The sequence below is a fragment of the Anomalospiza imberbis genome, chromosome 11, assembly GCF_031753505.1.
Source record: "Anomalospiza imberbis isolate Cuckoo-Finch-1a 21T00152 chromosome 11, ASM3175350v1, whole genome shotgun sequence".
Lineage (NCBI taxonomy): Eukaryota > Metazoa > Chordata > Aves > Passeriformes > Viduidae > Anomalospiza > Anomalospiza imberbis.
The window spans coordinates 8192916-8322728 of NC_089691.1; the positions used below are offsets into that span (position 1 = coordinate 8192916).

Genomic DNA, 129813 nt, shown 5'->3' on the forward strand with positions numbered 1-129813 from the left:
CAGGAGCAAAATAAAAATGGTGAGACTCTCAAGTAGCTGTACTGCACCCATTGCTAGAGGAGAATGAGTTATATGACTGGGAAGCAGCAGCAGCTGCCCAAATTTTACATCATCCCAAATTCCTGATGACATTGGCTTATACACTGCTTCCTAGTTTCCCTCCTTTATCTGAATTTTAACTCCAGTCTCCTGGGCCAGGTGTGACAGGAGTGAATGCTCTTGTCTGCAGGTAGAAAATGAAGGTAGGAGACAGGAGAAGACAAATAGCTCAGCTGCCACAAAAGACAGGGAGGCATTAGTGCAGTCTCTGTGCATCCTGGAAAGATGAACACGAGTAATTTTAGGCAGTTAGAGACATCACAGTTGTCAGGTCACAGTTTCAGATAAACTCATATTCTGTTCAATCTTTCCCAAGTTATTTCTGCCATCAGAGGATCTGTGATCACTTGGGTAATGTAACAATGGCTGAAACTTTAAATGCAGTCAGATTGATAGGCCCCATTAAGATGCTCATCACAAGCTACTAAAAACCCACTGATTTATGGCTAGCAGCAGGAAAGTTTCCTCACAGGCAGTTATATTTTTCTTCTTCAGCTTTCAGAGCTGCTTTTGTAGAGGTTTCACTGTTTAAGCACTTAGAGCTTAATGAATACTCAGACAATTGTCTGATGTTAAGCTCCCTGGATGCCAGTGATGACTGAGGTTGAAGATAACTTAGAAAAGAGCCCAATAGCAAACAGTGAGCACCAAGGCTCCTACTGATAAACACAATTGCTTGGTGCCCTTCAGAGCTTAAATTCGTGATCAAGTTACCACAAAATGAATGCAAATGCACTTCAGATGACCTCAGCAACTTGCTGTGTATACTATCTTAACCTTTAGCAAAGAGAAGTGACACAGACATGCATGGACATAGCAGCAAATGTAGGGCAGAGCCAAGCAGAACACAGCCCCAAATACCCTTCAAAGCCAGAAATAGGAAAAAAAAAAGTTAATTTGCTTCTTCCATACTGACACAGTGTCCAGGGCTGGAACTGAGAAGGTAGTCCAAGATGTTTCTGTCTGACATAAAGGTAATATTTAACATCTTGGAGGTGTAAATCTGTGTTGGCTCCCCTGGAGGTTAACAACTAGAAGATTCTGAGCCCAAGCAGACAGCAAAACTGAGCTGTCTCAACACCTGAGAAATGTTGGGACTGATACACAGCTGTGTTTCATCAAGGAATGTGACATCCAACCGACTTTCTCATTATAAAAGCAGCAGGACTAAGTTTTTAGGAAGATGACAGTTTCAACATTCTTTGTACTTGAGGACTTTCCCAACTATCACACAACCATAGAGTAAACAGATGTACCAGGGTGAATTCAGGTAAAGAGTGACTCAGGATTTCTGAGGCATCACCAAGTGCAAACAAGACCTTTGAGATCAATTACTGGCTGCTTAAAGTAAAACAGAACTGACAGATGCACTCAGTGTCACAGGGAAGTCACCTTTTTCTCTTTAGAGGTGATTTTTCCTGGAGATCAGACCTATGAAAGTGGCATCTTCACAGAAGTGATCTCCAGCCATTTCCTCACAATACATAGGAAGGCAACTGCTCTATGTGGTCACTCCATGTGCCCCTTTACCTCTGGGAATTGTCCTATTTCCACCAGGAGAAAGCCACCAGCATACTGAGTTCCTATGAATTTTGAGAAAACAAGGAGGCAAACAGAGCAAGAAATCTCTGTTAAGGGAAGAACTAATAAACTGAGCTTTCCCTTGACACCAAAGAACACCCAGAAGGATGTGTTAGAAAGCAGATCTGATGCTGCTTGGGACACTGCGGCTTCTCCTTCCATTACTCTGTGTTGCTCCCTGATGTTCTTCAAGTAGCTGAGATCCTGTCTTGTGGGACACCTCCTGCTCCTGACCATTTGTGCCAGCCTTGCTGGGCTTGGCCTTTAAAGATTCTCTGCCTTTACCCAGAGCTTGGGGGCAGCTCTGGATTCATAGCTCAGAGTCTGTGGTTTTCTTTCTCAGAAGAAGCAGCAGTTCCTGAAAACCTCTACTGGCTTTCAAAGGGGACTTTTTCTCCTCATTGCTTGCAGTGCCTGAAAGCCTCTCAAGTCAATTTGTTCCTGTAAATGTTTAGGGACTCCTCCAGCTTCCTAGAGTGCTCTGGGCTCTCATCTGTAGGATCCCTTTGGAGCAGGCCTGGAGGACGCCCAGCTAACCAGCCACTTCCCTGCCACACTGTGGGGTTTGAGTCAAAGCCTGACTGGGCAGGAAGCTGAGTCCTGATTTCAGCAGGCCTGCAGAACAACTCATCTCTACACTATGTGTGAGAGAAATTCTTAAACCTTTGTTCACAGTGAGTGGCAGCTGACACTCCTCGTATCACAGAGAAGAAAGGAGGGGATGGAAAAATGTTTGCCTCACAGCTCTTACTGAGGCTTTAGAATGAGAACTTTCCTTGGGGGGCTGGTTCTTCTCCAACTTTCTACATTGTTCCTTTGAAGCATCCTGCCCTTAGATCCCTGTGAAAACAAGGTATAGGTAATTCTAGTGGGTAAGTTATCTTAGTTGCTTCCCCAGGCAACTAAGATAACTGCAGACAACCCAAGTGAGAATCCTTCCCATATCTTTTATGAAATGACCCTGAGAGACTGGAAACACTGAAGCAGCCTAACAGTAGGATAGTGTACCAGCACAGTATCAAAGCCTCTAAAACAGAAGTTCCCCAGATTTTCCAGTATTCCCTTGTTGTTCAAAGACTCCTACTCCATCAAAGCTCAAACTGTTGCAGGACCAACAGATCACGTGAGACGCATCAGAGGATTATTAATTTGAAAGAAATGGGTGGAAAGTGTGTCAAGCACGCCCAATCTTTGAACTGGGTACTTTAGAAGATCATTGCAAAACAAAACACAACTGCACATTCATTTCTCTTTAGGAAGAACATATTGCACAAAGCCACAAAAGCTACATGACCTTCATGTGAAGGAGAACAGAAAGACCAATCTTCACTCATTGCAAATTGACTTGGAAAGGCAACAAAGCAATGCCAGTTTCCACCAGCTGACGATACGACCAAATGTCTGCAGTGCTCAGAAGATGAAACTGTAAGGCCTATTCATTGCAAACCCTTCTGGGCTTATGTTAATCAGGAAGAAATTTCTTTCCAGAGATCATTATGGTGCAAATAGAAGTCCATGATTTTGGCCTGTTAAGAAGATTGTACCTTTCTCTGAGGCATGCAGTGGAGGGTGGCATCTATTAACTGCATCTGGCTGCAGAAAATCGTACAGTCTGTGCTTCTGTCTGGTAGCTTGTATTTATCTGCAACATCACCTTTTCTGTGTTGTCTCCAAATCCCTGTGCAGAAGACAGGCCAAGAGCAGAGCAAATGTTTTTTTCCATTGGCACTGTCTGGTCCAGCAGCACTGACAAGAAGGATCCACACCTTGTGCCCATTCTGGCATCTCATGCCAGAGATACAACTCAGTGCCTCTGAACTGAATGTTGCTGTTAATGCACCCTTAAAGGATAATGGCACTGGCCATCTGCCTAGAGCCCACAGCACAGGCAGGACTTTGTTTAGGATCATTTCCTTCCAAAAGTGAAAGAGGATGCGCTGTTTTCTACAGCGATACAGAGACCTGAAAGGGGAACTTCAGCTTTGTAGAAAAGTCCCACTGCTCCTGTTTGTAGCAGATGTCAAAGGAACTAACCATGAGCATCTCCACCATCCCAGGCTGTACCCCTGACACCTCTAAAACACCCCAAATCTTGGTGACATCACCACTGAAGTCATATCCAGCATTTTCCACTCTAAGACACTTACAGGACTTTATATTGGTGACACTAATGCTGGTCTAACATTCATGAACAGAGAAATGAAGATATATATATATATATATATATATAAATGAGACTGGTATTCAACTATCCAGCAGCCAACAAACACCAAAAACCAAACAAAAAATCCACCTCCAAAAAAACCCCAAACCATCCAAAAAACAAACAAGAAAAAAACATCAAAAAACCCAAAAAAAACCAAACAAAAATACCCCAAAAAAACAACCAAACAAAAAAATCCATCTAATTGAATGCCTCCTAGATCTCTTATCTGCACTGGAAAAACTCTTGGCAAGAAAACAGCACTGGCCTGATCCCATAAAATTGCACATGAGAGAATTCTGATAGCCTCCAGTTTGGATAAGGAAATCACAAGCAAAGAGATATTTTATAACCAGAATTCCCCCGCACACAAACATTCAGCACGGGATAGTCATAACAGCAGAAGGAAACCGATTTGTAAAGGGTTTTTTTCTATTAATAAAAGTAGCCAGTACATTTCCTCACACTTATAGCAGCTCTGGGCCCAGTGCAGAGAGGCCCTCCTGTCCCCAGTTTTCAGATGAGCTGAATGCTGGCTCAGGCAGGATAGTCCAAGATTGGACTATCTTTTGAGTGAAAAGCCAACTTTGCTGTCCTCTAGCTTTGCGTCTGCCCATGTCCATCAGCTCCATAAGAGTCATTCCCAATTTAGCCCTTTTTCTTTAGTTTTCAAGTTAATTAGCAGCAGACTGAAAGAAGAAAGAGCCATTACTTGTGGATATAGAGATGCCGAACTTCCTAAATTCCTGTGGAGAGAGGACAGCAAATTTGTGGTTGACCTTGACTCCAACACCCACACAAGAGCACTGACTATAGAACAACATTGACGCAACCTATGCTGCCCAAAGGATCCCAACAGCCATGTCCCAGCTGCTGTGCACACTTCTCAGGGGTCAGAGCATGCCAGGGAGGCTCTTTTGGTGTTTCCACAGCAGGAACAGCAGGGAAGCAGACATTAAACCCCCCCAGCTACACCTCCAGAGGTACAAGCTGTAGCACACAGTGCATCCATGGTCTAGAAGGCTCTTATAAGGCAGAAACAGTAAATTACAGGTGGCAATGTAAGACAGGTCTGAAGCTGGGAAGGCTCTGCAAAACACACTGGTGGAGGACAGACCCCTGAAGAGCTGTGAAGCAGATCTGGCTACAGGTAACACTAGCTAGCACATACCTAGATTACGCATCAAAAACCCTCATACGCTCAAGGAGGAATGTCAAAACCAGGCACAGAGTTCATAGCAGCTGAACCCTTCCACCTCTGAGTCCATAGGCTCTTCCCTGGGGGGCTGAACTTGGATACCTCTGAGGTGGAAGACAGAAGAAGGCTTGGCTGGGTGGATACTACATGGACAGCCTAACCCCTGGGCAGGGACAGCCAGAGCTGCAGCCAGAACTCTACAAAAGAAGCCTTTGACAGTGACTTCCCAGCTTCCCTGGCCTTCAGCAAGGCTGTGAGCCCAGGAGACACCAGCCTGAGTCACACTCACATCTGGCCTCTCTGCTCACTAGGACTGACCTTGGGCTTTAAGTCATCACACCTTGAAAACAACCTCTTCACCAAGGCAACCCATCTGACTTGCAAAAGATGACAGAAAGAGAAGATGGATCAGAAAATGGTGGCAGGCATGAAAGAAAAGGAAAAATATGAACAAAGAGAAGAAAGGGAAGTATGGAACAGAGCAATCTTCTACTCTTCATTCATGTCATGGTCTGGCACACTTCATAGCTTTCCTCTCTGCAGCCCCCACATTGATGCAGACAGCACAGAAATCAGGTGCTGGGCACAAGCACTGGAGTGAAGTCTGACACTGAGTGCCCTGCAGCCACTCCCCTCCTCTTCTACACAGCCTGACCAGGGGGCAGGGGCTCTGATGCCCACTATAATTAAGCCCTGCTCATATTTTCTCCCTAGGAACTGTCATAATTAAGTCAATGAATTATGGATGTGTTACTTAACTGAGACTATGAACCAGCTTGTAAAGAATTCACTGGAAGTCTCGATCTTGCATTACAAAAAGGAATGTGACATTCAAGAGCAGTATCATTAGCAGCACGGCAGGGTCATGCCTGCACTCCTGGGTTCTCCAAGCCTACAGATTTCTTTGAGCATCAGAAGAAATGACAGGATCAAATCTAGGGCATTAGTGTCTTCCTTCCTTGTTAGGTCATTGAAAGCTCTCTGTGCTCCCACAAGTCTCACTATTTACAACATTGCTCCCAGCAAATGCTTTGGATGGGTGGGAGCTCCACACACATGTTAAAAAACAAGGGCCTTCATGGCTGTGGGGAGGTTCCTCTGAAGACCATGCTCAGTGCTAGGACAGCAGTGACTGGCACAGAGACAGGCCATGTCCCAGCTGTATTTTCTCAGAGCATCTGCACAGAAGGATGATATGGGGAGATAACAAATCACATCTGCCAGGTAATACTTAAAAATGCTATTTCCCATACAGTCATTGCTGTAAAGTGCCAGGGAAATGGAGTCTTCAAATGAAACAGTTCCCAGACAGAATCTGTCCAAGGCAGTACAACACATTTACTTTTAGATGGTTTTTTTCAAATTAATAACACTCAGTAGCCAAATAGAGTCAAAGATTAATCATCACACAGATCCCGTTAAGATAAAATGATTATTAAAGGATAAAGCTACCTTCATTTGAACATGGCTCTTCTTCCCATCTACTTTCAGATTAATATTGAGCCACAATTTTTTCATATCAGAGAGCACTGTATCCTTCTCTCTCTCTAAATAGCACTGATCTATCTAGAATAGAGAATGGAGCACAACTGATTTTCATGTTTGAAGTCCCAGCTTACACACTCAGTTCCTTCCCTGTTCCTGAAATCAGCTCTGCCTGTAAAACTCTTGCTAGGTAGATTGTGTCCTTTGGAGCCCCAGAGCAGAACAACAGTCTCTCCAATGTGAGCAAAGGTGGTGTGGTGTATCCCATACTCTTCTTCCCATTTTTTCCAAAACCTCCAGAAGGCATTCTGTTGCTAACAAACAGATTGTGACTCACTGAGACATTCAAAATTACATTCCTGTAATTTCCACCTTTACTCATTCAAATCCAGCCTGTTGTGGCTTGCCCATCTTCTGTTTGGCAAATCCTCACTGGCTGTCCTCATATGGCAGTACAGTATGCAGCTCAAAATAAGTTCTAGACAGGACAGTGTTAGACCAGTTTCTTTAGGTGGTGGAAAGCAAAATGAAGCAAGAACCTGAAACATCAGTGTATCCTCAATATCAGTAACACAGTCTCAAATAAATGAAAAGCAAGAGCTCAAACCCAGGAAAGTGAGGACAAAGAAGAGGCCCAAGTCACCACAACATCAGTGCATTATCAAAAGCACCCTATAGAGATGCTGTGAAGTCCCCAAAGTGTGGGGCTCAGTCCCTGCTCTGCCCAGCTGGGAATGAGAAGGACCCACCTAACAAGCTGCCAGAGCTGGGCAGTGGATCTGGGACCAAACGTACTACAAGTGAAACTTAACATCATGGTTTTTCTTCCACATATTGTGATATTTAGACTCCAAGAACACCAGCAGATCACTCAGAAGGATGCCACAGGGCCTGGATCATCTTTTCTAAAAGGCAAACTGCTTCCAGCCAGCAGAAGGGGAGGACTGGCATTGCTAGGGGTGGTTGGGAGCTCAGACACTGCTAAGATATGGCAATACTTCAGCGTCTCCTCTGCTATTTATACAATTATTGGTCACAGTATTTGAATATGGTGCTTTTTAAGAAGACACCTGTTTGGTTTCAAGGACCACAGAATTTATAGAACATATTTAAGATGCTTTATTATTTTTTCCCTCCCAGCTGATTACAGGGCTCTGCCCAGAGCTCTGCTCACATTTTACTACCACACCTGACATGGAAGTTTTCCCAGTTTCACACAGTAGCTTTCGCTGGACAGTGCAGTCAGAGAAAAACAAGTTATTTTACTTTCCTTGTAGTAACACCAATCCTAATTAGCATTTTAGAGCTGATAGGACTGACTTGGGCCAGGCAGCCATTGCTGATTCCTGGCTCTGGCTCCAAGCAGTCCTGCAGAAACTTCATTACCTCACTACCCAGCTTTGCTCTCCACGTCAGTGCCCCAGGAGAGCCTTGCTTAGAGGATCATAGTCCTGAAACCCCTTGCAGATGCTCCTCTCAATTAACCTGCTCTGGAGGATTACTGAGTCGACAGGTAGAAGAGAGAGCAGAAACCAAAATGGTGCAAAAATACCTGGTCTCAAAGAAATAAGTACCCTAGAAGTTAGGGGAACAAAGATTTTTGTACATGCTGAAAGTACTAAAGAAACTATTTTGACCAAATAACTGCATTTTAAAGGAGTCTTTATGAAACTGAAACAGCCCAGATAACATGCTCATCTTGATTTGATTTTCCTAGGACTCTGATGAGTTATATTCTTAGGTAAAGGCAGTCTGTGGAACTGCTTGCTTTTCTTTGTCCTGTAGGTTCCCAGAAGAACATTGTTTAAATGTCTGAGGGTCTTGGTATTTAGAATTGTAGAATCATAGAATATTCTGTATTGTAAAGGACCCAAGAGGATCATTGAGTCAAACTCCTGGCTCTGCACAGGGCACCCCAACAATCCCACCCTGTGCCTGAAGCATTGTCCAAACATTCCTTGAATTGTGTCAGGCTTGCTGCTGTGACCACTGCCCTGGGGAGCCTGTTCCAGTGCCCAGCCAGCCTCTGGGGGAAGAACATTTTTCCTAATATCCAACTTAAACCTCCCCTGACACAGCTTCATACTGTGCCCTTGGGCAATTTCAGCATTTTCAACAGCATTGCTTATCTGCCTGCTTTCCTAATCTAAATGGCATTCATGAAGCAGGTTCTCTAACATCCATTTGCAATTTCTCAAGAGTAAACACACCAGAAGCTGCTAAATGTTCCCTCTCTCCCCATCACACACTCTCAGCTATACTTCACATTACAGAAAATGCTATGTTTACATAACATATACTTTGGGATACAGATTGCATTACTGTGCTCCTGGTACAGCCTGCCTAGGACCTTTCAGCATCCAGCTCTGTTCTCTTTTGCACATAACTTGGCTAAGGTTTTGCTCCTTGTGTTGCAATTTTCCATAACAGGCAACTACCTCAAACTGGATTTTTAAGCTATTTCTAATCTTATATCCAAGAAAATAAATGTTTTTTTACAGCCTAAACCCCTCTCCCATGACACCTAAGCCATACAAGCATTTCAGCAAGAAAGACTCCGGTCCATATGTTTCAGTTTGGGAATAAGATTTGTGATTTGGGAGCACTCCCCAAGGCACACAGCTGTAACAGGTTGCCATTTTGCTTGCATTCCTTATCCCTCTTTGTTGCATATTTTAAGTTTTTGCTTCTCTACATGAGATAGAAGAGAGGAAATACAATCCATTTCAATGAGTACTCATCAAAGATTGGGAATTTTGCAAAGGACTGAATGAATTCTGAAGAACCTTAAAATGCTCCATATATTGGCATCACCTCCTTCTCATGGAGCTGTACCTCTAATGGAGAGGAATCATTTCACTTATCTTTCAGGAGATGATGAAATAAAGTAAATCTAATCAATCAATTTATAAACTGGACTTTTCATATATCGTTATACACTGCTTTGCAGATACACCTCAAGTCTCTATCATGTTTTCAACAGTGCCAATTCTGCATTGCCTTACTCAGTGGAATTTTATTAAAAACGGAGAAAAGAAAGACACCCTCCTGTACAGTCTAGGAGTTGGTAATACTCATTTTAAGCTGTGACCTGAAATCTGAACTTTGATATCCAGAGGATATACACTTTTATGCTACAGTTTCTAGGTCCCTGCTTCCAACTCATTCTTAAATGCAAATACAATTTGACAGTATCTGGTGCATAAATCAATGATGTGGCTAAAGTCTCACTCAACTCTTCTCAGAATAAATGTTGCCATTTAAAATGTGGCAATCAAGCTTGTAAAGGGAAGGAAAGAAATGTCACTTGCAACCCAAGTGGTTCTGTTAACAAGCTGGGTTCCTGCTTCAGGTTTTTGTCTGATAAAGCCACTTATCTGATACTATGAAAGGTCATAAGTAGCTGTTGGAACAGTGGAAAGTCCACAGAAGGCTTTTTTGCCATTCTGCAACTTTTGTTTAAAGTTTTAGTTGAATCATTATTTCAGTTCCTGGAGCTGAGTAATTTGTCTGCCTGGCACAGGAACACGCACAGAGCAGTTCTGCACTGCAGAGCAGGCACAGGGTGAGCAAACAACCTCCATCCTCCAGTTCTCTACAGGAGAATTTCCCAGTGTGTGGGAATACAATGAGCTTCTCCACTCATCTCAAGATGTTTTTGTGAGGATGCAGAATTCTCTGGGTGGGAGAATTATATTTCTCATCAAAGCTCATCCAGCAGATCCCAGGGGAAAACCTCAAGCCTTCTCCTCGGTCCCACTGCGCAGACAGAGCCTCACAGAGCGACCTTGCACATTTTTAATGTGTTGCTACAAGGAGAAGGGTTTAGATATGACCAATAACTGTCAAAGGTATTGAGAGTCAGTATCAGCCTTCTGTACTAAAATCATCTGCCTCTGGCACATCTGTGAACATCCTTTTATAGAGGCCAAGTAATGAATTCATTAAGAGATGTATCAACTCTCTGAATTTGCTTCTACAACTGTCTCAGTATGGCATGCACATGCCATTTGTTGAAATATCATAAGACCTTGTAAACCACAAGCATTACTAAAATATTTTTCCCACTCACACTCTCTCCCCCTTTTTTATATCAAGTCTATGTAAAACCTTTTATTAAAGATCCCGATTCTCCCACTGAAGCCAAGTGCTACTTGTCTGGAAATAGACCTTCTCTGACTCAAAAAGCACCTGGAGCAGATGGCCAGAGCCAAGACACTCCAGGATCACAATCTCACAGTGTCTCTCCCCTTACACATCAGAGGAATGATCAGAGGTAAACATTAACTATTACAGTCTTCTTTACTGAAGAGACCAACATCTGTCTGCAGTGGAGAACAGAACAATTCATGTCAGTATTGGGGATGTCAAATGTAATCTGAGTTCACATCTCCTAAATGCTCAACTTCAGTGCCAGGCCAGGGCAAAAGAGAGTGATGGCAGTAAACACTGTTCAGAAGAGCTGTCCAGAAACAGTGATCCACACTAACAGGAAAACTTGCATGTCTTCCCTAAAGAACTGGGGGGGGAGAAGGTCCTTTCATAAGTCTGGGAGCTGCAGCCCTCATTTCAGTGTATACAAGACTGCTTGCATCAAGCTTTATTTTTACAGAGCATGAATCATTTCTCACTCAGTGAGAATCACTGGGATCATTCTGCTGTCGGTATCTCTGACACCAGCAGTGCTAAAAATACAAAAACTCCAAAGTCAACCATGTGCTGTCAGTTCTGAACCTGATTGCAGCATTGCTTGCATCTATTGACAAAGAGCAGGAGCAGGTGCTGACACCTTTCAGATCAGTCTGTTTGAGAATGCAGGACTGGGCCCACTCTCAAAAAACCTGCCTCCTTCTCCATTTATCCCCAACAGTAAATATTTGACTTCCCCTCCTGGTTTGATGAACAATGGCAGCCTATAATTATAGCTAATACCATACAGGCTGCTCCGCTGTCACTCACTTCTGCTCTCAGCCATGCTTGAGAATGACCATACAGGTCCCTACGTGGCACTAAACTACCTGCACAGCTCACACCCAGCTCAAGAAGTCACACTCTTGTGATTCCTTTCCCTGTGAAAAGGGTGACGTGAACCAGAAAGCAGCAGAAGAACCTTTTCTAAAACCCCTTTGCCATTTTATAATTTTAACTATAATGATAGCTCAAAAATGTACATTATCCAATTTTGTCTACTATACCACAGCTAGAGAGCAAGCCAGTAGTGAGTCCTTCATTTTAAGTGATTATTTACATAATCTTTAACATCCACCCCCTCCGGAAGAGAAATTATCTTGCAACATATGAAGATAGCTGTGCTAATTATGATTTCAGTTGCCATGACACAGTCTGCAAATGTAGTCCCTCCCATCACGTTATAAACAAGGTCTTGGGGTATGGTTTGCTTAACAAGTACAAATACCTGCAGCTTAACTAACTGTGTGTTTTCACATATGATGGGATTGGGCAATGACATGCCAAGAGCTCTTATAGAGGCCAGAACTGGATTTTGCACCAACTCAGACAAATTCACAGAGAAAGTCCATTGGACATAGCATCTGGTTGTTGAAACCATTAAAGGGCTGTCTGATGGAAAAAGTGCTTTCAGGGCAGAATTGCTCTGAACTAGCCTCTTCCTGGATCTGATTGCAAAGCTGAAATTTGGGAGGTAGGTTCTGGTCTCACCTCCTTTGGCCACTGTAACATGCCAGCTGGAAGTTGGGTTTCCTACCAGGTTTGATCTAGCAGCAGCCCATGGGATGGCCTGTTCTTACTCATCCTCACTTCCATGATAAGTGCTTAGTTTAGGGGAAATGGGAAAAAAGGAAAAGCTCTTTGTAGTGCTGTTGGATCTTCTTTGAAACAGCTGTAGTTAGGTTGAACATGGAGGTTCTGGGCCCTCCTTTTGTCTGGTTCACACAAGATAATATTTCATTCAGTGCCACGGGAATCTCATTTCCCCTGGCAGAGTTGCTCTTTTGTGTCTTATCGCTAACTGGGTGATAAGTTGATATCATAGAATCAAAAACAGCTTGAGTTGGAAGCAACCTTTTAAAGGTCATCTAGTCCAACCCCCCTGCTGTGTGCAGGACACCTGCTAGACCAGGTTGTGTCCAACCTGGCCTCAGACATTCCCAGGGATGGTACAGCCACAGCTTCCCTGGGCACCCTGTGCCAGTGCCTCACCATCCTTATTGTAAAAATCCTCTGAAAATTGAATGCCCTGTAAAATAGGGGCATTCTCTGCATATCACCAGGAGTTTTGACACCCAGCAAATTTCAGCTTGGTGTCATCCATTAGAAGAATTTGTCTGGTGTCAAGAAATGAAAGCAGAGCAGAACATGTGTCCCTCAGAAGACAAAGTACATGACCCTGACAGTATTTTCACTTGCCCAACAAAGCAATGGAAAGAGAGAAAAAAATGGCCTCAAATCCGTTATTGCTATATCACACTTCTTCCAAGTGGAAAAAGGGGGCTTCTCTTCACCACATACGAAGCCTGGCTTCCAGAAGAGAATGGAACAAGGAGTTGCTGGCTTAGTAATAGCTGTTTAATTAAACCATTTTGTTCAACTCCAATCTTAACTTTTTTTTTTTTTTTTTTTTTTTTTCACAGAACAGATTTGGGGATTTAACACTCAGGCCGACCAAAAACAGTGCCATGGTTCATTAGCAAATTAGAGTTTTAAACACAACAATTCCTACAGCAGTAACAGCAGGGCAGGATATGTTCTTATGAGAAGTTTAAAAGAAAATGCTGCCTGGACTACTGAGATTGCTGGCTAGACCTAGAGGGCTCTTGTATCCCTGTTGACATTTGTGCTGATGCACACAGGTTTTGTGGCAGAACTTTGTTCAGTGGAGATAAACCAGGTGTTCTCTATGCCCAGCATTCAGGCTCCTGAGTGCATTGCCCTTCTTTTTGTCCCTTGTCTTTGTAAAGCTTTATGTAATAAGTTTTGTTGGATCACTTCCCCACTGCAATAATTGTGAAATCCCTGTGTGGTTGGCAAGACACAACAGAGAGACCACTGCAAAAGGCCTGCCATATGTTTTGCCCACTGCCCCATATACCACAAACAGATTTCATTCCAGGGTAACTCTGCCAAGCCCAAGGGAGTTTAATTTTGGAGGAACTTTTCCAACAAGTCTCAGCTCAGTAAGGAAAAGAAAAAAAAAAGAAAATTATCCTTCCTTGACACCTAGAGAAAAAAAAAAAACCAAACAAACATGTGGCTTAAGGCCAATACAGGGCTCTCCCAACCTTCAAGCAAAAGACTAAAATACATCTAAAACAAACAACTATTTGGTTTCTGTATTTCTCTATCATCTTCCAGATAGATAATAAAACAAAAAATGGAAGGACTGCAGATACAAAGCTTCTCCTTATATCCATCCTCCACAGCCACTTGCTTCCTCCTCCCCAAACACCCTTTGAAAGATAAAATCCTACCTCCAAAGCTACCTCTTTAAACCAGCACCAACAGCCTTATTGATTTTGTTTTTTTCCTAGACAAATTCTCAGGTTTCAATGCACTGAGGTCTCTGATCCAAGCTGATTCTTTGCCCTTGTCCTTAAAAACCAGAAGTGCACTTGGGGTTTCCTTGAGGCTAACACTGGAAGGTGTGTAACCACACAGACTTACATTATGTTCCTTCTATTGGAATCCTCCCAGCCCTTTACAAACTGCACAAGCCTAACAATTTAATACAATAAAACATGCTAAATGAAATATTTACCATTATCATTTCAGTGTCTAGGTACTTCCTACTAATAGTCTGCAGTAGAAACCAGTGAAATCAGGCCAGTGCTACAAAAGCAAACACTACTTTTAACCTTGCAGACAAATGAGGAGGAAATGGGAGGAGAGTGAGCCAAGCCTCCCCTGGTGTAATCAGGTGCAAAGCCATTCAGGTAGTGGCTTTACACCTGTTTACAAAGTCCAGCTCTGACCCAGCTCCTCAGCCTACATCAAACCAGCCTCAGTTTGTGGAAAAGTGGAGCAATGGTCCAGTCCCTGAGGCTGTCACAGCACATGTCACAGCTGAGACAACCACCATACACAGACTATCACCATACAATAACAGAAAGCTTCACCCTATACAGAGTAACACCTCACCACTCCAGAAGGCTTCAAGCATCTGCTCTCCTTGTTCTGCAGCCCAGCCTTTTATCCCCTCATGTTCATGCCCTGCACTGTGTGCCCTCTGCTCCCTTTGGTGGTTGCTCAGAGCACCTGGGCACTCCATGGCTCATTGCTGTCAGTGCTGCTCACCTGCTTCTCACAGCTGGGCCCACTGGGGATGAGGCTGGGCCAGCCCCACTCCCAATTACCCCAAATTCTGTGCCTACACGAGGCCTGGCAAATTTCCACCCTCCCCACTTCTGTGGGAAACAGCCTCCCAGCTGGGACCACCAGCTACCAGCTTCCTACACAGTCTTGGGCACTGTCAGCTGCTGCAATGCCTTAGCTAAGCTGGATGGAGAGGGCTCAAAGATATTGATATCAGATGAACACACCAAATCTAGTCCTCTATTAAGGAATCATTTACTATAATATGAACAGGTCCTTGCTCCCAACAGGAAGCAGTTACAGGGCAGTCCTTCACCCAAGCAGGAACAACAAAAGAAAGGACATAGATAATCATTGTGGAAAATGCATAATCCAAAAAGTACTGGCTGCTGGAACATGAGGCCACTGATCCCATTGGCTCTCTCCTGGGCACCTTGATGAATCTCTCTCTTGCTCAGGCATAGAAAAAGCTGCTCTGAAAATAACATTCTAGAACATAGTAGATCAGTTGGCACTGAAGAATGTTTGTATTCAATTGTTCTTCAGTTCTGTTAGCCTTTTGGCCATCTTCCTAAATCTGACAGCGTCTGTCATGTAAAATCAATTCTGGATTTTTTAATGCCTTTATATGAGTATTCTGCCTTTTAAAAGGTAGAAGGCTGATGAGACCAGGGAAACAAGGGACTAATGGGTCCCAGTGGAGTTAGAGAGAAAGATGTTAGCAAATGCCTCTGCTGCTGTTGTTACAGCAGTGTTGTTGTAGACACAGTGGCCCAAGGATGGTTAACCATTTAACACCTTCCTGAACTTTATCAGCTTCTATTTCAGACCTGAAAGAGATCTCCAGGGCCACTTCTTGTCAGCTTTATCCCCAGTCATAGCAGCTGATTTATTCTCAGATATTCTACCCAGAAACCTTGTCTTGTTGGCACTATTAGACACAGGCCTCTGTTTCCCTATTTTCAACATCTTGCATTTTATGAAAATGTTTTACCAGACATAAGCCCCTGGTCAAACCCTCAGAAACTGGAACAGCAGACAGTGAGGGCCAGGAACTTCCAACTGGAGTGTAACTGCACAGGTCCCACACTTGAGACTGCCTCCACCAAGGCAAGGACAGCACAGGAACAAGGTATTTGCCAGTGCTGGCTCCTCTGCTCCTGCATCCAAACATCTGAAACTTCATTCTAAGACCTGGGAATGGGGATCACATCACTAAGTGCAGATCTCAGCTTCCATTCATGTGGCTAGAAAGGAAAAGGGGAAAAAAAACCCTTACAACCAGGTTTTTGACTGCCAGAGGCTTTCAGTTCTGCAGATCTCAATTAACAGCTGTCCAGCAGAGATACCAGTTTGCTCTGGTCTCTGACTGAGCTGTGCATACAAAGTTGTCAAAGCTCTGCCTCAAAGCTGATCGTGGGGAAGGGGAGGGCAGGCACAGCCAGCGGGACAAATGTAAAAGCCTGCCCTGCTCTAACCAGCTCAGAAGCCATTCAGAAAGACTTTAGGAGATTAGTCCTTTAGGCAGGGGTGAATTTTAGATATCGTTCTTTGATACCACAGAGACATACACCACCAGTTTCTATCACTGTCAGTAGAAGGCAATGTCAGGCCTCTGCAGGCAGCCCTGTGACCTTCTCTTTAAAGATTTACACCATAACACTGATAGCAGCCAGCTTTTAAAAACAGCCTCCAAGTGCACAAGCATGAGCGTGCTCACAGTTACCCTGATTAAGCCAAGAACAGAATTCATTCCTTATTACTAATAGGGGAAACAGAACAAAAATGAAGCTGCCATAAATAAACCAAAGTAAAGGCCAACTTCTGCCCTCAGCTGTAGGCGAGTTGGAAGGGGTCATTCAGGGAAGACAAGACAACTGAGTCTGGGGAACATTGCCAGGATGGGGATGCATACCTGCCTCTGCCTCCCCCAGAACCACCAGCAAGGCAAATTCTGCCTATTTCTTATGTAAGCAGAGGGACTTTGGACTAGACTGCAGTCGAACAGGGACAGCCTCAGCCGGTCTAGACACATCTGTGCCAGTGGCACAGGAGCTTGGCTGGGTGCCTATAAGCAGGGTGGCTGCAGTGGCTCAGGATAGTAATTTTGGATGAAGTTTGGAAAAAGTAATTTTGGATGAGTTTTTCAACAAGGGGGTATAATCTGTGCCAGATGCTCTGCTGACACAGGTAGGCACAACTCCCCATTTGTCAGTGTCTGTGATAATCAGTGACTGGCAGATAATGGTTTGGATCTGAATGGCTTTAACCACATCAGCATGTGCTGCATTTCAGGTTGAGGCAAGATGGCTTGAGGTTCCCCAATGCACCTTTCAGACGTGGTGAAGGGAAGCCAGAAGGCAAAGCCTGATGCAACTGCCTGAAGCAATTAATCAACCTAGTAAAAAAGCCCCCCTTGTGACATTATTTTTCTCTTCTTAAGGTTTCAGTTCATACCTGTGCTCCTTTTTGGTTTGTCAGCCTTCTTTTCCCCCCTGTATTAAAACTGAAATGTTCAAACCCTGCAGTTGGTTCAGATGGGAGGACTATTATAAACATTGGATGCACGCTCTGCACTAAAACACATACAGCCTTGCAACATTTTCTTTTAGGAAACAACATTGCCAAAACACAGCAGTAGAAGGATTAATTTAGGACATGTTGGGATAACCCATCCTTCCTCTTGCTCCTCCAGGCACGGGTGTACATCCGTGCCCTTCCCTCTTTGATGATTTACATCTCACACAAACCTGGCCTGGCTCTTGGGTACTCCAAAACCTGAGCCAACACAGGAGTGGGGTTGGCTTTAATCCACCTTGGTGCCATCACTAGCCCAGAATTGCGACAGGCTGTACCTGCACAACTGAGAACTGTGCTATGTTTCTCACAACTCTGGCAACAGAAAACAAAGTGAATCATACCAGCAGCAACAAAGGACTAGGAGCAGGAGCAAAATCTAGGCTTCCAAGGAGAGCTCTAAGTTTGTTCTGTGGGGACTCTGTCCTCTCTCTCAACATCTATTTATTCAGCCAGGATTTATTGTAAGGGAGAGTCACCCCTTACATCTCACTCATTTTCATGTGAGTTCAAGTTTGCTGCAGCTGAAGGGAGCTGTGCAAAACTGTAAAACTGTGCAAAGCTGTTAAACTGTAACCAGTGGTCGGATGTGCCAGTTAATAATCTACTTTGAAACTTGTCCCTTTTGATAATAATTTTCCATGGCTGCAGAATTAAAGCTTAACTGGTCATTGGCTTCGAAAATGACCTTGTCTGACAGGGAATGTGAAAGAGGAAACAACAGTAACATGACCTTCTTGTGTAAATTCTAGATGTGGACAGAAAGGAGAAAAATACTGCTGGCAGTTTCCAGTTGACTCAGTGATTTATCTCAAGCAGACTGCAACATCTCCCCCATGAAAGGAACACCAGTTCCTGCCTCCAGGGGCTGCAGGGCAGTGTCAGAGAGAGCCTTGCCAGCAGGGCTTACCAGCCTGGAGAGATGTCCTTGGAAAGCACAGGAACATCACAACCTGAGCACCTGACTGGTGAGCTGGGTGCTTCCTTCCTGCAGTACTGACCTGCCTTGAGGAAACATGATGGAAACGTTTAAGAATTTAAAAATCCAGGCTACAGGCAGGAGAGCTTCTGAGCAGATACCAAGTGTGACAACAGGTCCTCACCACATCCATGGTCAGTAGGCACAAGTAAAGTGTTAAAACCAGCCCAGTTCCACCGGACTCACAACTTAGAGCAGTAAAATTGTGTTAAACTCCAGTATCATGTCTAGAACTATTTCAGCCCTTTAAGTCCATGATAAGATAGAAATGAATCCTAAATTTTCCTAGGCAGACAACCAACACTAAAAAAGCAAAGGGCAAGGACAAGACAAACACCACCAGATGTGATGATATGTTATAAAATTCATGCCAGACTTCTCCCAGCAGCAAGCACTCACTCAGACAAGATGCTGGGGAGTCAGGGCTGGTGACACACATGGTTACTACAACACTTTTTGGTATGGGGCAAGACGGAACATAATTCATTACCAGATTTAAGGAAACTTAGTCACACAATAATGAGGGTAAGCGACCAGACAGATTGTCAAAGCAGAGAAAGCTCTTAGTATGAGTCCTCTCTTTTCAAAAGCACCTTGCTTAAGATTTACAAACCCATGTTGCTGACTGGGAGTGAAATTTAAGCTTAAAATCCTTGAAAACATTACTCAGTCAAATGAGATGATAAATCAATGAGGTGAAGAAACATTAATTCATTTATGTAATTACTTATTTACCCAAAATAAAATGGAATTTATGTTGTTCTAAAGCACTGGGAGAGTTAAATGTCTAAGGGAATTCTTCAGTAATAATAATTTATTTTTAAAAGGTTTTGGATCAAACCACACTGGAATCAGAAGTTTCCAGAACTCCTCACAAATCAAGACCTCCCCAGCCAAAAGGCCCCTCCTTTCCCTGTTTATGCCCACTGGTGGTTTTGGGTTTTACTGGACAGCTGCAATGTGCAGGCTTGGAAGAAACTCCCTGACAGGGCTGCTGAACTTGAAGTCTCCAAGCTTCCTTGGTGCTCTTCTTCAAGCCAGCTTCCCTGGCTAAATTGCCCAAGAACTGGAAACTTGGTCTCTGCAGACCCACTCAGCTATTTTGCCCAGACAAATAGGATCTCAGGCCACCCACTCACTCAGTAAGATCTTGCTGTTTTGGAGATTGCCTGTGAAGAAACTTGGAGCTACAATTTGGATACTGCAAATGTTCAGAGCCTGAAACACCTTCCTCTCAGAGGCCATAGTTTGTTGGGAAATGCAGCACCCAACTCCAATGACTTGCAGATACAGCTTGACATCACACAAGGAGAAAACCCCCAGCAAAGAGGAAGATGGGACTCTTCAAAGAGTTTTGCAGCTGTGAGGCATCAAGTGCTCATTGTTGTATAATGGGAAAATTCTGCAGTGCCACGAAGAGCACAAATATGCTGTTTATATCCACTGCCTGGTTTCAGCAAGCTATTTTATACTAAATTTCCCTGCTGATCCAGCTGCATTGTGCTAGCAGGTGTCTGCTAACATCTATCACATGTTATTGCGTTTTTCCCTTCCACCTTCAGGTGTAAAGGACACAATGCATCACTGCACAATAGGAAGGGAAGAAGACACTGCCTAATTTCCCATAGGATGCAATATTTGTCCTGTAAGTGCAGATTAACTGAATAACTTGCTAGATTTGTGTCAAGGCTTGTAAGGAGTGGTGACTAATCCTAGCTAGTGGGGATTAACAATGTTTGCTGTGGGAAATGTGCCAGACTTTTCAATTATATCATGTCTTACAAACAGACTGCAATAGTTCTACATGAATACAACTGTGTTCTTGCCACAGCACAGTGATAACAGGGTATGTCCTTTATAGTTTTTTAATGCCACAGACTAGAGCAAGCCTCAGCAAGAACGTCACTGGGATGGACAACAGTACAAGAGCCTACTTGTCTCTTAAAGTAGGGCAAAAGGAGCAGAAGGATGAGGAGTGCAGTTAGAAAACCCTAAAGTTACACCTTAAGAAGCTACAGTTGAGAGTGCACCACCCGTGTTACCCTCACAGGATAACACACACACACTCACACACTTCCCAGAAGGAGGGAGTGAGCCCTGGAAAGCTACAGATGGCAGCCTGGACAAGTGGTGCTGAAAACTCAGACTCCAAGCAGCCACTCTCACAGTGGTGGAAATTCCCGTGACTAGTGCCCTCATCATCAGCAAGGGAAAAAGCAGAAAGAAACCCAAGATGTCCAGCTGGCAACACGAGCATCCCACTGTGTTCTTACCCAGAAACACCTCCCAGTACAACTGTGTTGTGAAAGGTGCAGCTCATTCAGCTTTTCCTTTTGCTTCCTCAGCACAATGGGGAGACACAAGGCTCCACACAGTACAGAAGAAAGGTCTGAGGCGTGGCACTCAAAGCAGGTTGAAGGGATACAGCCCATCCTGACCACTCCAGCTTATTTCCATATACCCATAGCCAGATCAAGGGCTTGACTCAACACCAGTTTGCATCTTCTATTTAGTTTGAAAAAATTCTGAAAATATTTCTGAAAAATACCACAGAGTCAATCAGGTTGGGAAAGGCCTATGAGATCATTGTGTCCAACCTATGACCAAGCTCCTGGATGCCAGCCAGACCACGGCACCGAGTGCCACAGCCAGCCTTTCCTTAAACACCTGCAGGGACAGTGACCCCACATCTCCCGAGCAGCCTGTTCCAATGCCTGATCACCCTGGCTGGGAAGGAATCCTTCCTGATGCCCAGCACAGTGCAGTTTAAGACAACATCCCCCCACCCCATCTCTAGTTCCCAGGCAGGGGAGGCCAATTCCCACCTGGCTACAGCTTTCTGTCAGGAGTTGTGCAGAGTGGCAGAGTCATCCCTGAGCCTCCTTTCCTCCAGGCTAAACACCCCCAGCTGCTCCTCACAGGACTCGTGCTCCAGACCCCTCACCAGCTTCACTGCCCTTCCCTGGACCCACTCCAGCCCCTCAATGTCCTTCTGAGCTGAGGGGCCCAGAACAGGACACAGGACTCGAGGTGTAGCCCCACCAGTGCTGAATACAGAGGAAGGATCACTTCCTAGTTCTGCTGGCCACATCTGATACACATAACAAGCAAACCACAATAAACACAAAAATAAAACAAACTAGAGAGGCTCAGCTTGTCAGTATTGCTCTCCCATTCTCTGAACTGACAGAGTTCCATTCCCAGGACCAAGCTGCTTGTGTTCTGAGTGTAACCCTCCTGCCAGTGAGCCTTCATCCAGGCTCACTCACGGGAGCTTTATGCTTTGTACAAGACAAAACTCCCTTTCTGTGCTCCTCCTAGCTCTCCTAACGAGCTATGTATTAACACTTATTTCTCCCACAGGTATCAATAATTATTACTACTTAATAGTGTTCCAGCCTGCTTGGGAGTAACAATAGCATCGAGGTAATTAGAGGAAAAGGAACATCATCTTATGAGTAAGGCATGCACAGCTGAACAGAGTGTTTTGCAATGGCATGGCTGTCCAGTGACAGCTGTTCCAGCACACCTGAGATGGCCTAGTCATTTTTCAGATTGGTGACAGATTGTCCCTGCTGACTGCACCCACCTCCACAAGGACTTGGCTAGAAAGGCAGAGAAACCCATCATGAAACAGCCCACAGTCACCTGGCAAGGCCCTTCTGTGTCATCAGAGACATTTAAATCCAGATTCTGTTTCTGAACACAGAGAAGGGATTTGAAACTGGGTCTTGAGCCTCACCCAGCAATGCTTTCAACCAGCTACTGTAGGGAAAAGCACCACCACATCCTCATTTTTAAAATATTTCCATATGAAATATTTAATTTCTGGGTTATTAGTTTAGCTGTTGTTATTTGTGAAGCAAATAAAAGCTGCAAGGAAGGGTGAGTTTAGGCCTCACACAGGTTTTTTTGGCTACTGTACATCACTGGTCCAACGTGGAGAGACATCATCACCCCATTTTGTAGTCAAGGAGGGAAGGGGGTCTCACAGGCTGTTCAGCCAAACTCAGCTCATTTATGGACATCTTACTATCAGCAGAGACACGTTTCTCCTGTTTGTAAGCAGTTATTTAAGCAACAAAGTTAAACATTTCCATTTATTTCTTGTTCCCACATCCTTACAATCTTATGAGTGCTCCTTGTGATTTTTCAGCCAGCTCTGTAATTTGCTGGGAGCTACAGGAAGCCTCTCTTTTCAGTTGTCAGGTCACCTAAGCCAAAACCAAAACTGAAGCATGATGTGGAGCAGGGCTTGAGCTGTTGCATTCCCCAGGCCTACCAGCTTGGGATCTCTGTTTGCCTGATTGCAGCTGGCAGCAGGGCTGGGCTAGAAAGCTTAAACCTGAGGTGGGAATAAGGCAGGAGCAGTTGTAGGGGAGTGGATAGGAAGGGCAGGGAGACCAGAGGTGGGTAGGGCTTAGGGTAGGGGGGAACGTGATGGCAGTGAGACCCTATTCTAAAAATATTGGGCTTTGCTGCTCCAGATCCTTCAGGAAAACCTACTATCAGCCTCAATGAAAGCTTTGGTCATCTCCAGGCTGTTTTAAACAGCTTCTCCCAAAGCATTTGGATGTCCTGTCTCCACCTGCCAATTCCTGCCTTCCCTGTGCCGAGCATTTTGTAAACAAATCATGCACCAACCTCCTTCCTTGATTGATTTGCCAAAAAAATACTTGTGTGAGGTGGCACACAATGTGAGGTAGAATGAGGTATTCATCAGCTTGTGTGCCTCTGAACCTGACCACATCCTGCAGCAGCAGGTCTTCACAGGTGTTCAGACACCATGGTAATAGGTGTTTGGACAAAAATACACCATCAAAAACAAGAGTTTGGAGAAAAAAGAGGAGATTCCTCAGAGAAAAGGAAAAAGTTTAGGGGCTGAGGAGCTCAATTTCCCACTGGTTTTTGATCAAGCTTCAGAGATTTCAGTCAAATGCAAGACTGTAATGAAAATGACAGAGAGGAAAATATTTTACAGATAGCAATTGTATGCATTATGTACTCAGTATGCATACTACATAAAAATATTTTCAATCCTTTTCTACTAAACCCCACACTCTCCTGGAAGCAACAACAGGAAAAAAAAAGTGCTCATATTCTTCATTTAACTCACTTCCTTATGTAAGGTTCATGTGTTTTTCTAACACAGTGGTAGGAGAGTTGTGAAATACAAATAGCTTCTCTTTTTACTCTTCATCATTATGTACAATATTGACTGCTCTCACTCATTCAGATTAGCTATATTTTGTAAACAGCAAACACACTTTAAAAGTGCAGATTTTTTCCAAGGCTTTCTCAATTCTGCTGACGTAAAGCTTTGCATTGATCTGTTAAAATTGCTTTTACATCCAAGTACCTTCTAACAGGCTGTACCCCTTTCCATGGTCTCTAACCTGTACTTTTCACCACTGTTACAAAACTACAAAACCCACACCTACTACACCACATTTCTGACCACGATTTGTTTGAGAATATCTGACTTGTGGTGACCCAAACACTCTAGGAAACATTCCCTAAATCTCAGCTCTTTCCTCATTTTCCATGCTTGATGCTCTAACCACGCTGGCACTTCTTGGCCAAAAAGATAAGAGATGTAAAATTGGTGAACATTCCTAAGGGGTTGGTTGCACACTTGCCTTTCTAGTATTTAAATGAATATTTTAGCAGTATCAGATATTGTTCAGAACTCTAGTCCTGTACACTGCAAACATTATCTAACAGCATTTTTGTAAAAACTCTACATGAAACGTTTGTGCCTTTCAGGTCCTCCTTAAACACCTAATTTCCCAAAGTATTGATTTTGAGGGTGTCTTAGTACAAGGACCTCTTTGCTACTTCTTACTCAGTCACAATCATCATCATCATCATTAGTGGAGTGTTCATCTTCTCAGGCAAGAATTGAATGGGTTTTTTGGCACTAGAAGGGTTAACAGCTGATAGGATATTTTTAAGTCCGCTATGTCAATTATTCTGTCAATATTTCAACTTTTCCACTGTCTTGGGAGTTCAGTGCTGCTCTTACTGCTTTTCCACCCTAATGTTCCAAACCCTCTTGAGCAACATCCCCCCCTTCCCCAACCTCCCATTTGTTCAGCTTTTTAAGAAACCCTTTCCACTAGTATTTTGAGTGTAATCTATGCCAGAAATATTGTCTGTAGGTTTTATAGCTGTATAAAATCTGGTATAAATACCACAACTCAGTCTTAACTACCAAAATTTTGCGACATACCTTTAGTGTCAATGATTACACTATTTAAAATTTGAACAGGCTGGTGATGGCACATTTTCTCATTTGAAGAGAAATTTAATAGAGTTCCTTGGACTACAGCTGCTTTGGAGAAATTAGTATTTGAAACTTGGACTGTCCAACTGGACTGTTTCTTAATTACAACAAAGAACAGGCAGTTTCTGTCAGCTGAGCCTACCAAGAACAGAGTTGCTTCCTTCATCATTGCTTTGATAAGCAGATGGCCTCAGCCACTTCTTCACTGTAGAGCTGGAAATGGAGCTGGTTCAAGGCAAGAAATGGCCAGGCAACAGGTTGGCTGTGACCCTGGTCCTGTGCTAGGAAGTGGCACCTCCAGAGCAGGATAGGTCAGGAAAAAAGATGGTGCTTCTTCACTGCATTATGTGGTATAAAGGTGTAAGATGATGCTGATCCTGTCACATCTTTGCCTAACAAGATTCCTTCCTTCTTTCATTCTGATTTAGTACTGGGCTCCTTACTACAAGAAAGACATTGTGCCTAAAGAGCAAAAAAGCTGGTAAGGCTCTAAAGAAAAAGTCCTGCAAGGAGTGGCTGAAAGAGCTCATGGAGAGGCTTGACCTGGAAAAAAGGAGATTGGGGGGGATCTTATCACCCTCTACAACTCCCTGAACCTCTACTCCCAGGTAACAAGAGACAGGACAAGAGGAAATGGCATTACATACTATGTACTTGCAGCTGTTCTCTGTTACCATCACTGCACAGATTAAGTACCCAAAACATCTTGAATGGTGTTTCTTTATGGAGACTCTCTCAGTGAAAAGATGGCAAAGAGTACAAAGAGTATAAGGACATTTCTTCAGGTATCAGAAGCACCCAGCTGAAAAAAATCCTGAGTGGGGCACTGGAATAATGGATAATGTTTACATGATGGATCTACTAAGGATGTTCTTCCTAAAGGCAACTTTCAAGCAAACGAAGTATGCCATCAAAAATATTGAAGACTTTAGCTCTAAGGAATAAGATTTCAACACCTGCCCTGGTTATTTCAGGATATATTTTCTTAGTTTGTATCAAACCTTGTGTCACTGTTCTTTTCAAGATGACACCCTCTAGAGAAGGCAAGTGGATTACTCAGAGGCAGGTCCTGACCAGGACTGCTGTGTACAGGCAGGCAAAGGGGATGGAGGGAAAGTCATCTGGCTGATTTTTGGATGGGGAAGCATCATCCTGGTAGCCATAGGAACAAAGACCATAAGCACAGCTTGCAGCCACCTGGCCCCAGGCTACGCCTTGCCCTTCTTGGAGCACAGCAGGACTGGGTGTGGGCAGTGCTGAGCAGAGATCCTGCAGGAGAACATGAGCTCCTCAGGAGGTGGTGTCTGACTCAACAAGGCAGAATGCAGGCAGCACTGATTTGAACACACTAATGTGTGTGAACACTAATATGTTCAACTAATTGAACACACCGAGCCCAAATCAGAGCTATCACCAAAGACTTTGTGTCTGCTCTTGGAAACAGGGCTATTCCCAGTGATTTGGTGATAGGCAAATAGCTGTTTGTGCTTCCAGAGTTTAGTCGCTTTGGAAATTTAAGCAAGTAGTAAGCATTTTCACTTCCTGTCCCCATAAACCATTCAAAACAACATCACCTGGTTTATATGCACTGCCCCAGAGAACACCATTCCAATAGAGAGATAAAGCTTGTATGCATATCATTTCTTCAGTAACCCCTTTGAATCTGAAGTACTATTGAAGTGCAAGATCTTATCTGTGCATGGTCACAAGCATATTGACTTCATTGCAGGCTTTGCCCAACATCATGCCAACTCTCCCAGCCTTGCTTCCTCTCTTGTAGCCTGTTCCAGAGGGACAGAGCAGATCCTACTTTGCTGACCATCTATTAGCCATGTAAATAACAGAGCACTTTGCTTTCAATTTATGTGAACATATATCTGATAACAGCATATAAAGCAAGCTAAAAAAAGAGAGAAAAAAGAAAAGTTTTTACCTTATTTAGTGGGACTGAGTCCCCACAAAGTGGTTGTGGGATAGGAAAGGATAGAAAAGGGTATCTCCTGCACACAAACTCATTTGTCCCTTCTCTGACCTGTGAGTCCCCACTGTCACCAACCGAGTACCCTGATGCCTCCAAACCCAAGGTAGTTTCAATGTTGTATGGACCAGCTTCTCTTCATGAAATATTCAAACAGGCCCATAACTCCTAGTCTCAGTAGTCTCAGGATAAGTCTGTATCTGATTTTAAAAGAACCACCTCCAAGCTGGGCTGAAAAGTTGCTGCTCTCTTTTATAGTTGGAGCTGGGGGAAAGGGAGGAAGTCTTCCCATAAGTGGAGCTTTCAGCCTTATCTTCAACCTCTAAAAAAGCCTCTTCAAGGCAGAAATACTACAGCCATTGTGTCCAAAGAACTTTGCTTCTATACTGATCAGTCAAGTCCAACCAAAATATCCTTCAGCTTCAGGCTGGATTGGGCCCTTCAACTGAGCAGATCAAGGCAATGGGCACCAACAGAACAAAGTTGTCATTATTGTTGCTGAGTTCTAAGCACATGTCATGATTTGGAAGAGCACTAGTATTAACAGCTTAGTGATGCTATAAAAACCACCAAAAAACCATTTACTTAAACTTCCTGCACACTGATACTGATCAGAACAGCCTTTAGATTATGGCCCCATTTCCTGTAAGCATATATAAATTTATATAGAAGACCCCTGCCATGATTCACTGACTGTTGATATCAAAGTGATTAGGCAAGTACTGACTTTTCAGAAGAATCCAATGAAAAACAAGGCCAAATGCCAAATATTTAGGAAATAGGGGCATTTAGAAATGAGATTACAACATCAATGTCAGAAATATCTAGGGCTGGAAAAGAATCAGGTAAATTGCAACATCAATTCTATCAAGTAACCCTTCCTCTCCAAACTCACTTTGATGTTCTAGTCAAATATTTCAGACTGCAGAGCAAACCCAGGTCTGTTTTTGGCGGAAGTGTTTTTACAATGAATTTCAGGAGTCAAGAACTTGAGGTTTTGCATCTGTAGGCCAGTAATCAGGCTGTCCAAAGAATAACCATCACTGCTACAGAGCAGGGGCTCCCTTTCCTAGCAGTGCCAGAAAGACTGAATGAATTCTTAAAGTACACCTATATATATTCCCCAAATGCAGATTCCTGGTGCCTGTGTGTGCTTTCAGGCACCCACATCAGTCAGCATAGCAAGTTCCTACACCTATGGCTCAGAAAAAAATTATTTGCACTAGAAAGAAAGTTAGACTGTGTCAGCTTTACAGCTTCTTCCAGCTGAAGAAGGATTTGCTTTGCCAGGATAGTTTTTCTGCAGGTAGAGTTTTCTTCATTGGTTACTACAAAACTTAAAGTACTAAAAATGTGGAACTTGAACATAAACCTTCAAAGAATAACACTGTCCTATGGGGCAGTCACTACCCCAACACCCACACACAGCCAGGAACAATGTGTAGCTTTACCCTGATCTCCTCAAGGTGCACAGCTCAGGAGATGACCTTGATTCAGCAAGAGACTCAGACTGTCTGAGCTTTGGTGCTTGCAATTGATGCAGGGCAGTGGAGAGCAAAACTTGCAGCAATTTTGCCATTAAATGGCAATACTCCATGACTAGATACCTTAAGGGCTGAGGGGACCTCAAGAAACTAGAACTTTACTTCTCAGAGGGCTGGAAACCCACCAGGAATGTTTAATTTCCATGAGATTTCTGTCACAGTAGAAGAGCCTAAACTGGACAAAAATTAATAAATAAATTGATTATTCAAGGTATAGGGATAGAATGGTAGAAATGAGGCCTGGAAAAAGCAGGTTTGGTCTGCTTGGAAGACAGAATATAGCCTTGGGGGTTACCACAGTGCACTCAGGTCTAGTATTCCCAGAGAATATCAGCACTATCCTGCAGGGATTTCCTCATCTTGAGATCCTACACTGCAGCATGTGACAGCCCACTCATGGACTCTCTGCAGCACATGCCAGGCTCTGCTCTGGAAAACCAAGGACTTACATAGGAGAAGAGAAATAATGTGAAATAATGACACTTTTTCAGTTCTCCTACACTGTTGCAGACAGACCATTTGCAGAGCTTTTCTCACAGGGGAGTTAACTCCCTCATGCAGCACATCCCCTGTCACTCACCCTGAAAAACAGGCAGCAGAAACAGAAGATAATGACTGTGTGAAAGGGTACAAAACACCAGGGTCAAGAAGGGGAGTGGGAGGGCTGAGGAACAAGGATTCATAGCCAAGGGCTCTGATCATGCCATGGATTCACCCTGGGGCCTTTAACAATGCACTTGGTTCCTGTCCCTGGCCAAGGTCAGGTATAACCCTTCATATAACCTGTGCCAGAAGCAAAACACTTAAAGGAAAGTAAGGGAGAGGTGCTTTAAGACAAGCCAACACCATTTTCAAGCTACAGAGAACCTCAGATGAATGGAGTTCTATCTCTGAATACTCTTATCTCGGTTTTAAGACAAAGAGCATGAAGAATAAATAATTTTGTGGCAACAGATCAAACAGGACAAGACAGTCAAACTGCTTCCCTCTAACCACCAGTCCCTTCTTCTGAGGGGGATTTTGGGGGAATGAAAGAATGTAGGTGGAACAGGAGTTCTTCTGAGAGAAGGCAGGAGTCACAAGCCTCATGGGATGTTTCTTGGAGATAGCTCATTAATCATGGACCACTTTAAATTCTTTATGTCTCATCAACACATTTTTTTGGGTAAAATACATTTATGGAACAAGCTGTTACAGCAATGCAGCAGGAAGCAGAGCAGATGCTGCAAACCACTTATGTCACATACAATCCATTGGAAGCAAGGCACAAGGAAAGCTGGCCTAGCCCAGGCCAGGTGAGACTGGAAGAGGTCACATCCTGGCTGTGGAATGGGAAAGCAGACAAGGAATTCATGCAGGCTGAGTAGGGAGATCAGAGGTCAGGAAAAGCTGCATCCATGAGCAGGGTGAGGGTGGTGTTCCCAGGACAGGCACTTTTACAGCTTCCAGGTATGGATCCAGTGCAGTTCTCTGCACAACTTAACCTCACCTCCATTTCAGGCTCTTCTTCCTCTCTTCCTCTCTGCCCCCAGCTCAAGGGCCAGCACTGTGAACAGCAAGAAAAATAGTCCAAGCATCTCCCCAGGGTGTTTGGTCTGAGCAAGGAACAGTCTTCTTTCAGGACCAAACAGGGGCTCCAGCTGTCCCCGAAGAATTAGGGGACAAGTTGTGGCCATGTCAGTTTGTCAACGGCCTCACCTTTCTCCACATGCAGGACCTCTCACTTCCTATGCTCTCTCCAGGCAGCAGTGAGGCAGACCTTGAGGAGGTGGATTCAGCCCCCAAAAGCCAAAGCTGAGGGGAGCACTGTGGGCAGAGGGAGAACATGTGTCCAGCACAGCCAATGCTGAAGACCAGGTCATGGGAACCTGCCAGGAAGAGGCTTCTGCTCCTTTCCCCCTCAGAGTGAAACTGGGCAGAGCAGTGATGGCCTCATTTGACTGCAGGAAGAGCCTGCTTAAAATAGCTGTTCTACAGCTGCCACAAAGTATTTTCTTCATGAAATATCAGGTAGATGGTAGCAAAATTTAGGGGAGAAAGAAGAAGCCTCACAAAACACTTAAAGGCTCTGATAAGTCTCCATGGAGAAGGAGCACTCTATCTTACTAAATCAAGTTCAATCTGCCAAAACTTTTGGTGTTCCAGTTCTTTAAATGGATAAATTGTGAAAATGTGTAACCATAGAGTAATGATTTAGGAGATGGGGTTACAGAGACTTCCCTGATCCAATCAGGCATCTGTGTGGTCTAGAGCAGAGAACTTTTCTGGGAAAAGGCAGAGGTTTCTGGCCAGGCTATGGGGCTCAGCAACACCCTCCCCAAGCTGAGGGGAGCAGAGCACAGCTGTGGCTGTCAGGATGGCTTTGTTTCCTACCCATGCTCAGAGTATGCCTTGAGATGAGAGATGTTTATTAATATCATCATATGAAACAAATTGTATGAACTTAGTAAGACAAACTGGAGTCTACTCCTGACATGGTCTTTAATTCTGAAACCAATATTTATCTCTTTGTGACAGAAGAGAAAAGATTGGTGGACTGCAATAAAAGGGAAACAAAGGTTCAGGACAAATTCCATTTCCCTGCTGCAGACCAGTTACAATCAAGATACCAAGAACTTGGCGAGTATGCAAGGAAAAGTGGAGAAAAGTGACAGACATAACATAGGAAGTTCAGAGCATCCCATCCTGTTCTCAGCTACTCCAAAGGAGATGGAACAAACTGTTTTCCACATCCTTCTGTGTTAGGCTGTTGACAGAGCCCCTCTTATTTGCTTCAACAACGAGCCACAGTATCACCAATCCCTCCTAATCTGTCCACGCCCTCTCAGGATGGGCCACCTGGGAAGACTATGAGAAGTAAAAGCAGAAATGGACAAGATACATCTGCAATCCTTTCCCTTGTGAGCCCTGGTGCCCCAGGGAAGAGCAAGAGCTTTGCCTTTTGGCTTCAGAAGCATGTGGGTTTAATACAGTTAGCAGCTAAGTATAAGCAGGGATGCATTCCCAAATTATTGGGGGTTTTTCAGGTTTTGCAACGAGCTCCTGGAGAGCTCCTGCACAGTGGCAGCAGCAGTTCTGGTAGTGGCAATGTCATTTAAGCTACACATTATTGCAGGCTGACAGTGAGAGAACAGTGCCAGTGGGAAGTCAGGCTGGAAAGGTGAGGAGCCTTTAGACTTGTGGCAGTCTCAGGCCAGGAACACCATCTCTCTCAGGATGCATCTGAAACCACTGGGTCCAGGGGTGAAGGAAGCAGACAAGAGACATAAGAATAAGGTGAGAGTCTACTCAAACTCTGCCATAACTCTCCAAATGTCTGTATTTTTGGCCTGTTAATGTGTCTGCAATCAGGACAGAAGCAAGGAGAAGTCCTCTCCCATCATTTAAGTTCATCTGTCCACTGAGCCTGGGTGCCAGGCCAGATCTGTCCAGGTTTGCCGGCCCCACATAAGTGGGACAGTCACCATGGAGCAAAGGGAGGCTCATGTCTACAAGTGACACTCAGAGCCCATAACCCACTGACTCATCTGCTCCTGTTCCATAACACAACCTGTCTGCTCCAAACCATGTGGAAAATCTGGGAGAAGGCTTCACACACCAAGTGACTCACACACACATTGCCTGTGCTACTCTGAATTTTCTCAAGCCCTCATATCCTGGGAAACTGGTGAAAAGGCTTATTCCAAATGTTAAAGAGACACGGTTGAAACATGCTAGTGCAAATCTGGCCTACACAATGGATCCATTACCTTCAACAGGAGCAGGCTTCAGCAGGCTGATTATCAGGCCAAAGATTAAGAAAAGGGAGAGAAGATCACCATCTTCTGGAATTCATTGAGTTTAGAGCTGTTTTGATTTAGCCACGCTCCCTGATGCTGAAGAGGGCAGGACAGTAGCCATAAATCGTATTTATATTTTCAGGAAAGCACAGCATGTCACACAATGACAACTGTCAGGTGTTAGAAAGGTCACTTAAGCAGTGTGGTAGGGGGTTAAATCATGTAGCAAAACAAAACCCTTCTGCAGTTTTCTCAGCACAGTCTTGGAGGCTTCCTCCAGCACCTGAGACAGGTGGGAAAGCACATCCAGGTAACTCAGCTGTTCACAGGACTCATCCCAAGGGCTGTGTGTCCTTCCAGCTCTTGTTTGTCCCCTGCATGACCTAAGGCAGCCACAGACTCTTAAGTCCCCAATGGCACAAGGACTGCAGTCACAAGGTGCCTGTACTCCCCTCCCTGCCCTGGCCAACATGCCATCAGTGGCACGGGACAGACCTCGGTGACAGCTCAATGCTCTGCAGTGCAGCACTGAAAGGGAGCTGGAAGTAGCCAGACACACAAAGGCTTGACTTTTTCCTCTTAAGTGATTGCCATTTTTTCCAGGAACTTGTTAAAATTTCAAATAGAAGTTTCATTCAAATGGATTTTTGTGCCAAAATGGGAGATGGGGAAAAAAATATAAAGTCTCTCTTCATAAAAAAAAGGAAACATATGTCCAAGACTTGAAACTTGTTTTCACAACCACTTACAGAACAGGAAATTCATTAAATCTGATCCTTTCACACAAAGATCTCAATTTCAACAAAATTTTCTAATGAAAACACTTTCATGGAAATATTTGTGGCCAACTTACATTTTATTCTATTCCAAGGACATGCACCTTACAGGTCTGGAAACAAGATGGTAATTTTAGAGGGAACAGGCAAATTTTTCACTTTAGTGAACAATAGTTTTTCTTAAGGACCCAACAATTGGAAATGCGCATATTTGATTTCTGCTGGCAAAGATATCCAAAACTTCACGGGGAACAAAAGCTTGACAATACCTCTGCCTCCCCAGCTTCAGAACAGAGTTTAGGGATGATTTCACCATTTCACCACTCATGCAAACCCCAGTCCTGCCAGCATCCAGTCACTGGAGTTATTAACAGGTTCCTCTTGCTATGGGCCTTCTCTGCAAGTGAGACTGGTTAACCAACAGCTGCAGGTCTCTGTCATCATTCTTTTCCTTTTCAACACCCTCCCAACATCTTTGTCCTCACCAGCATCTAAAGGAGCCAGCACATAAACAGAAATCATGATCAAATTCATGTCAGGCAAGAAGGACAAAGTCACAGATATGAGAAGATGGGATTATCTGCTTGGCTGCTGCTTGCTCTGTAGAAGTTGCAAAGTCCAGGACAGTAAAATTTCCACTGAACTTGCATTTTCTGTGATGCAACTCTCTTAAATGATTTAGGGAAAAAAAAATTCCAAAACTGCAGACCTGATGCTGACAAAATGCCATGTAAACTGTGCCACTTGTGACTAGGCTTGTCACAGTCCACTACCACACAGAGGACTGGAGGCTTTTGTTCAACAAATAGCTAAAGCACGTGCCTGTTTCAACAGGGACAACACCCCTTGGCGAAGCTCTGAGACCCAACTCTTCCTTTGCATGCTCACCTGCCCAGGAGCTTCACCTTCTCTGCGTTCCAGGTGTTTCAGAAACAGAGCAAAGCAAATGCTTCTCTCTCTCAAGCCACCAGCAATAAACAGGGCAAGGCAAGCATGCAGCTAAGGAGCCAAGATGCATCCCAAGAGGCTCAGGGGAAACACAGGCTCTGCTGCTCCACCTCTTCCCTCCTGGCTGTATCTGCCACACCTGGTACTGGGCTGTGTCCAAGCAAGAGCTGTAGACAAGTCACACTCCTGCTGTTAACAGCTCAGTAGGATGGAAAGAGTTCAAAATAATCAGTCTGGACTCAAGTGCAAGTTATTCTTGGGTACCAGATTCCCATTGCTTCAATTCCCCATTTCCAAACCACACCCCAGGCTCAGAACTCGGGGAAGCTCAGTTCCACTCAGGATGCAGAGCCTGGATGCAGGGAGTGTGGTCATTGCTGAGTTTTCCAGGTCAGGGATGGAGAGCAAACTTTCTGACCCACCTCGCACTGGAAACACTGGTACCTCCAGGATTTCTTCTGGTATTTCCTCCCTTTGCTCTCTGATTCAGGACAGCAAGACCCTGAAACCTTGCCCTAAACATCCTTGTTCTTCCTTTTCTTGTGCCCTGTTAGATCTAACTGGAAAAAAGGGGTTTGGGACCTCCTTTTCTAAGGATGAGGCAAAGCCCTCAACTGAAATGGCAAGGTTTAGGCTTAAACAGGCCTCTTGAGGAGATCAAAGGGACAAGTACTCCCATTCAACTAAGCTGGACTGACAACCAAGGAGAGCTCCAGTTTCCCTTTAATGGGACACAGCCTTGTGAACTCAGTGATGGTACAACACAGCTCACAATGGCTCGTTCAAATACTGCAAAAATTGTTCTTGACTTCACTGGATAGTCCAGAAGTCCAGAAATCCTGATATGAAATAAAAATTAAAATATGGTGAAAAAATACATTTATATTCTTCCCCTTCAGTTCTTTTTCTGAATCTTAGAGAGGATAAAACATTAGGAGAAAAACTGAAATGCAACCACACAGCTACTAGACCATGGATTTCTCAGGTGCTCAGTCTACCACTTGCACAGCCACACTTTCTAGGAAGCATATCTGAACTTGAAGCAGCAAGATCTTAACACAATTCAAAGTGCAAACTGCATACAAGACTAATTCGTAAAATTAATCTATCCTAGAAATTTTTGCCAGGGATGTAATTATCATGAAGTTATGTAGACACATGTTTGTTGTAAATGAATCAGCAGGAAAACAGCACAGGAACACATTCTGCAGTGGGGAATGAATGGGATCATTTGCCCGGGCAGTACTTGTTTTGTTTTCTGATAAATATTCTCAAGGCAAAATTATTTTTTTTTCCATGCTGGAAAGGTAGAAGGAGCTGCTCAAGTATAGTGTAACTGAGCTGACCAAGAAACCAGATCTGCTCCAAGTGAGCCCAACAGAACAGGCTCTCAGAAAACCAGGAAGATCCCACATTTGAATTTTTGGAAACCCTCCTGTCTTTAGCAGTAGGGATGCACCAGCAAACACACAGGCCATGATGTCATCGCTCAAGAGCTGGTCTCTGAAGTATTTATCCCAACAGACAGCCCCCATCCCTGGCACCTGAAGTCCTTTCCATAGCTCACAAAACAGAGATCCCTCCAAGCACCTTGGTCCTGCCCCAGGTGTAGGCTGAGCGTGGCAGGGTGGTGACTGTGCTCTGGGTGTGCTTTGGGAAGAGCGTGGTAACATCAGGCTGGCACTGGCCCAGCTGCCAAGTCACCAGGACAGCTCCCTGCTGATGCCAGCCCTGAGGACTCATTTCCCCACCAACTATTTCTGCAATGCTTGGGCTCCTCACTGTTTACTTTCAGCCCCAGCCATTTCTGCTAATTCAGACAAGGCGTGGAAGACTCCTTCAAATTCCATGTTCATCAGCACTGCCTTGGCAACAGCTTCTCTTCAACTCCCTGCCTGGCACAAGCCTCCTCTTATCTGTGCTGCCCTGGCAAACAGGGCACTGCTGGCTCTTCCAGGCTGGCCTTTGCCTCTACCACCTACCTCTGTTTATGTTACTTTCCCAACACACTTGCAAATATGATAAAGGTTAATCTGGTACAAAAGGTAAACAGGGTTACACAAAGCTGGATTTAGCAATTTAGTTTATTGGCCACTAAGGCAGGCAATTCTTCGATGCAGGTAATGAGGAGATAGTCAAGCCAGATAAAGGATCTGTGCAATATAAACATCCTCCCAAAAGCCTGCTCCCTGCTTGCATAAGCACTGTAATCATGAAAGCAGTTCTTAATGGAGCCACTTGGCAGAGGCCCTGGCACAGCAAGCCGTGAGCCTCTCCCCAGCTCATGGCCCGGCTCCAGGAGCCTGTTACTACAGCCTGCAGCGGGCAGGAGAGGGGGAGACAAAGCTGGCTCCAGTCTGCAACCAGTGGCACTGGGGTAGGGCCAGGTCTTCTCTAACTTGTCACCTGTGTGGTTTGGAGCAGGCCAGTTATCCCCCAGTACTCTGCTCTGCAAATGGAAATGGACAATTTCCCCTTTGTGCCCCATCTTTCATAGGTAAACTCTTACCATGAAGGCTGTTCCTTACGTACAGATAAGGGCTTCTGGCTGGACCTGTTGCTGTCACTCAGAAACCTGCAGTATAATTTCTGCAAATGGGTGACTAATTTTTCCTGACCCTTCGATATCTGTCCCTTACCTTCAAGAAGGAAAACCAAAACAAACCAAGATCCATGTTTCCTGGCATCCTGCCCTCTTTCACCTTTCTGTACCAAAACCTAGGACAACCCACCAAGCTGAACAGGAAACCTTTGCACCTCACAGCTTGTGTTTTTTGGCTTTGTTTTCTCCTTGGCTATCATATTTAGGATGTCCCCCAAGGAGCACAGAAGTGCCAGACCTGCTTTTTCTCTCAGTAGAGATCACCAGTGTCTCACATTTTGCCCCTGCATGGCTTCCTAAGAGGTGATGGCTTGGGCACTGCTCAGTGGGCCACCACCCTAGTTGGGCACTGCCAATGTTTCCGGGCAGTGCCACAGCAAACACACTCCAGGCAGGGGGGAAATTCAGGAGTCTCTGTCCCTATATTTTCCATGGAAAATAAAAAACAAAGTGAAGCTTACTTCACCCCAAAAGTCCCTAACTGCAGGACAGGGCTAACGGTCACTTGCTCCCCATGACGTGGTTTTCTTGCCCAGGCAAAAAGGGCCTCATTCCCACAACAATCAGGGCACATTTCCCAGCTGCAGGACTGAATTGGAAACCAGGCATCCACTCAGATATCCATAATGCTCATTTCCAGTGCCATACACTAAGAATTTCTCCTTGCCTGAGCTCATTTATCTTTCAGCACAGAACCTCATCAAATTGACATAGGAATTCTCCCTATCCTACACACTCTCAATAATAGTTGTCCAGTTACCATATTAGGAGTAACTATTGGAAAGTATTAGTCTAGAATCAGCGAGTTTTAGTGTAACCAGTCTAGATAGGCTCAAAGGTTTAGCAAAATAGAGTAGAGCTCATTTTCTAGTCTACAGCTTGCCACTGGCACACTTTTTGTATGCCTTTTCTGCCCTCTGTGAAACACAGATGTACCTCTGCAAAGTGCTCCAGGACCCATGAATAGAAAGTGTTGCATAACAATATGGGGTTATTAGGCAGAGCAGGACCCACAGTGGTCCACATAACTGACCATTCACCAGGTGTATCAGAGAGGCCAGTAGTGATATATTTGCCAACTAGGAATTATCTCCAGCTGGCAGGCAGAATACATTTAAACTGACTATGCCTCTATAGTTTGAGGTTTTTTCAATAGTCAGGTTAACACCAACCTTCTGCAGAAGTATAAAACATATCTGTAAGGATTATGGGCCTTTTCTCAAGCTTTCTGAAGGCAACACACCTGTTTGCATCAACATTAATAAATTATCTAGCAAGAATAGCTGAATCCAGCAGCCCCACTGGCACAATAAAGACAACAGTCTGCCAATATAGGACTGGGACCATTGGAAGGCTGCAATTTTATTTTCCATTTCTGCTAGAAAACCTCGCTATCCCCATTAGCATCCATATCCAAGCTAGGATACCAGGAAGGCAATTGTTTCGATTTACATTCTATGTGGATTTATTAGATAAGGTGACTCAAATGTCCTTGTTTTTAGCATTCCCTGTTTTGCAGCCCACCTTCAAATGAACCCATGTCACAGGTTGGGAACAAGCAGTTCTTTCTTCACTGAAGATAAGAGAAAGGCTGCCAGGCTGCCAGCACCTTGGGCTTTGGTTTGGGTCTTGTTTGTTGTTTTATTTTGGAAGCACCCATTTGGCTTCAGTATCTTGAGACACACTAAAGAGGAGTTACTAAAGACAGGCAATTTCAGATTTGGGTTTTGAGACAAATACGTGATTCTTCTATACTTAATCAGCATCTTAAAATACAGGTAACCTGCTTTCTTTCCTATTCCTTATACCTGGAAATTTTCTGACAAGCTATGAGCTTCCCTTACTCAACCTCCAACTTCAAGTCTTATTACTCACCATCTTTGACTACAGAAAATGTAACCCTGTCTGAAGTTCACTGAATTTACAGCTAGAGTTGGTTTAAATGGACAAATCTCCACTGGCATTTAGGAAGCAATGCTAATTTTTGGGTTTGATTTTTTTAAATCAAATTATCTGTTTCTCTAGGTGGTATAAAATAATACATGACATAAGAATAACCTTATCATGTGTACTTAACTGAGTGAGCAAAGGAGAAGCACAGGCATTCTTCTGAGAGATCAAATAACAAGTGTTCTTCTGCTGATAATAAAGGCTAACTTAAGCCAGCACAACTAATTCAGAGTGCAGGCTTGACACTTGTTTATCTGAACAAACAATTATGAAATGTTCTTTTGTGCCGTGAGTACTGCGTAGGCAAGTGCCATGACTTTCTGGGTTACTTTAAAGGGCCACTGCTTAGGTATTTAGTCACTGCTCAGGAATCAAGAGATGCCTTGGGCAGACTGACCAAGCTCAAGGACCACTTTTTCCTCCTGGCTCCCTTCACAGGACCAACTCCAATCTGACCCAAATGGAGGTTTGGGGTGTGATTTCCCAGAAGTGGGAGGGTGTAGCAAGTAAATATTTTTTCCCAAGGCATTTAGATCCCTAATGGCAAATTGGGATCAGGCACACAGAAACCCTGAGTGGATTTTAAAAACTAACTTGGGAGTCTAAGCAATTTAAACACTTCAGTAATTTTTATGTGTATTTCTGAACTGGGACTTTACAGCAATCTGTAGATTTTGCCATTTAGAAATTATTGGTAACAGCAGACCACCATGTTACACTTTAGACCAGCTGCACACAGATGCAATGGTCCCCTCAGCATCTTTCCTGGTACAGATGATTATATCCCCTTCTCTTGGAAGGGGAAACAACCTGCTTGTAGGACCCCCATCCCAGGCATCAAAGTGACCTGTGTGACTGCAGTCATGGAGCCGAGGGCAAAGGCTCCCAGGCAGCAAAACCCCAACACATTTCCCTGCTGCTTCAGGCTGAAGGTGCCCTATTGCCTGACTGCATGGCCCAGGGTGGCTCAGCTCTGGTCACAATCTTTGCTGAGCTTCTCAGAAGTAAGTTCCTAGAGTAATGCCTTAACAGGGGCCAGAAAAGAAAAACCCAAAGGTAGCAGAAATGGCATCTTATCAGTTTTTCTGGAAGGCAAGAGCAGAGAAACCACAGTGTTACATCCTTCATGATGTGGTTGTAGGAATGCCATTACTTACAGGATACATCTCCTTCAGTGCCCTCCCATAGAGATCTATCTTTCAGTCACTAATGAGTTAAGGAGGCATTTGAAATTTATTTTGTAAATGAGAATTTGTATATTTAATTTAGCAGAGCTGGTCAAATACACTGGTGACTTACAAACCCCCTGCAATACTTGTGCATGGAAAAACCTTATCTGCCTGCTCCCGTGCTGCTAACTCATATCCTTGCTCCCAAACAAAACACTCCTGGCTGACATTGTCCACTTCACCTTTTTCTAACACAAAAGCAGGAGAGAGACCTGCTAATGAGGAGATCCAAGAGCACAAGCTTTGCTAGAAAACAAGGCTGATTAAAGCCCTCAGAGTAGGACCCAGCACCAGGACAACAAAGTATCACAGACAGCTTCAACCACAACCTCTAAAACTGCTAATTGCCAGCAGATGACAAGGATATCAAGGGCTTACCAAGGATTCCAAAAGGAATTTGACAGATTCACAGGAAAGCATATTGGAAGCTATTAAGCACAGGATACATCCCCACTGCAGAGCACATCCCACAAGGAAGGATCACCAATACTCTTGGTTTATGCCCTTGGCCAGTCAGAAGACAGTACTCAGCCAATGTATCTGTGCCAGGTTAGTGTGCCCACAAATAAATTTCTTGCTACTATCAACCAGGCATTAAATGCATTTTTTAAGGTTTATAACAGTTCATAGCAACTGAGACATCAACTTTATACCTTCTTACCCTTTTATTTTGTTGTGTGTCGGTTTTGCATGGTGGGAAAAATTAACCACGCAAGGTCACGTTAAACCAAGTTTAAGGGCACCCTCCATATCAAACCAAAAAATCTATGGAGATACTTCTCTCAAGGCAGGCAATCTATTGTAGCTGTGCTTATCATTAGCAAAGTGGAAGGTGATGAAGAAATGCCCTTCACTTTAGATACACATCTCACCATAAATAAACTGCCTAATTAAACCACTTGTTTTTAAAGAGGAACTAGAGAGGTTTGGCTTGTTCACAACAACAAACCAGCCACAATTAAAGTTCTGAGACTCAGTATTTTCAGGACAACCTGCCAGCTTTTCCCACCAAGCTCAGCCCCTTGTACAGCAGGTGGCCACAGCAGTGGCTGCTTTAGCACTGCTGGTGGTTACAACCACCACTGAGACCTCACCCAGGGCCAGTGGACTTAGCCAGGCAACCTCCCTCTCTTTATTGCTGAACAGTGCAGCTGCATAATCATGGTGATCCATTAAAATAATAAACTCCACATAATAAAAATGTTAAGCACTCACTATAAGCTGGTGGGAGTACAATAGCTTCTCTCCCTGTTAAATGACATCCTGATAAAGATTTATGTCACGTACAACATTTTCAGGAGCACAACACTATTCAAGGTGACTGTCCTGCAGGTTTTTGATCACCATAATCTTATTTTTGAGCAGTGCTGGTACAGATTGAGAAATGAGCAATAAGGCCTTATCACGTAAATTAGCTCTCTTCAAGGCATCACTGCTGTTGATAAGATGTCTCATGATAGTGTGTCATGCAGAGGGACAAGAAAAGCAAGTGACTACGTGGAACCCTGAGTGTAAGAAGGAACAGGGCCCAGCTCCAAGAGCTGCCCTGGACCTGTGAACTGCTGGAAAAGGCTCTACCTGAGGAAACCAGATAACTCACATGAGCCACTGGGACATGAAAGCACCATGCAGACCAGCAATTTCATGTTTTCAGGTGAAGACTTCTTCCAGCAGGGTGATGAAGTAGGCACCATAAGGAAGAACAGAAGGCAAAAAGCGACACAATTGGAGATAAAGCTTCTAATCACAACAGGAACACCCACACAACAACCCAAAACCATACAGCTGTGCTGCTCTACCAAGCTTGTGCTTTCTTTCACATCTGCAGCTCAGTCCATTTCTGCTGAGCCCATGAAGTCAAAGTTCAGCTTCACATTTCCCTTCCCTGGCTGCTTTCTGATGGCTGAGGCTCATTAGGCAAATGAGCATGTGGCAGCTGCACAGCTGGCTGGGCCCTAAAATTGCAAGGTAGAGGCACTGAGAAACCATCAGGACCTCACAGGCTATTAGCCAAAATTTCTTGTACTTGAGCACACTGACATCTTCTCTTGTAAGAGAGAGATGAAGATTCACAGAAATTTGCTGAGGGTGGACAGAAATAGCCTTGTCATCATACCCACCCTCATGAATCTCCTTTCATACCAAGGAGCCAGAGACCATGTTGTGGGGTTTTTTGGTAGCCCAGGCCACCGATGGAAACCCAAGAGCCCAGGCCATGATGGGCACCCATGCTCAGCCCCACTGCTCACATGGCTGGTGGACTGTGGTACAGCAGCAGGGAGGGTGCTTGTGCTTCCCTGAGCTGGAGCCTGTGGTCAGTCACCCTTCTCTCCTCCTTGTAAGCTTTATCTCATCTCTCTCTGCCCCAGGTTCCTGGCAGTGCCATGCTATGAACAGGATGAGCCATATCTTTTGCAACAGGACTGGCTCACCCTCCTCTCAGGGTCATTGGTCCCTTCACTCATCGCACTATCAACATGACACACTTTTTTTTTTTCCTTCCTGCTGTTTATTGCTGGGAATTGGTTTGATCAGAACCAGTGAATCATGAACCCAGCAATAAAAAATAAGTCACAAAGCCAAGAGGCTCAAATCTCATGGCACTTGTAGTTTTCCTGTGTGAAGGGAGACGTGAGTTTTAACCTTCCCTCGAAACAAAATTGCTGCTAGCAGCCCATGCTGGAGGGCAGAGGGATCAGCAAAATACACCTGGAAGTCCAAGGTACAGAGGTCTACAGCACTGCAACCTATCCTAGCTAACAGTGTTGTAAGCAAGCTGTTAGAGGTGGAAACAGGAGGAATGGCCATTTTTTACCTACATTTCAAAACTGAATCAATATTTGATCTTTCACCTCTGCTCAAAAGACTAAGGGCAATATTCAGAGAGGATACACACTTCACAACACCTTTGGAGGGGAGAGAAACCAAACTACAAACAAAATAAGAAACGAGCAAGAGCACCAAGCAAAGCAGCAGTAAATCTGGTAACAAACCCAGCTCCCTCCTGCACCCCAGCCCAATAAAATATTTTGGTGCAACATCACCCTCCCATATTCTTTTTAATTTCTGAGTGTTTTTACAGTTTCTGTTTACCTAGGACTGAAGCTGGCTGCTGTACCACACTGAAAGTCATCCTTGCAACATGCCTGAGAAGCATTCGGCATGATATAGCTGACATTAGATTTACTGCAGCTGCAGCAGCACTGAGTATTAATCTGCTTCTTGGTGGCTGCAGACTCTGCCCAGATCCCCTCAGACAGCAGGAAGTCTTACACTGGCCTGACAGTTCATTTCAGCAGCCATTTCTCCAGGGCATGATATTAATATATCTTCGTTGTTAGCCAAATACCACACGGGCCAGGAATGATCCTCTCCCATAAAATCACTACCCCAAGTCAAAGACCAAAAAGGGTTTTGCGCCCAGAGAAACTGCATATTTAGGATGTATAACTCACCCCAAAAGATTTTTAAAGTATCAAAAGCCTAAGAGCAGAAAGCTCAGAAGAAGAGATTGCATTCTATAACCTGTGTTCTTGGCCACCTCCAAGCACAATGCTTTTAAGAAAGAAGAGCAAACAGCAGAGCAATGGATTTCATGTCTGTTATTAACACTGAATGGAATTTTGCTTCCCTAATAGTTTGACAGGCAAATCAATGGCAAAGTTTGGCCACTAGCCAGCCCCAGTGGGGAGCAGTGGGGAGGACTGGGAAGCAGAGCTTTCCCAACCTCTGCTGATATAATCTCACAGCCTGGGGCATCCAATTTGATTACCCTTATCTGAACCTGCATGCTATTTGTATCCAGAGATGCTTGGATGCAGAAATCACTTTCATGACTTCCCATAATGCTGGGTTCCACTAAGCCAAGGATCTGAAAAGGCATTTCAGATACTTGTTCCAATCTCCTTAGCAATGTGAGGAAACATTTTGCCTAAATGTCAACACATTGACTTGACAGGATCCCTTTTCTGTGCAAACTTTTTTTGTATGAGACGATTTCTGATTCTCAGTCTTCCACCAGGACTATTAACTTTTTCTTGGAGGTGTAGCTGATGGAGCCATGTTGTTATGTAAAAGTAACAGCTATCACTGCTGCACAGATGGTCACTTAAAAAATGGACCCTGACATCTCAAACACCAGAATGGAAATGAAAATTTCTATTCATTTATTCAAGCTATTGTTTTCACAAAGGATGTTCTAAGGGTAGAAAAGTGCTGACCTATGATTTGCCAGACTCCTGAATCAGGCAGCATGTGAAAAATCTAGAGAACAGGGAAAAGGCCGAAACCTAGTGCTCCGGTAGACAACAGGATGAGGTGTGACACCACAAAGATGACTAGAAAGCTGACCTCAAGTCCAAATTCAAATGGAAATTACTGGGAATTCAGGTTTCCTTAATGCAGGGGTGGACACCTAGGAAAAGGTACAGCAGTTAACATCTCAACTACCACAGCAAATGAGTTATCAACATCTCATAATATAGAGAAAACCAAAGATCTGAAAAGCAAAAGATAGAGGTTAACAAGAGCAGAGTCAGATTTCTCAGGCACTGCTTTTACCAGAAAACCACAGCACAAAACACAGAGATTGTAAATCCATTTCCTGTGGGTTGTTTCAGGTTAGACAGCACACCAGCATGTCTGTGGATTAAAACAAAAACAAAGCCCCTAAGTCTATGCATATCACCTCCCACATTTCTCCATTTCCGGGACTCTTATAGGCTAGAAAGAAGAAAACTTTTGCTAGACACACCACTTTTAGCACAGTGTTTTTGTAACCCTCTTCTTGAAAACAGTTGATTAAATATTGCTGTCATAAATTCAGCCTAGTAACAGCTGGGACAGATTTACAAGGGATGTGTTTTTTTTATGACTATCTATTATTCATGGTGTGTTAGCCCTTACAATGTGTTTAGCCAAGGAAAAAAAAAAAAGATAAGATATCCTCTGGTTGATTATTGACAAGTTCTTGGCAGCTTGTGTCCCCGGGACTGCCTGGTCACAAATAAAATGAATCCAGCCTCTAAAAGTACTGATTTGATAACTTGCCTATGTCAGATTGCAAAATGAGATGGACTGAAGAGGACAGGGGCAATCACTTGTAACAAACACTGTGTTTTTGTCTCTTGAATCTGAGGCACAAGTTTGTCAGAGGAGCTAAGCTGTCGGCCCCAGGAGTGTGCAGTAAATGGTGCCCCAGAAACAGCCTGACCTGATTCCTTCCTCCTCAGGAAAGCAGTGTCTGCTCTGAAGGTATCAGTGGCATGTGCAAGAGGATTTCAGGTGACAAGTGGGTATCCCAGGAACTGTGTCAGGTGTCACTCAATCACAAATGTCATTGTAGGACATGGACAAGGAGCCAATCTCCCCTCAGCCTGGAGAACACCACTGCTAACACACACTGCTCTGGCTGTCCTGTCAGCATCATGGGCATATTCACCTGAGCCATAGACATTAGAGATCAGTGCCTGGCTGGTGTGCTTTACACCATGCCAGGAGACATGGATATCAACTGCAAAGCCACTAGAGAGAACAAAAGTCAAGACTTTGCCACAGGCCATTCAATATTTTGGTGTCCACAGAAATATCAGAATATCCCAAGACATGATACTGAATTGTCATTGTTGTTCAGCAGCTGAAACCTGATTTCTTCCCAAGTTTTGTCTTGTGAGCTTCCCCATTTATGAACAGGAACAGCTTCCAAGGGACAGGGGAAACTGCCAGTAGCATTCCTGACACAAGCTTATCTGGTCAGTACCATTCCATAAAAAGAGGTGACAGGGATGAGTTACATCCCCCACTGTATTCACGCACACACAGTTGCTGTTAAAGCACCATCCATAGGTTTTTACCTTGCCTCTCTCCTACAGAGTTCAGAATTTGCTCAGGAATGACACTCCTGCTGCACTTTACAAGACCTGATCCTAAAACCACTGTATGCAGGGACTGTAACTTTCAGAGGCTGAATTTCCCAAAAGAGGAAAGCTTGGGGATAAATCTGCAGAAATGTGGCGTGTTGAGCAGAGGCACTAACAGGCACAGAAGACTGCCCTCAACCCCCTTGAATGTGCTGCCAATTCTCTCCCAGGACAGGTTCACCCCCCACCCTCACAATGAACAAAGCCACTGCTGAGTACATCCCAGCAGCTCAGTGCAGTCCTCCCACTGGAACTTCACTGTCCAGCTTCTTTGCACACCTGCATCTCGCTTCAGTTTGCTTTGCTGCATCCTCTCCAAGCCACCACTGCTCATGTGGATGTATAAGCACCAGGACAAGCTTTACAGAGGTAATTTCTTTAAAATGAGGCATTTGTATTCTGCTCTGAGCTGAGGATCTTTGCCAGCAACACAAGCAAGAGATTTTTTTCGGTCAGCTGGGCAGGTTCCTTCTGGGAATTACAAGAGCTGATTTCAAGATGGGTTTATTTCAATCTTGGTCAAGTCACTTCAACCCTCCAGAGCTTTTTTTTTCAGACTCTCTTGTCTGCTGTTGACTATTAGATAACGATGAACCTAGGGCAATTAAATAGCAGCTCTTTTAATTAGGTTTTTTCTCTCAGCAATTATGAGAACTACTGTTTGCTTGCACAGCAGATATAACAAGATCCAAGGTGAATGTATTTTATTATGGATCTTGCTCAGTTCATTGTGCTCACTATTCCCTCAGAAATGGCAAGACAAACAGAGACTGGAGACAGCTTCTCAGCAGAGCCTCCCTTCTGGTTATAACCTGAAGTGTTGTTTTAACTCATTCATCATTTGTTTGCTTTGCCTCTTGGCTAAGGACCTCACCCCACCCCTCCACATGATTTCTTCCTTGGTTGACTCCATGCATGACTTGACTTCTAAACTGCAAGGGGTCACCTGACACACAGGTCAGTCAAACATTAACTCTGCAAGCACCCTGGTGTCACCAGGACACCAGCTGCTCACACATCCTGCCTCACAGTCACCAAGGTAGGTCATCCCACCCAGCACATTCAGGTACTGCCCCGCTGCCTGCTCTTACTGCTCCATTAGCAGGAGCCATGTGCCTTTGGAAGAAAGAAAGGAGAACTATCAGCTACCTGCTCATCACTCCAGTGAACAGGTTCTAAGCATCCTCCTGCCACAGTAGGGAAACCAGGAATCCCTCTTCCTAAACAATTAACAACGACCCTGAAAGCCTAGATTGGTTTTTGTTTGTGTGTCTTTACCAGGCATTAGTGACCAAAGCCTGAACTTAAACAACACATACTTTACTACAGTCAGCACTATTGTCATCCTGGGGGCTGTGTGGCTTCCAGAGACACCCGCAGGATGCCCTGACCTCAGAGCAGTGCTTGGGCTCAGAGGGCAGGACTCATACCTGCCTGGGCAGCCAAACGCACGGGTGAAAAGCTGGAGCCAGGACAGCCCCAGAAAGCACAGCTCAACAGCCAGATCTGGGGAGAAGAGCTGAGACCATCAACGAGCTGGTTTCATGAAATAAAGCCCAGATTGTGCATGGGAGGGAGAGGCTCATCATCCTCACTCCTGCTAAGACCTTCCGAAGGCGCTAACTGCTCTCTCTGGGAAAGCACGTTCCCCGAACTCCAGTTATTTCAAGACACGTGAGGCTCGGCTCTGTTTTATCTCTGGTTGCGGTACCAGGTGGGTGAAACTGCAGCAGCGAAAGGATAAAACCAGAGAAGGTCTTGTGCTGTGTGACGGAGGCAGTGACGCATATCAAACAGAAAACTTCAAAAGCCCTTATCCAGCTCCGAGCTGGGTGATGATGTGTCTCCTCAGAGAAAGCCGATAGCCTTGAGAGACAAAGGGCCCCCTGAGAGCCAGGAGCGCTGCGCCTCCCTGCCTGCCTTCATTAAAGCTTTGGGCCAGTTCCCAAAGAGCCCGAGTCTCGCTGAGGCTGCTGCCAGAGGGGTAGATAAGAGCACAGAAAAGCTGCATCTGCAAACCCTTTCCTGCCACCCCTCCTCCCAGGCCTGCCTGTTGCCCCAGCGCATTAACCTTTTGTGCTTCCCACCCTTGGTTTTTTCTTCCCATATCTGTTTTCTACCATCACCACAACCTCCAGATGCAGAGGCCACACCAAAGCACAGCACCTTCATTGCAGGCTTTGAACACCATTCCAAAAGCAGCACTGTGTCAGTTTGGTTTCATCCAGGACATGCAAACCCAATGAGCACAGCTTGGAGAGAAGGAACAGGTGGTCCAAGGGTAGGGCTAGCTTCAGGCAGAGACCTGTGAAATAATCACTCAAGAGTCATGCTGCAAATTCAAACAGGAAGGGAGATGTATCAGATCCCACCAGAGCCCTGGGGAGGACTTGGACAGGCAGGCTGCTCTTACTCATCCTGTAATTCATCTGGGAGAGAACTTCTTTTGCTTCCTATTGCACAATCATCACTGCCACATCTTAAAGTATCTTAACCTGTGTCTTGAAAAACCTTCCCTTTTATAATTACCAGGATTTAAAAATAATTTATTGATTTGTTTTTATCAATATTATGACCAAAGAGTTTTTGAAAGTGTGATTTGGCCTGGAATGGGGACAGGATAGCAAAGAGTCAATGCAGTAAGAGATGAGAAAATATACAACCACATATATCTTGCACAGTTTCCATGGGAAACCTACCACTTTGTATTGCTGGATCCTTTGCAGCCCAGGGTAGAAAGGACACACATCAACAGAATCCTGGGTGACAAGTTTTAACCTTAAACTTGCATCACCATGGGCAGATTACAAAGGAGGCAGCTGAGACTCTCCAGAGGTCACCCTTCCTAACCACCCTCTCACCAGAGAGCACTTCTCCCTCAGGCACACACAGAGGTGTCACAGAAGAGCCAGCGCTGCTGGCAAACACAACAGAGGCACAACTTTTTGGCTCTGGCAAAGCCTTGTGCAGATATGGTGCATTTCCAACCCAGTCCACAACCTGACACCCCGTGGCATCACACTTGAGCAGCTTCAGGCTCTGTTCTCATCTGTGCCTGGAAATTTTCTTTCCTTTGGAGGCAGCAGATTGGTGAAAACTCGAGTGGCTTAACTAAATCTTGTGACAGAGACTGACAATGTTCTGATGCCTCATGGGACCACGTTGCTTGTGACCTCTGCTTTCCTACCTGAGCCAGAGCTGCCAACAGACTCAGAGTGTTCCCTATTCAGAGGGTTTAAATGGAAAAAGGGCAGGGTTACATATTAGGAAGCAATTCTTCCTTATTTGGGTGGTGAGGCCCTGGCACAGAGTGCCCAGAGAAGTTGTGGATGTCCCATCCCTGGGAGTGCTCAAAGGCAGGTTGAATGGGACTCTGAGCAACCTGGGCTAGTGGAAGGTGTCCCTGCTCATGGCAGGGGCTTGGAACAAGATAGTCTTTAAGGTCCCTTTCAACCCAAACCATTCTATGATTGCGTGATCTCCAAGCACAGCTACAGGAGGTGGCTTTCTCCTCTTCCTGCATTTTGGAGACAATATTTCAAAGAAAGCTGCTTAAAGCAGCCAAACCAGTAAGTTCCTCTCATTAAAAGGGAGCTCTTCCAGATACAGCTGCCATACTCCTGGCAAGCACTGCCTGCAGCAGTGCCAGGTCTGAGCTTGTGGTAATTAATATTTTTAGAGAGGTCACAATTCTAATGCATTTTACAACAAGCAGAGAAGGATAACTGCCCAAAGTCCAGGTGCTTTGGGACTTATAAGGAGTCATCCTAGAAAGCCAACTGCACCAGGTTACTCTGGATGCTGAGTTTTACACGAAAAGGAGACTAACTATTCTCTGAGGGGTTATCCACAAGCCTTTCCATTAATTGCTTTGTTAGTGTCTTGCGGAGAGGGTTCTGGGCACAAGGGCAGTAAAACCTAAGAAATGCACCCTGCTGGCAGGTGGAATTGCTGGCCAGAATCTGCTCACTTTGCATTTGCTTCCAAACATGAAGCTGTGCCCTAAAGAAACCACAAAGCAATCATTCTTCAAAGAGAACCTCAACAGGGGGACAGGATTGGTTTGACTTTCCTTGTTGCTTTCCAAACTCCCAGAAAAGAGAGGATATTATTTGTCTATGGAAATCTCATATGCAGAGTTACATCTGCAGAAAATAATAAAGAGAGCATTGATGATAGAAAATCTAAGAAACAGCTCTAAGAGCTGTGTGTTAATGGAAAAACTACTATTTTTCTTCACTGTAAACACATTTAGGGAACATAAAAATGCAAAGAATCAGGTTACATTACTGATCTGTGATTGCCCAGCTTATTTTACACACATGCAACCCTCAGCCTTTAAAACCTACAGCTCAAATTCTGCAGTGACTTCCAAGTCTGAAAAAATCCTGGCTTTTGCTGGTGTAACCAGTTGAGACCCTTCATAAGATTTTCTGACCAGTTAATACAGCAGCTTCAAACTAACATGGAAGGAACTGAGTAGTTTGGATGGAACCTGATAAGCTGGTACAAGAATAGATTGGTGAGTGGGTTTTTAAACTTTAAGTCTGAGGATTTCTTTGAATCCAAAATTAAAGCAAAACATGCCGTGGTTGTAAAATCCCATAAGATGTTTTGAAATTATTTGAAGGGCTCCTTATTAGCCAAAGACTTTGAGTTTCTCAGAATCAGAGTTTCTAGCCCTTTCTCATGGTTACAGTCAGGTTCTGGGCACGATAGTGGAGAAAAAGTAGATTCCAGTTCTTAATGGCAGAAAAAGCACAGCAGAAAAATACAGTGCAATCCAGGTGTCCAAGTTTTTTGTTGGGTTTTTTTTTTTTTTTAATCGGGGTAATTTTTATTTTCTTTTTAAATATGTAGGGCCTAGACACAAAGTTTGAAAAGGAGAGCAGCACAGTGAAGAAAAAGGGCATTCCATCTTTCTGTTCAGATGCAGCCCTTCCTCAAGTTCTTGTGGCAAGTGCTCACGACGGTAATTTCTAAAAATCCATTTACGTATTTTGGAGGAAAAGCAGAAGTGAAAGCAATATGAACTATTAGTGAAAACCAGCAGGGAGGGGAAAGGATTGTAAATTCTTAGTACAAGCCTTACATCCTATTCAGCAAGGGAACTGCCCAGAGGAACACAAGCTACTTGTGTAAGAGACAGTTTCACCCACTCAGCTCAAGGTGATTTTGAAGCACAAAAAATGCACCAGTGGAACACAGCATTGCCTATACTTTGCTCAAAGGAGCAAATGTTCAGCCAGAGGAGTATTCAAACAGAGTGAATGGCTGCCAAGGCACAAGTTACATGGATACTCGAAATAAAAATACCTGCAAGGTGCATTTTTGAAAGCAGACCTCTTTCTGAGAGACACATTAAGATGCAAGAAGTACTTTGACAACAGCAGTTTACCAGGACAAGCACTGGGCAAGTTAAAAGAAGTGACTTCAGAATAATTGCAATGAATATAGTCAGTACCCGTAGTAGAGAGAATTCAGCTCTGCACCTCTCCTAGAAATTATGTTTTTTGATTTTTCTTTGCCAGGTCCCTTTTACTTATATCCACTCATTCTCCAAGCATAATGGCATCCATCTGAATGAGGAAAAACATCTTATAAATCCTTCAGATTTTCCTGGGGGTTTTGTTGTTGTTTGCCATTACTTTGTTCTTAAGTAGTCTCCTAAAAATTGTTTGCTTACATTGCCTCTTTATATTTGGCATTTCTGCCAACACCAACAGGGAAATGAGGAAGAAATGGCTTTGCTCTTAGAGAAGAGGGAAAGGATTCAGGTCCAGTTACTGGCTATCCTAGAGGAGCCCTTTTTGATGCAAATCAACTTGACAAGGATTTTCAAAATACTCCATGTTCCAGAAATAGATCAATGACCAATATAAAACCAATATTGTCAGGAACCTGAAAACAGTATTTGTTATTTATAGGAACATTACACCTTACCACCTATCAGCCCCTAAACTGCTTGCAGATGTCATCTTACCCACCCTGCCTTCTTGGGCAGGCTTTAGGAGCACCCTTGGTATCAAGGGGATCATTTTACCATCACTACACATTAATTTTTAGTAATTTCCTGAAGCCTATGGCTTTGCACTTCACAAATCTCTCTCAAAAGCAAAACTGAACTCAATCATTTTTGTGCAAAACCAAAATCCAAACTAGCACTGACATGTTATGAAGATGGCTGAAATGCAAACTCCTGTTCCTACTGAGGACACTCCAAGAGATGCAATAAAACTGCCAGACATCCCCTCCAAAGGAGAGACAAAACCCTCCAAATACAGAGCCAGTACAGCATCATATGGAAGTCAGAAATTGCCACTCACCATGATGATGTGACTCATCACCTGATGGACAAGGCAAACAGAGCAGAGCTAAAAGAGGAGCAATGAATGATCTTCACATCAGCCAGAGACATGGCAACAGACTTGGGGTGCTGGGGGAGACAGCACAGCCTATTTGCCATCATACCTCACGTGACAGATATTGTATTAATCCTCTCAATTTAAGAAAGGAGGTGGAAAGGTGCACTTTCACTCCAATGAAGAGCTGGTGAGGAGGAAGCTCGCAGCCCCTCCTGCTCTCTCCAACCCAATTCTTTCACCTGGCTGTAAGATGTGCAAATGTCACAATGCACAGGCTTTTGCCCCAACCACTTCAGCCAGATGACATTCCTGCTCTTTGTGGCTCTGGACCTGTGAGCAGCATTTTCTTGGTGAGGATTTTAAGGCATCTCCTGCTGCACAGTCCTGTTTACTTTCTATTCCTATGTTCTGACGTGAGCCCGACTTGTGCACACAACTGGCTCCTTTTAGGCATGATGCATTTAGAGTGATCATTCCATGCTTTCCCAGGGTGTTAGTTTAGCAAACACAGTGTGTTTGTCACTCAGCCACAGCACAAATCACAGCACACTGCTCACACTCTTTCAGATGGGGAGATGCAAGACTTGCCAGGAAGCCACAGAGGGTGCTGGGCAGATGAGAGCTGCAGGGACAGGCTCCACCCCAGTCCCTTAGCAGATCTGGAGACTCTCCCTTTAGAATGTCTGAAAAATGCTTGCAGCTCCATCATAAAATAAAACAAAAACCACTTCAAAACCAGCAACTGCATTGGAGCAGGTGGATAGTGAGCCGGATGGGATGCCCTCCCACAACAATTTGTGAAGTTTTAAATATCTCCACTCAGAGGAACTAAAAAGTCAAAAAAATCTCATCATTTCTCCAGAAATAAGAATGCTGGGGGAGGAAAAGAGGAAGAGAACATTTTGTTTCTATTCATTTTCAGGAATTCCAATTCAGTTCCAACATTTTTTTTTAACCTTCAATTAATGCTAGCTATCAAAATGAAGCAGCATTTGGACCTAGAAACATTGAAACTTTGCCATTTAGAAAAGGTCAAACAGTTTTCAAAACATTTTCATCTAATATTTTTCAGCAACTGAAATTCATCAAAACCAACATTTTCCCACAAAATTGTTCTGTCTCAGACAATTGGCATTTTACAAGGCACGATGCTCCTTGGGGGATCTCCTTGCCAGCCCAAGGGGCTGCTCCTTGCCTTTTGCCACCAGCTGCCCACTTCAGCAGGCAGTCCCTGCTGTCCTGTCAGACCTTGGCAACACACCCTGGCCCCAGCCTAGGAGATCAAGTCAATCAAAGTCTGACACCAGGCCTGGATATGCACATCCACAGGGGTCATTACATACCTCCCTGTCTCAATGTTTTATCTGCATTTTGTATCTCTGTTTCATCACCCAAAACGCAGTCACCAGGCAGAGGAGTAAGGAAAGGTCTCTCCCACAAACCTGCAAATTCCAAACACCTGCTTATGCTTGGAGGGGATTTACTGACAAATGACTGTAAAACAGGAAAGCTGCACAGCAAGGACTTCATTGCAGCTACAGAAGGCACTTCTATGATTGTGAGCAGAGTCACACAGAGCCTAGCTTGGAGCTGCTTCTGCTCTGACTCCATGCTAAGAGGCGTCTGACTCACAGTCAACCCCATCTTTGCATAGGCAGACAAGCTCAGGTTTGTCTGTGCTCATCTGTGTAGACATGAGTAACATGCTGGGGCCAAAGTCATAGTCTAGTCCATAAACAATCCCCATCAGAGCACAGCAAACCACATCAATTAAAGGAGAAGAGACTGAAGCCTTCACCAGGAACTTTGTGTGGCTTTTCACCGGGGGCTGAGTCAACAGGAACACAGACATACACCTGTGCTGCCAGCATTGGCTGGCATGGGAAGCAGGAATAGCACCAAACAATAGCCACAGACTTCCTCAAAATTATACAGGACTATCAAAATCAAAAGGCAGAAATGCCATATTCTCTTCTCTGCATACACTGTCTCTCTGCAGCCCAAGCCATTTAGAAAACAGTACTAGAAAAGAGCAGTACAGAAGGAGCACCTTCACATTTCAATAGAAACTAAACAACATTCCCTCCCAGAAACTCTCAGGATCTGTGGCTGCAAATTCAGCTCTCTACACCTGTCACTCTGTAATACAAACTGCTTCCAAAAATCCTCTTACAAACACAGCCCTGAGAGCTATTATGAGTGAGCAAGGCTGGGAGCTCGCAAGGTCATCACCTACTCATTGATACACAAACCCACAGCAGTGTCTCCAATTAAAGCAGCCTCGAGTTAAGCCTTGTTCTCCAGATCTGGAGCCTCCTTGCCAGACATTTACAAAAGAACTGGTTGTCAAAGGCTTTTGGGCTGTGCCACTCACCACTGCCTGTAGTGGGAAAAGTGTTGTGCAAGGAAGGTTTTCACCAAGGACCTGTTTCCAGTAAATCCAGCTCTAACACAGAATTCCAGAGGGATTTCTCTCATACACAAAACGCTGGACTCCTCACAGTCCAGCCAGAGAGCTGAACAGGGCCATGGCACACAGCCCTCCCTGACAGTACCTCCACAGCAGCCTCAGCTCCGAGGGGGATACAAGCACACACAGTTTTCTTCCAACCTGGAAGGAGAACAGAAGCACTGCAGGAACCCAGAATGATGGGAACCAGGGCAGCAGATGGGAGCTGGAGAATCTGGACAACACCAAGGTAATTTCTGTTTCCTTCAGCAAAATCCTAAATATGTGGCTCAAGCCCCCCAAAGACCAGGTGTAGAACTGAGTGCACAGGTTATATCATCACCACTCTTTACTTCACGTGGATGGTTCACCTTACTGAGCAAACAACAGCTGCATCTGCTATGGGATGGGTATGCTGTGCTCCTGCAGAAAAATCACAATTCTTCTATGACTCGAAAAATTAATCTTAGGGCTTGTTCAAGTTTCCAGGTCCTCATTCAAGAGAGGTCCAATTCTCAAATCTAAGTCCAAAATGTGAAAGGACATCAATCCTTCATCCCACTTTAGAGATTGGGCTTTCTTCTGCTGACACAATCCCTGCAGAAATAATACTGCCCATGTTCCTACACAAGTCCTCAGGAAGCTCCAGAGCAATCCAGGGGTAAAGAATCAAAGTCTTCTTGTAATAGATGTACAGTAGAAACTATCAAACAGCTTTGTTGGTTTTCCACTGAAGCAAGAGCTGCTTAAGCATTTTTCAATTAAAAAATATGTGGCAAACATTTACCTACAGCCTTAGTTTCAGTTTCTTGAATGCTTCTAACAGTGTAAGTTTTTAAGTAGCACAGAACAATGCCCTAAATCTAGACTGCAGGTTGGAAAAAGCACTAAGCTTTTCTAAGACAAAGGATGGCCAGAACTCCATTTCTAAAACCTGTGTTTCTACCAGCAGTTACTGACCCTCTTGTATACCTTATCTGTCACATGCTGGTGTTCTTCTACCACTCCTGAGCCTTTAGTAGCCACGTTAAAGAAGGGCACAAGAGTTATTCAGTCCCAGCTCTTATGTACTTTTGTTTTTTTTTTCACGGAATCTAAAGATTACCAGTATGAGCAAGAGCTGGTTACTTCACACCCCTCTTCCCCTACAACCCCACGAGCTGGTTTGGATTGTGTTTCTGCCTGAGCAAAGGTAACAGAAATCCTTTTCAATTCCCAATTTCAGCAAGTCCATTGAGAGGCAGAGCTGGGTGCAGGTCCACAGCACAGGGATGCTGGAAGCAGAGCAGGCAGCACTGGGCCAGTCTGGCCCTGGCCAAGGCTATTGGCCTTGGTTTGCTTTCACACCACAGGTAGAACAGAGAGGCAGGAAGAGGGTAAAGAATCAATTTGGAAGAGCTCTTGGCCCCTGCATCTGCATCTTATGCTTGACAGAATGGGGCTGGACAGAGAGAATGACTGTTTGTCCAGCATGTTTACACAGAGATTCTCTCTTTCCGGGAAACATTCAATATGTGATGCCACCCAAATGTACCTTGGCACCTGGAAAAACACCAGGCTGGGCTGACACTCAGCTGCTCCTGCACTGGATAGACACCAGTGTTTGTGGAGGTGGTACTGGCCAGCTACCCAGCACAGGACAGCTGAAGAGAGGATTTATTTCTCCTCAGTCTTAGTCCCTTTTATAACTGCTGGGCCATGTTTTCCTCCCACCTGCTCAGGTAAGAAAGGTAAAAGGAAATTGTGACAAAATGAATGTTTCTGAATTCTACAAAAGAATTACCCAATCCTCCCCTCTCTTCCTGCTCAAACTCTGTCACAGCACATGCCACAGTCCAGACAGCCACAATACACAGAGTACCCCACACAATTTCAGAAAGCTTCAGCCCAAACACAGTAACACCAGACCACAAAGTTTCAGGTGTCTGCCCACACAGAGTAACATCACTTCAGAGAGCTGCAAGGGTCTGTCCTCCTTGTTCTTCAGCCCAGCCTTTTATCCCCTCATGTTCATGCCCTGCACTGTGTGCCCTCTGCTCCCTTTGGTGGTTGCTCAGAGCACCTGGGCACTCCATGGCTCATTGCTGTCAGTGCTGCTCACCTGCTTCTCACAGCTGGGCCCACTGGGGATGAGGCTGGGCCAGCCCCACTCCCAGTCACCACAAACTCTGTTCCTACAAATCTCTCCTTCCTGGGAGGAATTTTGGGCAAGTCATTGAGTTGGTTAGGCTTTTTTTAGCAAATTTACACCTGAAGCATCCTGCAAGAAAAGGTAATTTCAGTTCTGAGATGCAAAATGTCATTTAACTGCTTGGCTTTGATCCTTATACACATAAGGGATGCCAGAATACTGCACAATTAAGATCCAAACAATTTTGTAGGAGCAACAGAGCCTCAGAAGGGGCAGGGATTTTGTGACACTGACAGCATTTTACTCAAACTTGCTCAACCCATGGGACCTCTGTCAGGTCTCATTCCTTGCAAACAGCAGGGTATGCCAGTGTAAACTGTTTGCTGAGGAGGTAAGAGGCTCCATTCAAGGAACTGTAACTGCTGGGAAGCGGAAAAAAAGTGGTTTGTGTTGAAGTCCTGTTTCTCCTCCAGCACTCATTCCATGCAGATGATTTACCTCTGCTGCACTAAAAAGACACACAAAATTCAGGGTGAGAAGTGCCCAGGTTGATGAGCAAAGTCAGCTTGGGGGGAGGGCAGCTGGGAACTGATTAAATGTACATTAAGAACAGGTTCATCATCTTGGACATTCCCTTGTCATGCCTTGCCCAACCAAGCACAACCAGCCTTGGAAACCAGGAACTGAAAGGATAAAGGCAATGGCACAGGGCCAGCTGCAGCCTCTGGACATGGGAAATTGACCTGAGCCTTCTACACAAAAGTTGTGTCTACTGGTTGTTGAATTGTGGACCCTGTACCACCAAACCATGCTGGTGGTTTCTGTGTCTTGGACCACGGACCAAACAAGAGACAGACCCACTCAGCTGCACTCTTTTGCCAGGTACATCTCAGAAATTGTCATAAATGTACACCTATTGCATCAAAACCCCTGAAAATTCTAAACTTCTGCAATTATCGGAAGCTCATTTAATTAAAAAAAACTTCATGTATATTTTACAGGGTACAAGTAAGAATGCTCCTTCCCATATGGCAGGAGGGGGTTTTCCAATGCACAAACTATTCCTAGGAAGTTATAAAGCCAAATACAGATTTCCTGGAAGAAAATGTACAGCTTAAAATTAGTATGTGCAGAACAGCCCCCACATAAACACACATTACTGAGCACTGCAGGCAGCAAACTCTCCTGGCTGGGCAGGGAGCTGGAGCCTTGATGGCCAAAACAGTTGTCCAGCTCTGCTCCTTTCAACCAGAGCAACTTTGACAAGCATTTGTCTCCTTTTCTTCATCAGTTAAAAGCTGTTTGGGACTGGGTTGAATCACAGAGATTGGGAGGTGAAATTGCCACATCTGGTCTTGGAGGCAGCCAAGCCAGAAGTCAGAGGTTTCTGGCCCCATGGCTGGGCTTTATTAAAGCACTAAAAAAGTACAAACAGGACAAGATAACTCCAAATGGAGAAAAGTCTGGCATGTCTCATGAGGCAAATCAAGTTAAAAGCTCAAAAGTAAAATCTCTCTGCCTAAGTCTAATGCCTCCTGGGATGAATTCTGCGCTCCAGTTTATTCCAACAACTTTTGGTGAGCTCCTAAGCAACACAAACCCCACAGTCTTTTCATCTGTCCTCTGCAGCTTCGTGGCCAATCTACACCCCACAGCCAAGAGGCTTTCCAGTGTGTGGGAGGCTGCAGGTACATATTTTGGCTCCCACACTCCTGCCTGGTGCCCCACTCTCTCAGGCAGCCCAGCATTCACTGACATTCCTGGGAGAGCAGCAGTCTAGGGCTCAGTGCAGCCAGGAGCTCAAACGAGTGTGCTTTCATCCCAAATCCACCACCTACGGTGAAGGGCTCAGCTCCCTCCCATTCTGGGGAAATTGGAGGACAAAAGGGATGTAGGATGGGACAGGGCTTTTCCCCATCCTCAGAGCTGTGATCCACAGCTGGGCTCCAGGATTGCAGCACCAAGGCTTTGACCCATCGTCCTACACAGCAGCACTACTTGAGGAAGATCCCAATTAAGTCAGCAAGTGATGCTGGGGTACAGCCTGCCAGGAATTCCCCAAGGAGATTTCTCAGAGGGCTGATTCACCGAGGTCTAATCCAGCTATGGGAATAGAACACTTCAGCAATCTCCCACTTTAACATTTTGGGAGGGGGAGGCATCTTGGAACAGGCCAGAACTGTTCTTGTTTTAGAAGGTTTGGGTACCTTATGTGCCTTTTCTGCTGCTGCCAACCAGTTTGGAATTTTTTTGTCAATTACCAGGAAACGCAAAATTACAATAAAACTCACTGCAGTTTGGGAGGAAGATACTGAAAATCAAAACCTTGAAACAATCTTTACATCATGAGAAAACTTCCTCTTCATTCCAAATCCATGCCTCTGATCCAAAAATGGGGATGAGACTGCATGAACATTTGTAACTCCCAGAGAGACTGACTCTTTCCAGCAAAGTCTACAGTCATGGGCTGAAACATGTAATGACAGAAGACAGGATGAAGGATATGAAAGAAAGGAAATAAGGCTCTGAATTTTCTAAGCAGTTGTTTTTGTTGGTAAAGTCCAAATTCAACTGGACTGCTCACAGACCAACATTTTGAGACACTGGGTGAGAGTCTGGTCAAAGATTTTACCTTTTTGAGCAGTTTGCTGGTGGCACGCGTTAGAACAAGGGAACAGCCTCAGGGCTACTCTAACTTCATGTGGTCACTGTGGTCTGGACTGAGGGATTAGGACAACACAAAGCCAGGCTTCACCCCGGTGGAGGCAGTGTTCAAGGAGAAGCGATTCCAGTCTGCGTCATCAGCTGGAGGAACAATGGTGCAACAGCCACTCCCCACACTCCTCTCTGCAGGGCAGATAAAGCCAGCCTTAAAAATTCCCACAGGAGCTTTAATGGCCTGATTACACTGGAAAGTCTGGCTTTTGTGGCTACAGTTTCCAAACAGGTCCAGCCTTCACCAGCGGCAGCTGATTTCCTAAGGAGTTCAGTGCCCTGCATAGCAAAAAATAACAATGAGGCAGCTGTAGGAAGAGAAGTAAAGTGGAAGGGGAGAGACCACTGAAGCAGCTCAACTTTTCTTAAGTTATAATGAGGGTAAAACTCAGAAAGGGAGCACGAAGCAATCTGAAAATCGACAGAGATGGAAAAAAGGATGTTTCTGCCATTATGATCTCTGGCAGAAGCCTGTTTCTCTGCCACAGATTTCTTGTATGCTCTGGGCAAGCAGTTATTAATATTTTGGCTCTTTGCAGCCTCAGCCCAGAGAGACAGGAGCATAACTACATTATTTGTGGAGGAGACAGTCTCCATCCCAGTGCAAATCAGACAGGCTGTGGCATTGCAAGGGAGCAGGTACCACGACACCCCTCACATCCAGTGTCTTCCTGCAGAAACCATTCCACTGATTTCTGACCCACTGCACATTTTTCCCATCCAGCAAAACTGTTGACTAGGAAAGTAAATGTGGATAGAAACTTCACACCAGGTTGTTGTAAAGACACAGGAAAATAAATACATCAACAGAAGGTACAACTGGAATACAACTGGATACTTTTGTTTGATGGTTATCTAGAGATACCTGCACTAGGTAGGAATTTCCAGGGACATTGTGCCCTTTCTGGCCCACAACTGTCACACAGTGATTCTCCTTCACGCTGCTAGCACAGGCATTTCAGAGACCCACAATCTTGGTGTGGATTTGTGCCTGCCCACAAGTGGCAATTCTGTCTACTAGTGTGAATAATTTCAACTCCCAAGGAAGCAGAGGAAAAACAATCTTGTCCCTTTCTCAGAACTGGTGAGGGAAGCACATCCAAGTATACTAGATAAGGAATTACCCCAAAGCATTTCTGTGAGACTCAAAGGAAATGTGTACTAGAGACTTGCTTGCAAGAAGAAAATACACACAGAAAGTTCTGTGCTCAGAGCAATGAGGTTGGTTGAGTCCTGTCAATCCCCTAAAACTAAAGCTCTGCTTACTTCTAGCATGTTTTCTCCCTTTCTATGGCAAAAAAAGAAAAAAAGGGGGGGTTAGCAAGCTATGGAAAAGTCCCCAGACGATGAGGGTCAAGGGGAGGTATTTATCAGCAGGGACACCAAAACAACTTGAGTTTTTATTTGTTTGCTTATTTTAAACAGGTTAGTTCTGCATAAGATCAGTAAATAAAAAACCTACATCCACCACCCCATAAATTGCAATAAGCTAATTAAGTCATAATATTTGGGATTCAGTATACACCATGCAAAGGGAAACATTAATGAATTTTGCATAACAAGCAAGCAAAGAACATTAGTTGTCAGATAGCCTCAGAAATTCATTAAACAGTTCTTTAAGAGAAGTGGCTCAAATGCAGAGCTCTAAAATGATAACAAAACCTATTAAGGAGCCTGTTTAATTAAGCACATGTTTGCTGGCACATCTGACACTTATACAAGGTGTTTGTGCTAAGACAAATAAAGTCTTTCTTTTGCTGTACAGCCAAGGAGATGGCAGACAAGTCTATTCTTAAAACACAAAGATAACTCTCTGACTAAGCAGTCAAATACCACACTGTGGAAAAATCTATACAGGCACTAAGGGAATTGTGGATCTTTTCTGTCGAGGCCTAGATGAGCTTTGTGTGTGCTCTGGAACGGCTGAGTGACACAGTTTGACTCAGAGTCATGCCACAGATATCTGTGACATCCCAGAGGAGGATGGAAACAGCTCGTGCTGAGCTGCTCAGGTTTAAGAGGCTGCTCTTGAGGAACACATAAAACACCAGCAAACCCTAAGGGGTGGGGTGGGCCAAGGAGGGAGCTCCTTGAACCCATACAGAAGGGACAGAGAAGCAGGGAGACCTTGTGCCTCCCTAGGGCATACTGTAGCCCTACATATTCATTTTCTCTCCTGCTTGTGTAGCATGAACTGCAATGCACTGAACCCTGTCCAGTACACAGGATTTATCATTTTAGCTGACATGCTAAGGGTGGCTCTTACACAGATCTGTTACACAGTGATGCCTGTGAGGAATAAACTGCCTGGCAGCACAGAACACCCATTGCTCACTCCCTCAGAGCCACGACAGGGACAGAACTCTAAATACTTTCCAGTCAAACCACCCACATGTTCCACATGCTCTGAAAAAAAAAAAAAAAAAAAAAAAAAAAAACCACCAAAAAAATACCCATTTTATACTCTTCACCAGAAACAATTCTCTTCCTCTCCTGTCCTTCTCTTGCCGCTCCTCTTTGCTGTTCATCATTACGTACAATACATGCATCTTAGTTTATTACAAGCTATTGCTTAATCACCATTGCACCAGTACTTTGGGGAAGTTTTATTGCAAATGACCCACCAACACTCAAGTCCATACAATATTCTCAGAATACATTGTAATTTATTCTTGAAACAAGGCAGTTGAGCTAGCAGACCCAGGAACTTCAATTAAAATCAGTCTGATCGCACCTCCTGCCCATGGGCACAACAAGTCATCATCTGTCAGCTAAATCAACTCGTGCTGGAGACAGTCCTCTTATTTGCTTGTTTGGAAACAATGAACTTCCCTGTACATTCACTTAAGAGTTGGACTTGATGATCCTTGTGGGTCCCTGCTATCTCAGAAGAGTCTGTGAATTCTCTGAACTTCCCTCATGCTGCTGAGTTTCTCGGACAACACCTTTGGCTGCAGGGTTTCCACACAGTTTTAACAGATCTCAGTGCTATAAGCAGATTCCAGTATCAGTCTGTGCTTCTCTCCTGCTTGGCCCTGTTCTAGTTTTCCTGGATTTTAGTACATGAGTCTGGGACTCCTGAGTATGCAATTCCCCTGCTGACCTGGGCACCATCCTCTACCCTCCCAGTTTCTTTGAAGGCAGCAATTTACTGAGACAGGACCAGAAGCTACCTGTGAAAAGAATTCATTTTCCTTCCTCAAAACTTTCTCACAGAGCAGGTTTTCCCAGCTCTCAATTCCTGCATTTTTAAAACTCCAGCTCCCTTACAGCTTATCCAGATGACACCTGTGTCTCCAGGTCTTCCCAATCCTACAGACCTGTGCAACCTGCAAGCAAACAGCTCCATAAATAACTCGCAGGTTGGGATTCAGCCACTAGTGCTCTGTTTGGGCAGGAGCTTGCACAGCATTCCCTGCTGCCATGTGGTCTGTCTCTCCAGTATCCAAAACTGCTCTCTTTAAGCCTACCTACATGACCTAACATTGTAGTTTCCTGAAGCACTTCGAATAAAAGCATGGTCAGACAAGCTCTGACTTCCCATTTACCTGGGGAGGCACTCAGGAACAAAAGGCTTGGAACAGGCCTATTACTTGATCAACTTGGGCAGGAAGTCAAAAGGCAAGCACCAAAGTGGAATTGCTTGAGGAAGGGCTGAGAACTGGAGGGGATGGTAGAGCTCTTTCCCCCTATCTCTTCCACTCTCAATCACCTTTAACTCAGGAGCTCTCAGGGCTTTGCTGCTCCCAAACAGCACCCAGCACACCACCACATGCCCTGGGGCACATCTCAATGCATTACTAAGCAAGTTCTCAGTGAAAATACTCCTGAGAGGTACCTTCGCAGCTTGGCCACAGCCTTTAGGGGCATACACAGGCCCACAGATTCAAACTGTTTAGTGTTTATCAGTCTGAGACTTAAAAAAAAAAAAAAAAAAAAAAAAAAAGTAGAAACCTAGCATATGCATGATTAGGGAGGGAGGCATGCCCTCCCTTCTTTCCCCTCTCATGTTTGCTAAGTGACCAAGCTTCCCTAAGCAAAGAAAGTGCACATCTATCCCAGCAGGATAGCTCTAACTTAACTTCAGAGAGCTTCCTCCCCTGCTCCCCAAACCCCACATCAGATGTAAGGATCCCCTCCTGCCAGGGCAATCAGTGGATCCCTGCCTGGCACAGAACAGACAACGCATGCACGGCAGCCCTTCCTTGCACCAGGTGGCCAAGGCCACAAAATCATCTGTTAGCCAGGCTTTATTTCAAGCACTGCTTTATCACCAATTCTGTATTTTTCTGCAACAGGGCAATGCAAGAAACAAAGAGGAGGGGAAAAGTCTGAATACAGAAGTGCTGACAGAATCACTGCATTTCAAAATCCTTTACAAATGGTTATTTACAACCCTAAGGGCTCCAAGTACCCTATTTAGATGTACCTGGGTCTAGGGTCACCACGGCAGGGGAAACCTGATCCTCCCTATAATTCCTGAAAGCATGCATGGCATGCTTTTCTCTCCTGGCATTTACAGCCAAGAGAGAGATGCTGGTAGGCAATCCCTGGCAATTAAAGGTGTCTGTCCAGGATCTTATAAAACATCCATGGCTTGTCCCCTTCTTCCTGACTGCTGGGCTGGCAAAGCCAGGTATAGTCATTGCTTGGGCTCACACCTTCTAAGCCCTCTACTGTCACTGCTGCTCCCGGGTCTCTGTTCTGAAAGGAAGGCACATTTCTATGCAGTGTTTTTTTAAGACTAGAGTGCAGATGCAGCCTGAAAGCTGTGAGGCTGACCTCACTTAACTGAGGGGTAACATTTTTAGAATAGTGACAGTAGCTGGCAAGAAGAAAAGTCCAGATGAGGTTAGCCTAAGAGCTTAGGGAAACCTATTTTCCAGACATTAGTTGCCATCTTCCTTGAACACAGTACCTGAAAGGCTCCTCCAGGGATTCTGGTCTTCATCTCAGTAGTCTTCTTATCAGGCAAGTCATCAAAAAGTCCAGAAAGTCCAAAGGATTCTGGAGTAATAGTTCACTGCATTATCAGAACTCTCCATCTCTGCATCACACACACACATGCAAAGTTAATTGAATAATGAAAGCAATTCAAATTGCCCACAGCTTGTTCCTATCTCTGCTTTCAATTTCCTCCTGATTGAGGCTGATTGAGGAATGTCTCACCTGTCTCCTGGTGCCAAATTGTAAGCCAAGAAGGAATTTTCCCTGGAAGACATTGACCAGAAGAGCTGCATTTCACTCTTCCCTCTCCAGTGTTCAAGTGCTGAGCTTTCCAGGGCAGTGGGATAGATTTTTCCTCCAGCACTCCCAGACGTGAGTGCTCTGCATTTCTCCTGCTCTCCTTTGTGTTGCAAAATTGCCTTTTCAGACATTTTTGATCTAAAGATTTTAAGGTAACTGAAGTGCTTTGTGAAAGAGGCAGCTCAAAATGAAGCATTTTTCTCCCCTCTCCACCATTTCCACTGAGAGAACAAGTCCATCAAAGTGACTTTAGGGTGCAAGCCCCTGCTCAGAAGAGCTGGCAAAACACATTTTGGAAACCAAAATTCACAAGTTCTGTGCTTTTCACCACTTGAATCACAGGGGAAGAAAAAAAAAATCATTCACCTACTGATGACCCAGGGACAGAAAAGCAGCTCTGCATTGGAGGATGTTTTCCAGAGCCAATGTCCCAAGCTCACAGAAGTTGTAATTTAACCTATGTTTTCCCTGAAACTCTCTTAACATAATTCAATAGTACAATTATCTCTGAGTGTTTTTTCATGAGCGATGCACTCAGTGATGCTTTTTGGTAATTTGGGGTATATTTATAAATTTTGAGCTCTTGTACAGTTTTAGGGCTAGACAGTCTTCATATGACAAAGATAAATCTAGCAATTAGCTTCTCTGGTTTTGGAGCTAGAGGTAGTGTGACATGCCATGCAGAAACACCTTATGGAGTTAACACCTCCTATCATCTAGAAGCCCAGTTCTGGCAAAAATGCAATTGTCATTTTCAATTTAACAGTCAGCATTACAATAAAAATTACTTCCTAGCACATTCATTGAGCAAGAAACAACAAAATGTCACTTCAGAACTTGTGCAATTGTGTGTTCCTAATTAATTCTGACAATGCTCATTGGGCTTCAAAGGTGAAAATCTGTTTGGTTCTCAGAGCAAGGAACTCTGGCAAAGACACAGTATACTGAGGGCAGGATCAGTTACTGGTAATTGCACTGCTCACATAGACCTAGGCTGGTTTATCTGGGGTCTGGTGCTTTTGAGCAGATGGCAATGGAACATCTCAGAACAGAGGGAGAAGTAGAGATAAAAGGTGATATACAGAAGCAAAGCCCTTCTGATAAAAGCTAAAGGGGGAAAAAAAACCTGACCTGAACAATTTGCATTCCAAACAGTACAGCTTTAAGAGGTGAAAACCACATTTCACTTCCCAAAACTCTTGATGAAAAGTAAACAAATGCAGTGAAAAAAAATGCAGGGGGAATTTTGACACGGCATCATTCTTATCAAAGCCTGGTACATAGATAAGAGTGCTTTGGTCTTTCATAATAACCAAATTACAGTCTTTCCCCATAAACCCTCAGAAACATGGTTTCTTGCCAATGATAAGTCTCATCCATATTTTTACCTTTTTGACCTTGTTTTCCATGCCCCCACCATGGTGTTTCACTGGGAAAATACTCTATAGGCTGCTAAAGAACACTGTCTCCCATGTCCAAAGCACCAACCATAATCCTCAAGACATTTTTCCTGTTTTCTCCACACCAAAACTTCAGTCCATTTATCTCTTCTTGATTAACAAAAAACAATCAATCAAAGCTCCCTCTCTTCCTCCTGTGGGTGATGGTTTGGGAATCTGATTTCCATTTCAATAGTTCCCCTGAACTTACACAGTGCCAAAAGGGAGCATTTCAATCATCTGCTCAGCCCTTCAACAGGTTAAATTCCTTTTGGTACAGAGGGAAATGAAGGATTAAAATGTCTATTAGCACATCTTGTTCACCATCACAGGATGTGGTGGGTAGTTCTTCCTCACCCAGGAGGGACCAGAGAAATCAATTACTATGAAACAGTCTGTATTTTATAAGTGTTTTCTTATAAACACTTCCATTGTTCCATTGACAGCCCAGGCTGTAGGAACAAGTCTTGACAGAGGAGTTCTGCAGTGCCTGAAGAGCTGGAAATACTTTCCCAACACCAGGACAGCTCCAATGCCTTCCCTGCATTAGAAATCCAGCCTTAGGTAAACTAGAAATAATTTTAGTATCTCATTTATAATCAGGGCAGGGATATGTTACTTTAAATTTGACTTAGGCAAAATAATGACAGTAATAATATAAATAATATTTAAGATCTATGGAGGAAGACATTGCTAGACAAAGTGAAAGAAAAAAGCAAACTAAGAGCAGGAACATATTCTGGTTTTACAATAATTATGTCACACAACACCCATTATCTGGGTGAATTCACAAGGGATCACAAGAACATTTTCTTCAGCTTTGATTCCAATTGTTCACATCTCCCCATTTTCAGATGTCCAGTTTAATCCAGCCCTGAATTTCAAGCAGCACAACAGCACTCTTCTGTTACTGTGTGGAAATAAAGTTTTTTTCTCTAACAATAAGATTCTTCAGCCCTGATTTGTCTCCAGAGTAGCTGGAAAAGCTTCAAAGGAACCCTGATTAAATTGTTACTTTGACAAGGACCTAGTTGTAGGCTCTATGTGTAGATACTTGCAGGACCTATGTAGAACACCCAATAAAGCTCCTCTGGCTATAGCTGGGCTGCTGGGTCACCAAATCCCTTCATTTGGGAAGAAACGAGACCAGGGACAACAGTTGTCCCACTTTACCCTTCAGTGACAAATGGGGATCTCCAAAACATCAAAGACCTCTCCCAGCCATCCCCATAGCACCCCTTATACTCCACCCTCTGAAGTACATAGCATGTGTGGGAGTATTTTGCTATAAACCTTTGAAGGTTGGCAAGAGCTCGCAACCTTCAATATCTTGCAATCATTGGTAAATTTAGGAGCCTATCAGAAAAGAGAAAAAAAAGGTTTTATGTGCCATCAAGTGGAGACAAGCTCAGCAAGGAAAAAGAGGGGAGCAGGAGGGATCAGCACAGCCTAGTGCTAAATTACAAATACACACCATAGGTGAGGTTTCTTCCACTGCAAGCCCCATGCAGAGCCCAGAGAACCCTACAGCTCTCTCCATCCCCCTGAGACAGCACCAGCCGGCAGGAGCGCCCACACTCAGCTAAATGCCTCCACACTTCCCAGCCCTTTGGGAGGAAACCGACGTGGCAGTGCCTCTCCAAGGAAACCTCTGCCCCCTCCCTTGAGACCTGCCCTAGGGCAGGAGGTATCCCCTGCACAGCTGGACCTGGCCTCCCATGGGACAAGGCTGCAGCAATTCTGTTTATACATTTTACAGCCTTATCAGTGAGGAGGCTTCACTTTCACAGGTGGCTTCTTGCCACTGTACATCCCCTCCTCAGGGGCTGCTCCCCACCCTGTCCCTCCTTTACCACCCCTCCTTTCTCAGCATTTTCTACCCTCCCTTCTCACAAAACTAAGTTATCTAACCTGAACATTTTTCTTCCCTTAGTCTGGTTCTTACTCTCAGAGGAGCCATTTCCCCCTGTCTGTTGATGATTGTTATTATTTCTGCTCTGTAAATGCATCTATCATGATCTTTTCTTGCAAGGTGTGAGCAGTCACAAGTTCCTCATATTTTTCAGGGAACCTGTTTGGCAAGGATTCTGCAAAAGAATTGTTTCTCTTCTTGTCCTGGAAGGTTGCAAGTGTCACAATATAGGGCAGCATGCTGATTGCAGCAGAAAACACTAAAACTATTAGCAGCTTAAAAAGCAAACAAGAAATAAACCCCCAAATCCCCAGACATCCTTTCCTGAGGCTGGATAGAAGCTCCTCTTGGCCAGCCTGCTGAGTTGAGAAACACATCACATCCCATGGCTGGAATGCTAATTAATTTTGCAACTAATGAGCTGGTGATAACACATTTAGCACACTGGAGATGTGAAGGAAGGCACAGCTTTGATGCACAGTGTCACCTTCCCCAGTGGGCAGACAGGATATCCCCAAGGCCACATGCTCTTGCTGTGCTGTGCTGGTAGTTGAGGAAGTGTTTCACACCAAGATGAGTCTTTCCAAAGAATCAGCTCTCCATAGAGATCTCTCAAGGGTCAGGGATCAGGAAGGGCTGGCAGTTCCCTACAGGATGAGGAGTCGAGGATAAGTCAGTCAGCAGGACAGGGCTCCCCCTACCACAGGACATAAATGAGACCAGCAGCCAAGTGTGGGGATGGCAGCCAGGGCCAACCCAGAGCCCAGATCATTTGTGATGATAGAGCACATCAAGGCAGGAGCTCAAAGTGCAGGTCAGTCAGCTCCAGTGACAGTAACCACGGTCAGACACAGTCTAGTGGTCACCAGGCAGGTCTGATGCCAAACTGGGAGGTCAGTCCCTGGATCAGGGTCCCAGTGTGAGGCCCTGTATGGAGTGGTACATCTACACCACAGGTCAGGGAGCAGTGGAAAGTCATGGACTGAGTTTAAATGGAGCCCCTGAGCCCATGGGCAGGGCAGTGGCTGGAGGTTCATCAGGCTAATTACACTCAGGGCCCTGACACTTCATCTCCACAGCCCTGGCCAGTATCATGGCCAGGCACTAAGAGAGATGCCCGCACATCCCATGACATCTCAGCACCTGAGTTCATACCAGGTAGCCCAGAGCTTACAGATGGATTTTGCCACTGTCCCCTCTAAGTGCAAACTCCACAGCCTTCACAATAGGCATAAATGCTTCTTGACCTCCTCCCTCAGAATTAAGAGGGATGATATTCCGTATTACAGAGCAGCCTGTGTCTGAGGCATCTCAAGAAGGTGAAGCAATAACTAGGAACTGCTTTTCCTCCCCACATGCTGATGTGCCTTGGGGCAAGGAAAAGCAGCTGCAGGAGGAGCAGGGCACCTCCCAGCCCATCCGTACAGCAGCACGGAGGCAAAGACCAACAGAGATGCAGGAAGTAATTATGCCTTCCGATAACAGAGCTGCGAAGCTGAGTAAGCAATTGGTGATTTGAGCTGGCGCTAAGCATGGGGCTTTCATTACAGACAAACAACCTAAACCCAAACAACACAACAGTGGCAGTTGTTGATATCAGTGAGGAAAGTTAAATAACCTCCCCCAATGGATACTGCAAAAGTGGAACATGTGGGATAAGAGCGACAGTAGCATTAGAGGCTGGAAATTGGCCAAGACACAACTGGAGCACACACACAGACACCCTCATCATTCAAGAGGAGAAGTTCAGTGCTCCAGGAGCATCATGGAATGCTCCCTTCTGTCGCCCTGATTTCTTAGGATTTTCTAAAGCCTTCTGAATTTACATTCTTGTAGAGAACTTTCTCACACAACTTTCTGTAAACAACCTATTGTTTTGCATTCTTTCATAGAGGCAGAGAAATTTGATAGACTGGTAGTTTGTCCAGTGTCGTTGGAGAGGTGGCACGTTCACCTTCCAATCCACTGGCACCTTTTGAGAACTATAAATGATTGGAGTCAGAAAAAATAAATTAGTCTCTTCATGGTGACCAAAGCTGTGGTGCATCGTTTTTCCTTGTGTCCTCTGGTGACACCCTTCTGGGTGACATTTAACTCCATCTTCAGACACCAGACAAGAACACACTCCGCAATAACTGGAGATGTCCAATAATCCAAAGCAGAAAAAGCTTTCCATTCTGTTGCTGAGCTGTATCCTTGCCATGGTGCTCCCTGACCCTGGGTCAGAACATACAAGCTTACAATCAGAAAGATTTAATGAAAAGCATGCAACAGCCGGAGATCTTGCTACCAGGGGAGGAGAGGAAGAGAGAGCAAGGGAGGGAAAACACATCAAATGGCTTATAAAGAAAGAAGCATGTGCACTTCCCAGCAGCGGATACAGTCTTTTAAGCCATCCCACTTGGGGGAGCTTCCCCTAACTCTGAGACTTTCTTGAAGGCAAAAGATAAACACATCATGGGGCCAATATAAGGGCTGTGCAGCTGCACAAGTCTCTTAGAAGGTCCCTTTTGTATTGCCTTGGCTTGTTCTTCAAGCTCAGAGGGAAGGTTAAGTTGAAATCACCTGCTCTCTGATTCCCTGTGTATGCACTTGAGCCGTCACAAAGGGAGAGGCAGGTTCTGCCAGGGACAGGATTTATACACTTAGTCCTTTTGAAGTGAAAAATAAAGGAAAAAGTCCTGCTTTCAGAAAAGCAGCTCTGGGAATATGCATTTCCCCAGCACAAGCTCCATGTAGACATGACATTTAACAGTCCTCAAAAATCCCTCTGAGGAGTTGTCAGACTTGCTCATAGCAATATGTGGGAAGTAGAGAGTCTGGCTTCCCATTCTGAAGAAACCAACAGCCAGCACTGCTCCTTTGGGTTGGTTATGCTCAAGAGCAACTGAGACAGAGATGTTCCCACACCTTCCAACACAGAGTTTCTTTTTCATCACTAGCTCCTACCCCATCCCAGTACAGCTCTTACCCAACTATCTCAATTCAGCTATCCACTTACAGGCAGCTGAAATTTTTCAAGTAAATACAGCTTGCCAAAGATTACGCTTCCAAAGTCCCACTGTAGTGCCTTCCCTTAGACCTCCCCTTTGTCTTCTGGCCCCTCTTGTGCCTTACCCTTCCCCAGAAGTCCCCATTCCTCAGGGGATACTTCCCTGAACAAGCAGAGACCTTCCCATTTACTGCTTATGTGGTCAGGGAGGGCATTAAAGAAATAACCACTGAGACAGCAGATAATTTAGGAATAGCCTGGAAACAATTTCTAAGGAGATCAGTCATCCTTGGGATGTTCTAAGAAGCTCTAGTTGTGCTGATGCTTCTTTTGCAGGACTAAAAACATTAACAATATTGTCTCCAGGCTTAAATGTCTCAGAACTCCTAGAGCAGCCATATGAGTCCACAGCAAGGATCCACCTACCACCACAATATAAACTATGGAGGAAAGAGGAAGAATAGGTCAAAAATACATGGTACTTCCCTTCTCAAACACAAATTTACTTAACTTTCAACCATTTTCAGCTGAAGAGATTTTTTTTTCAGCCTTAGAGAATTGGTCTATTCTGTGATCCCTAGCAATCTTGGTTTCAAAGACTACTGTCTTCCTTTGAACACAGGAATACGGCTTGCACCCAGAACACCCTCTGATGAGAACTTCTCTGAGTGTCCTACCTGGTACATCCAGAATCTGCTCCCACAATTTGTTTGAAGCCTGCCCACATTTGTTGGCCTCCAATTCTTGCTAGGGAAAAGGTAGGAATAGGCAGTCCCTACCCATTTGCTTCATGTATCTCCAGATTTTGTTGGTCTCTGTTACATTCCCTCCCAAATCATCTCTTTTCCAGGCTGAAGTATCCTAGAGTGCTTTATTGCTTCTTTTATGGGACTTTCCATGTCTGGACTCAGATCACCACAGTAAATGGGACAGGGTATGGTACTTTCCCACTTTTGGAGTATCCTGTTGTTCAAAAATGAATTTGATTTGTGCTTTCACAAGGCTTTTACAGAAAAGAAAGAAAACATGGACAAACATTCCTTTTTTATACTCACTTTTCCTTCATTTGAAATCAAAGGCAATACTTTAAAAGGAGAACAATTTCTCTTCTAAAAGCACAAAAATCCCCTTCTCAGAAGAGCCAAACAAAAGATCATGACTCAGACATGGAGCTTTAACTTCCTCATCCTGTAATCCAAACCTTTGACCTCTGCTTCTCTGAGGGCATCATAGGTCTGCCCAATCTCCAGTTTGTTGGATTGATCTTGGAGATCGACGGCACTTTTCAAATACCTTTTGGTCTACTCAACAGCACTCAGAAGCAGCAGCTTGGAATTCGAAAGTTTGACCTTGCAATTGTGGCTTTCTTTTACACATTAGATATTTGGGAGAGTAGGGAGGGCAGGGTAATGACTGGTGGAGAAGGTGCTGTGTTTACAGAATACAGCCATCAAAACCTCTCTGGCTGTCCATGGACTTCAGGGACACCTCCCCTCGAGAGCAGGCCAGAGGGATTTCCTGGCTAATATCAGGTAAGGAAAGATTTCTGCTGAATAGCTGCACATTAAGATGTATTTTATAACCCCCTGGTTAGCCCAGAGGAATTCACTGGCTGTCAGAGGATCAACACGTCCACAGTGCTGGGATGCTTTGGTATTAAGTTACAGCTTTGGCATCGCCCTTAAGTTCAGCAAGTCAAAGGAAATAGTTGCAGGTTGTTTTATTTACTGAGCACCAAATAGGTAATAGGATTACAGACATGTAAAATCAAAATTTTAAAAGCTACAAATGAACATTTAGAGTCATTTGTAGGTGTCTCACATTTTTTAAGGATTCAGCAAACAAAATCTTGATTAGTTTAATACAGTCCTTCACAGTAAGGTTGTTTTTGTGGTACAGGGTGTTTCAAGAGGTCCAGGCTTCCTTTCACATCCCATGGGCATTCCAGGATCACAAGGATTAAAAACCACCAATTTCCCAATTCTCAGGTCAAATCAAGAAAGAGCTTTGGACCTACCAGTCACTAGACCAGTCTGTCCTACATCCTTCAGAAACATCTGTGCCCCTTGCAGTTCTCCAGGCCCAGACTGTGACTGCAGCAAGGTTCCTACTGCCCAGGGCCTCAGCTGAGCTCAGGGTTAATCTCTGACCACGACCATTCTTTCCCACCTAGTAGAACAGCTCCCAGTGGGTGCTCTTGCTTCCAGCAAGAGTCAGATGATTCCCCAGCTCTTACATTCCCAGACTGGTCTGGAGACAAACTCACACAGCCAAGACTGAAAATCAGTGAGGAAGCTCTCCAGATGAAAGCCTGTGCAACCAAAAGGAAATCACATTATGCTTTATGATGGCATCGGGAACTTTATTAAAAACAACATAAGCAAACAAAAGGAACAGCAGTGGAAGGAGAAGTTTCTGGCCATACTGCCACCAGAAGAAATGCTCAGCAAACGCTGACCTCAGCATGAAGCCTTTTAAAAGATCAATCCCTGTTTCACATTGGGCATGAACCACCGCTCCACAGTATACAGAGGTAACAAGGCATTTAACCTGTTGTAATCTTGATTGCCATCCACCAGCTCAGAGCAATGTGTCAGGAAAGCAGCATTGAGGAGAAGGAAATAGGGATTGCTGCAGAATAGCAATATTTACATTAAAGAATACTGAGTGCCCTTAAAATTACAATTTTTACATTTTTAGATATAAAGAAGGCAGCAGGAATAATCATATTTGTCTCCTGCATAAAAATGTTCTTAGACTTCATCTGACGTCCCAAATTTCTTCTGGCTGAGATAGCAAGACATGGATTCTTCAGAAGCTTCAAGAGACAGAACCACCACTGTATCCCTTGGTAATTGGTGCCAATAATTATTTAACTGTTGCTATTTAGTCATGGTTATAAACCATGTACCTTCTTTTTCTAGGCTACATTTATCTAAGTTGAATTTCTAGCTGCTGGATCACATTATGCTTTCATCTGGTTTTCATCCACACACAGGCATTGCTTTACCCAATGAAATTCACTCCTGCATTTTAGGCTGACACAGCAAATGACATTCAACAGTTTTGGTCGGGAAGGAAAGAATCCTGCATCCTGCTGTATGTGAAAGGCTGCCACTGAATTCAGACAACCAAGTTGAAAGGTGACATCTGCTCTGTAGTTAAGGCTTGCTTAGAGCAACAAGGACAAGCATCATCTCCCCAGATGTTTCTGGAGCTTTCTGAAGGGGTGGCCTGAAGCAGCCAGTCAGCAAGGCTGGCAGCAGTTGACTCCTTTTAGCATTTCTGTTGAATTACTGCCATCATCAACTAAAGTTATGAGTATTTGGGAGTCCAATAAAAGACAGCAAGTGCCATCAAAGTTACAGAGAACATTTTGTAACCATTCCCCAAGGGGAGACACGTGGGCAGGGGTGAGGACGTGAACCCCTCAGCAGCTCTGTAGGATGTGGCTGTGCTGCCATCCATGACCCTGACCCTGCTGCTGTTATTGCAGTGCTTGAGAAACAACGGCAGATTTACCCCTTACCTCAGAATCTGGGTCAAGCTTGAACAGTGGCTGACTTCTCCAGCTGAAAGGTCTCCTGTCCTGTGACACAGGCTCTCTGGAGGCTGATGCAGGGCACAGCACAGCCAGCTGCAACCAAACTGTAAATGGAGAATTTTGAGAATTTAAGTTAGAGTCCCATGGGTCTGGCAACGGCCTAGAGAAGGAGAAAAGGAGACCTCCACTCTCTGTATGAGCTGGGGTACAACCATCCATCTCCAGGACAGTGATGCTGTTCACAATCACAGTGGGAAAACATATTTGTAACAGCAATGCTCAGAACAGTCTGTCCCCCCACCCAGTAATGACACAATGGAGGAAGCAGCTGGTGCAGCCAAGCAGCACCAACTGGCATTATCTTAACACTCTGGGCTGTAAATTGTGTCAGAGCTGTTTTCTGTGCTGTTCAGTCATTCCCATCATGAGTGCCTGGGGCAGGGGAGCACAGATAACCCTAGCCAGGACCTGCCCAGAAGGCCCCTGCAGCTCCATACCAGATCCCTGAAGCAGCAGCTCTGCAGCAGATCCTTGGACACCAGCAATGGATTGCTACAGTCTTAGAAAAATAGCTGCCAGGCTTCGCTCTCCCAGTCACAGCCCTGACACAAGCCACATGGGCAACATGAGTCTTGGCAAAGAAGGCACCTCTGAGTGTTGAGATTAGCAATTTCCCCACTCCGGGCCAGTGGAGAAACAAAGAGCAAAGGGGAACCAGCCTGCTACATTTAACTGCGTGGTTAGACCAAACAAAATCTATTTTCCTTATGGCTGCTGTCAAGATGTGGAGGACTTTTTCTGTAAAATAACTGACAGTGAGATATGCATGTGAGATATAGGGAGCAGGTCACTCTTTTTCACTGTGCCAACTAGTCTCTCCCAAAAGACATTTTTTATATTTAATTCCAGGTACTTCTTCATGTAAGAGAGGTTCCAGACAGGACTGATGCTTAGACAGCTGGGACTTGCCTCCGCAGCCCAGAGCTAGGACAAAGCCAGTCCTTCAGGTAGACTGTTCATCACAGCCTAGGAAAATTCCTGCTTTCCCTTGTGCCTGAGGCATGTGGACACACACGTCCCAGATCCAGCTGCAAACCTGGAGTTAGCAGGCACAGGAAAAAGGCTGAAACCTGACTCCAAACCTCCAGTATTGATTGGGCCCAAGTGCTCCCCTTTCCATGTCTTGAGACTTGCTCTCCCCCCTTTGCCACATGTACCCCTTCAGTCACTGGATCACCAACTAAGCACCCCGTGTTTCCCAGCCTAGCAGGATGGAAAACCTGTCTGACAGCTGAAGTTCCTGCAAGAAGCATGATGAGGTGCTAAGAAAATAACCGTGCTTACAAATTCTTTGGGCTGAAACAGCTGCTTTTGTAGCTGGATGGGTTTTTGGCTGGCAGTCAGCTCTCCCTACAAGGCATCTCCACAAGACACTCCATTTACTTCCTGTTCCCTAGCAAGTCCCTGCAGGAAAGCAAAGAAACTGGGATTAAACATATATGACAGAGCCCAGCCAAGACACACAATCTGAATTCCCAGACAAAGTGCAAGACAAATATAAGCATCACAGAGGAACAAACGTAATCTGGGTTTAAGTCTTGCATGAGTCCTCTGTAAATGTGATCTAACAGCAGGCTGCACCTTCCAGCCTGGCAGATTCCATAAATGCAAGGTCTGTGACACATCAGAACTCACAAAGAGATACATAAGGAATCAGGGATTTAGAAAGAGACTTAGGGATTCACCACAAACTTGAAGGACATAGAACCCCTACGCTCAAATGGTGGTTGGTGCACTGACATAAAATGAATGTGTTCTCTGAGTCCCAACCCAGATCTGCACAACTGGAGCTGCATTGCTCCAGCTTTTTTATTGGAAAGGGAAGAAATTAGAAAGAAAAAACTTTCCTGAACTCTCCTCTCCCTGTCTGTCTGGGACAGGCATCCGGTGGCCCCTAACACCATAAGAGCACCTGATGTCTGAGTGACATTATCAGTGTACCTCCAGCTGTACTACAGATATGTCAACAGCAGGTTAAAGAAGGAATAAAGGAGTGAAGCAACACTGCCCAGCCACAGCCAATCTAATATTCTTAGTTTTCCCAAAATAGTTCTCTGGGGTCCCAGTACAACACTCCAAAAACTAAATTTCCTTTGTAAGATTAACAAATCCAAAGGCTGCCTTCCACCCTCGAAGGATTTAACATCATAGCTACTACCAAAACCTTAAGTGTGAAAACCTTGAGTATTTAAGTTGATTGTGCTTCTTCACAGGTTTCTCCTCTGCTCAGGAGGAGCCTGAGACTTGAGGTACTGAGCAGACACACCGTGTCCTGCTCCCCACAGGGGAAATCCCACTGAATCCAGCAGCATTGTCAGCTCAGCAGGAAGCAAGGAAGCATAAATCTCAGAGGAAAGGCTGTTTTAGTGATGTTTCCAGGACAGTTTTCCAGATCTGAGACATTTTGGGATCAAAGCCAAGGCAGAGCTGGCCAGCACCTCCAAGATGATGGCTAAGTGGAAAATCTCCACAGAGGTAGAAAGAAAAAATGGTAGACACTTTTTATGAAGTTTCAATTACTCATGAAAGCAACGGGAAGTTTTTCTCTCTCCCTAAAATGTTTCATTTGTTTTGGCAGTGGGGAAAAAGAATCCTCTCCCCATCCTACAGGCATGTTTCCCTACTCTTGAAGTGAAAGAGTTTACAAAAACTGAAAAGGGAAAAAAAAATTCTGCCACCAGAGTAAATGACTTTTAACAAGTATTTTTAGTATTCACCATGAATAGGGAATATCAATGCAACCAAATCCACTTGATACTGTTGACACCTTTTCAGGAAGCAATTATCAGTGCCACAAGGACATTTTCTGTCATGCTGGCAGAGGGGCAGTGAGCAGCAGCTCAACAAACCCCATTCAAGGGCTTTGTTGAGCTGGGGTCTAAGCAAGGAAATGCTAAGGGAAGGCTGGAGCCAGAGCACTTCCCATGAGACAGTGAATCAAGACCTTCCCCCTCCTGTGAGTCAGTATCACAGGAGGCAAATTGCAGAGGCTTCTGGCTGGCTGGAGTTGCAGCCATGGCACTGCAGCCGACTGGCCCCTCCAGATGCACAGAGACTGCACAGAAGCAGGACAGGAGACCTGCTGGGGAGGGCCCATGTTGCAGCTGCTTCTGTTCCAAAGCCTGGCTAGTGTCAGTCATGCTGAGAAGATATCAAAGGGGTAGCAGGCACCTCTGCTTCATGCACAGAAGTGGAAGAGAATAAAAAAGAACAGCTCAGCAGACTCAGAGGAAAGTACAAGGGATGAGAAACACATGGGTCACAAAGGATACATGCAAAGTGCACAAAAACCATGCAATTACCTGCTGCAGAAATGACAGCAGGATCGCCTCATTTCACAGATCCCTTGAGAAAAAGCAGCCTTTCTGCCACTCCATCCTGCTTCAGAGGCTTTCTTTCATGCCTCTCCTTAGCCTCCTGACTGATCCTTTCCACCCAGCTCTCCTCTGTTTATGAGCAGAGCAGGGACACTACTGAAGAGCAAAACAGCTCATGTGCTTCTGAGAAGCCTACATTCCTCTCTACTCACCAAAACAGCCCAAAACCAACAAGAAATGGTGCCTTCATGAGAGAAAACAAGAGCGGGGAGAAAGGAAGATGGTTTACAAAGCCAGCCAAATATTAGAAAGTAAACTCACTGCATTCACATATAACACAAAGCCTCCGGCTCAGTGTGACCACATCAGAGCCTGTGAGGATTACTAACAGCCTCTGCATGGGTTTGCTGCCCACACCCATTCAGCAAAGGGTACCCACAGCTAAGAGAACACGTGTCTTGCTCTTGCTTACTTATTTGGAGCTCTTGTTTGGAAACTCAGACTCAGAAAACTAAGAGCAGCAATTTCCAAATACTTCTTAGGTGGTTATTCACACACTTGCAATATTCCATAAGCATTCGTCATTGCTGATTATCTTAACAAGCACTATTTGCAAAGCTGAAGTGAAGAAATGGTGCAGAGACAAGCAGTTCCCATCCCATCTTACAGCAGGCCCCACTTTTGTGTAGCATGGCTGAAGCACATGGACAACCTCTTCCCAAAAAGTTCCAAGGACAGACACCACAAGCTCTCCTCTGACTGACAATCTACCCCTGGCTTCGTAACCCTCATTTACTTAACAAAACCTTCCCTCTCCAAAGTTTCATGTTGTATCAGCTATAACAGCCTGTCTAAAAGAGGGAGATGTGAGGAAACAGCAGAAAGAAAAAAAGCATGAGTGAAAGGAAACCCTACAATTTCAATCTACCTCATGCAGTCAGCCTGAAGAACAAGAGGTGAAATCCCAGCTCTGGTGAGAACCACAGGAGTCTGGCAAACAATTTAAGAGCTGCTTAAGGTACTGTGCTGAGGAGGTGCTGCAATCTCCACCCCAGGATGAAGAGAGCACAGACTGAATTTAAAAATCCATGGACAGTGAAATGATGAAGGGCTGTAAGTTTTCATCAATTCCCACTGCAGGGTCAGTTTCTGTGAGTAGCCCTCCAATACAGAAGATGCTCCTTGTTTTCCTCTTTCACTCCAGGAGTTTCTCTCCAGCTGTGAGATGATCACTGCTCATGTGCTTTCTCCTGAGTGTCTCATCAGCAGCAAACAGTGCTGCATAGATCATGCTGGAAAGCATGGTGTCCACTTCTTCTGTCACCAGGGAGAGTCCTGTAAATTGCAGAAATTCAGGGATACCAGGGTCCCACCAGCAAAAGGAAGAAGGGGCACCAGGACTGAGTAAACCAGAGTGACTGGCTTAATGTAACAGCTGCCCAAAGGGCCAGTCTCAATTCCACTGTTACTCTGTCCTCTGCTGATGTTTCCAGCACTGGAGATGCCTACATGAGCCAAATTCAGTTCACTGAACTGACCAAAAATCAACACTACAAAAAAGCACTGCAGCAATGATGGACTCAGTCACCTGGTCTGGCTGCATCCACCCAGTGCATGTGAGACTCTTGCAATGAGTGCCAAAAACAGGTATTTTGAGCTGAAGGAGCACTGGACACTTACTCTCTTGAGAAACTAATTTTGTGCAGGCTGAGCAGATTTTGTGTGGGCTGGGCTTACATGCCACTAGTCCACCAAAAGGCCATGGGACAGCCAATAATTCTTTGCAGCTTTTCCCAACTTTCCAATTATGTATTTTAACTTTTTTTTTTTTTTTTTTTTTTTTTTGTGATTTAGAACCATCTCTTCCTACCTGTGCATGCCCTCACACAAGAAGATCCCATCTCTGATGGGAAGGCTTTGTACATCATGGCAAACAGCAGCAAAGCCCTGCCCTCCACTGAAAACTCCATCTCTACGTACGAGTGGTCACTCCAACCTCACTGCTGGGTGAAGATGTTTTCTTCCTCCCACAAGAGATAACCTACAGGAGTTGTACAAGTCACACTCCCTGCAAGGCAAAGCAGCAGCAGGTAAGGCCAGTAGACACTCCTTACAAGGAAATGGAACATTCCCTCACTTACGCACGAGAACACCCATAGTCACCCTAAAGGGTGGGGGGAGAGATAGAACTGTGAGGCAGCACAAGGAGATTACACAGAAAACCAAGAAATGTGTGGATTCATTGTATTTTTCAGGCTTTAGTTCCTAGAAAAGATTTTTTTCTCTGTTCTGCAGCAGCATGAAACATCCTTCAGATGACAGCAGCATTTCCAAAATCCTACAGCACTTGAGGAGAGCTTGCAGAGCAAGTCCTGGCCACTTCCAACCAGGCACCTCTGGCTTCTCAGCTGCCACATTGCCTGTGCCATCTGACCACAAGAGAGCTGGGTAATTCATTCAGTTTTACAGAAAAAATGTAAATTCCCAGGGAAACATATGAAACACCGCAAATTCCCAAATAATTCTGACAATAAAAAGTCTGAGGGTTGGAAACCCTCAACTATTTTGAAGCAGCCATTTTAAACCACACTTGATGATTTCAGCTGACAAGATTACTTGGAGATTATATACTGCCACATGAACAAAGGCAAAATTTGAGGTGAAATCACTGAAAAGGACTCAAAAGGACAGTGGGGAGGTGTTTCTACTGGTACACCTGCAAAGGCAACTGAAAGAAGTGACAGAAAGCCTCGGCAAACATCAGTCCCTGCTCCCACCAGTCCTCCCAAAAATTCACACTGAGAGACAGAAGTCACACCTCCTGGCTCTACTGTGCCTGGCCTCTGGATGAAAGGCATTTCTGGGTAAAAATAAGGATACTGCTAGGTATTCCTTACATTTCCGAGTTAAAATGAGGAAGGCAGGCCAAGGGCCTTGTCACAGCTACCAGTCACCACAGTATTACATCAGCCACAATGCCACAATTCCAAAGAGAGGCAAGCATGAAGGTTAAAAAAGGAGGCTGAATCAAACCTGTGATACTCCTGAAAGATATCCTGAAGCATAATTATTTTTAATCTGGAGTGGATTGTGTCGTCCTGGAACTGAGTCAAATAAAAAGCAGACATTCAAAGCACTTTACTCTCCCCCTGCTGCCCCTCTGCTCTGTGTCAGTCATCACTTCTGGGTTTGTAAAAGCTTAGTGGGATTTGCACAGGGCCAGGCAAATCAGGCTTCTCCATTTACTGCTATACAACAAATGTATTCCGGTAACAGGCTGTTCTCCTGCCAATGCCTTCTGTTTTCCAGCTCATTTCATTTTCTTTAGTGACTTTATTTCAGACAAGTGGATAACCAGAGCCTTGGGTTGACTCCATATGTGGATTCTGCCTCTCAGCAGTGCCAGTTAATTCTTTGCAGAAATCCTGCTCATGTAGGACGCAGGTACAAAATCTCTCCTCCCCATGCCGGACCCAGTTTATTTGCTCCTGTTTCAGCTCCCTTTTCACCATCAGTCAGCCCACAAAGCTCTGACTGCTTCTCTGCCTGAGGCTTTCCCCAGCTGCCTCCCTGCCTTTCCTGCCAGGCTCTTGCCAAGGAAACCTGTCCACACCTATGCAGGCTGGGGCAGTGCCTTTGTTTTGGGCAGTGACGTGTGCTTGGGGTGGAGGTCACCATTGTTTCAGCTCCCTGATTCCACAAAGGAGTGTTAATAATTTCTCACAACTGCAGTAAATGAAGAGTGGCAGCTACACCCAGTCTATAACATTAGACATCGTTGCTTTTCCTCTTACCTGCCAAAAAGAGGGGTTCTTTCTTTCACCATGGGAAGGTGCCTGAGGTTGGAATGTCATTTAGGCAGAAGCTACTAACTTTAATGGGCTTTCTCTCAAATATGTCAACCATATTGATGCATAAGACAAGGGTCACCCTGCCCTGAGCCAGGCCTAAGAACTCCTGCAACTGTTTGGATCAGAAATCAGAGCTGGGGTCCCTCCCTCACATACCATCGTGTCTCCCCTCACAAGGAAGGGATGCAGTGGACAATGCAGCTGCCATCTGTGGTGTTCAAACAAAGCAGTTACAGTGCTAACACTAAAGTACAACTGTGCTGTGGAAGGCAGATGCACGATCACAAAAATTAAGTACCTTTCACTGAGCCCATAAAAGGTATTTCTTGCAGAGAAATTGTACAAGAGTCAGTCAGAAGATCTCTAATTTGTTTCAAGAGGGACCAAACTTTTAAGGTGCTCTCTGACTTGAAGCGGGCAATTATACACCAACCCTTGGCTTCTTTGGGCATCATAGAAATAAAAGAAAACAGTAGGAAACATCTCCCATGCCGCTTCCCTGCCATGTGTAGCATGAAGGTTGTGTACAAGAACTAAAACATCAGAGCCAGAAGCCCTAATTTGCAGAAAATAATCTCATTTTTCATATTCAGTGCAACATCAAAACCATCCTCCCAAAACTCAGCTGTGCCAAGGCTTTTGAGCTTAGAGTGAAATTATCCCCCAAACAGAAAAGTTTCACTGCCCCAGTAAAAAATGAGAAGCAGTGGAAAACAGAAACAAAATTATGCAAGTGGTGAAAAGTAAAAGGAGGTGGTTTAGACACATCCCATCTTGATATGCAATGTTTCAGTAACCAGGGTGAGGAAATGGGTTTTCCTTTTAAGCAAGGGTGGGCCAGATCCTTGGCTGGAATAAATCAGCGCTGCCCTGCTGAAATCAGTGGATTGTTGCTCATTCACAGCAGTTCAGGGTCTGGCACATGGTTTTCTCCTGACAGTATCACAGTAATGTAATTCTAAATTAAAATCATGTGGAGATGTTGTTTTGATAAAATGTTGTTAAATGCTAAATATACCAAATATGAACCAAACTAAAATGAACCCCATATGAGAAAGAGCAAAGGGAATGCCTCTCTGTTGTAATATGGACTCAGAGGGTAGAAAGAATTACAGGACAATTTGATGAAATCCCTTGAAGCATTCTCACTGTCTAATTAGTCTCTACATTCTGGAAGGTTTCAGGGTTTAACACATTTCCTCACGCTCACTAAGAGCTCCCTGTAATTCCTGCAGCCAAAAGCACCAAGGATGCAGAGCACAGCTGGACCAGCTGGCAGAGAGGTGACTGTAATGGTGATCCCCTCACTAGCCCCCAACAGCCCGGAGGGGCCTGCTGGGCTTGCAGCTGGTGAGTCCTGCACAGCATCCCACTGCCAACTGTACTGCTGCGAGCAGCTGAGAGAAACTAAAGGATATTGTTCAGCTGCAGACATGGAAGTAGCACCCTGGGAACCCCTTGAACACCACAGCAACCAGACAGGGAAGACATTGCAATCACTTGTGCAACTCTGTCTCGTTTAGTCACAAGGTGGATGTGAGCTGGACTATTGCAGCCACACCAAGCAGGGAGTGATGGATTTCTCACAGAGCACCCCAGGCACTCTCCTCCCAGCTGATGCTCTCACTCCTAGATCCATCCTCATGACCATGGCAGTGACACAATAGAGACCCACCTTGTCCTGTCTAGCCAAACCCCAGTTCCCCCTGGCCCCAAGCAACCAGGCTTCTCAGCCTCTTTCAGGATCAGTCGGGAAGATGCTAATTCCCTGCTGAAGTGGGTGGCAGTCTTTATGTTTCAGGCCTGAGAAATCTCACCAGTGCACTGAGAACCACAGGGCTCTTTCCTAATTACACAGCAGAGCACCACATGATTCATGTCAGCAGCTCCCCAGCTCCCTCAGCTCCATCCTGGCTGGTGTGACACAACAAACACGAGTGGAAGTGATTAGCAGGTTGCAACCAGGGCCGCCCGCTCGGCAGCACCATTGCCAAACACGGCGCCCCAAGAGCCGCAGCTGGAGCCCTGGTGAATCACTGCTCCCCTGCATTGCAACATCGGAAGTTGCACTTTAAAACCAATCGCCTGGGCTGCTCTCCCATTTCCCAGCAAAACTGGAGGAAGGTAGAGAACTCAAGCTGAGTACATTATAGATGCATTTTTAAATTCCCAGGGGAGGTTTGAAAATTAGAACAAGCTCTAGGGCCCCTTTTGTTTTTGTTTTTCCCTTCCATCCTCTTTCCTTTTGGTCTGATTAACTTTGGTGACTGACTTGCACAATTTTATCAGGTTGGGTCTGATGAATCATTCATCTCCAGCAAGCAACATTGAGAGATTGCAGGCCAGGCAGGGTCTGTGCTGCAGTAACCAAAAACAGCAAAAAAACCACCCCCACCAAGAGACAGGGAATGGGGGCAGGGAAAAATGAGACAGTGGGCCAACAGCACTCATGGACAGCTTTCCGATGTCTGGTCTCAGACAACTAGCTGCACATTCATTTGTAAGCCTGCCAGACCTCCTAGGAAACCTAAAAGGCTGCTGTTATTTATAAAGCTAGATGTAGTTATTCTGCCCGTGTGCAAGACTAGTTCATTGTATTTATAGGTATCTGTCCCATTCACCTACTTCTGCGCCCTCATTCCCATAAATCCATGAGGCTGGCAGGATCTGCCTTCAAACACTGAGATACCTCTCCTTTCCAGGCAGGGCCATTTGGAAGTGTCTGTCACCACTGCAGGGCTCAGCAGCATGTACATGTAAATATATACCTGAAAGCCCCACATTTCTGTCAACATACAAGAAGACAGATTCAAGAATTTTTCTTCCATGTGGTGAGCACCAGATTTTTCATTTCATTTGTAAAAAGCTCCCAGTAAATCTTAACGACAAAAGTTTGATTTAATGATGATTTAAAACTGTCAGCTGGCTTCAGTAAAGATATACAAGCCAGTCCCATCAATTCTGGCAGCCTGGAATCCCAGTCCCCCTTAAAAAACATCAGCCATCCTAGATTTTATGACTGAACCTCAGACAATCTTCCCATAACTCCAACTTGGAGCTCATCTGGTCAGGCATGAAGAGGTTTGCAAACAGTGAAGCTGGGGCTGTGGTGTGGGCAAGCAAAGGCAGCTCCCTAAAAGTTGCACTGGGAAAAGGAAAAGCAAGAGATTTGGCCTTTCTAGTTTGTGGATGTTCACACACAAACACAAGAGAACTTTTCTATTTTTAAGGTGAAAGTCTTACATGTCAATAAAAAAAAAAAAAAGTAAAAATGGCAAAGACATCTGTATGTCACATCTCACTGTTGAGACCAGCTGGGCTCACTCCTGCCAACCAGAAGCCTTGCCCAAATGTAGATACAGAAACTGAGGCAAAGTGCTACTTCCAGTTGCCCATACATTCAGAAACTTTCAAGAAGAACCATGTTCTACCAGTCTCAATCCCAGATTTCTTAAGTGCTTCAATTTGTGCCATTTTGAAATAGCAGTTGCTAAATCACACCTAAACCCTCATGCAGTTGTCCAGGCCTGGGTCCCTCAAGCAGGAACACAGCTGTGGCAAGAAGCATTTTGTCTCTCTGCAAGCCTCAACAGTGGGCAGGTCTTGAGAGGGGTCTCAAAGAGCCCCCTCAGAGGAAGAAACACAATCCAAAGGCAGATACCATTTTCCCTGCTTAATCTCTTGGAATAATTCCCAGACATGAATTAAAAGTCATCCAGAGAAAAAATATCTGCCCTCGTGTACTTAATTTCAGGGACTGATTAGATAACATTTGATGTGACATAAATTCAAACCCTTTAAAAACTCTCAAAAGACAAGAACCAAGGAAAAATAAAGGTGTTCCCTTGGAACATACCCATATCCCACGTATCTATCCAAGAGAGCAAACAGTCCAAAGCTGAGAGGGAAAGAGGCTGAGATCTGTGGGGCTGGATATGGAAGTAGGAATTTTCACACCTTAGTTCCAGTGTCTGACTCAATGCTGGAGTGAGCAGGTGTCTCTCTACAAGAGGTAGCCACAAACATTTTAACCCAAATTTATATTCCTCTATTAAAGTCATTATCTACATAATGTAGCATTTACTAATAATCATCTCAAAAGATTCCCAACCAATTCATCTAGGAACCTAAACAATACAGTTTTGGGTTAAGGGTGTGAGAGAGACGAAGCAAAGCTGACTCAAGCTGCTTCCAGTGGCTAAGCTGAGTGAAATACAATAAATACAATCAAACCTGATTTTCCCCTTGCTGCTGCACACAATATTTGCAAGCAATTACACTGGCTGCAGCAGTTTAACACACAGGAGAATATCAAGATATTTTGTGTGTTATTTACACATCTAGTCATGAAATTCAGGTCATAAACTGAAAAGAAAACTAGATTTTAAAAACAATATTGTGCTTTAAGATGCCCATTCCAGGGACAAATGGAAACAAATAAACACATTGGGGTTATTTTTTCTGGGAACTCCCATCTCAGATGATCATTCGTACCTCTCTAGGATTAACAGCAGCTCACAGTTCCCTCTATGATCATCACAGATTTTATTTCATCATTTCTACCTTATAATCCATAACCACAGATGATTTATAGCATGTTCTTTAAAAACCCTCCAGTCTCACTGTAAGGCAGTGAGGAATCAATGTTCTCTGCTAGCTTAGGGCCACAATCAGTCGACCTCAGAGGAATGAAATGCCACCAAGTGTCCTGGGAGAATGGAAAGACAACAGCACCTCTGGGAAAGCATGAAGAAGAAAAAAAAAAATCCATGCAGAGTTTATTTTGTTAACAAAACCTGACTATATCCCAGGTGCCTTAGAGGATACCCGAGGACCTCTCTAGCAAAAGACATGTAGGACTCAACTGACTGGTAACTACCTGGGTACTGTGCACTCAGAGCCCAGAGCTCAGATTGCATTGAGGTAAATTAAATAGAGACCTACAGCCACCACTACCTGAAAGCTGACCAGTGACCATGGTTCAGCTCCTAGAAAGCAGCCATACCTGCCCCAGGTCAGCAGTAAATCAAGCCTGGAAGCTAAGCAGCCCCTCCATCTAAGAGCTCCTTCCCCTCAGTGGGAACAGACACAACCTACAATGACGTGTGGAAGCTTCCCTGGGTCTGTATTTGGGGGACACAGGACCCTTTGGACCTCTAGTTTGCCCTGTCCTTCTGCTCCCATGCTTTTAGGGAGCTGGAGACTGGGCTACAGCAAACACCAGACGTGGAGTGCCTCTGCAGGTCACCAACCCATCTCCAGGTCTTCTCTGGTGTGGCAAATGCCAGCTCTGGTCTGCAAAGCAAGCACAGATTTTAGGAGAATTCTCTTTCAGGGGGAAAATACCTTCTCTCCCCACTACCCCTATGCTTGAAGCAACACTAAACAGCTTCTGGTGTCTGCTAATGTTAGTGTAGCAGAGTTGGCTTTGCAGGAGGACTTTTAACATCACCACCATAACACATTATTTTTCAGTTTTGAAGTGTTAGAAGAAGAGATACCCCCCCCAAAAAAAAAAAAAAAGAAAAGAAAAGAAAAGAACATTTACTGCCAAAGTAAAACTAAAACACCAGAAACAAACACTTTCATTTCTGGAGTCTGGGGAAGAAACAAAAGAGTTTCTCTCTCAGGGTCTCAGCAGCAGAGCTGAGCAATGGATGACAGAGTAGCTCTCCAAGCCATTTGAGGAACATCCCACAGAGTCTGAAAGCAGCATTTACAATGCTGTTTTGTAACTGGGAGAAGAATCACAGTATGATCCAGTAATCAAGGAAGGGAGTCAGATTCATAGAATATTTTTTTAACCCATAATAAATTATAGTTTCCTAAACTTTATTGCGGTCACAAAGTCAGAACAAAATTTGACCAAAAAAATACAATTATTGTGCACAGAAAATCTTGAAAAATGTCACTAAATACTCAGGGGAAAAACAGTGAGTGCCTTTTTAATGAAAACCAAGCCTGTGGATTGCTGCTTTCTGAAAGCAGTTTGGTAAATGGTTTTGTTTTCCAATAAACAAAACAAATACTGGAATAAGACCATAGTCCTTTCTCTTCTCTTGCTCCAAACCTCCCCATTTTTTAAAGTGGAATAAAGGATGTCTCTCCTCCAATTTTAAAACCAGTAAATTGTTTCCAAATGTACTGTGAGCCAGAAGAGAGATAGGGCAGTAAAAGAAGGTCGGGAGGCCCTGATGTATCCTGAGGATTGCAATGAATGGACAACAAAAAGCAAAAGCAAAACCTGCTCCTGACAAACTAGATTGGGAAAGTGCCTGGAGATGGGGCTTATCATGCCTCAACTTGAAACTCCCCAGGCAAAGCACACACCCATGTCTCTACATGAAAGCAATGAGATGGGAAGGAAGCAAAGTTAGGGTTTGGTGCTGCTCAAACTCCATGCAATTACAGGCAAGAGTAAACACCTTATTCAAGGATGAGTAATCATCCCTCAAGGGAAAACCCTGGAGCTTCCAGCCCTCCCAGGAAGGTCACAAATGGGTACAGGAAACAAGCGGAGACTTGCAAAAAGGGAATGAGCTAAACCTCGTTGCCTGTGAGTGAGGACCTGAGCAGACAGGTCCATGTGATCCAGCTGGGCACAGATTTCAGAACAAACATGTGGGAAGCTGTGGCATCACTGAACCTTTTATTTCTGAAGGTCCAAGATTATTATTTAATCTGTCTTCCTAATACAGCAACTGCCATAAAAACTCCAGTTTGGCAAGAGCACCTAATTTAATGCTCCTGACAAAGAGTCTTTCCTCCATGGCAGAATAGTTGGCAGCATGAAGCTGTGAACAGATCTGTTCCTTATAAAGGCAGTGGCTCCTCAAATTGTACCCAGCTCTCGTCAGCCCTCCCTTAACATGGGCATGTCTACATGCCCATTGCGCAGGCTCCCAAACAACTCATGGCTTGAATAGTCTTTAAATCCATCTCTCACTTTCAGGGACATCCACTTAGTACAGCCAAGTTTACAGCCTTGCAGATGCTATTTGCCATTCATAAGGGCCCAACAAGGCATGAGCTGTACAGTGATCCAGGAAATTCATACTCTGAAGAATTACTCACTGGTAGCAATTGAGAACACTTCTGCAGAGCTGTGGGGGCTCCCAGGAGATGAGCATAGGGGCTCCTCTCTAGTCACATCCCTGCTACCATCCCACACACCTCTCAGAGGCAACTCTCAGCAGGCTCAGAAGTACTTCCTATGTGGGGGTATGAAGCTGGCAGCAGAACTGTTCCTCACAGATGTAGGGGATCATGAAAATATACCCAAACTCTGGTCAATCCTCACTTAACACACCTACATACCCTCGCAACAAGCTTCAACAGACACCTTAAGAACAGAGACAGGTAACATATGTCAGCACAAAACATCTAGGTACCAAATGCCTGAGGAAAAGTCTATTGAACTCCTTCAGCAGCTCAGGAGGGGACAAGTGACAGCTCATTTGTTGCCATAAGTACTTGTTCCTCAGATGCCAGGGCCAGTCAATGTGAGCTAATTAATCTCCCTGAAAAAAATTAAACCATCTGGCTGCACAGCAACCACTCTTCCTGCTTGGGCTCCAAAGCCCACATGGCAAATCACAGAGGGACCATATCAAACAAGGAAGCACAGCAACAACATACTCTTTGCTACTGTCACGGAGGCCAAGTGGCCACCTGGGAAGACCAGGTAGCCACCCAGCCTGCAGACATTTCCCTCCTCTGCCCACTGTCCTGCTGCATGGGAAGAACCTCCCTTGCCCAGACACAGAGCTGGCAGCCAGGTGCCCTTGTGCCATGGTGGTCTGTGCCAGCAGGTCAGGGCAGGCCCTTTCCAGCACAGCAAGGGGAGCTGCTGCCTGAGGGTCAGCAAGATTATGCAGCTCTGATCACAAAGGGCAGGACTGACAGCGCCCATGTGAACAAGGGCAGCCCATCTGCCTCCAGCCCACCTACTCCTATTGATCCTTGTCTGTGAGCACTGATTTCTATTCATCTGCTCGTTTCCTGGCCGCTTGGGGAGAAGGAGTTTTCTGCTCTGCAGAGCCACAGCTTGGCAGAAATACCTGCAGCCTTCACAGCCCTGGTCATCACGAGTCCTTGGCTTTGCCCCTCTATGGCCAAAGTCATATCCAATCCCCAAGGCAAGGTGCCAGGCTCACAATGATGATGGATAATTACTAATAATCACTCAAGCTGCTCCCCACCTTCCACCACTGCTATGAGCAGAAAAACCAGTGGAGGAAACAAGCCTTTCCTGGCAATGCCCCAGCTAAATTGAATCAGCAACAAGTTTTGAAGGATGTTCAGACTGGTGGCCACTAAGGGACCTCCAAAAATGCTACTGCTTCCCTTACATTGCTGTGTATATCCACTATCCAAAATTTTCACATATTGGTCACATGAACAACATTCAGGGCAGTAATGAGACGGTCAAACCCATGGTTCACTACTAACATGGCATTTGGTGAAGGATTTTCCCTCACTAACCAAAGTGCAGCCCATCACCAAAGCAAGAGCAGAGTTTTTCTTTATCAATTTTTTTTTTCATTACAAATGATGACAAAACCAAAGTGAGTGTACTAAGAAACCAACACATGTAAATTACAAAAATTCCCTGAAGGAACCACAAATCATACTCCACAAAAATCTGGTAGGAAAACTAGAGCTGCACCATACTCCTGCCATGCCAGCTGCCTGGAGAGCCTCATGTGTATGGTTTGCAAAGGTCTTCCCCCAAAACAGGAGGTTTCAGTTTTTAACAAAGAACAGTGTTAAACTCAGCTCAAGTAGGTAGAAACAGGCAGAGCTTTATTTCAAGCATGTCCCAGTTGCTCAGTGCTGTACAACTGCGAGAACCAGGAAGAGATAGGGGGGAGGAAAAGGCTTTGTGGTTAATTATGAGTGTGCTAACATGGTAAGAAATAAGGCAGTGAGGATGGCAGAGATAATTACTCTATGAGCTGCATTTCCCTTTTGGACAGGAGATAATGAGACATCCTTTGCTATGCAGAGGAGTCTCCTAGCAGAGGAAACCAAAGGGCAAACAAGGTGCAGCTGCAAAAACCCACTGTCTCCTCACCAGTGCTGGCAAACAGGGCCAAGCATTCCTAGCAAAGGGGGAACAGAAAAAATTACCCAACTCTGGGCAACCAAAGTAGTTTTTCCTTCTCCTTGGGCACTCCTCATGATCCCCAGCCTGTGCAACTGTCCCAGGTTCCCACAGATGCCATAGATGCATCCTGCTTGGCAGGAACCTTGGCTCAGGGAGAGGTACAGAAGGGACAGGTGCACTCTACTCACTTCTTGAAGCCTGGGCAGGCAAAAATTACCTACTTGGGCTGGGAAGCTCCAGAAGACTCTAGGGGAATGCATGCAATATCACAAAGCTGTTTGAAAAGAGCCACAGCAGAGCAGCCTGCAGCCAAGCACAGATTATCCTAAATCCCTTGGTTTCAGTAAGCCAGGGACCACCCCATGACTGTCCCCTCCAAGAGAAAACTGATTTTCAGTACTAGAGCCCCCAGAAGTACTTCCAAGTGCTGCAGCCTTGTAAGGTCTCCAAAGCATTCAGCTGCCCAGGGAAAAGGCTCAGTGTGAGAACATTAAAACAAACCTCCAAAGCTATGTGAGCAAAATCATCATCAGGTAGACAGTTACTCCAAGCAGTGGGGATGGAGAAGCCTCCTTTTGCTGAGAAATGGAGACAGAAAGCTTTGCTGGTGTGGTTGCCTTACAAGTCTGAGTTAGTCCTGGAGCTGACAGGGCAGTGGGATGGAGTTTCCTCTTGTTTATTTACATTTTGAGTCCACCTCGGCACCTCCTCCCCAGGAGCTCCTTTGCTGATCACGAAAAGTTTCAGTTAATGACGCTATTTTTAGCACCCACAGCTAGGAGAAGCTAAACCTTTTAACAAAGCCTCCTCAACACTGTAACGAGCATATTATTGCTGAGGGGGAGGAAAGAAAAAAGCTGGGGGTTAGCCTGTATCTAGGTCAGCATCAATCTCTGTCACCTACAGTCTTGTTTTATGGGAAGCATGTGGATAATAAATGGTGATTACGGAAAGTGAAGGGGAAGAGGCAATCCTGAGAAATTTATAGATAGGAGAGAATTCACATTAATAGCAGATAATACAGAGCTGCAAAACTGTTATAAAAAAGGCATTAGAAAAAGCTCTATAACTGGGGTTATTAGACACAACTACACCAGGGTGGTTTTTTTTTTTCCATTTTGGGTACATGTCACAGTGATGTATGTCACTTTTGATCATGATAATAACAGTAAAATATCCGTGTTAAAGCCAAGTACATTAACTTCTATATTGGTGTAATTTACTGCGTTATGAGTTCCCATCATTCAGGAGCCAGACAAAATGCTCTCCTTACGATGTCGATAACTGTGCACACATTTTACAGGAAGAAGTGTTTCTTTAAATATCTATCATATGTTAACGAGTTCTTTTAACTTTCCATTACTCTTGTCAGAAAAGACAGGGAGCAAGAGAAAGGGGTAAGCTAATCATATTGCTAACATACATCATGGGCTTAATTTGCCATTGCCCTGTGTCTGTCTCAAGCACAGCTGCTTTTCCAGCCAAACATATGAGAGATTAGTTTGCTATATGGGAAGGTGCAGAATGGAGTGGACAGTAGCCATTATTTTTTTTAAATATATATGCATCAATATGATATTGAAGGAAACATTAGGCATTACTGACTTGCCAGCAAAAATAGTAAAGAAAAAGGATTCTCCTGATTTACAAGTGTGATTCAATAACAGGAAGGTGGAGAACCTGTCTCTCAAAGTTGAAGGGATGCTGTATCTGGGTAGGTGCTTAGACCTATAAATAGAACAAGCCAAACGTCAATCCTTTTCTGTCCGTTCTCCATTGCAGGAGCCAAATGACTGCTAAAGGACCCACAAACCTGGTTATTCGCAGGCTGTAAGCAGAAATTGCAGAGGCATCAACAGCACAAGTGCTAGGTGAGGTTGGGCTCCCTGAGGAAGCAAGGAGGAGGCTGCTGATGGCTGAGCCTTTGGCTCCAGTCACTGCAGAGCTGCAGTCTACTCTCAGGCTGCCTCCCCAAGCACCTCTGCACCATGGGGCAGGTCACTCCTTTGATTACTCTTTCCAAAAAGTGAACGCCTCCAGCTAAAGGCTGTGATTGTACAGGGACAAGCACAATGAAGCCTCGAGGGACTGCAGCAATAATCCTTCCTGCTTTAAGATAAACTCGTTCTGAGACAGTATGGAGCTGTAAAGCAAACCAAACTACCCACACCTAGGGCAAAAGCATCCTTAAAGAGTCTTCTTCAAAACTGCATGGAAGAGGACTTGATACTGGTGTGATATCAAAAATGGGGTGCGCATTCAGAGGCTGAGCTAGAGCAAGTTTTAATGCTTTCAAAAAATCATACAAGAAAATGTTCCTTCTTCCTGCAGTACAGACCATACAATACAAATCAATCACTCCCAGTTACTCTTAGCCAAGAGCCCCTGTCCATAAAAGCAATAAGACCTCTCAGCTCCCTCCAGTTGCTGTATTCCTGAGGGCCAAGGGGTCTGTAGGGCTCTGAATGTGAAGGTAGTTCTGTTCACACTCAGTTTAGCTCATGAAATAAATCAGTTCACTTTCAGGATCAGGCACTGAGAAATGCAATCAGCTCCCCCAAGCTGCACTTTCAAATTGCAAATTACAGAATAGCTTCAATGTTAAGAAAGCTTTAAATTACTCCAGCTTTTTTCCAAAACAAAACACTGCAGTGAGGCATTACTGAACACCATCCCACCCAAATGGAATTTGATACTTCATTCAAGCCTGAACATTTTGTTTCCACATGTGCATCTTAATGACATGTGCAGATTAATTGAGGATTCAACCGTTTATGCCCTACTATGTGCTGGTCTGGGGTTTAGGGGTTTTATCTCACAAGTAACTGCATTTGACCAACAGGACTCTATCCTATACACATACAAAATGCTTTAGCTGGTGCCTTGGAAGTGAGACAAGGCAAACTGGAGAATTCTCTCCTTCCTTCACCTCTGAGCTAGATGACCTCACACCTACTGAAGACCCTGCCTTTCTTTCATTGTTCCTCACTGTGTGAGCCACACTCTTCTCTTCCCACTCTGTGCAGCCTGGACAGTTCCCTCTAAGTGGACAAGAGGTCTCTGTGCTGGCTTTCCTGGTGTCATCCACCCTGGCACCCAACCTATCCACACATAACCTGCCACCTCCCTGCCCTCTACTGTTGCTTTCACAATGGCTTGTCTGCTGAGAAAATATTTGCTTTGCATTTCAGAAAAGGTCATTGACTGGTGGTTTAAACCACTCTCCCCCGGGACAACAGGAATGGAAGTCAGACTCTAAAAGAGAAAATCAGCCTGGAGTCTTTTTCCTCTTCCCTTGCTTCATCCCACATCCCATTCAGATGGCATGAAAAGGCTGTCAGTGGCTCCAAGCTCAAAGAAAAGAGAACATATTTCATGTCCCTCATGAAATCCACCTCCATTGGTCCCTTGTTCAGCAGGAAGCAGGGCTTGCCCTAATTAAAACCAAGGTGGGTAACAAAACAGAAACATTCATTTCCTGTAGCACCGCTGGGCTGGCAGGAGCAGTTCCCTGTCCTCAGCATTCTTTCTGAGCACAGTCCTCCAAGTAAACACATCAGCTGGAGCAGGAACCAGTTGCATTTGACACTCCTTGCCTTTGAAATACATTTTGTCAGGTGTACTCCTTATCCCCTGCTGTAGAATCAGAGACAAGAGCACATCAACTGCACCACAGTGCTGCAGCACAGCAGGACCCATGGGACATGAAAAGAATTTGCCACACAACACCTGGTCAAAGGAAGCAATGCACTTGTCTGTGCACAACACAATGGTTTGTATCAATGTCAAGTTCACTTTTTACCAGGAACTTGGAGGCTCCTATGTGGTTTATGTACACAAAGAACAGAAGGGCATAAACACTCTATAATTTCAATGAAAAAAAATCTCCCACTCAAATGAAAGGAACAATAAAGTTAACAAGCTATATCACTACAATCCCAGAGTACACATCTCTCTCTTCAAAATACCCCCACTACAGTGACTAGCCACACAGAAAACCTGTGTCCTGCAAATTAAACCACCTGAGTAACACCAAGCCTAATTCAAAGGCCATTAAACAGAACGTGGACCTGGATGTTGGTTCCAGTTGTTTTAGACCAATCCACCCCAGCTCATGAAAAGCTCATGTCCATTCAGAGCAGCAACAGCTGTTTAACATGGGCAGTGATTGGAAAGATACCAGGGAGGAAGGTGACTGAAAGAATATATGCTTGGGGAAAGGATTAGTAGGAGAGAAGTGGAATTTTAACAAGGATGAAGATTGCTGGTGTATAGATCCCTCCTGGCTTTAAATAACTTAGCTCCCATGCTGTAACAGCACAGATTCAGCCTGTGCAGCTCTTCCTGCCTCAGATCCAAAAGATGAGGTTTCACAAGATGGTTGGTTCAAACTAAGACCTCATTTCACTTCACTCTGGATTTTGTTCCCTGCTCCCCAAAGCAGAGCCTCCCTCTTCCCCTGGGCCAATTGCAACATTGGTGTAATCCTCTGGGGACCTGCTCCATCTCAAAGAGCCAGCAGCAAATAGGCTGTCAGGGAAAGAAGTTGTAGTTTTTGGCTGAGTGTGAGCAAAGCAATTTCACAGACAGGTAGGTGAGTAAACAAGTTGTTTGCTTTTTGCAAGGTAAAGCAAAGTTCTGCAGAAAGTACCAAACTTCTTTCATTCACCTCTGGAATCATCCTGCCTGCCTGCTGCTCACAGAGGGTTTTGCATGGGCACACACTGAAGGGGAAGGGATACTATAGATAACAATCTGCACCTCAAATACAAACAGAAAGAAATTGTAGCTGTCTTAGGACTTGAAATCACTTTGACACCTTCATGATTATCCAACATGATGTTTTAGGCAGATCATATTCCCTGCCCAGTGCTCACCAGTTTCTCCTTCCAAGAGGCTCCCAGTCACCAGTTCCTTTCTGTAGAGCACTTACCAGCACCTCAGGGGAACCACACCATTGCCTGGCAAGGCTCCCACTATGTTTTGTTTGCAGCCAGTTCAGTAGTACAGGAGAAGGATGAAAAGGTGGAGTCACTTTATCCCTCGGCCTGCAAGACAAAACGGTCCAAGAGTGCAGAAAAAGGGCAGACAGGGAAGTTGCTATAATTAAAATTCTGAGAAAACAGAGTTGCCACTACAATAATTTACTGCAAGGTAGAGCCCCCTTAGATAGTTGTCTCTGGGCAATGAGAGCACATGGATACAGGAAGGGAAGTACTTGGCCCTTGCTTTGCTTCAGTTCCCTAATCCAGCACAAATACATCTGGGGATTTATGGGTTTTTGGAAGCTTCCAGCAAAGCTTAAGGCCCGTTCCTTGGGTTATTGTTTTACCATCTGCTTCTCTTCATTTTATTCCATCACAGAGGCCCCATCGTAGGACACAAGAATGTGACCGGAACAATAGGCAGAGCTTGCAGCCTCCAGGACTGCAGTGAGGGCAGAGCCGCCATTGCAGGATGGGAGCCAGCAGCTTCTATATTTAGCCCTTTCTTGCTCATTCCAGATGACATTCTAACCACGGACTCAAGAAGTCAGGAGGCTTTCACTAGACCACTGTCCCCGAGCACTGCACATCCAGCAGGGCCCCCTGAACATAAACCATTCATTTCCCTTCTAATAAATGCCAACAGGAAGACTTCCTGCTCCCCCCTCCTTTCCAGATCCCTAGTTTGACAGACTTATTTTCTTAATATAAGCAAGCTAAACAAAACCATCTTCTCCTCTGCAAGGCTGGCAGCCTTAGAGCAGCCCCAGGGCTCCAGACCTTGGACAGCACGGCGCTGCCTGTCAGAGCAGGGCCCTGGGAAGAGGTAGAAATGGGTGGGCTCTTTTGCCCCCATGTCTGAGCCTGTGTTAAACTCACCAATCCACAGAGACTTGCCCAAGCCAACACCCCAACATCTGATGGCAGGGCAGGTGGGGGACAACCAGGTCTGAGGACCCATCTGGCCTCAATTACCACCACAGCACACGCATACACCTCTCAGACTCAGATGAGAGGGGCCTGCTGAGCAAAAGCTCAGGTGTTGTTGCAAAATCAGCCCTTTCATGTCCAAAGGCACCTCTCTATCCCTTTGAAGGCCCTGCAGGGAGCCCAGCTGACAGTGACACTGACCACAATTATATCATCAAGTGAGGGGATCCCATAGAGCAAGAGGAAAACTTGTCATGTTTCCAGAAACACTTACCTAAAAGCTGTGTCACTTGAAAACAGCTTAGCTATAGACAAGTTCTCTTTCTGCCACGTTCACAAGGGTTGTAGGTTGGGACAACTCTGCACTTTGTTTCTCCAGTCCTACCAAAGTTCTCTCAAAGGCTGCTGGTGCCCCAGTGAGAGGCTTGAGCACACAAGTGGCCTCCTGGGAACCTTGTTGCCATCCATATTACTCCTCCTGTTTATCAGTGTGTTTTCTCACCCTGTCTTTTCTCCTGTTGGAATTCCTACCACTACCAGTTCCCTATTCCTTCTAAAAGCACTGTAAGAAGTTGTATGAAGAAGAGAAGGCTGAAGCTGGATGGGATGCAAGAACAGAGATGGTTTTCACTTTAATGTCTGTCCCTGGAAAATTAGTGGTACCTAGCAATGCCCAAGCACAGATGGAGAAATTACATCTTCTGGTCACATCTCAAACCATGCCATTAATTTATTTTGTACTTGTGGCAAGTTAAATTTCCTTCCCTGAGGTATTTGCTTCTGAGAGCTGCTCTGAAGTAGGGGTGCCCAACAAGAGTTTGGAGAGGCCAAGACAAAACCAGCATAGTTAGGAGGGTGAGCAATCTGTCTTTCTGCAGCTTAGGATCCACTGAACACCTTTGCACTGCCAGCACTGGCATGTCAGTTGTCTTTGTCTGCCACACAAATCCCTTCTCCTTTACTTCTTTTACATTCTGGAGCCTGGCTTCCCTCTGCTCATGTGAGGAAGGCAGTGCCTAGTCAGCTCTCTGAACAACTACCATGTGCCAGCAAGATGTAAATGAGCCCTGTGTGCCCAGCCAGTCTGAAAAGAAGAGAACACTTTCCATCTGGCATTCCTGCAGGTCTTGGGACTGCAGTTATTTGTCCAAGGTAGACAAGAGAAAGAAACTGGAGTTTCCAGTGGAAGAAGCTGACAGAGAGAAGCACTAGCAGCACTCAAGGCTTTGCTTGGCCCACAAAAGTCCTGAATTAAAAAAAAAAAAAAAAATGCTGCTCCATTTTACAGCCAAAATTTTCCCTTATATCTTCCCCTTCCCCCCCCAGATTTGCCTCCCTGTAACACATGAAATGAAGCACAGACCCTTTGGAAGCTTTAGCTTTTAACCACAAAGGCTGTGAGTTTTTACCACCTCAAAACTGTGATTAGGCAGAGCTGTGCTCAGGCAGAAAGCTTTAAGAGCAAGAGAGGCTACTGCCATGAGGAGAACAGATCCAGCCAAGACCTGAGGCACACACAGGTAACAGAGAGTTTCCAGGAGGTCACACAGCCGTTCACGGTAGGACTGGAAAATGACCTGAAACTTTGATAAATCCTACACCACAAGGATGCTTTTCCAGAATATCAAACATTGAACTTACACCGCCTTTCTCAGAGCAGGGGCCATTCACAACCCATCAATTGAACCCAGACTATTTTCACATGCTCCTTTCCCTGTGCGACTGAAACACCCTGAAGTGTTGTCCTGCATTTATAACAGGCCTTTACCAGTCTCATACCAACTTTTAATTCTCAGAGTTCTTCCTCTCTCCTCATCCTGTCTTCCTCCCATCCATTTAGAAGAAATAGGAATAACAAAATTGTTCTCCTGGAAGTCAGATTAGTGTATCTCCCTACAGACACAAGCATATACCTCCTTTCAGGGAGCCACAGATCCAGTGATCCTTTCTGGATGCCAAGGAGAGAGTCTGGGTCCTCAGCCCTGCTGCTCCACCGGCCTCAGACACCCCAAGGAAATCACTTCTTTCCCAAAAGCACAGTTGGATAGCAAGGCCCAGTGGCACAGGCACTTTCCAGCTGGGTGGGAGGCACAAGAGAATAAAGACAAGCATGCAGCAGGGCAGAAGATGGCTGAGCAGAGCCTCACAGAGCACAGAGAATAACAAGCAGATGTAGAATACCAGAAGCTTTAACTGAGTAGAGATTATAACTTTACAGATAAGTGCAATCAATGCATATGCACAAAGATTTGTGGTCAACAGTGCAATTCCATCCCCAGCTGAATGATCCACTGGGTACACATGTTCAAACATGAACAACACTCACTGCTCAACTAAAACTCCGTTCCCATAAAGCCACACAGACTCCTTTGGGCAGAGGCCAGGCTGTTAAATAAAAAAGTTGATCCAGAGTGAGAATGCTTCGGAGACATTCCAGCATCTGGAAAGAGGAGGGGGTCTTACTCTGAGAACTCTTGGAGAGCCCAACCTTCAGTGGTTAAATACGTGCCTCATCCAATGTTATTTCCTGGGGAACAGCCTCACATCATTCCCACCGCCTTGTGCAGCAGGATCTGCAGTGAGCAAATGGGTCTGATTCTGCTCCTCTCTCCAGACAAGAGCATACAGCTAGAGCCCAAGATGGGATGGCAGCTGGCCATTCAGTATTTGCTTTTTAGTGAGGCCAGACTCACAGCATTGCTGGTGACAAACAAAAGCCATTGCTGTTTGTGTGGGCTTCTTCACTTCCTTTTATTATATCCCCACCCATGGCATGTAAATAAAGCTGTGGTCAACTTCCTCCAAACACTGGGGCACTGAAGATTGCACAGAGCATCAGGAGGGAGCACAGCTACAGCCAAGGTTGAGGGCACTACCTCCTTCCATCATTCCCTGAAGAGACCAGGCACTCTCAACAGCAGAAAAAAAACACTTAGAGAAAAAGGCCTGCTCTCAACAGGCCTTTGATATGTGAGCTGGTCTGGGACAGCAGTGGTCAGGAGAAATTAAGCTGGATGTAGGACTTGGCTCCCTTCAGAGAACTGCCCCAGGAGGCTGTATTCTGGTAAAGTATAGCATTGGAGGTGGCTGTATAAAGTCTCTGTATTTCATAGTCACATGAGGTCTTTCTCCTGGTGGGCTTCCAAGAGCTCAGCTAGGTAGAGGGACCACCCATATGCATGCAATTGCAACAGAGTGACCTTGGAGAAATACAGCCCAGGAGAAATTAACACATTCACTGGGAGCTCTCATCCCATTCCCTTCATGCCAAGGGACACAGGCAGTGTGGAGGGGTACTTAACCAACATCAGAGCTCTGAGCCCTATTCTTTTACTCAAGGCTGGCCTGAGCAAGTTTTGATACCCTCATCCCTCTTTGACATGGTAAACCAGAAAGAAAACCACTTTTCTATAGGTGAGAGAAGAGGCCAAACCCCACTGCCTTAAAGCTCAGTGCACATCATCAGTCAGTATCCCTTGAGAGGGGTCCCAGAGGCAGCTCAGCCTAAGGAGGCATCGTCCCAGTAGAAAGTTTCAGGGAAACAGGGATGAGAAAAGACAACAGGGCACAGCTCTCATCCCTGTAGGACAGCATACAGCTAGACACAGGCAGGCAATGCACCAAGTGTTATTCAGCACAAACAAAAAAAGCTCTTTCCAGCCTCTGCCTCACAGCTGCTCATCTATATTCCAACCCTTGGACCCTGACAACCCTTCTGGCTGAAAGAAATGGAGGACATAATTTCATCTGCTCCCCCCTATCACTCTTCTGTTCCAACATCCTTAGCCCTCCCATCCCCACTCACTAGAAAGCTGTTTGTCTCCTTCACAGGGTCACGTCCCTGCAAAAGACGAACCTCTCATCTGGACACTGAGTTTCCTGGATGTTATCTGACCAGGATGGGGAAGGAGGAAAGAAAGGTCTTCCTCCAGAACACAGAGATGGAATTGGTTGAAACAGCTCCAATCAATTGGGCTGCAATATCTGAGATGTTATTTTGATTCTAGCCCTATAGCAAGAGACAGCACAAGGCCAGGCGAGGGCAGATTACATGATCCCTCAAAGCCGCCTTTCAGTGCAGCACAACATGTCCTCTGTGCTGTTAGAGGGCTTTTTTGGACTGAATGAAATAACACTCCACAGCTCTTGATTCCTACCTCAGGGCAGCAACAGCATCTCTCCTGCCCATCTTTCTCCAGGGAGGAGATTAAATAGCAGAGATGAATCAAAATGCAGTCAATCAGGCCAGGCAATCTGCCAAAGCAGGAAAAAGGAAGGGAGTGAGCAGAAAAGGTACCTCCATAGTGAAGTGACCTGTTTTAATGCTGCTACTCAACCAAGCTGCTGGATGTCTCCAAGGCTCCAAGAGACAGGAAGAGAACACAGAAGTGGGAACTTTCCTCCTACCCTGGAGGATAGGGATGAGCACACAACACTTCTCAAGAATCAGCTACACTTGAGGAAAGGGGCATACTCAGCTGGAGGAGCTGAAGACACAGTACAAGGCTAGTCCAGCCTGGGTCTGGCAACTCAGACTGGCAGTGACCTAGAGAGGAGAATGAGGTTCAAATGTGCACTACTTCAGGAACTAAGGAAAATGCACTCCTCAGCCCAAAGGGTTGCACAGCTCCAAGGCCCTCTGGTAAATCCAGCCCACGAGACCTTCTCTGAGTAGAGGTACAAAGGTCAGGCCTCCAGACCCTCCTGGGCCTTGATGGGTATCTGCACACAGGGCATTTCCACTTTCCAGCAGCAGTAACATAGCTGGAGACAGCTCCTTTGGCCACAAAAGCACAAGCTGCTGGGGTTGGAAGCAAGGGAAGTTGCTTCAGTGGCTCTCTGTATTTTAGCCACATTAGGCCAAAGACAGCTGGAATCTGGGAACAATTCACATTGTGCTACCACATCAGAGTCCTGCTCTGAACCAGAGCTCTGCTGTGCCACAGTGCTTTGCACAGACACACAGAGAAGGCTTTCCTCTTCCAACAGCATCTGCCTGCACTGGCCATCTGGATAACCTGCAAGCCACAGCAACCACTTGGCAGGAGGACACTGCCAGCACTGCACAAGCAGGCTGAGTTCAGAAAGCCCTGCAAAGTCTTGTCAAGAGGGCCTGAAACCCTGACCACCATCTCAGAAGCCCTGTGCCATCAGGGTACGAGGCTAGGGAGCACAAGTCAGAGTTCTCAGAAACAGATTGTTCACATATCACACACATCTTCAAGTCAGGCAGCAGCAGGTAAACCACAGCAGGAGGGGAGATGGGAAAGCAAAGCAGAGAAGCACCAGAAACTCTGACGGAAGGATAGAAAACCCACACCAAGAATGGAGAAACAAGTTGTGGTCTCTGAAAGACGTACTTGCGCTTACACACAGGCTCAGTTTCTTGGACTGTTTATCAAGTTCAGGAAGGAAGAGGGATCAGTCTGCCAGAAAGATCAGAGATGCTGGGGCTGTCATATGATGCTCCCTCTAAGAAACAAAACCCACAGAGTGTGCATACACAGACAGAGAGGAAGCTACAAGGAAAGCCTTGAAAACAGCAGAGGAAACCCTAGCCCCACCCCAGAAGTCCTACCTTTAATTAAACCCTCTCCTAAAAGCTAAAGAAAAGGACAGCCAAACCTGCATTTTTTTTTTTTTTACTGCCCTGTCCCCTCCTGCCCTTTCAACACAGCAATTGGACAAATAATTTCTTAGACTGGCTATGTCAAGGACAGGAGGCTCTGCCCGGTCCCAGGTCTCTGCTAAGGGTGCTCAGCTACATTTGGAAGAAACACAGACATGCCAAATAATCCTTTCTTGTTCCCAGGAGTTTTGAGTCCAGCTTGTATAAAAATCAGTAGAGTTAATAAATCTACTGGCTGTGGACCCAGCTAGGAATGAAAGATTTGGCCAGCAAAATTATTGCACCCTGGCTGAGGCAAGAGAGTTTGCCTCCTACCCTCTCAGTAAAGCCTCATGCAAACTCCTCAAAAAACTCTGTTTACAACCACTGCAGAGCACAGGAAGAAAACCCTCCAAGGGTGAAGAGGACATTGGGGCATGGCTGAGACTCCCATGCTTGCAAAGGCAAGGACACCCAGGCAGGGGGACCAGAGTGGGAAACACATCACAGGAGCCATACAGCATCAGATGCTCTCCTGCTCTGGTTTTCAACCACTCACACATGAAGCCCAGATGGTTTCCAGAGTGAGGGAGAAGGGTGTGCTGCTTACACAAGCAATGCCATATTTCAGTAAATATCATATGCCATCCAGACATTCTGGACTGGATCCAATTTCCGTTAAGCTTTGCTCAACTGGGGACCTGGCTCCTCCAGCAGACAGCAAACTCCATTCGTGCTAATGCATGTCTAAGGCCGATCTGTCTCAGGCAGACACACATTTTTACCAGATGATCCTTGTTACACCTGGCATGAAGAGAGGATTTCCAATGTTCAGTCAATCAACCTCTGCTTCCAGCCTCAGCTCAGACAGAAGTGACTTAATTCTTCCTCACCAGCTCAATGTAGGAATGTGCAGGCCTCAGCAACCTGCAGCTCCCACTTGCCTCTCTGGCGATCCTGAATCTTCTCAGGTGCCTTTGGGTGCTTCACCTCAATGTCCTGTGGGTACCTGCAGTGCTGGGAAATACCTACTCTATTTGCTTGATGACTATCACAAAAGACACAACACAGTTGGCAGTGCCTGGAGATAAGGTGTGAAAGTCTCTTTGTAATGTCCGACAGAAAAGAATGTCTTGAGTTCTTTCCTTAGGTCCTTTTCAAATGATAATGATTAAACTTCTCTCTAAACAACTGAGGAAGAGTAGAAGTAGGAAGTATTTCAGCAACCCCCTATTTAACATGTTAAGTTTAAGGAAATGAGGACATTCTCCAGTGTATGCATAGTCCCAGGCACAGACTTTTCCTTGATACAAAACTCCAAACACAATTTTAAAAGATAGTCTCCCTAGTCCTGATTACTGCTTTGCTGCACTAGGATGATGCAGGTATCTGGATACAAACCCTGTCTAGCAGCCTATCTGGCTTCAGGATCCTCTAGTAGCCAAGGGAATGAGGTCTAATCCAAGGCATTCTTGCAAGCATTCACCTGTTCAGGGCACAGTATTCCAAAGATGTGCATCCCTCAACCTACCAATGAGCAAATGTGACCATGAAAGAACGACAACAGTGGAAATCAACACAACAAGGCAGGAATCATTCCCGGAAAGAACGAACATATACTTTTTCTGACCATAACTTCATTGCCTACTTCTCTTTCAGAAAGCACAGAACATACTCCAGGCAGCTTTAAAAATCAACTTCCCTTTAAAAATCAAGCAGAATTCTTGAACTGCAGAACATTCTTGGCAGAGGGACTGTAGATGTCTGGCTCACTGGCAACAATGACAAAAGCAGGGCTCTCCTCCTACAGCCCATATGCACGAGACACACTGGAATGGACAACACCTTTGTAGAAGCCAAACCAGAGACCCAACAGCTTTTTTGGCGTTTCTTTTGGACAGTGAAGCCAAAAAACGCACATACTTCTAAGCCGGGATGGCATGGATTTAATGGGAAAAACAGGAAGCAAGTTTTGTTCCACTCAAGCTCCGAGTTCAGTTGGGGTTTGCCAGCATTAACAGACTGGTCACCACACTTGAGCTACAGTGGCTGCACAGCCACATCCTCCCTGCACACACCAAGGGCCAAAGCAGGAGTTGGGCACTGATAAAGCCACAGCAAATGGCACTGCTGAAGCTTTTCTTGCTCTCTTAAGGGGCAAGAGCCACTCCAGCTCATTTCTTTGCTCTTCTGTGGCTTCCTAGCCCATGGCTGAGAGCCTTTCCTCTCCCCAGGCCTCCCAGACCCTGTGTACTGGATAACCTCTGCCTTCTCCCTTGTGTTGCATCCAAGCTCCCAAACAAAAGGAGATGTGTCATTCAGACCAAAGCCTCAAATAAACTTTTCTCTCTGGGAGCAAAGGATTTTATTTAAAACACCCGAACCAGATATCTAACATATAAAGCCGTTCTCAAAGATCAGAGTTCCAGGCATGTTAGGCTCAGCCCAGGAGCACAGGCCTCTGTGAACCCTGGTTTCAGCTGTTACACTGCTGATAATACATGACCATCCTTATAACAGAGGAATGAACCAAAACCAACCTTTTAAATCAGCCCAGCTGGTGACATATTCCTCAAAAACTCTGACAAGTTGTAACTGTTTTAAAGCACATATACCAGCATGGTGCAGGACATCTCTCCAGTTATTTCCATGGGTTCCTTAGCACTCTGGAAGAGGGTGCTGGCCTTGTTCAGACAGTTTGCTACATATTTTTGCAAGCTCTGAGTGTCTGTGTGTGTCTCCCATGACTACTCCTTCTGTGGGACTCATGCTGTAAATCTTGGTATTGCTACAGCAATTTCCCAGTCTAATCATATGCCTTGTTGCATTACCACAGCAGTGATAGCTGGTTGAACCACACACCACATCCTTGCAATTGTTTCTATTACTCACAATTGACTTATTTATTAAATTTCAGCTTGCCCAGCCTTGCCAGGAGATGAGCAAGAACCATGTCACCCCTCCTTGCTGTTGATCAGAGTGGCAGAAGGCAGGTGAGTAGACTGCAAGTCTGAGCTGTGAAACAGTCCCAGCAATTTTGCAAGTTCATGCTTTCTCCAGCAGTCAAGCTCCCTTGTATCTGGACACAAGGGCTTGAGTCCTGGGAAGCAAAACCTTGAGCTGCAACAGAAATCAGAAGGGAAAGTAGATGCAAAGGAACACGGAATTAATTTGGGATTTTAGAGCAGGCAAGTATTTCCACAGACTTGCTTGTGGCATGGCACCAGGTGCAGTGCACACACCAACCCTTACTTGCAGTTGTACCTAAGAGCCATCCATTACAGCAAAGTGCCTCTGCATGCAAGGAACTCCTGTTGTGGGGGATTTCCTAGGCTTGGAACAAACAGTCTGATAGCTCCTGGCTGCTTCAGAGGCCCAACCCACCATCTTGTGCTTCACAAACACTCCTCTGACAAAAGACTTTGACTCCTTGCTTTCAAAGGGGAGCAAACAGAAGGCAAGTTCAGACAAGGCTCATGGCTGCTTGCCCAGCCAGGCCTCAGCTAGTCCTTCATAGTAAATATTTGTTCTTAATTACACTGTCGTTTGCCCCGGGAGCTTGCCTGCAATCTGTAGGAGGGAGGGGGATTATGTTGTTGATAGGTAAATAATAGCTCTTTCATCCAGAGAACCCAGTGCATTTTCCAGAGATGAAAGCCTCCTGAATGTTTCCCCATAGGTTAGGGTAAGGATTTTAAATCTTTGTCCCACTCAAGGACATGCCAAAAACTCCCACATTCAGTTCAGAGAGAGTGAGCTTGGAGCTCCACTGTGACAGCTCCCTCTCCAGCCTTGCTGTGAGCTGGAATCAAGTGGGAGAGGCTCAGCGTGGGTTAGGCAGGGTCTGGTCAGCCATTGGAATGTGACAGGAGGCCAGAGTCTGCTGCTCACCGGCAGCACCCAGCACATGCTGCTCTCCATGTTCTGTCATGTCTGCTCATCACCCTGAAGCCAGGAATGAACTCCATCCCTCCTGTCCCCAGGCCCTGCTTCTGCCCAGCACACAGCCATGCTGCTTCCTGCCCAGCTCCTGTCTGGAGAACTCCCAAGGAAGGGCGAGGCACTGTCCAAGCACAGAGCAGCCGTGTGAAGCAATACCACAGACGACATGTGGGAAGCAGCCAGTTCTCACTCTCCACAAAAGCCAGCAAGTGTGAGTTTTGATCTTCCAGCACTCAGCTTCCAAAACATCAAAATTACAAATATTTATCAGCAGGACTAAGGGAAATGTAAGCGAGACAGCAGACCTCTGCTCTGTCTGAGGAGGAAGTGAGAAGTGACTTCCTCCCACCCACCATGAGAAAACCTCTTGGACCTCTGGGAGACAAGGAGTGGAGCATTCCCCCTCTCCCCAAGCTAATGTCACTACCAAAGTATCAGCTCAGATTCAAGCTAACTTCAACTGCACATTACCCATTTCTTCCATAAAGAGGAAAACCAAACAAAAACAGCAACAAGAAAACCACCACAGGCAATCAAAACTGGTATCTAACCATGCTACAGCTCCTGCATTCCTAATCCCATTCCATTTACCGAGCCAAGCACAGACCACAAAGGATAAATGCTTGTGAACACCAGAAGTGAAAAGAACCTCCAAAGGCTCTGAACATTTAGGAGAGAGCCCGACAAGCAGAAGTCTGACACTATAATATTTAAAAATCTAAGATAAACTGCACTCCTTTCCTCCCACATTCAGCCCATCATTCACAACAGATTTTTTGCAAGTCCCAGCCAGGCAGGAGCAGTTACAGGGCTGATACTGCACTTCGCATGCTCAGGAAAGCAACACAAATTCTCCAGCACCACCTCTGCTATCTTGCCCTCCTCGTCTTATCATGTACAAGCAGATTTTGCCAGGCTCAGATTTGTTCCTCCTTCTAAACATCATCCAGGCCTTTTATTTTTCTTTACTCTAAACTCTGCTTAAAAGAAAAATATATTGTCATTCTCTGCTCCCAGCTGTAAAAGGCTGACCTGAAATCTGTTGCCAGCATGCAATAAATATTTGTACAGTTCCATTGTAACTTCATTCATCTCTCTCTACTGCAAAACTTGAATCATTTAGCATTTTCCCCCTCTTACCCAAGAACTTCAAGGTCCTAGACATAAATTTAATGAAGCCTCTGAAAATCCCCAGTCCAATATCCTCTGTTAACACCCTCATATTGAGCTGGAGTTTTTCAGCTTTACCCATGTATGTAATCATCTATTATGAGAGCAGAAGAAAAGAGAAAGATTTGCTCCATGCATCCTCCACAGGAATACCCCCACAGCTGGGGGACAGCCAGTCCCAGACCTCACACCTGGACTTTTACACAAGCCCCAACACCACGAGAATTCAGACAAATGGTTCATTGGATTATGTCCAATAAAGGACAGCACTTGAGCTATGGGACCAGAAATGTAACTGGTGTCAAGTCTTTCCTCTGGTATGTTGCTGTGTCCTACCCACCTGAATCTCTTTATTACATCCTTTACATGTTGACTTTGCTTCCTGCCACTAAATTCGTCAGACAGGCTTCCTTGCTATTATAGTAGTTACAAGGTACATGGTTAGAGGCACATTTTATAGTGTGCCTAAACAAGGAGTTAAACCTATAAATCTATGTAAGAAGCACATTACATTTAGAACAAGAAGTGAGCAAGGAGGGAAGTCTTGAAAGGCCACTTTCAAACAATCCTTGTTTATCCCTGACTGAGGCCAAACCTTTAACACAAGTCTGCCAACAAGCCCTTAAATCATCTGTAGCCTTAAATCACCTGCAAAAGCAAAAGGCACCTTAAAACCAAAAGCACTGGTAGGTCTGTGTTTCTTGCCAAGAGTCCCACTCCAAAGCTTTCCAAAACTAAATCACCAGTTACAGCCTTGTAAAAGATGAAAAATCTTGGATTTGGGGTTAATATGTAGTGCTCCTTTTGAAAGGGGAGTGGAGGCTGCCAGGGAGCATAAATATGTTTACATACAAAGGGTTGAATCCTAAAGAAAAAATTCCAACACAACAAATTACTTTCAGTTTAATGCTTTGGGATTTTTTCCTTTTCTGATGCAGGACAAACCACCTTTAAATGCTAGCAACAAGGAGGAAGAGTGTTTCTCCTAACTCTGCTCTCTAACATAGATGCAGAGTACTGCTGGGAAAGCAGAGCACAGGGTTGAACAGATTTCTCATCAAAACCTGTAAGCCTGAAAAGAGCTATCAGGCAAGAGCAGCTATTGGTGACTTCTGGAGTGAACTCACCTTGAGACCAAGGCAAAAAGCCTAGGCTCTTGATCCTTACAAGTCCCTTGAAATATTGAGAGGAAGGATGCACATTTAATTCATTCACAGTCTAGGTGCACACCCCTTACCTTCAGCCATACAGAGCATAAATACTCACCAGGAAATAGAACAGGGCAGGTGAGACCAGAAGAAACACTGCACATCTTGTGAGTCACAGCAAGCCATAACAGAGGATTCATTAACTGGATTCAGGTGATCCTATTAGCTTTGCAATTGCTGCACATCAGGCTGCAGAGTAATTAGGGTTGCAATTCAGAAAGATTTACCAGAACATTTTTTATTAAAACACAGTGGTTGTTAATCAGCCTGACTAAAGCCTTCAGAGCTATTAGCCTGCTGCACAGAAGTTGTAATTACTTCATCCACTGGGGAAGAAGGCATCAAAGAAATTGCCTGGGATCATCTGCAGGTTTAGAGGACCAAAGGAAGACTGAGGAATTTAATGGGACATGTCCCTTTGACATCACCACAGGTTTTTGATCAAGTTTCCAAGTGGAGCATTTGAGAGGCCATCAGAGAATGTAAGAACATCAAGCCTACACAGGAAGGATTTGCCATCGGAAGTATGCCAAGGCAACACCCAGATGTATTAGCTGACTCAGAGTTACTGTATAAGTCCTAATTGCTGCCTAAAAGTTTAGTGGTCCACCTGAATAACATGATCTCTATCTGCTGAGGATGTTTGGCCACCCTGCAGCATCTCAGAGAAGCAGGGCCTGCATTTCCTCTTCCGGAGGCAGAGCATTTTTCAGTGTAGACAGACTCAACCACTCCAGAGAGGGGTAAAGGGCATCTCCTACCAGCAGCATCAGCTCCTGCGTTTCCCAGTGTAGAGCTAGCCATCGAATACCAGGATACATTCCAGCTCCAGTCCCTGACCTCACTTTCACCAGGTTAAGGCAGGTTTGACAGACAGCTGGCCTCAACTCTGGCCACAGGACTGAGAAGGAACAAAGAATTTGGGTACCTGCTTCCTTGCTCTGCTCTGCTTCCCAGACACTACACACACAGCCCTGCATGAGAGCAGGGGGCAGAGGCACCAACACAGGCCAGAGAAGAAATTATTTCCCTCTCCACTCTTTCAGACCAGACTTGGTGAGTGTAGCACAGGGGCTCTGCAAGTCAGGCTAACCCTCCTCTGCCACCAGCACTGCCCCAGCACTGCCCATCCCCTTTCCTAGCTCATTTTGCTCAGAAATTTACTACCAGTACACAGAACATCCTTTCCCAGTTTCACCTCCACCACAGCAGCTGGCAGGCACACTCTTGCTGGGAGGAACCCTGCAAACTCCACTGCCCAGCTGATAGACCATGAGACCACACTGTGATAGCTCCTCTGCAGGGAACCCTGCCAGACCCTCCAAAACCAACACCCTCGCCCACATTAAGCAATACAGTTTATCAACAGTCTAAAGGAAAGCTCAGAAAGGAGAACATGATAAAAAAAGCAAGTGGAAATACATGTGCACACACAGGCTGTGAGGACGTGGAAATAACACTGGGACAATGACAACTAGCCAGCCCTTACTACAGGCTCTGGGAGGGGAGAGATCTTCTTGTTAACCAGGCACCTTCAGAACAGATACTCTGACTTATATGCTCTGCAGAGCCAAGAGTTTAATGGATTCTGCTTTGCCCAAGGTTTCTGAACTATTGCCCCAGTGCCCAGCCTGGGCTTCTGCCAGTGGGAATAGCCCAGTGGACCTCTGACAGGGTCTCCCTCAGAAATGTCCTACTCAGACACACAGGACAGAAAGCATAAAAGAGTTTCTAACCTGTGCAGGCTTTACTTCTGCAGATGACTGTTCCATTTTAATAAGTAAGCTAAATTAACGTGTTAAAAATCTTACTATTCCAAGGGGAGAAGGTAGGGGAGGCTTTGCCAGCTTCTCCTCCTTGAACACTTCAAACACTTTTGCACATCCGCCCTAAAGGGAAGCCTGTACAGTGTCCAAACCTGGGGTAGGCTTTGCATCATTAGCCATGTACAACACCTAGCACAGGACTAATGATGTAATGCAAATAATTAAACATAAAATCATGGTTGGCAGTTGATAGAAGAAGGGAGTTGGTTGGAACAGCTCATAGTGACAGTTTGTTCTTCCTTTGCCCTAATTAAAGTTGCAGAGAGGAAAAGCACTGTCCTGCCTGGCTGGGTCCCAATGCAGCAGAGACAAGGACCCCTTCCAACTTGCAGACCAAAGAAATTCCTTGATCACTGTCTGACCAACTGCAGGCGATAATTGCCTGGCTCTGATCTGCTGACATCTTGCTGGAAGGGGTTAAAAAAAAGTTAAAAAATGACACTCCAAGGACTTCTCCAAGTAAAGCAAAAAAAAAAAAAAAAAAAAGATCTGATCTTCATAAACCATCAATACTGAGCTTAACTGAACATTTTGCCCCTTTGCTGTTGGGCATTTGTGCTAGGTGTACAGTGTGGAGCCAAATACTTATCAAATAATTGAGTTCCTTTGTCAGTTAACAAAGGAACCATGAACACATTTCAATTTTGATGACTCTACTCATTGTGTTCAATTACTCAGCTTAAATATATTTCAGCTAATGGGTAATTCACCAATTTTTGGTTGCCCAAATCACATTAAATTTGGATTCCAAGAGGAGACAGCCTAAAGGGACTTGCTTTTCTAGACACTGTTTATGGGCTATCTAACCACTGGTTTGAGGGACCCTTCCATAGCCACTTTTTAAAATCTAGGCCAGAATTCTCTCTTATTTTAAAATTGAAAGTTGTACAAAGGTTTCCTAATTACAGTCTCATTCCAGTGACACTGCTGAGAATAAACTATCAACATTCCCATGAAGCTCTTAAATTTAAAGTGGTGCATACACAGCCGGAAGCCCTCTGAGCTGTTTTCCTTTGAATCCTCCAGAGTTGTTTTTTTCCCTGAAGGCTTCATTGAGATTTACTGGACATAAATAAAAAAGTTAAACATTTCCTTTTCTAGTACATCACATCAATTGATACTTGACTCACAGACCTTCCAGGCTGAGAAGGTTTTGCATTCTTAAGGGACTGTGTCTCCAGAATGAAGCTTTTTTTGGTTTGTTTTCCTGTTTATGCTTACATTGTGTTGCAGTTGTATTTCGCCTTTTTTGTTTCCATGCACAGCAAGAAGCAATTTCAATTAACATATTACAGATTCCTGTAAATTTTCTCCACTTGGGGAAGGTAAACAAGAGGTTTATGGGGCAGAGGAAGAATAAAAAAAAAAAAAAAAAAAAACAGAATAAGGGTTATAAAGATGAAATATAAACAGACTAAGCAGCTTCTTAAAAATCCTTGCAGAGAAGACACTTGTGTCTTCCAGCAGGCAAAGGAGAAGCAGTGACATGAAAAAACAGAATATACAGGGACCCAACAGCAACTCAAGAGTGTGTGAAAAGCCATTGGCTTTTATCAGAAAGGCACGCCAACAGCAGAACCACCCGTTCCTCTCCATCTGTGTCTGCAGGAAACATGATAAAAACCTTCACCAAAATATAAATAAGGAGTCAGGACCTGCCAGCTTGTTATTTTTTCTGACAGCCGTGCCACAGGAGTGCTGCCCAGGCTCGTGTCTCTGCTGACTGGGGCACTAGAGATAGTGGAGGGCAAAGATGGTGCCCACCCTAAACTGGCTCTCACTGCTTATTCTGGAGCTACGCACCTCAAGTCTTGTTTAGAGCCAGGAAGGAGGAAGACAGACAGACTGGAGGCCAGCTGTGATCTCCATTCAAAGTTTTGCTCTGCTCACTAGGAGCATCTGAATGCAGGCAATTGAAAGTGGTTCTCTGCTTTTTGGTGTTTGTTGATCTGTGTTCCTGTCTGCAGTCTCTGGTAATGGAGCACACAGCAAAATTCCCCACTTTTCCCACTCTGCTCTTCCAAACAGCAGTGCCCCCAAGCCCCAACACTGGGTGCTCCGCCAGGAAAGGCCTCCACTTTCAGGAAACTGATTACTTCCACCAAAGCTGCCTTAGTAGGAAGTTTAGTGAATGAAGAATGCCCTAAGGAGACAAGTGAGAGTTTGGCACAGAACATCCACCCCGCCCTGCTCACTGAACACCTGTCCCTCCCAGCATAGTGAAAAACATTTAACCAGGCTGCCCCAGAGCTGGACCTGGAAGTCAGCCTGTCCTCAAACCCCATCCCAAGATCCTCCGGTGTGCTCCCCACCTCCCCCTGGCCAAGCCTTCTGTTCTCCAGGGCTTCCCACAGGGCAGGAATCTGCTGTCTGCATTTCTCCAGGGAACACCTTCCCAGGTGAGGATCAGGATTCCAGCAGCTGGGTACTCTGGCCTGACACTTTACTCCTGTGCTCAGAGGAGGCCTTGGAGAAGAAGGCTGAACCATGAGGTCATGATTTGTTAAAAGCTCAGAGCTCAATCTTTCTGCTGGTGGCTTGGTCCAGCCAGTGCAGAACATCCCTTTCCATCTGTCCCCTGCCTGGCTGAGCACCCTGTAGCTGGTATGTTCCTTCCACAGCCAGCAGCACAGGGACTCCCCTTCCTGCAGCCTACCAGATCCCAACAGCACACACAAAACCAGAATTCTTGAATCTTCTTCCTACAGCAAGCCTCAATTCTCGCTCCAGTTCTTCCACCTTACTGAAATCCAGTGCCAAGCCAGGTGACTCAGAGCTCTGCAGGAATGTTGATCCCTTCAGCCTCACAGCTCTTCACTGCAGGATGTCACCTGTAAGGGGAGAAATACCACACAGCAGCACCTGCTCAGCAAAGCATCAACAACCACCCTGCAGAAGGACTGAAGGAGAAAACTAACAACAACGGCAGGCTTTGAGCTGTGAGAAGGAGTGGAATACCTAGCAAGGACTGACAGCAAGAAGCAGCGAACTCAGTGACCAGGCTCAGCATTTCAGCAGTGACCATGGAGAGCCACAGTTGATGTTTCCAGACTTGACTGGCGACCAGGCGCTATTAAAGCACCACTTATATAATTACAAGGTTAATAGATGTTACACACATGTTACCAGGTGTCGCGACTTGCTGGAAGCACATCCCAGAATGTAGCAGAAGCAATAATACTCTGCTCACTATTCAGCTGTATCAACCACCTGTAGCACTACGTAGCAACCCTTTATGAAAGGAAACTTAGCACAAAGATGATCTGCTGTGCCCACATCCTTGTATATGTCCTCTAAGCCAGCCCTGCTCCCTGACAGAGTTTATCTTAAACATAGCCCAAAAAAAAAAAAAACCAAACCAGCCATCACAGTCAAACTGTGCACTGTCTGTAATGAAGTAGGACCCTTGGATGACATAACCTGCCATGGTGGAGAGAAAACAACAAAGCCAGCCACCTGAGGAACAGCTGGGACTTCACATGGCAGAACATGGTTGCTCTACTGACTTTCAGGCAAAAATCAATTATCCCGGGAGGCCCAGAAACAATAGGAAGTGGGAAATTAAGATACAGGTGGCATATAAATAGCTAAAAAAGCCTTGTCCTTACTCATAGAGGAAGCATAGGACAGGGAGCTACTATATCATTTGTCTTAGGTCAAGCTTTGCAAGATCTCCTGTACAAGCTGGACTACCCCAAAGGGACTGGAAGTTTCTAGGAAGCTGCAGGGGTTTGTACATCATTGTAGCTTCACAAACCTAGTCAAAGGCAAGGCCTATAAAGGTTCTGAGGGAAGAAGCAGTGATCAGCCCAGAGCTGGGCAACAAATAAAACACCATCCCCACACACCCTGTGAGCAGGACACAGAGAGTGAAAAGCCAAACAAGTCCAAACCCGCAAGGGCATGACAGCATTTTTCAGGAACTTGCAACACCACCTTCAGGGTGGGGATGAGCAACCAATGTCCACACCTTGTTGCATTGTAGTAATTCACATGGGATCATGCTGGAGCACCTGCTGCACATGAATGTGCAGTTAGGGACCCTCACAATCCCCACAAAGGCAATCCACTTCTCACGAACAGGCACTGGCTCCCACCCTGCTTGCCAACAAAACACAGAGAGGCATCACAGGCTCTGTGCGTGGTGCTGGGATGTGGACAGGACAGGCAGGAGGCAACTCTTCAGTTTAACAGGCTGTCTAAAAAGGTTCATAAAAGCAACTGTTTGTAAAGGACTCCCCACCACAAACAGCTTCAGCACACTCCACCCAGCCCACATGAAAGGTGAGCATGAGGGACAGGCCAAGCCTCTGACTGGTCCAGGCTCCAGGTATGGGTCTAAGTAGGGGAAAGAAACATCCCACCCCAATAACCCACTTACACTGGAAGAAAAAAATCTGTGGGCTTCTGCATTTTCAGCAATGCCATGCAACTTTAAAAAGCCAATGGGTATATCAGCATGTCTGCTTCAGGAAGAAAATCACACAGCCCTTTTCTTCTCCTTGTTTAGTGTCTTATTCAAATAAAATCTGGGAAATTAAACACTCCATCCATACACTGCAGCTTGAATCAGTATACAAATGACAAAAAGTTACTTTAAAAAACACCTTTCCCTGTTTTTTTTTTTTTCTTTTTTTCCTCAGGTTACTCCTCCTCTGGTAATATAAAGCAGAGACAGAGGGCAGATGTCTCTTCCCCTCTGATGAAGCTGACATCAAACAGCAACTTCACCACATCATAACTTACAATTCAGGCTACTCCTAGAAAAAGGTGTTCCTTTCCTAACTAAATGCTAAAGCTCTCCTGGCATTTCTCTTCCTATTGTCTGTATCCAACCCTGTATTTATAAGATTAACCTCAAATTAGGACAGTTTCCTCATTCTTTCTTCACTCTTACTACAGCCTGGCTCCTGGGAATCTGATCCTATCATCCACAGAGGTTCCTCCCTGTTGATAGGAAATATCTAGTGTATGTGGGCAGGAAGCACCAACAGAAGATAATGAGGATTAAGAGAGAGTCCTTGTTAGGGCTTATCACCACAGCAGATCAGGAGACTCAGTGGGCCATTTGATCAACAGGAACATTAGGAACTGTCTCACACTCCCACACAGTGTCTCACCCCACTGTGGTGTGTGTTAAAGTAGCACACGAGGGCTTTGAGGGCAGGATGAGTCGGCCTGACCCATCCAGCTACTTCCACATCATCCAGTTCTCCTTTACCAGAAGCACAGTACTTAAGGAGTGATGGGAGAGGACAGCTTAAAGAAAGCAAATCCTTTTGGAGCCAGTTGTCTGCCCAAATGCTTCTCAGAGGATACAAGAGGCAGGTCTGTTGACACAGGCAATGGTTTTCCATCACCTAATGATTCTGTCTATTTCAGAGTAACTGGTGCTGGTGGAGAACAAGATGCTTCTGTTGGTACAAAGACCTTCTCATTGCTTGGGCTGTTTGTCTGCAATGTCCATTTGATATCAGATGTACGACAGCCTCAGGAGTTTTCTCCTCCAGCAGCTCTCTTTGCTGAGAGAGCACAGTATCTGTAAGCTCCACAAAAGCTTTTCACACACACACAATCACAAAGTGACACACAGCTTATTCCAGGACAGCAATTTTTTTGAAAAGCAGAAGAATCACAGCCACTAACTATTGTTGGATCAAACTTCATCCTGCCCTGTTGTCCTGTTTTCTATGGTACTTCACAGCAGAACCAAGGGTAAGAACAGGCGATGCAGCTATGTAGCATGTAACTATGTTACATTACTAATGCTTGCCCAGGCTCCAGCTCTTTGAAGATGTGGGTATACTGTGACTGATATTTAAAGATACTGTGTTGTATTGTAAATATCAATACACAATATTGAAGATACTGTGTATTGGTATTTAAAAGCACCCAATGGATTTTCCTTGCATTAGTTATTCTAATGCCCTGCAAACCCCCAAATGCTTTTGTTCACCATATATTCATCCAATGCATTTATCCAGTTTGTTCTTAGCTCTTTTTCAGGAGGCTGACTGTTTGGGGGTTTTGACCATACTCAGAATCATGCCTTCTCCCACAGCACAGTTCATTGCACTTCTGAGATCTCTTTCCCTTGTGACATTATCCCATTCTGAGATGGATTGCTTTGCTTTTCTCAGCATCATATGCTACAACTACATCATTCCATATTGCAAGGACTTCCTACAGCTATGCTGTGCAGCTTTTGGATTTTGCTACTCTGAATAGTCAACAGAAAACTTCATCTGCCACTTATTCCTCTTTTTCATTAGCAGACACATTCAACAGTTTTGGCTCTTCACAGGCCCTCCTTGTATCTGACTGATGCCAATCCTCTACTGGGAAAGCTGGTCCCTCACCTGTCTGCCTTTATTTCTCATCTTTTGGCTTATTATTTACTCAATAGCGACCCCCTGAAGAGATGTCCCAAAACCCTGAGAGCGCAACAGGACCTCTGGCCATGGTCCAGCCATCCATGGAGTATCTTGAAAAAAAAACTATTTTCTCATCTGGTCTCTCAGCCCAATTCCTCATCTTCCAGGCTGCATCTTCCAGGCTCCCAGTTGTGTCAGTGAGGAAAGGAGAACAGCTGCAGCCCAGGCACAGCACAGTCCTTAACACCAGGACCCACACAAAGTAATGGAGCAGCCAGGCAAGGAGGCTGAGCTCCTCTGGCTGAGCATCCTCACCTCTGCTGAGCTTGGCCAAAGCTAGACCACTGCAAGAAATTCCTGGAGTTCAATTTCTTTTTCCAGGGGGGAGCTTGAACTGGTCCCCACAGAAACGCTACCAGGACTTCCTCCTGCAATGCCCTGGGGCTGCCACAAAGAGAAGGGTCATTAGTCAGCAACCCAAACTTGTTCCCAAAGCCTGGAAATCATCTGGAGAGAGAAAAAATGTGGTTCTTCCTATTATCCCTTTCACTGGATACTATTCCATAATCCATGGAGATTAACAAAGTGCTTTCCTCCTAGTAACAAACTTCCATCCTGCTACCCATCCCTAGCTCCTCCCCAGATTGTCCCTGTGGATTTCAGTCTTCAATTCCCAGCCACACCATGCTTTGGCAAAGGGCACCTTTAGCCTGCTCCACCCCAGAGCTCCCTGTGTTCCAGCATCCAGAGAACAAGCCTCAGGAAAAGCACCTTCCTCTTCTTTCACAGGGAGAGGCTGATTGCTTCAGATAATGGCATTAAGTGAACACGTTGGACACTGAGCAGCACGATTAGTTCCCACAAAGACTGGGCAGTAATGAGAGTGGTTAAAGACAGGTAATGAGTGGGTGGCACCTGTCAGCTTCATAATGTAGATTATAATTTGTTTATTACTCTTGCTGCTGCTTTCGCTGCTGTTGGAATGCAATTAATTAATAGCACTGATGAGCCCTGCCGAGTATCTGTCATCCCTGACCTACAAACAGCACAAGCAGCAGCACTGGACATGCGGTGGCATCACACGGACAGTAGGAAGGATCCCACAGTTTGGGGAGAAAAGTTAAGCATTTGATAAACAAACCCAAAAGCTTTCCCACAAGGAACAGGCTTACAGAAATTCTGGAGATTCAAGAACCATCATCCAGAGATTTGTTGACTGGAAACTGAAAGCATTGATTCCATGTCAGGAGTGCACACTGGCAAACTGCAGGTTAAAACATTACTGACTTTGTTTTATTAAAATATACCAACATTTTTAAGCCTTGCTTCATGCACACACACTTCATGCACCTCTCTCCACTTTTACCAGATTTAAAACTAGACTGGAAATTTCTCTAAGTTGCCTGAGCAGCTGGCAACACAGGAAAGTAACAAGCTTGCTGTTGAGGGCTTTTTCAGATATGGAGGTTTTGAAGATCCCCCTTATGTGAACCCCCATCTGCGTGTCACTTCTCAACACCAGTGCCTTCAACATGTCCTGCTGCAGGACTCACAGGATGGAGGCAGCCAGGGTGAACTGAAAGCCTCAGCCTCACTAACTTTCAATAACAACTCCCCTCCCCAAACCACTTAAATCCTTCCCCTTGCAAAGAAAAACACACTGCAGGGACATAAATAAAAACCAGCAGTGGACTTCATCACTGAACTGCACTATCAGTGCATGTTGGGGCACAAGCTAATGCCCACTGAAGTCAGCAGAAGTTTGGAAAGACAAAACACCTCCCACACAAAGGAGAGACAGAGGAAGCAGTCAGAGCTGCCAGGCAGATAAGCTGCCTGTCAGAACAGGCTTGGACTGTCCTAGCAGGAAGATGTCCAATGAGAGGGAAAGCTATTTGGGGAATGAATGAATAGTGAAGCTTCTTGTTAAAAAAAAAAAAAAAAAACCAAACAAAAAAATAACCCACAAGACTTTCCCAAACATTTCTCGTTCTCAGCTTTCTGCCAAAAGGATGCAAGGCCAAGACATGCAGGAGCCTGCCTGAACCTCTAGCACAGGATCACTCAAAGACAACAACTGGAATGGGGGCAGAGGGAAGGTGAAGAATGACAGAGAGGACACAGAGATGGAGCTGACAGCAGAGCTGATCCTTGTTCTGTCAGAGGAGAGGACAGCTTTCTTCAGGCTCAGCACTCTGAATCCCATCAAACTCTCCTCCAGCACCTTGCATTGCAGAGCTCTGAGAGGATCCTGCTTGGCTCTTGGGCCTGTGATCCTGCCTGGACCACTGCCTGCTCCAAGCAGCAGGGAACCAGCCACACAGGGAGAGGAAATGGCAAATTTAGAGTAAGACCCAAACAAATTGCATCACTGGAGCAGGGCTGTAAATCTTTCACCAGGTACTGAGCACTTCACTGCCAGGATAAATGCATGAGGAAATGATGGGCTCAATTCAGAGCCACATTGGCAAAAGGAAGGAGAGTGCTAATCCCTCTAACTGCACCTCCTCATACATAATTCAATTCAAAATCTCCCATACAGAAAAATGCTGTGCTTTTAGGATGCAATCAAACCTCAGAGCTCAGTTTCCCCTGGCACAGGGCTTTCACTAATGCCAGATCAGTGACCGGGGTCTCACCAATGCACCAGTCTGCTCCCTCCCATTTTTTGCAGGGCTTATCACAACAATTCACCTCCTGGAAGAAAGCAAGGCAAAACCACAAGTCAAACTGGAGCAGTTCTATACAAGAAAATGAAAGAAAAGAGAAAAAAAAGACAACACAGACCAGAAACAAAGAGTAAATTTCATGAAAGCGAAACCCCAAATCACGAAGAATCTGCCCCTGAGGCAGTGATGGGAGATGAGAAGAGCAGAATGCCCAATTGCAGAGACTTTCAAAATAAAGCAGTGAAAAACCCAGCAAATGGCTTTACATAAGCCAGATGTTTCTCTAGGGAAAGAAAGTAGGAAAATAAATCTGTCTGGATTCCCCTTTTTGCCCAGACTTGGGTCCCTCACCAGATATTTCTTAGAGCCCTACATGCTCTTGGATCACTTGTAGCACTGAGCAGCACAGAAGTGATACACATATCCCCTCCAAACCTCCCCACAGCACAGCATGTCTCCATTTCCAACACATCCCACTGTCTCTGAGGGGAATCCAGGGTTCCCTTCTCCTACAGAAGGACCACAGCTTTGCAGGAACCACTGCCACGTGAGATCACCTTAACTCCCAAACATTTGAAGAAACAGAAGGCAGTGGGGAAACCAGGGAAAGGAAATAAGGATAATGCAGAACAAAAGCAATTTCAGCAATGAGCACACTTGGTGGGGGAGAAAAAAAAGGCCAACAAAACACTGGTGGTCTCGCCTTGCACCAGGCAGACGAGGGAGATCTGCACTGCCCCAGCACCAAGGGCCCACAGCCCATGGAGGCTAGGTCCCAGCAGTCCAGGGCCAGCCAGCCAGCCTGGGCAGCTGCTCCTGCTGAGGAGTCATTCCCAACCCATAATTAAACCCCAACCCTTGACAGAGCCACCAAAGCTGAACCACAGCTTCCGCCCTGACCCAGCTCCCACCCCAAACCCAGGATGGTGGCACAGCAGAGCAGGGCACCAGGGACGTTTCAGGGAGGAGCCCAGAGACTCCATAAACTTGCAGTTCCTTCATGAGCAGCTCCCAGCTCCCACCTCTCAGCAGGTGCCACCTCCATCGCAGGCTGAGGGACTCGGCTGGTTCAGAGCCTTCCTCCCTGGGCTCTTCATCCCACACAGGACCCAGCCACTGTGATGGCCACGAGCCTTTCAGGCCTTCCCAGGCCACTGGTCAGGGTCCCCTCAGGTGGCACCTGACATGTCACAGCAGCTAGTGGGGAGGCAGAACCCCAAGCATCTGCCACTGCCCACCCTGGGGACAGCCGTTCTGAGGCTGGACACTGATCGCTGCCCGCCTCACAGATTCCCCCCTCATGGTTTTCCACCTCACGGTTTCCCCCTCACAGTTTCCACCTCACGGTTTCCCCCTCACGGTCTCCCCCTCACGGTCTCCCCCTCACGGTCTCCCCCTCACCGTTTCCCCTCAGTCTGTGGCAATTCCCACCCAGAGGCCACACAAGCGGCTGTTGGACCTGGAGCATGGCCCCCAGAGAACAGCCACGTTTGGTGCTGACACACCTGTCAGGTGTGGCCGCCTGGGGCCCGGGCCTGTTGGTGGCACAGCGAGAGGCCAGAGGACAACGCCAGTAGAGAGGGGAACTCTAGATGGGACTCCCAGGAGCTGCTGTCCCTGGTGAACAATCCCCCACACACCCTCTCTCCACATTTAGCCAGCCCAGCACTCCACAATGAATGCACAGATGTGAGGAAACATGGGAGCAAATGGCACAAAATCCAGAAGCAAGCCAACCTTCACACATACTCCAAGCAGCCCAGAGCACGACTATAGCAGCCTGTGCCTGTAAATACAGGGATGTGATTATTAGCTGAACTATTTGCGTGCCTTTACAACACTGCAAATAGCCTGATTTCCTCACATAAAGGATAAAACAAGAATGTAACAGCCCACAAATAACCTGGTTACCTTGGAAATGTGAGCACCCAAACTCAGATGGCAGCAGGAAGCGTCCGCTTTTCCACGTGCATCTCTGGGTGTCGCAACAGCAGGCAAGTGCAGAGCTGCAAAGGTTGACTTGCATCATGCTCAGGATGTCTTCGATGCCACACCAAAGAAAGGGCAGACACAAGCAAGAGATAAAAAACTACAAGTAACTACAAAGACCCTTCCCTGAGCTTGTGTCTTGTACACAGGGCTCGTGATGCTGGGTTTCCAGCAGAGAATTGCAGAAGCATAGCTTTGTGCTTCTGCCATGACTTGAAATGGAGGGAGAAACTTTTTGAAAGCACCTGGGACCTGTGGTCCCTCTGTTCAAATGAGTTAAGATAAAGTCATCCATGGGGAAAAAAAAAACCAAAATATAAATTCCCACTCATATCACCTGAGGGCTTGTGGCATCACATGGGAAAACCCAGAGACAGATCTCTGCCCAGGCAGGAGAATACTGGGTTTTGGAGAGTAGAACACCACAGAGCATCTTACAAACAGCTCGTCTGGAATCAATGGGTTAACCGAGGAGCTTCTCCCTGCTGCGTGTGGGAAGCTTTATCTCCTTGCCAAATTCCACTGCTCTGAACATAACCAGCTTTCTCACTCAGCCTGTGCTCCTACGCTCAGCTAGTGCTCGTGCCTGCCTCTGCAAGGGAGTGTAGACAGACCCCACGCTCTCTTTTTCCTCTGTAACTATTTCTCCAGCACTGCCCTTTGCCTGATGTCAGTTCTCTTCTCCTCACTGAATTACAGGACATCAGGTCTCCAAGGAAACCCCTCTGAGATTTGTAAAACACTGATGGGCTGAAGACCAGCTAGGCTGGCTGCTCCTTGCTGCTGAGGCCAGGCAGCTTGGAAAAAGCTCCTGTGTGTCCTGTTTGCAAGTGGCAGGATGATTTTCAGACAAGTAATCTCCTTTGTTTGACAACACGGCTGCTGAGTGCCACAGTGCCAGGGCACTCACAACATGACCCAGGATCAGGTCCCCAGGAGCTGCCTGGTGGCTCCCAGCACACCAGCTCTTCCTCCAAGGCCACAGCAAGCAGCAGCTGTGCTGCTGCAGACAGCCACAACTCAGCTATCACACAAATGTGCTTACAATGCTAACTGTGAATATCCTGCTCCACACCTTAGCAGAAAAACCTGAGAGGAAATTAGATGGAAGCAAATACAGCCACACACCCGACAAGCTGTTCTGCACTCCTTCCGTGCACAGCCAGCCTCCAGCACAGTTTCCTATCTTCCTCAAGAGCTACTCTACCACGTAATTACAGGGGAAAACCTAAAGGTCTTCTTTCCCCTGCAAACCAGGTAGATTTTTGTTTGTTTAGCCACAAACAGGCCTCCAAATCAATATATAGATTCCCATTATGGAGTCCAGGAGTAAACAACTCATGCACACACTTGCTTGGCTCTTGCTTCAACCTCTACCTCCCCTCTGCACCCCCTAGCCTGAGCTGCTTCTGGAATAAAACTACCTGTCTATTATGCTCAGACCCTATGATTAGAACAAGATGACAAATACACTTACACTGAGGGACTGCACAATTGAATAGTCATTTAATTTCTTGCCATTCTGGTTAAAACAAGGATTGCTGGGGGAAACCCACTCCTGCCCAGCTACAGGCAGAGTCACAGGGAGCCACAGCTCCCTTAGATAGGCTGCACTCAGATGTTTAGAGCCACATTTCACCCTAAAGCATCCTCATCAGCCCCTCCAGATTTCCCACAAACCATGCAGGAAGCACAGCGGGACACAGCACAGCCCAAGGGTAACATGCACAGCACCCCCTTCCCCTGGGATGCAGGAGGGGGCTCCAGCTCTCCGAGAGCCCCAGGATAACCCAACCCCCATCAGGTGGTTGCCCACAAGCCCCTGACTTCTTGCTTGCCTACCAAAATAAAGTCTGCTAACACAACAGTTGTGGGCAAGGCCTTGCAATGCCTTTGTAGGCCACGCTTAAACAGTGAACAAAAGTGTCTTTAGTTTATTTATTTATTTTTGGCACAGAAGAATGGCTGGGGTCAAAGCCAGTCCCATTCTCAAGCTGTTCTTTGTTCTCCAGTTTATCCAATACCCCCTATCCCTCTCCTCGCCTGCCCACCTCCCCCTCTCCATTTTACCACAGGTCTTAAAAATTACGCTGTGCATGAAACCAAACACCACACTTGAACACAGCCCAGCAAATGCTCTCCACGGTCACAGAAGGATCCTAATCGACCATAAAAAATGGGTAAGAGCAGCGTGCCCTTATATGGGCAGAGGCTAGACAAGGATCTGACACAAACATCATTTTTAAAGAAAAAATAATATTTATTCGCAATATAAACAAAGTCCCAATATTGGATCAGTATATATAGGGTCACTAATTTTCCTTCATAACTCAGAAAGCAGAACCATTCCTCACTAACAAGCTCTCATTTGTACTAATCAGAAGACGCATCTTATTTTTTTCCTTTAAAGAATAAAGACCACTAACAGCACAGGAAGCCTTTACAAACCAGCTTAGCTGTAATGCAATAGAGATGCACTGTCAAAAAATCCCTGAAAAAATAAATTCCTCCATGAGGTAAAATGCAATTAGGATATTCTCAATTTTCTCACTCACAACCGTACGCCCATTCTCCCTTCCAATATCCCACAATCCCAACATTGTGGCAAACAAAATCCAACAAACAAACAAAAAACAACCAGAAAACAAGAAACAGAAGCTCATTCCAACATTCTGATAACATCTTTAACAAAAAGAACAGTTTCAGGATGTGACAGCGTCAAACATTCCTCCAGATGGAGATTTTTTTTTATTATTTTTTTATTTTTCTTGAAAAAAGTACAAAAAACTGGATATTTAGAAAAAAATCCGTGGCTTTTTTTTTTTTTTTCACTTACATGAGAGTTAAAGTGGACAGGGAGGGGGGAGAAAGGAGGGACTACATTGCAGCCAATAAAGAAATCTCCAAATCCGTTCTGCCCTCCTCCCAGAAATTATTACCACTTCCTCCCTCCCAGCTTGGTAAAAGGAGTTTGCCAAACACTAGCCAGAAATACATACAAGTCTTCTCAGAATAGAAGGCACGGCATAAAGGTATTTGAAAGAGGAAGAAAAAAAATCAGAACCTCTGTTGAAAGCTCCAATCATCTCAGAATTTGCCAGTTAATATATATATTCATATATATATATATATATATATAAAAATTCTCTGTTACAATGCTCTCCTCATCATTTCCACACCTCTTCACTCCCCTCACGCGCTCTGTGCGTGACGAGTGAGTCCTGTCCCGCCACACAATCCTCACTCTGCTCCAGGCGCTCGCTGCATTCCCCCTCCACCCCGCACACATGGGAAAGAATCCAGTGTGCTCAAGAAACGCCAGCACTGCAACTACCTTCTGGACTCGGGAAGCTGGAATGGTTTCGGGCCAGCTGGATGACGTTAAATCAGTCAACAGGCAGCAGAGAATGAAGCTGGGCTCAGACATGCTTCTACCAACTCTGGAGGCTACGAGAGTTTTACCTCTGGCAATAGCAAACAGTGTTTTTGGCAGGGGTGGCATTAAAGAAAAGCTTGCGGCTTAGTCACCTTGGCTGAATCAGTGCAGAGTTTGTGATTGTGAGTGCAGGAGTGGTGAAGGGGTTGCGTTTAAGCCCAACTGGCCTTCACACATAACAAAGCTTCCTACCAGATGCTAACAACAACAGCAGCAGCATGTATCTCTCTCTGGAGTACCCAGTAATATGCCAGGACATACCAAGGCTTCACAAAGTGTGCAAAATGCATTTGGTCAATATAAACATTTGATTAAAAAAAATAATAAATGATCGAACAAGAAACAGAATAAAATACTGGTTTTGCAACCTGGTCTGTACAAACAGTCAAGAACTTACATATCTAAAAAGAGTTTGAACCCAAAGCTCGAGTAAGAGCTACCTTTTCTTATTTTTTTTCTTAAATCAAAAAAAGTAAACTTGGGTTTTGAAACAGTCTTGGCCCAACACCTTTTGTTCAAGGTTTCCAAGTGCATAAATCTCCTCATTTTCCACAGCAAGCTAACCCCCGGTAGCTCTTCACACGTGTGCGTGTTCTGACAGTCTCAATGGACCCAGGAAAGCGGTTATTGCCGGTGACAGCTGCGTCCGAAATGCTGTAACATCGCCCGTGTTAAATAACCCCCTGCAAAAACACTACCTCTTCAAACCACTTGGATCAGGATACTTAGTGAGCGGCATTAGCCTTCCTAAAGCAGCGATCAGGCACCTCTGCCCAGAGAAGCTACTCATCTCAGAGCTGCCTGGCTAGACAGGTATTTTCCTAAGAGTTGAAATACTCAAGAGAAGCGATTCGATGCTCGAGTTGCCGACCAGGCAGCGTCCTCTTCATGTGGACTCCAGAGTGTTCAGCTGGAACAGGTTGTGGTTGGTGGGGGTGGTGAAGTAGAGCTGTTCACTGGGCGAGCGGTTGTCACAGGGGCTGTTGAGTCCCAGAGTCCTCTCAAAGTCCAGGAGCTGGCCCATGAAGTTAAAGTTTGGGGAAATGTTGGATTTTTTCCTTTTCACAAAGTCATAGGCATCATTCAGGGATAAGTTGAGTTTTTGCATCAAGTAGGCGACAGTGACTGTTACGGACCGGCTGATGCCAGCGAGGCAGTGAACGAGGATCCCACACTTCTTGGAACGGGCCTCATCTGAAACAAGACAAGGGGAAGGGGGAGTCTATTATTCTGCACCAAAAACACGTGGCTTTGGAGCAGGGCCAGGTGGCAGCTGCAAGCTCCCAGCACCACGACAACTGCCAGAACTGGATCCCCTGCCCCTAGTGACACCATCCCATGTCCCTTGGACACCCACATCTCTCCCCACAGGGCTCCTGAGATATTCCTGCTGCATGGCAAAGCTGCACATCCCCAGCAAAGGCCAAGCATCTCTTGTGCTTGAGAAGTATCAATCAAGTCTAGCATCACATCCCTTGCCTAGGAAACAACAGTACTCTCTACTCAAGAGAGCTGGAGTAACCCACAGGAGGCAGATGGAGCTGGAGACAACAGCTCCAGGGAGATGCTGGTGGTTGGGTACAACACACCCACCTCAACTCCAACTAAACCAGAGAAGGCTGTGCACTCAGGGCACATGAGCTACATGAGCGATTCTCCTCAGCTGTTCCTGTCCTCCCTCCACTAGAAAGTTACATGAATGCAGCCAATGCCAATTTAAATGGAGCCTGAAGTGCAGGAACTTCCCTTATTGTGAAACTGTTCTTTAGGATCGACAGAAATGCACTTCACCACAAACAAACGCTTGTGTTGGAGGAGGCTCTCAGGATGAATGGTAGCGGGAAGCAGGAATGCAGGCTGGACCAAAAAATGGCGAGAGAACAGCAGCGAAATTTCCCCTCCCTTGCCACCAACTGAAAAGCACACACACACTCATTGTCTCTCGCACAGCCGGAACAGCGTGATCCCTTTATGAATTGACATCTCAGTGCTGAAAGAGGGACACGCCACTGAGAGCACTGAATGCACGCAAGTACCCAGAGCTGCTTTTACTTCTGGGCAGCCCTATTTGAAGTCAGTCATTTGACTGAGAGCTTGGCAGGGAGCGAAAAAGTGGCAGGAGAAAGAGGATCCTCAGGCAAAGCCAGAGGTAAGAGACACTCTGGCACTGTAAGTGCAGGGAAGGGCAAAGAAGGAGACAAAACAAAAATCCAGACCAAGCCACAACAGGTTTTCTGACAAGCCTCCAAAATCAGGCAAGAATTTCCAGTAGGGTGGGCAATCACCGCCCAGTGTACCCAGCCCTCCCCTCCAGGCTCTCCCGTTCAACATTTTTCCAGACATTTTTGCCTTTCATCTGACCTGCACAGCATTGCTTGGTGTTTGGTTTTAGAGTGAGGTAATCCTCCATTTCCTGTCATTAACTGGAAAGCACAAGCTCGGTGTTCACAGAGACATGGGCTGACTGGAGCAGACAGATCCCAAATGCCGCATGTCAGCAGGGACATTGTACCTCATCCCTGACGTTTAACACCCTGCTCATGCAGGAAGTGCAAATGGGACATCAGACAAGTCCCTGTTGCCACACGGAAGCAGCAGCTTCTGACCACAGACATGTTACTGGAGGGCAGAAGCTGGGGGCACAGGAGAGTGTGAGGGAACCAGGGTTTCTGACAGATGAAGAGCAGCCAAAGATCCACCACTGCTCTGCCCCATTTCAGGCCTTACAGCATAGCAAGCACAAGCTACAGGGTCTGAAATGGGCTGCACAGGCTTCAGTCTGCAGGCAAAGGTCGCCCTCTCCTTTACCTGTGCAAGTGTTTGTAATCAGACATGAAGCCATGAGGCTTTTAATAGTTAATGGTGATACTACTGCCTGTGCCATTCACTCCCATAAAACAGAGCTGATTAGGCTAATGACTATCATGAGCAAACAGCACAGGTCAGCCTGGAGGTGTACAGCCCTGTTCAGTCCAACATACACTTCCCACAGAATAAGAAACAATTCTCAAAGTCAAGGCTGGCCTGAGAGAAGAGACCTTCCTTCCTGAACCCTACTACCACCAGCCAAAATTGTCATAGGGGCTGTCTACAGAGCAGTTTTTCCATCCAAACTCTGCAGTATAATTATAATCACTAACTCACTGTGTTGACACTTACCTTAGGAAAAGTATCCATACAAGGAGTTAGCTATGCTAGGGTGACTTACAGCAGAATCCCAATTAGACTAGCAAATCCCCTTGGGAAAAGAAAACACACACACTCTCCCTGATTTTAACCACATTTGGGGCTAAGGAATTGCTGGCACTAGTCACACTAAAGCAGCTCCCATCCCCAAGCAGAGCAGGCAAAGGAGCTCCCCACTGCCTGGGTTCAGCCATTTCACAGCAGTGCAAATCCCCACACAAGGGCAAGAGGCAGCAGGGCCAGTCCAACTGCTTGCAGGTAGCTCAGCTGAGGTGCTGCAAGAGGGCTGAATTTTGGAAGGGGAGGCCTCCCTGAACACAGCCAGGGTGATATGCACCAGATGTGCCACCTCACAGCGTGACACTCACTGCTAAGCTGATGCTGTGCCCCAGAGAGGTGAGGCTGCAGACAGCAGCAGCCCTGGGAAGCGGCACACCACATTCCCAAGCGGTGAGTATGAAAAGAGATGTTCTGCCAACTACCTACCAATGAAAGCAATGGCCTCGGGAAAGAACTGCGAGAGGTTCTGGCTCCAGTGATCTGAGATGGGGATCTGCTTGTACTTGAACTCTCCATCATGCTCAAACATGTTTGGCAGGTTAGGAGTCACATTCAGGATGTATTTAATGCCATATTTGCCCAGGACGTCCAAGTTGGTTGAATCTTTGGCACAGCCCAGGTACAGGTAAGGTAGGATCTGGACTGGAAAAGCGGGCTGATTGTTTGGGATGGGGCTCCCGTCCGACTCCGTGGCACTGCTGGGTTCCCGGTCGGATTCGCCATCCGAGCAGTCGGAACTTATCCGCAGCCCTCCCAGGCCAAGGACTGATGCTGGGGGAGAGTTGCTGGGTGAGGAGCTGTCAAGGTTTGTCTCGCAGTGCTCAGAATATTCAGTCTGAAACTTGTTAAATCCACCTGGGAAGGGGAAAAGGAGAGAGGGAAGGGGAGAGGCAGAGAGAAAAAAAAAAATGTTTTATTCTTTAGAATGGGAAATCCTTCTACCTGTGAACATATGTTACTCAGAAAGCCTTTACCAGCAAGAAGTTGGTATCCCTTCAAGTTCACATCAAGAAAAGCATTTCCCTGCACTCTTTTATCTTCCCTGGGCAAACTGATACTGAGCAAACGGGTCGCAGGAGACCAAGGAGTGGTTCTTATAAAGTTCAATATTGTTTGTGAAAAATAGGGCCAAATCTCAACCACAAAATAAAGAAACATCCACAAATAATATCAATGCCAAGACACAATCTCGCCTTGTTAGCAACTCCAAAATAAGGGTCTGGGGCAGTTTAGGCAAGAGCTATTATGCCACTTAGGGAGAAAAGTATCCATGTCTGAAAAGACAGATCAGGGACAACCACCACATACTCACACCCAGGCTCTAAAACCCAACAAAATTATTCACCTCCAAGTAGGAAAAAAGACCCTAAGTTTTGCCACAGGGAGATCCTGACAATTATTTTATCACTACAAAATAGGTTTTGCAACAGAGCAGTGTGACAGGCTTGTTCTTCACCCAAACCACAGCAGGAGTGCAGAGGGATGGGACCCTTCACGTCTGCCCCTAACACTTTTTCTCCAGCTCTTCAGCTCAGCTACTTGGGAAGGAAGGCAGAGGCAGGGAAGCAAAAACACCACCGATCTACCTCCTTTCCAGGCGGTATTAAAGCGGAGCTCAGCCATCGGGATCTGACACTGACAAATGGTTTAATTAGAAAGGGCTCCTGGAAACTTCGTTAGTGGGTTCGGCGGTTGTGGCGGGGTCACTGAGCAGGACAGACAGCTCCTGCCACATCCATTCATGAAAAAGGCTCGTCCTCGCCCTCCTCCTCCCCCCGCGCCGCCAGACAGCGCCGAGGAGCCATTTTGGAATTTTAATTAGAAACATTTCCCACCGAGGCTCCCGGAAAAAGGCAGAGAAAGGGGCTCAGCTCCTCC

General features: G+C 45.3%; 1 protein-coding gene and 5 long non-coding RNA genes across 15 annotated transcripts in view; 3 read left to right on the forward strand and 3 right to left on the reverse strand.

Annotated features, from left to right (window-relative positions):
• Positions 1–57198: 57198 nt before the first annotated feature.
• Positions 57199–58743, forward strand: LOC137480580 (uncharacterized). The gene is made up of 2 exons (XR_011002982.1): positions 57199–58054; positions 58631–58743. It is a non-coding gene; the product is annotated as an uncharacterized lncRNA (long non-coding RNA).
• Positions 58744–59063: 320 nt separating this feature from the next.
• On the reverse strand, positions 59064–66145 carry LOC137480579 (uncharacterized). Its single transcript, XR_011002981.1, has 2 exons — positions 64000–66145; positions 59064–59360 (listed from the first exon to the last, which is right to left on the reverse strand). It is a non-coding gene; the product is annotated as an uncharacterized lncRNA (long non-coding RNA).
• A 5920-nt stretch (positions 66146–72065) lies between these two features.
• On the forward strand, positions 72066–75565 carry LOC137480583 (uncharacterized). Its single transcript, XR_011002993.1, has 3 exons — positions 72066–72203; positions 73670–73814; positions 75125–75565. It is a non-coding gene; the product is annotated as an uncharacterized lncRNA (long non-coding RNA).
• On the reverse strand, positions 72377–113964 carry LOC137480582 (uncharacterized). 10 transcript variants are annotated; one of them, XR_011002983.1, is made up of 7 exons: positions 113180–113964; positions 112966–113052; positions 108425–112364; positions 95486–95600; positions 75560–75679; positions 74201–74319; positions 72377–72982 (listed from the first exon to the last, which is right to left on the reverse strand). It is a non-coding gene; the product is annotated as an uncharacterized lncRNA (long non-coding RNA). The 10 variants fall into 10 exon arrangements; XR_011002990.1 differs by having other exon boundaries at positions 112112–112364; positions 113180–113942; XR_011002986.1 differs by having other exon boundaries at positions 112025–112364; positions 113180–113941.
• LOC137480584 (uncharacterized) lies at positions 79588–80369 on the forward strand. Its single transcript, XR_011002994.1, has 2 exons — positions 79588–79682; positions 79848–80369. It is a non-coding gene; the product is annotated as an uncharacterized lncRNA (long non-coding RNA).
• A 9525-nt stretch (positions 113965–123489) lies between the features above and the next one.
• Positions 123490–129813, reverse strand: part of DUSP7 (dual specificity phosphatase 7) — an 8240-nt gene continuing 1916 nt past the window's right edge. Inside the window, exons 2-3 of the mRNA XM_068201702.1 lie at positions 128362–128790; positions 123490–125883 (exon numbers count right to left, since the gene is read on the reverse strand). Coding sequence (XP_068057803.1) covers positions 125576–125883; positions 128362–128790 — 737 coding nt within the window. The 3' untranslated portion in view covers positions 123490–125575. The remainder of the gene's footprint in view (positions 125884–128361; positions 128791–129813) is intronic.